Source organism: Eubalaena glacialis, chromosome 11, assembly GCF_028564815.1.
Source record: "Eubalaena glacialis isolate mEubGla1 chromosome 11, mEubGla1.1.hap2.+ XY, whole genome shotgun sequence".
Taxonomy (NCBI): domain Eukaryota; kingdom Metazoa; phylum Chordata; class Mammalia; order Artiodactyla; family Balaenidae; genus Eubalaena; species Eubalaena glacialis.
Window position 1 is genome coordinate 96,166,543 of NC_083726.1, and position 144,179 is coordinate 96,310,721.

Genomic DNA, 144,179 nt, shown 5'->3' on the forward strand with positions numbered 1-144,179 from the left:
CCTTAACAGACACCTCATCTAAAAAGATGCTCCACATTATATGCCATCAGGGAAATGTGAATTAAAATAACAATGAGATATAACTACACACCTATTAGGATGGCCAAAACCCAGAACACTGACAACACCAAATGCTGGTGAGAATGTGGAGCAAGAGGAACTTTCATTCATTGCTGATGGGAAAGCAAAATGGCACAGCCACTTTGGAAGACAGTTTGGGGGTTTCTTAGAAAACTAAATATAACTCTAACCACATGATCCAGCAATTGCTCTCCTTGGTATTTATCCAAAGGAGTTGAAAACTTATGTCTACACAGAAACGTGCACACAGATGTTTATTAGCCTCTTTATTCATAATTGCCAAAACTTGGAAGAAACCAAGATGTCCTTCAGTAGGTGAGTGGATAAATAAACTGTGGTACATCCAGAAGATGGAATATTATTCAGTGCAAAAACAAATGAGCTATCAAATCATGAAAAGAGATCCTAATCCTAAATGCGTATTACTAAGTGAAAGAAGTCAACCTGAAAAGGCTACATATCTATGACATTTGGGAAAAGGCAAGATGATGGAGACAATAAGAAGATCAGAGGTTTGGTGAGAGGAATGGGGAAGGAGGGTGGAGGTGTCCGGGAGAGATGAATAAGCAGAGCACAGATGATTTTTAGGGCAGTGAAAATATTCTGTATGATATGATAATGATGGATATATGTCATTACTCACTCATCCAAACCAATAGAATGAACACCAAGAGTGAACCCTTAGTAAGCTACAGACTTATGGATGCTGGGTGATTATTACATGTCAATGTAGGCTTATCATTTGTTAAAAAAAAAAAAAAGCACCATTCCAATGAGTGATGTCCATAACGGTGGGGGGTATGTATATGTAGGGGAAGAGGATATGTGGGAAATCTCTGTACTTTCTCAGTTTTATTGTAAACCAAAAACTTCTCTGAAGAAATAAAGTCTTTCAAAAATCTGAGACCTGTTTTTGTTGGTTTATGGAGAATAGCAAGTGCTTGTATATATTTAATATACCCAAACTTCCTTGAAATTAAAGAAAGGGAAATTTTAATGCAGTGCTCTGTGAGTGTCAATGTTTTAGGAAAAAAAAAAAAACCCTCACAGAAAGTTCTGCTCAGAAGCATTTTGATATAAGAAGCCAAATTCAAAACATCATGTGAATCCTTGGACAAATCTAGTTTTATAATTTTGGTTTAAAAATTATAGAGATTGTGACCAAAATAGCAGAATAGGAAGACCCTAAGCTCACCTCCTCCCACAGGTAAACCAGAATTACACCCATTTACAGAGCAACTATTGACGAGAAAGACTGGAAGACTAGCAGAAAAGATCTACAACTAAAGATATAAAGAAGGAGGGACTTCCCTGGTGGTCCAGTGGCTAAGCCTCTGCCTTCCAATGAAGGAGGCACGGGTTTGATCTCTGGTCAGGAAACTAAGATCCCACATGCCGTGAGGCAACTAAACCCGTGCACTGCAACTACTGAGCATGTGCACCTCAACTAGAGAGCCCGCATGCCACAACTACAGAGCCCACGTGCCACAACGAAGGGCCCATGTGCTGCAACTAAAGATCCCTCATGCCACAACGAAGATCCCGCATGCAACAACAAAGACCCGACACAGCCAAAAATAAAAATAAATAAGTAAATAAAATAAATAAATATAAAATAAAATAAAATACTTATTTGTGACAAGCAATTCTAAATTACTTACCTTTTCCCCTCTACCAGTTCTTTCTATAAAGGAAGAAGATGGAGAAGTAAGACCAGATTAACTGTCCTGCCTTAAATAACTAAAACACTGGGGAAATATGTATGGAATCATGGTTTTCAGACGTTTAATGATAGAGGGTGCTCTGTGGATCTGCAGTGGGTCCCTCCCCTCTTTGAGTTCTGCTCAGCACAAGTGTGTAATGAGACTACCCAAGGCTGGGGAAGAATCATCTGAAAGAGTAGGCAGGACAAACAGGGAACCTCACACAGAGCCTAGAATTGTCATTCCCACCAGCCAGAGTGGAAAACCTTGTAATATATGGGACGTTGGGTATAGTACTCTGAAGAGTATTGCCTCAGTAGTGGGACAAAATCACCCTTCACTAAAGACTTCTCAGGTCCCATCTAACAAAATTTAAAAGCAAGATCTAGAAATATAAAGCTGGTTCCAATGGACTTAACTGTGTCCCAGAACAAAGCATATGAATATTGAAAAATAAAAATGAAAGACTATTTGTCATTCAACAAGATAAAACTCACAATGTCTGGCATCCAAAAAATAGCATGCAAATATGCAAGAAAAGATAACCCATAATGAGGAGAATATCAATTAACTGAAATGCACTCAGAAATGACACAGTAGGAATTGCCTGGCAGTCCAGTGGTTAGGATTCCACGCTTTCACTCATGGGGCCCCGGGTTCGATCCCTGCTCAGGGAACTAAGGTCTTGCAAGCCACATAGCATGGCCAAAAAAACAAAAAAAGACAGAAATGACACAGAGGATAGAATTCATAAGTAAGTATATTTTAAAAGTTATTATAAAATACAGTTATATTATATTTTAAATTGTATTTCATATGTTCATAAAGGTAGGGGAAAACATAACCATGTTAAAATATGGAAGATGTAAAAAAGACCCAAATGAAACCATAAGAAATACAAAATATAATATCTGGGAAGAAATATAGACTAGATTAACAGCAGAGAGACACTAGGAAAAATAAAGATTAGTAAACTTAAAATATAGAAGTTATTGAAAATAAGACAAAGAGAGGAAAAGATTAGAAAACAAATGAACTATCAATCAGCTGATCAGTGGGACACTTGATCTAATAGAGACCTAATATATATAAAATTAGAGTCTCTGAAGGATTCAAGAGAGAAGGATCAGGGGAAAAAATGAAGAAAAAATTGCTGAAAATGTTCCAAATTTGATGAAAACTACAAACCAATAGATCCAAGCTCAACAAATCCAAACAAAAGAAACAGGAAGAAAACTACACCAAGGCACATCATAATCAAATTGCTTAAAATTAGTGATAAAGAGAAAAATGTTAAAGGCAGCAAGAGAAAAAAATACACTACAGAGGGCCCAAAATAAGAATGACAGCAGATTCTCAATGGAAGTAATGCAAGCCAGAAAACAGTAGGGTAATGTTTTCAAAGTACTAAAACAAAAAAACCAAAAACCTGTCAACCAGAATTCTATACCCAGTGACAATATCTTTCAAAAACAAAGACAAAATAAAGACTTTTTCAAACATGCAGAATCTAAAATAATTCATCAGCAGCAGACCTGCCTTATAAGAAATGTTAAAAGAAATTCTTCAGGCAGAAGGAAGGGGATACTTGATGGAAAGTTGGATTTATACAGGCACAAATGCCATCAGAAATAGATTAGTTAATAAATTTTTTCTTACTTTTGAAATTACATTAAAAGCTAATGGGGAGGGGGGCTTCCCTGGTGGCGCAGTGGTTAAGAATCCACCTGCCAATGCAGGGGACACGGGTTCGAGCCCTGGTCCAGGAAGACCCCACATGCCACGGAGCAACTAAGCCCGTGTGCCACAACTACTGAGCCTGCGCTCTAGAGCCCGCGAGCCACAACTACTGAAGCTCACATGCCACAACTACTGAAGCCCCCACACCTAGAGCCCATGCTCTGCAACAAGAGAAGCCACCGGGATGAGAAGCCCATGCACTGCAAGAAGAGTAGCCCCCGCCCGCCGCAACTAGAGGAAGCCAGCGCGCAGCAACCAAGAACCAATGCAGCCAAAAATAAAAATAAATTAAAAAAAAAGAAAAAAGCTAATGGGGGACTTCCCTGGTGGTCAAGAATCCGTCTTGCAATGCAGGGGACGCCAGTTCAATCCCTGGTTGGGGAACTAAGATCCCACATGCTGCGGGGCAACTAAGCCCACGCGCCACAACTAGAGAGAAGCCCGCGCACTACAACGAAGAGCCCACGTGCAGCAACTGAGACCCAACGCAGCCAATAAATAAAGAAATAAATATTTTTTTAAAAGAGCTAGTGGGATGCAAACTATTATATATAGAATGGATAAACAACAAAGTCCTAGTGTATAGCACAGGGAACTATATTCAGTATCTTGCGATAAACCATAGTGGAAAAGAATATTAAAAAGTGTGTATATATGTATAACTGAATCACTTTGCTGTACAGCAGAAATGAACACAACGTTGTAAATCAACTATAGTTCAATGAAAAAAAAAAGCTAATTGGTTGTTCAAAGTCAAAATAACTATATATGCAGAAGAAAAATATATGTCCACAAAAGCCCAGAAACTCAAAGTAGAAGCCTGATTTTTGAAATGGTATAATACAACTTAAAAATAGACTGTGATTAATTAAAGATGTATACTATAAGCCCTAAAATAATCAATAAAAACAAAATAAAACAGAATAGAACAGCAAGAAAAAAAGGTAAAACTAATAAGCAACATAGGATATAAGATGGAATCACGATAAATATTCACTTAACCCCCAAAAACTCCGAAAACAAAGAACACAGAAAAGATGAGACAAATAGAAAATTAACAGGAAGATGGTAGATTTAAACACAACCATATTCAGAATCGCAATATATAAATGATCTCATCACTCCAATTAAAGGGCAGAGATTATCAGATTGGATAAAAAGGGAGATCCAAATGATGTGCCATAATAACCTGGATATGGAAAACATGAAGACAAAGGAGAATTCATAGATAGAAATAAGGTTTTCATTAAACTTTATTTAACAAATATTTAGTGAGGGCTAACTATATGTCAGACACTCTTTTAATACAGGAGTTAAGACGTTAAGGGATAGATAAGGTTGAAGAACAGGTTTACTGTGTGGAACTGAGAAAAGTAGAAGGATGGTAGGTTTTGTTTGGAGGATAATATTTTAATCAAAATTTTAGAGGCTCTGGGAGGTGGCAAAGTCTAGTTCAGTTGTGTCAAGCTTCAATATGTATAATAATGGCTCAGATGGTGTTCTGGCCTTACTCCTACTCCCTCTCCCAGGAGTTGGGATTCAGTAGATCTGGGATCGGGTCTGGAGTGAACATCTTTAAACGAAGTCAATGTTATAGCTATGTACACGGGTGGCTTACTTAGAGTATAGATAAAGATTATCCAGATCCTAGGGTGTCAGTCCCATTAGATGACCTAACATAATGACAAGGTTTTGAATGGAGAGGAAACTTGTGAACCATGCAAGGAAATCTTCAGGCTTTTTGAAATGAATAGTCTAAGCAGGCGTAAATGATATTGTTGAGAAGACATACAAGAGTGGCTTGAACCTAAGTTGATGTACTCTAAGCAAGACCTTCAGAACTGCCAATAAATTGGTTTGCCTAAAGTAGAGGGTATTTGGGGAATTCCCTGGAGGTCCAGTGGTTAGGACTCCACTCTTCGACTGCAGGGGACCCAAGTTAGATCCCTGGTCGGGGAACTAGGATCCCACAAGCCACGCAGCATGGCAAAGATAATAATAAAATAAAGTAGAGAGTATTTGGGCAGTGGTGATTTAGTGAAAGGTGCTTTATGTTGCAGAAAAATATCCCACAGAGTATAAAAAACAAAACGAAACAAATTAGAAGAGAGAAATTAAAGGTAATAATGATAGTTAATATTTACTGAGCATTTACTATGTGGTAGGCACTATTCTAATTACGTGTATTAGCACTTTGGATCCTCATGAAAACCATAGAATTTTAAATTCCCATTTTATAGGTAAGAGAGATGACGTCAAGACAGGTTAATATGTTCAAATGTCACCCAGATACCAGTTAAGAAGCTAATGTCCAGCTAAGAGATGATGAGGGATTGAACTAAGGCATTCTAATGAGTATGAAGAGCAAAAGACAAATTTGAGAAATAATAAAGAAAAAAGTTTGTAGAAATTATAAATGATGAAACTGGCAGAGAGTGAAGGAAAAGTAGGATCTAAAGTTGACTTGGCTATCGTTTGGGTTACTAGTTAAACAGTACTGTTATTAAGAAAGATAGGAAATACAAGAGGAGCCCACCAAGCATGCAGCATATGGTAGGCAAGAGTGTGTGTGTGTGTGTGTGTGTGTGTGTGTGTGTGTGTGTGTGTGTTTACTGAGAAAAGGATTTGGGAGTAAATATATTGAATAAGTTCATTATACATAAGATAAAAATTTCCTACTGAGTTGGAGATATCTTTGGTTCAAATATGTGGGAATGTACATCCGAAATATGAGTAAAGAGTTCTTGAAGCAGGTGGCACCGGAGTATAGGTGTTATTGAAGCCAAGGAATGCTTTCAACAGTAGTAATAAAATAGAGGCAATAGAGGCAAAGCAATAAAGACATTTAATTATCTCATATAACACAAATTTTGAAGGTAGGTGATTCCACCTTTGGCAAGCTAGCTCAATGATGTTATGGACAGCCCAGGCACTCTCTCTCTCTCTCTCTCTCTCTCTCTCTCTACTTTGCCGTCCTCAATATATTGGTTTTGGACCTTGGGCTTGTCATTCATGGTTGCAGGATGGCTATTGGCAGCTCCCTGAAACATGATCTATAAACAGTATTTAAAATAAGAAGGCACCAGCAAGGACTCCTTGCCTGACTTTTTTTTTTCCAATCAGAAGGTGAAATCCCTAGGAGCCCCTCTGATGACTTCCCCTTAAGTCTCACTGGTTAGAACTTGATTCCTTGAGCCTCTCTAGCTCAAGAGTGTGGGAAAATAGGTATATTGCAAAATAAAATGAGATTGTCATTACTCCCTTAGATTAATTATCATTCACCCTCCAAGACTAGTCATATTCTGTGCCACCACCGTAAAAAAAAAAAAAATCAGGGTTTTGTTAGAAGAAGAAAGGGAAGAAAAATGCCCTTTTGGTAGATTAGTAGCAGCATCAGCTGAAGAGTAGATGAACTCACCCATGGAGCACATTTAAAATGAATGAGAGGGCTTCCCTGGTGGCGCAGTGGTTGAGAATCTTGCCTGCTAATGCGGGGGACACGGGTTCGAGCCCTGGTCTGGGAAGATCCCACATGCCGCGGAGCAACTAGGCCCGTGAGCCACAACTACTGAGCCTGTGCGTCTGGAGCCTGTGCTCCACAACAAGAGAGGCCACGATAGTGAGAGGCCCGCACACCGCGATGAAGAGTGGCCCCCGCTTGCCGCAACTAGAGAAAGCCCTCGCGCAGAAACGAAGACCCAACATAGCCAAAAAATAAAAAATAAATAAAAAAAAAAGAATGAGAAAAAATTTGAGGATAGAGGATAAAACCCAGAGGGAGAACAGTATCTAAAAAGAGGTAGAAGAACAGTATCTTTTAAGAGGTAGAAGAGGACAGAAAGGGACTGAGAACGCATAGACTGAAAGGTAGTCACTGGGCTAACACCATAGTTATTACAGAGATGACGGTTCCCTGTCTTCACAGAGTGTGCCCTACCGAAACGCAGCTAAGACTCAGACACCGAAATGGCACAAAAGTTGATATGGGTCTATAAGTAGGATTTCTCAACTTTGGCCTCATTGACATTTTGGGCCAGATAATTCTTTGTTGCCGTGGGGTGGGCGGGGGTGAAGGTTGTCTTGTGTTTTGTAAGATGTTTGGCAGCATCTCTGGTCTCTACCCACTAGATACCAGTAGCAATTCTCCCCACTTCCCTTATTCCCCATCTCTGCTCTCAGCTGAGAACCACTAGTCTACATAGCAAAGACACACCTCAGGAAAGACTCCAGAGGGACAATAGTTATTGAAATGGATCTTGAAGATTGGATGTCATTTAGGCAAAGTTGGGGGGGAAAGAAATTTCAAGGAACATTGTGCAGAAACAATGATGGAAGATTTCAAGTGTGCTTGCCATGTACTCTGGCCTGGCTCATATGAGAGCGTGTGAGTGCAAGTTATATTCTTTAGAGTAGGGAAAAGTCTAATCAGAACCAAGGGTCAGGAAGATTACTTGCCATCTGTGTATTTGGTGAATTGTGGCAAGGAGAGATTAAAGGCAGAAATAACAGTAATCCAAGGGGAAGGTATAATAAATGACTAAATCAGGGCAGTGAGAGTGGGAACAGGAAGGGCTCCACTATGAGAGATCTTGTGAAAATAGAACTGGGAAGACTTGGTGATACTTGGCTGTGAAAGGCTCATGTCTTTCCTTCCTACTTTAAGTGCTATTTATGAAGACATGGACTATATTAAAATTTGGAGCCTGGATGACTGGGAGAATGTCGATGGTATCAGCAGAGAGAAAGAAGACAGCAGGACAAGCAGAATTAAGAAGGAAGATTATGTGCTTGGATTTGGACTAATTGGCCTTGAAATAATAGTGATGAACCAGATATGGACCTTTGGAAATAAAGTCTGGAAGTCAGAAGAGAGATTAGAATTAGAGGCATAGCTTTGGAGATGATCAGACTAGAAGTGACAATTGAGATACCTAGGAACAGAGTATCAGGGTCAGGTAGAAGTGGGATGACTACCTTGCCTACGTCTGGAAGGCATGAGAAGAAAGAAGTATGATCATAATTAGGGGGAAAGGACCTGGCAGAGAGACTAGAGAGGGTCCAGAATAGCATAGTATCATGGAAGGGAAGAGTTTCAAGGAAAAAGTAGCCAACTTTGTGAGTCAGGGTGGGAAGTGCCCTGAGAGTTTATAGCAGAAAGATTTACAACATCCTTTCAAGACAGATGGGTATTAACTTATATTTAAAGAATTCAGAAGAAAGTTTCCATAAATTCCCCCTTGGAATTCTTTTCTTGGTTAAGATGTGTTTTTAATATTCTAGAATTTTTTTTCTTGCACCTTCAGTCCATATCCTTCACTTATTCCTTATGGAAAATGAATGGCTGTTACTTATTCTAAGGTGATCGGGATTGCAGGATTAATAGGCGATCCGTGTGGAGCACACAGAGTGGGTCTCCAGTGATGGGCACTGTACATGTAGTAACTCGCTTCTCTCTTAAAACATACCTCCAAGGTAGGTACTCTTTTCCTTATATTAGTGATTTAAAAAAATTAAACTGAGTTTCCAAGAGATTAAATAATTTGTGAAAGGTTGTACATTACAAATTTAGTGAAACTGGGGATACAAATTCAGGTCTGGTTCTAAAGCCAGTGCTTTCCCCTAATTTGTGCCACCCCTTTGTTTGATGATTGTTTATTAAATAGGGCCTTAGTCTTCTCTTAACTTAGAGATTATTATAGGGTTGGGCTTGAGTCTGTTTGCTCCATGAGGGGCATGAATAAAGAATCATATCAAAAGAAAGTACGAAGGAGTTGTAAAACTCTTATCTTTTTTTTTTTTTTTTATCTTGTCCTGGGATAGTTGACCCAAAGATTACTGATTTATTTAGGAACGGTTGAATGTGGGAGTTAGAACATCCTCCATGTTCAATAAGAAATCCATGTTGAGCCCTTTCTGTCTTTGGATATCAATACCCGTGGGCACACAAGATCATCCAACTTGGTACGCACCCCCACTTTTGATGGGGGTGGCCAACCCTCTCTGATACAGTGAGTCTAATTTTGCATGGGAATTAGATTCTACAATGTATAGAATCTAATTGTTATTCTATACTTATTATTCTTCTAGTATAACAAGGCTAAAAGTAAATCCATTGAGTTCAATTTTTCCTGGAAAATTTCTTAAACTTCCCATAAAGTATAGTATAAATGAATTTTGAGTATTGAACTTGGTGTGTGTGTGTGTGTGTGTATATACATATATAATGGTTGCAAGTATTATAGGAAATATAAAAATGATAAAACCTTGCAGTAACTTTCATTCTGGGAAATAGAGAAAGAGAAGAATAGAATTTTTTTCTGAGTTTGTAGAGTAGAATTTTAGAGTAGATGTCCCTCTACTCTTTATGACAGAAAGGATCATTGCCTTCTGCTAATTCTCTTAAACCACATCCCAGGAATTGAGAAAATGTGACTTTCCCTTCCTCTAGAGGAGAATTAGTAAGATACAGGAGAGAAATTCTGCAGGTACATAGTTGGCATATAATTTTCATAATGAATACAATAATAGATAACAGACTTTTTTTGTTTGTTTGTTTGGCCACGAGGCACGTGAGATCTTAGTTCCCTGACCAGGAATCGAACCTGCGCCCCCTGCAGTGGAAGCATGAAGCCTTAACCACTGGACTGCCAGGGAAGTCCCAATAAGAGACTTTTTAAAAAAATAAATTTATTAATTTAATTTATTATTATTTTGGGCTGCGTTGGGTCTCCGTTGCTGCACGCGGGCTTTCTCTAGTTGCGGCGAGAGGGCTTCTCACTGCGATGGCTTCTCTTGTTTCGGAGCACGGGCTCTAAGCGCACGGGCTTCAGTAGTTGTGACCCACGGGCTCAGTAGTTGTGGCGCGTGGGCTCTAGAGCGCAGGCTCAGTAGTTGTGGTGCACGGGCTTAATTGCTCTGAGGCATGTGGGATCTTCCGGACGAGGGAGCAAACCCGTGTCCCCTGCATTGGCAGGCGGGTTCTTAATCACTGTGCCACCAGGGAAGTCCCCCAGTAACAGACTTTTTAATGACAGTGATGACAAAATGGAGCTGGGCTGTCTGGGGCTTTGAAATCAATCTCAAAGTTAGTGTCTCTGGGAACTGTTAGAAATTCTGTCTCTTCTTCGAGTTCAGAAAAACACACACATACATACACACACAAAAACAAAACAAACAAAAAGCCCACTGCCCATGGATAAAGATATGGAATACATCAAGTTTGAAGAATGTAACTTCCTTTAATATCTTTTAACTGTGACTTTCTTGAAGTGTAGCGCCACTGACAGCATAACAATCTTGGCTGATGATGACCCTCTTCATTTGGGAAACAGCATTTTTGGTATCCAGGAGGGAAGTTTGGGGAATGTTTGCATGTTGCAATGAGGGACCTCTGTGGGACACTCCTCTCAACACCAGAGGGAAATGGGAGAACAGATAGAGCCATAGAGAGATTGTTCTCATATTCTTCTGTAGATGTTAATTCCCACAATTCCTCTTTCCCTTTACTTCTAGCTTCCCTTCAAGCTCTTTGCCTTTATACCACCTTCTCTCTTCCTTTGTTGCTTACATAGGAAAGTCATTGGATCTAGACGTCATTGCCAGGCATGGTTCAGAATTTACTCATTAATTCATTCAGGTCTATCACCCCATCAGTCTCTATCCCTTTACCATGGTTTATTTATCCCCATAAAATTTTCTACTTGCCACCTGATTTTTAAAAAATAACACCTTTATTGAGATGTAATTCACTTCATACAACTGACCTATTTAAAGAGTATAATTCTATTTTATTGTATTCACAGAGTTGTGCAACCATCACCACAATTGAATTTTAGAACATTTTAATCATCCCCCCAAAAAACCCTGTACACATTAGCAGCGACTCTCTACTCCCCCCCTCTCCCTAGATTGGCAACAACCATCTATTTTCTGTCCCTATGGATCTTCCTATTCTGGGTATTTCAGATAAATGGAATTAAGATTTGTGATCATTTGTGACTGGCTTTGTTCACTTTGTGTAATGTTTGCAAGGTTAATTCATTTTATAGCATGTATCAGTAGTTCATTTCTTTTTATTACCAAATAATATTCTTTTGTGTGAATATACCACATTTTATTTATCCATTCATCAGTTGATGGACATTTTGCTACCTGATTCATGTTCATTTTCTGTTTCCCACTCTAAAATATAAGCTCCATGTGTGTCACTTTTTTTTTTTTTTTTTACCACTCTACCCCTAGAATCTTGCCCAGTGCCTGGCACTTTATAAGAGTTCAGGGAATTCCCTGGCGGTCCAGTGGTTAAGGCTCTGCCCTTTCATGACCCAGGGTTCAGGTTCAATCTCTGGTCCGGGAACTAAGATCTCACAAACCCCGCAGAGCCACCAAAAAAAAAAAGCTCAATAAATTTATCAAATGAAAGACTCTATCATTCATTCACCTAACCAAATTTAGTTAAGTATCCACACACACATTTGTGTTGAACACTCCCTCTCCAAGGCAGTCCACTGGCTGTAGGAGATGAATACCACAAAGGATCTACCCTCAAGAATCTCGTAATCTAATGATGTAACATCCGTGCAAATAATTAAAATAAAGGATACGGACAAAGCGCAGTGCATAGACAAGAGCTCAGTTCTGCTTGAGGGACTCAGCTATGACTTCATAGCAAAGACTCTAGCTGAGGTTTACAAAAACCGGAAGTTGCCGGATTGACAGAGAGTGAGTCAGAGAGTGGTCAACCAGAAGGGCATTTAAGCAAAATCGTGGAGCCTGACCAGACAGCTGGAACAGTAGAAATGCTGGCGCTTTTGTGTAGAAGTGGGGAGAGGACCCAGAGAGCATGAACTGGGCTAGCAGGAAATATCCAAATCAGAAAAAATTTTACATGCTCAGTCAAAGGATTAGAATAATTCCCCCAAGTATATAAGAAATTGACAAAAAATGTTGACTGAGCAGGGGACTGCGGGGCTAGAGGAAGGGGTGTGAGAAACAGGGATTGGCAAACTCTTAAAAACCAGGCACGTGTTCTTTACTATCCAAAATATACATTAAAAAAATTTCTGTTTTAGATGACCGGGATCCACTGTATAATTTTGAGCAGGGGCATGCAGGAAAGTTAGTTTGGGGAGAGTGGAAAGTGAGGTGGGCAGGCAACCAGCTAAGGAGGGAATGGCAATCATGATCTGTGATCTGTTTTTTTCCTTTTCGTTGACATCCCCACATCAATGATACACGCACACCCAGGCACTAATTCAGGGGTTACGAGTTTGAAAAGCTGGCATCCTCCACCCCCAGGAGTGAGCGGTGGGTAAGGGTCCGGACTGGGCGCCGGGTCGGAATTTTCGTGCGGAAGAGGCTCTACCCTCCGGGGCCCGTCTGGGGGAAACAGCCTCAAGACTCTTCCTGCTGATGCAATCTGCAGGAGAGCCAGCGATCGCCGCTGCCAGGGCCAGTCTGCGAGGCGCCCGCCACGTGTGCCCGCCGCCCCTCCAGCCCCTTCCCCAGACTCGCGCCGCCCGGAACGCCTGGGACGCAGCGCCTTTGCCTCCGCTCACCTCGAGCTGCTCTCACGGCCGATCGAACAATGAAGGTAACTGCTTATGATTCTGACTGTATTTTAACAAAAATGTGTGTGTGGATTGAGCCTGCGATTCCTCAAACGCACAGTTGGCAGGAAGGGGACGGAGGAAGGACCACACGGTTTCTTGCCACGCAAACGTTTGCAATTTTTCCTTTATCAGTCATCGTCGGACAGGACCTTACATTCTTCTTCTCTTCAGACTTCTGCTTATCCCCCGCTCACAGGATGTACCGCCCGCCTCAAGCTCTTTCACAGCTGCATTCGTGAACCGAGATAAAAGGCTGCTCGCAGCTCCTTCCCCTGCCTGTTTTGAAGCGCGGAAAGGAAGAGGAAGCTCTTCTCAATGTTCTAAGATGCACAGGAGGTGGGGAATTTCGGAGGAGAGGTCTGGGGGATGTCACTGGCTGTAAACGGGTTTTCTGCTCGGTGTAAGTTATAAAGGATGGAGGTGCAGAACTAGGTAAGGGCGGCTGCCTCATCGCTATTAAAACAGAAGGCTTGTCTTACTTTGTTTCTTGTGAATAGTCAAGCTTCTAAGAGTTATAAATCAAAGAAGCCTAAGGACATTCTTTTATTCAAGAACACCCTAGGGTCTTTTATTCTTATGCTAATCAAGGATAATTAGCCCAGCTGCCTATTCCTTGGGAAGGTTTATGTGTAGAAATGAACAGATTTAAGGGTTCTGTTTTCCTGGTCCTACACGCTGGAAAACTGCAATGATATGAAAAACTGAAGTGCAGCTTTTTTAAAGGAAAGTGAAGGATGGGCAAGTAGTCCTGCCTTCTGACATCTTGGAAGTAGGAGATTCCTATATGCAGTCTGAACTTTGAGGAGGAAAAAAAAGCTGAGTTTCAGAGTTTCCAAGGAGGGAGATAAGTACGGTTTTCAACTGGGCTTATCTACAACCCATTCCAGTCTACAATTTCACTTACGAGAAACAATATGTCAATGGTGCCTTTTCACCAAACAAAAATTTCCACGATGATTAAGCAGGAAATGAGTGGAAACGTAGTTCTGTATTAAGAAGAGATATGCAAATGCGCCGTGGTGAAAAATTCAGCAGCCTTCCTCTTCTAGAGTTAAGAGATTCTATTTCTGGCTTGCTCGTGCCTGTCTACTTTCAGCTGAAAAATACACTTTGATTGAGTATTGAATTAGTGAGTAAAAGGAGAAAATTATGAGAATAAACAGTCTTGCTTTTCCAACTTTCCCCTGTACCATGTGGAACTGTAGTTGATTATCTGTAAATTCATGGGTGCTTTAACATGAGTCCAAAACCCCCTTCCCTTTTACAAGGTACTTTTTATAACACAGGAACTGAAGATATCTTCAAGTAGTCTCATTTCTGTTTTCTGATATTTTACTAAGATTAAGAAAGAAACGCTTATGTATTTTAGGCATGATCTAAGGAGTATTTAAGGTTCCTGTAAATGTGTTTTTATTATTTCAAGAAACCTTTCTACTAATCTTTTACCTAAGTATTGCTGATACTTAGGTGATCATTTAAAAAAAAAAAATGTTATTTGCACAAGGCACCATGATAGGCTCTGTCCTCAGCAAATTTTCCAGACATGGTCTTGCCCGGGAGATATTATTTTAAGATGGACACATACAGAATGGGCAACCGAGTGAGAAAAATAGCATATACATTGAATAGGATGTGTATAAAAATGGTAATTACATACTATAACTTACTGAATTATGGTGGCGATTTACAAGAGACACATATCTGAAAGGACAGAGATAAGAAGTCATTGGCAGGGATGCATGGTTAAATGAAGGGAGAGGGCTGTTTGTGTGTGTGCGCAGGGGGCCCAACAGGACGCCTGGCAGGGAGAGGGGATTCACATTCCAGACACAGGATGTGGCCCCTCAGGCCAGGCTCAGAGATGCACAGCTAGTTAAGCAGGCCTAACAAAAGGGCATTGGTAGAACCTGCAATGGTGAGGAAGAAAAAAAAGAAAAAAGAACAAAAAATGAGAGTTTAATTTTGGCCAATATTTCATTTAGTGAGTCTCCGTAATAAATAACTTCATTTGATTTTAGAACTACAGAGAGAAAGGAAGATGAGTTAAGAAAATTTTCCATTTGTATGCAAGAATTTCTCTTGCCTGTCAACTCATTGAACCTGAGAAGGTCTAAACATTTGAAATGGGCTTAAAACCTTGTGAAAGAAAGTTGAGACCAGTCCTCTGATTATTACAGAGGTTTATGCTAAGAATTAAAATCAAGTTATGGTTTCCTTCAGTAGTTGTGTATCTCCCAATTATTTTCATAATTTTAGATGTTATCCCTTACATCAGGTCAGGACTTTTAGTTCTGTAGGGGAGGAAAAATAATTTTCCCTCTACCCTTCTAGATTCTTGGCTAAGATATCCCTGTAATAAAACACAGATTAACAGGAAAAAAACCCCCAGAAATTTAATAACATGTATACCTCCTGTATACATGGAAGATACCCAGGAAAACAGTCACTGCAATGACCCAAGCTATCGCCTTAAATATCATCTTCAGCTAAAGACAAAAGAAAGATGCTGGAGCAGTGGAGCAAACCAGTTATGGGAGGTTATCAGACAACGCACAGAAAATTGCAGATTTAAGTTGGTATCTTCTCCATTGGTAAGAGTTTCTAGAGATTTAGTTATCCTTCCTTTCTTGGTACAGAGAGGGAGACACCCTTACAAATGGGGATTTCCCTTGTAAATGCAACTTCTACTCTGTTTTCAGATATTCTTTTGTGTCTGCAGCCTTTCAGAGATAATCAGTTCAAAATAATCTTTCTGCCAAAGAGGCATATTTTAAGGGTGATCTATTCTGCTCCCCTTCAGTTCACTATTTCTAATATTAAGAGATAGATCAGGGAAGGGTTGACCTAAAACAAATAGACAGCAGCAAATATTTCTCCAGCAAAGATGGGTTTGTTTGGGATCAGCAGAGAATTGCAATTTGGGGTCCGCGACCAAGGCTAGCCACAAGCAAGTCTCTGCACAGCAAGGAAAGAAGTCTTTATAGAGCGGAGAAGGACATTGGGACGGCTCTAGTAAACAGAGTCCGTGGCTTTTCACTGACCGAGTTGTTGCTGGAGTCTTTCTTCTTGTTGGGCTCTGCTATCACTGCGGGCCCGGAGAATTCCCTCTTCTGGGCTCCTGACGCTATTAAATTGAAGTTTCTGTAATTTTTTAAAGAAGTGCACAGCTGGATAGTATAACCTGAGAGGTCTAGTCTTATGAGTAAACTTTTTCTGTGCATAAATGAAGAATTGTTTCTAAACTGTGGGCACCGTGAGTGTTTGGGTTAGTTATATCTTTGGGGGTTTCAGGTTGTTTGCTTCTCTGAATGGCCTCTCCTCAATGGGTGTAGAAAGATGAAAATGAAGAGTTTTCTCTGTCTTATTTTAGGCTTGGCAACTGTAATTCCTCTAACTAACAGATGCCACACTACAGAAACCCAGGGGAATGTTCAGCCTTATAATGCCCAAGGGGATCTAGTTACCATATTAGAGTGAGAATCTGGTACCTCCCATGATAGACATCATTATCCCAGGCATCCTCCACTTCCTATATGGTACATCATTCTTTCTGAGCACAGGAGGATACCGTGGCTGGTCTGCTCACTTTACAGTTGTAAATGTGGGCAGCCTTTGTGTTGTAACTTTATCCCCTTAACAGCTGTCCAAATGCTCTAAACATTTAAAGTGACATATGGTAAACATTCCTACTGATGGGCTTCACTGAGTCTCTGTAGCCCATTTGGTAATACATGTCAGTGGCCAATCAACTAAGGCTACTGAAATTGGAATCCATGTACATCAAACTTGGGTGCAACTCGAATGTTTAAAATGTTTCAAAATGAAGCATTTGGGATGCTCTGATTCCTAAACATAACTTTGTAAATATTTGCACACATTTTTATCATAAGATCTAGTCTATGATTCACAATGTCAATTGTAAATATGAAGCCACAGCAGAATCAGTCTTTTCTATCACACAAGGGTTCATGATGTGCCACTTGCGCCTGTGCTTCTATTTAGTCTTCTCAAATCTACAAGATGAATAATGTTACCCTAGAAATTGAGTCTTGCATCCTTAAAATAACTTAGAAATTGGATCACCTTATTAATACAGTATAGCATATAAATATTTTCCTATTGTCATATAGGCCATGCCCCTTTTGTGGGAAAAGCCATTTTGCAAAATATTTCTCTCATGTTCAGTGATTAATGGGAGAAAGAAAATCTTAAAAAAAGAGATAATCATGCTCCAGAAATTTAGGGAAAAGGTCAAGAAGAGAAGAAAAAGGAAGACAAGTGAAAAAAAAAAAAATAGAGGAAATTACATGACAACAAGCAATAATCAGGAAAAGTCATACTGAAAAACATGTGATTCTTTGTGATTGAAAAATTTGTAAAATTCAGCTAGTTCCATTAATAGTCTTATATTTCATCTAAAAAGAACCAATTCATTAGTTTTTTAAAATTTTGATATGTAGGTCTGAATATTTGATCAATTGCATGTACAGTCTATCCCCTAGTCTGAGAAATGTTTTTGCTATTTTGACTGGAGATGGTTAAGAATCCTAGGACATAATTAGAGTTCAAATTCTACCTTACTCCTTATAAATCTAGACAGAAGGGGCACCTGTTGGGATGTTCTAAGCCAAACAAGCTACAAATGTCCCTTACGTGACCAGCAAAGACCTCAATGGATTTCCAGCATAAGGCCAAGTGTGGATTTGCACACGATGATCACTCAGCAGTTGTTAACATTCCATCACTATTAAAGGGCAATTTTGCCTAGTACATTTCATTTCATTTTAGCTGATTCAGATTCAAAGTTATATTGTTTTGATTTTAGTACTAGATATTAGTGCAAGAATCTGAAATCACAGTAAATGTTTCTTTGAACTTTGAAGATAAAAGGTAGAGTTAAAATGGAGCTGTAAGGTCACTTGGGGAAGCATAATAATGCATTGCTCAGGGATTCCATGGTTTTCAAGGTTAGTGAATGGTTTGTACTTGCAAGGTTAGTGTTGGTGTTTATAGTAGAAACACATCCAGGTTTTGGGAAGGACTTCTTTGCTTAACAAAAGTGAGATGCTTTATATTTTTAAATGCTATATAAGTTACGTAACATTGAATTGTAACCTCAAAACATTCATATGAGGAAAGCATGGAGATTATTATTAACTCCCATTTTACAGGCAAGGAAAATGAAGATCAGAAAACTCACTTAAATTGTTTAAGATCACAAACTGCCCAACATTATGAGAAACTAGATATATTTGACTCCTAGTCCAGTGTGCTGTCTCCCTCACTGGTGGTTCTAGCTCTCTTTGGGTCTGATGTCACTTTGCAAATCTTAGAAGAATGGATAATCACCTCAGCAAAATGCACAAATACACATAGGCACAAAATTTTATATCTAAATTATTTATTGTTAAAAACAAGACAATGCAGTCCATATAGCATGAAACACTAGTGGAAAATACTGAAATGATCTAGTTATTTAGAACAGTGGAGTGCTATTGGCTCTTGCACCTGAAATCAGCTGAGATACGTAAATATATAAGCAAGAGAGCCACACTGCCCTTTGAATATTGAAAATACCTGCCTTTAGTCCAAAAAGGCAAGCAATTATTTTCTTGGTCTTTTAGCAACACATGAGTTATCAGTTTCTTCTTTTTATCTCATAAAGTACATAGTGTAGTGGAGGGAGAAAAAATTTTCCTCTTTCCTTTTAGGTTCATTTCCTGGCATGTTGCATATTAGGCTGACAAAAGACAGATTAACAAGAGAAAACCAGAGTTTATTAGCTCTTGCAGCTTGCATACATACAGGAGAAACTCAGTGATGAGTAACTCAAGGGGTGGTTAGAACTTGGGTTTATATAGCATCTTAACCAAGAGAAACAAGTTTGTAAAGGCAAACGTTTTAAGTTTCCAAGGGCAGCAAACTGTGGGAAGGTAAATATATGGGGGATACTAGTGGGGGAATATTTGTGCAGGTCCATCTCAGTACTGACTTTCTGTCTTCTTCATGGCTGTAAAACTTCTTCAGGAGAGGAGATTTTTGACAGTCCTCTTTTCTCAGAAGTTTCCGCTTTTAGTCAGAGAAGGGAGGTTCCAGGAAGGCTTCCTCTTTCATCTGTTGGATCTCTCGTGCCTTCAGTTTAAAATAATCGTCATCCCAAAGTGGCATATTTTAGGATGTCATATTTTGATCCTCTACAATAGTCACAGAATAGAACTTGATGCCACAGAAGCTGCACCCTAATTTCTTTGATCTTCATCTCATTTTGAAGTGTATGCATAGCTGTTTTTATTAAACAGGGTTAGTACACAGTTTCTTAGCAGAGTTTAGCAGTTTGGGGTGCCTACCCTTCCCATTTCATTGGTAACTTCCCTACCCAAATAGGTCTACATGGCTATGTTGCTACCAGATGACCACTGCCTCAGCCACAGCTAATTACAGCAAGGGTAGATATTTGGCCCAAGTCCAACCATCTTTCACTTCTTTCTTACTCTCTTATCCCCTACATTCTATCAATATGGTAGATACCATATCCTACGGATTCTGTTTTATCTGTTTCTGTATGTTCTCTCTTTCCCATTGCTGGTGTACTGATTTATGCTCTCATTACTTCCTGCTTGCATTATTTCAAAAGTCTCTCAACTGATCTCAAGTTTATTTTTTCTTAATTTTCCTAAAGCATTATTTTGATTATGTCATTCACCCACTCAAAACACCTCTATGACTTCACCATTGTCTACTGAACTGAACTTGGTGCATGAGGTCTTTTTCTAATCTATCCTCTCTTCTATGTGGATGTGCTCCTCCAATCATTATGGAGGATTTGCTATTCCTCAAAATGAGCTTTCGCATTTCCATATATTCATTTCTACCTCCTTCTTCCTCATACCTCCTCCCCATTTGTGCCCTCCATCATGCCACTCACCATGTGGCTCAGCCCCCAGGCACTTCTTGAGAAAGTGACTTGTTTTACAGTAGAATGAGTATGGGTGGAAGATGGTAAGGTAAGAGTAGGGTTACCTTTTGAAGTCAGGAAATAAGACGTTGATCATATCCTGCAATTTCTGCACTCACATTTCCTCTCTTCCGTGAACCTTGTACCATCACTGGGGCTCATACAGATATTGGTTGAGGTAAATCAATGACCTCTTTCTAGACTTCCTAGATCCAGATTAATTGATTCTGTTTTATACTTCTTTGTTTTCAAACAGCAGATACATTTTTTTCCACATCTGGATTTATTTGGAGTCAAAGTTTTAATTGACTCTCAAAAGATAGAGGGTTATAAAACCAGACAACAGTTAGTACTTACATGTTTTAATGCTTATTGCCAAATTCATTTTATACAGCTAGTTTTTCCTGATTGATTTTTTAGGGAGTGTCAGTGGTGAAACTGTACATAGATTGTAAGCATTCATTGCACACATTTCTGGGAAAGTTCATTCAAAAAGATGCTACATAACAATATGAACCGGGCCCATGAAAATCATAAGGATCAAACTCAACAATGCCAGCCCACTAAATCGCTACCGTCTTCAGATTCAGGCAGTATGTAAAGAGAAAGGGTCCCTGCCACATCCCAAGGAACTGACTTAGAATATAGAACAAAGTCATGTGTCTAGGAATGTTAACAAATTCCAATACTGTTTAACATGGGGATTTTTTTGTTGTTGTTTGCAAACAAAGCAGTTTTTAAGCAAACTAATTAATGCATACACAGACAAACAAATCCAACAAAAGAGGCACTTAGAAGCAGTGTTCATTGAATACTGGAATTTTGAAAGAAAAAATCTATTAGGTCATCTGAGGCATTTACTTCTGCTAAAGAAGGATTGTTCTTTTGAGTTTATTTTTCTAGTTTTCAGTTCTATTCCACTTAAAAACCTAAAGAACCAAGACGTCTCAAATCTTCTGTGGACAATTTTGCCACTTACTATATTCACTATTTAAAAGTTTCCTGATAATTATTTTCCTTTCCTTTTGGTTCTGTATTCTATTTGCTCTAATTAGTAATGTCAGTAATTCAGTGAATATGTAGATAGAGAATGTCAATAAGTTTTGTGCTCCTTTAATTATTTCATGGATGCCTCTTACATTAACATTGTGTCTGCTGGTCTGCCGGCACCTTTCCTCCTCTTGACCAGTGTTCTTAGAACATTTATTCACAGTAGTCCATCAGTCTACCATTTGATGTTAAAAGACAACTTTTTTTTTTTTGGCTGCATCGGGTCTTTGCTGCTGTGCGCGGACGTTCTCTAGCTGTGGTGAGCGGGGGCTACTCTTTGTTGCGGTGCACGGGCTTCTTATTGCGGTGGCTTCTCTTGTTGCGGAGCATGGGCTCCAGGCGCGTGGGCTTCAGTAGTTGCGGTGCGTGGGCTCAGTAGTTGTGGCTCGAGGGCTCTAGAGCGCAGGCTCGGTAGTTGTGGCCACAGGGTTAGTTGCTCTGCGGCATGTGGGATCTTCCCAGACCAGGGCTTGAACCCGTGTCCCCTGTATTGGCCGGCGGATTCTTAATCACTGTGCCAGGGAAGCCCGGACCTCATTCTTTTTTACACCTGATGAACATGTGGGTGACTTCCAATCTTTTGTTATTACAAATAATGCTGCAGTCAATACTCTCATTCGTATGTCATTTCACACATGTACACATAAATACAAGGCACTTTTAATTAAACTAAGTATTAACAATGATGTTGAACTATTAAATCTATCTCAGACTATGTAGTTAAGATAATGTGGTTGCAAATGACCCCTCATTCCCAGCATCATAATGTTGTCTTTTGGGGCTTCCCTGGTGGCGCAGTGGTTAAGAATCCGCCTGCCAATGCAGAGGACACAGGTTCAAGCCCTGGTCCGGGAAGATCCCACATGCCACGGAGCAACTAAGCCCGTGCACCACAACTACTGAGCCCGTGCTCTAGAGCCCGTGAGCCACAACTACTGAGCCCACGTGCCGCAACTACTGAAGCCCACGTGCCTGGAGCCCGTGCTCAGCAACAAGAGAAGCCACCGCGATGAGAAGCCCACTCACTGCAATGAAGACCCAATGCAGCCAAAAAAAAAAAAAAAGAAAAAAGAATGAGGTTAAAAAAAAAAAACTAGTGGAGGAAAGAATGAGTAAGCTCTCTATATACAGATTAAAGGAAAATCTCCATGAGCCTTTTCACTGTATACATTTGCTTTTTGACCATGTGAGTTTATTACATTCAAAATTGAAATTAAAACAAAAAAATGGAAATCCCTTGTAGTGGAATTAATTTGACTCTAGAGCCATTATCAAGGAAATCTGAAATTCTGGGTAATTCAGCACAATCATTTAAGACCACGGATATATTTCTTGACAAAATCTCCAAACTATTATATTTAATTATAACTAACTAAAAATTATCCTTTGCTGTACACCTGAAACTAACAACACTGTAAGTCAACTATACTCCAATATAAAATTAAAAAATTTTTTTAATTATCTATTGAGAAAGCAGGTAAACATAATATGTACAACAAACTTTACAGTAACTATTATATTAAGAATATACAGAAGAGAAGATGGCCTTCTATGAGCTATGAAGTGGGCCCTCACCATACACCAAATCTGCCTTGGTCTTGAACTTCCCAGCCTCCAGGTCTATAAGAAATAAATTTCTGTTGTTTACAAGCCAAAAAAAAAAAGTATACAAACTCTTCTTGAAACCTAGCATTTGTAATAATGACTAGCAAACAATGATTGACTTGAGTTTCATTTAATTAAACACGTAGCTCTTACTAAGACTACCAGGTTTTATACCAGGTAATAGGTGAATGGAAATAATTCAAGCATTATTCATACTCTTGAGAAATTGCTCTATTCAGAAAGAGATATATAAAAAGTAACACAGTAAAGTATAATGCGGGTTACAATAGAAGTCTGCACAAAGTACAGTGGTACATGAAAAAGATTAGTCAGAGAAATCAGGGAGGGCTTGAAATCAGTGGAGGTGATGTTTGAGCAGAAGCATGAGAGAAGGTCAGGTGAACAAGGAAGTAAGAGTGTTTTAGGCACATACGTGGTCCACTTTCACCCAACCCCAGACTTCTGGACCTAGATTCAATCACTCATTCCTTTACCGTAAAAGACCATGAGGAAAAACGTGCCTGGCCTCCCTTCCAGACCACTGGTAAATAAAGAGGCCTGAGTACCCAACATCCTTGAGGAATGAACTATTAGAACTCACACCACTGGCAACCTTGCAATCAGTTAAATTCACCAAATCACATTTTACTCACAGTGTCTCCATCCTTCACTCTCTCTTGATGCTCTGGGTTTTCTCTCTTGACTCAACCCTCACTAGAACCTCCCACCCAAATTCATCCACAGTACCCTTTGCAACTCAGTATTAGCACACCCCCCTCTCCTTTCCTAAGTGTTTCCCCCTCCTCCTGCCCTCAGGTGAGGTCACTTCCCTCTACAGGGGAGGTGACTCACTTTCTCTACTCTCTCCCCTCTCCGAATTAGAGGGGGCTGGTCTCCTTCACCCTCCCATGCTGTCTCCACATCAGACAGCTCCTATAAAACCCCTTGCCACTGCTCATACTAGTAGTCTGTGCCACCCTCTCTCTGCCTCATAGCTGTCGTTGAGAGACACGCTGTCCCTCTGCCTCATTCACCACTGAAGACTTTTAGCACTTGGCTCCTGATTCTCTCTTCCATCTCAAGTCCTCTCTTCTCGTATTATTGCAAGGTGCATGGCTGGCCCATTCCCCTTTCTTGCACCTCAGTCGTTTCAATTTCTCATCTCCATTGATGCACTACGTTCCTCATAATCCACCCACACCTATGGTCATACCCAGACTTTTGAATGACACTAAATTATGCCAAGTCCCATCAGTTATTTTTGGTCCAAGATACAGCTTACATGAGTTTGGTTCTCTCCACTTTACGTACCATGTGCCCAGTTCAAGCTACTCTCTTCTCTTCAGGGGGTATATATGTTTCTATTTTCGCTCACCTCTTGCTTATCCCCACCTCCCACCCCTAATCTGTTCTTCACAAAGCAGAGGGATCACATCTGTCGTCTGCTTCAAAAATTCCTCAACCCCTTCCTCTTATGCTTTGAATAAAGCCCAAAGTCCCTCCCGTGCTCTAGAAGCCCCCAAAAATCTGGTCCTTCTTACCTTTGCAGCCTCACCTTGTTACCACTGTTTCCATCTCCCTTCATCCCCTGAACTTTTCCTTCCGGGCCTTTGTACTTGCTGATCCCTCTGCCTTAAAGGCCTTCTTCCTACTCCCCATCAAGCTGGCTCCTTTTTTTTTTTTTTTTTTTTTTAATATTTATTTATTTATTTAGGCTGCGCCAGGTCTTAGTTGCGGCACGTGGGATCTTCGTTGTGGCATGCGAACTCTTAGTTGCGGCATGCATGCACAATCTAATTCCCTGACCAGGGATCGAACCCGGGCCCCCTGCACTGGGAGGGCGGAGTCTTACCCACTGGACCACCAGGGAAGTCTCCAGCTGGCTCCTTATCACCCTGCCAGCCTCAGACTGAATGTCGCTACCTCAGAGATAACCTCACAACCCCCCAGTGATTCCCAGTCCTTTAGAGCACTAATTGCAATTTACAGTTATTTACTGGTGTGATTATCTGTACGGTTTTGGGATTGATATCTGACTCTCCCACTAGATCATACATTTCTTGAGGGCAAGGGGCATATCCAGTTTTTTGCCACTGTGCAAACGCATGTAATCCAATACCTGGCCTAGCATAAGTGGTTGGTGAGTGTGGTAAGCTGAGTAATGAACCCCCAGTGATGTCCATGGCTCAGTCCTCTGAAGCTTTTATGGTAAAGGAGATTTTGCAGGTATGACTAAGTTATAGCTCTTGAGATGGGGAGATTATCCTTGATTTTCTGGTTGGGGCCAGTGTAATCACAGGGATCTACAAGAGGAAGGCAGGAGGGTCACAGGAAGAGAAGGAGATGTGACAATGGAAGCAGAGGGTGGGGGGAAAGAGAGAGGGAGTAAGATTTGAAGATGCTACGCTGCTTGCTTTGAAGATGGAGAAGGGACCATGAGCCAAGGAATGCAGGTGGCTTCTACAAGCTGGAAAAGGCAAGGAAACAGATTCTCACCCTACAGCCTCCAGAAGGAATGTAGCTGTGCTGATACCTTGACTTGGGACTTCTGACCTCCAAAACTGTAAGATAATGCCACAAAATGTATGGTAATTGGTTACAGCAACAATAGAAAATGAATATAGATTTTAGCACCTAGAAATGGGGTGCTACTGTAACAAATACCTGAAAATGTGGCAGTGGCTTTGAATTGGGCATTGGGCAGAAGATGGAAGAAATTTGAGGAGTACAAAAAGAAAAGCCTAGATTGTCTTGAACCGATTGTTAGAAATATGGATGTTAAAAGTACCGCTGATGAGGGCTCTGAAAGTACTGGAGAATATATTTATGGAAACCAGAGGAAAGGGGATCCTTATTACATAGTAGAAGAAAGCTTAGTGAGTTTGTGTATTACAGTTATGTGAAAAGCAGAATTTGTAAGTGATGAACTGAGATATTTAGCTGAATTTTCCAAGCAAAGTATTGAAGTTGCAGCCTGGTTTCTTCTTCCTGATTACAGTAAAATGCAAAAGGAAAGAGATAAGTTGAGGGGAGAACTGTTAAGCCCAAAGGAACCAGGTCTTGATGGGTTGGGAAATTCTCAGACTCTTCAGATTATGAAAGACGCTCACATGAGGAGATTCACCATTAGGAAAGCACGCTCTGGCTGAGGCTAAGTTAGGAGACTGTGGTGACATGCAAGGAAGAGGTGATGGTGCTTGGACTAGTGGGGTGGTGGTGGTGTGGAAAAGATAGAGGAATGAGTTGATTTTATTGGGACTTTGTTTAGGGTCTTTTGGGCCTATAAACGGAAACACATGTTGCACTCTTATAGAGCTCCCTTTCCTGGCCACCTGAGCTCTCTGGTTGTCTAAACCCTCTCTGGAACGTTTTGTCTTAGTGTCCCTTGGGACCAGATCATCTTTTTCTGCTTGTATGCACTCTGGATTTCTCCCTGGACTAAAGGTCCAGTGAGGAGTGGTCTCTAGCTTCCTGCTCTTCCTCCACCACTCCATCAATGAGTCTTCCAGATGCCCTTTAGGCAACTCACTGGATCCACTTGGTCCAAGAAGCAATCACCATCACATCCATTTCACCCTGGGCACAGACCAGAGGGCGGGGCCATCTTGTCCTTCAGTCCTTGGGTAGCAGACAAGTTAATACAGTGTTAACAGGATTAGAGAGAAAAGGAGAGATAATAGTAATGTGATGGAGCCACCAAAGGACCCAAAACCTGTAAGGAAGATAGAAATCTCTTGATTAAGAGATCCAAAAACTAGAAGAACCAGAGCAGCTGGTGCCAAAAGGTAAACAAAACTGAGATGTGGTGATATAACTAATAGCAAAGAAGGAAAAATATCCACCCCCTTCTTTTCATTTCCCTCAGGATGATGACTTCAGATTACTATAATGCATTTATTGAACAAACATTTGAAGAGTACTTACTGTGTAAGCATCCGGCACTGCTCAAGGTCTTGAGGCTATGAGAATGAAGACTAGGCAGAGTCAACACTCTCATGGCACTCATAGGGAAAGGCCACGTAACATGACGGTTATGAGCAAAATCTGGGACCAGACTGCTGGTGTGTTTTCTTATCTATAAAATGGTGGTAATAATAGTACCTACCCCACTGGATGCTGTGAGGATTGAATAAAGTAACAAATGTAGAGCTCTTCTATCAGTGGTTTGAAATAAGTACTACATAAATATTAACTAAAGTTATTCTAATTTACTCTCGTATGCTAACAAATAAAATATTTCAATTCGTGATGCAGTAGCAAGAAAATAAAATGAAGTGATGTTATAGTGATAGAGCTGAGGGGAAGCCAATACTAATTTATACTGGCTGGCCAGGGAAAGCCTCACAGAGAAGGTGAATTTTGTGCTAAAAGACCTGAGTACCATGAAAAACCATGGGGTGATCTGGAGGTAGCGTCCCATGCATAGTGAGCAGCAGAGTTAGCTTACTAAACTTCCTGGAGTTTAGTGAGGGAGGAGAAAATTTTCCTGATAGGGCCACATCATGAATACTCCTTTAAGCCATGGTAAGGAGTGTGGATTTTATTCAAAGTGCAGTGGATCATTTGAGCAACAGATGGAATTACATTTTAAAAAGTCACTGGTGAGTCAAATAGTATATTATGGTTACATTTTTTTTCTTACACAACCTTTTGTTTTTCCTGTAGTTAATTATTGCATTCTTTTCTTCCATTTGCTCACTTTACTATGTATTTATTATGAATTATTCCCAACTCTCAAATAGCCTCTATAATTTTGCATAGATCGAGTGTATCCATTTATCTGTCAGTCCTTTTTTATTTTTCCTGGACTCTTTTTTTTTCTGCCACCCTTCTTGTTCTTGTTCCAATCTGTCCTGGTTTCTCTCCAGGACAGCTGCACAGCTGTCTTTCTAAGACTTCTCCTTGGCATCCTGTATCCTCTGTGTTAGGCCCCCAGATTTCTGAATCTCATGGCTTCCTCTTTCTTAGTTTACTTCCTCATTTTTGTGGCGCATATCCTTCAGTAGTTTCCAATTAAAGAGTATATAAGAGGTAAATGTTTTGATTCCTTGCATGCCTGAAAATGCCTTTGTTCTATCACACTAGGTTGATATTTGATTATGAATAGCTTTCTGAGTTAGAAATGATTTTGCACCCAAATTTTAAAGGAATTACTATATTGTTTTCTAGCTTCCTGTGTCATTAATGAGAAGTCAAAGGGCACTCTTATTTCAGATCCTTTTTACATGCAACCTATTTTTGTTCTTTCCAGAAGCATTCAAGATCTCTTTTTATTGCTTGTGTTTGGAAACTTTATGATGACATGAGTCCTTTCATCCTACGAAATTTTCTGATCATATATCTTTTGATAATTTCTTCCCCTCCTCTTTCTTCTTTTCTTTTTCTTAATCTCCTATTTGTTTATTGTTAGACTGCCTTGACTGATCCTCTAATTAAAAAAATTTCTCCCCGAATGTCCAATTTGGGAAGGGGGAGATTTCATCAATGTTATCTTCCAACCTTTTCCTTGAATTTAAAAATTTTAGTCTTCATATTTCTAAGACCATTAAAAATTCTCTAATTATTTAAATAATAACGTCATGTTCTTGTTTCATGGATGAAATATCTTTTCTATGTTTCTGAGGAAAATAATTATAATTAAAACATTTTCTTCCTACTCTCTGTATTGTTCCTCCCCTATACCTCCTATTTATTTCTGTTTTTTTGGGAGGAGGGGGTTACCTTTCACGTAGGAGGCTTTCTTCAAATATCTGATGACCTGTGGCAACCCATTTATATTTAAGAATGAGGCAGCATGAAGTCTCTGGGAAGCTCTGTACACATGCTTGGTGCCTTCTCTGGTCCATTTCACAGTTTTATGACCACGGGGAAGTGACTAGACCATTTCATTGGAGGATTCCCAACTATCCTTAATTCTAGGTCTTTTCTCAGGGCGTTATATAGTTTTTTCAGGAAGAATCATCCAATCTGCATAGGACTTTCTGCCTATGTTTTGTGGACCACTGTAGGGAACTAGTGGTTTCATCATTTAGTGTGTGGATTTTCATTATTCTCCCTGGAAAGTGTTTAGATTCCCTTAAGCCTGGATCTCTTGTGGCTCATTTCTCCAGTGAATAAATCTCTCATTTCCTGCTGGAATTAGGAAGAAGTAGTTACCTGGCTGGGCTAGGTGGGTGTGGAGCCCCAGAGGTAGGTGTATATGAACCTTATATGGGTAAGACAGGATGTTAAATGGGACCATGGTCTCCACTGAGGCTCTAGTAGAGTCGACCCTCCATATCCATGACTGTACTACGTGGTTTTATATAAGGGACTTGAGCATCCTCGGATTTTGGTATCTGAGGGGGCGTCCTGGAACCAATCCCCAGCAGATACTGTAGGGAACACAGAGAGACAAGTACCTATACATTCCAAGCAGACATTTTTGATGTATCCAAAGAACTTCCTAAAGGACAGCAAAACTAGTTCTACAAACTTTTAACTCATTACTTATCTCCAATTTATATTTAAGAGAAGGCTGGAGATTGAGCAGGCAGGGAAGAAAAGCATTATTTGGAAACAAAATTGTTGGCCAAGCAAGGTGTGCTTGGCATTTCCCCTCCTTTACCCTGGAGGAGGGAAGGAGGGATACTCCCATCTCTCCTACAGGATCCTCACCAAAAACTATGTGAGGAGATCAGTGGGTCCCTTTGCTGAAAGGGTCTGGAGTGGAGCCTGGAGATTTCTTGAGCGCACTTGATTTGTGTTCCCTGGCATTTGGGGGGCGGGGTATATACCAGTGTCTGACTCTCCCCTGGGTCAGTCAAGGCTGGCTGGTGCTGCCTGTGATGGAAGAGTCAAGAGAGGGGTCTTCAGAGGATGCAGTTTACAATTCCAGAGTTTTGTGGGGCAAAGATGCCAATGAGCTATGAGGACTCTTAGGAAAGGAGCCATATCAGAATCACCCGGAAAGGACCCTGTCCAAGAAGGCTGCTTTCTGGGGCAAGGAGAGGCCAGCTGTCAGAGGCTGCTTAGGGGGTTTAATGCCAGCGCCAGAGCTGAAGGGGCCCCATTGGAGGTGAGGCAGGGTGTGTACTACTGCAGTGGGGAACTGCAGGGCAGAGGTCTCCTTTGGTGGGGCGGTAAGAGAAGACAGGTGTGTGAAGCATCCATAGATGCCCTATGATGCTATAAAAAGCCAGCATTTGACCATTTGCCATGGGACGGGGTGGGAGGGCAATGCCAGAATATAATGGTCCTAGACAAGTCTGTTCCCGTTTCCTCTTGTTGCTGGTGCACATGACCCTGGGGGATCCAGAAATTGCAGCTGGGGAGTGGAGAGAAGATGGAACAAGGAGAGTGGTGAAAAAATAGGAGGCCACATTCCAGCTGCTGGGTTTGGGGTGAGGGCTGATCAGGGAGAAACAGCCGTCAATGTGACATGAAACCTTCATTTCAGTTCATACTGGGCCTTTTAAATACCTGAAAACGAGATTGGACTCATACTTAAAAGTAACTGGGAACACAACAGGATCAGCCTGGTCATCTCCACATGGGGAGCTAGGTTTTAAAAAGTGGGGTTGAGGGTGGTGGTGAGAGAAAAATAAAACTCTTACTGATTGTACTCATCCCAAGTTAATGCCATTCAGTAATGGTTATGCAGATTTTTATCAAAACTCCCTACTTCAGCTTTACCTTTTAAAATCCCTGGTGCCTCTCTTCTGAGTCTTTCTGAGCTTCTGTGAAGGAAATCAGATTTTCTTCAGTGTCTCCTTTGCAATGTGGTTTCAGTTCCTTCTAGGCTACAGAGTTAGTGATTTCTCACTTTCCGCTTTCTGCCTTCCAGAATGGTTGACGTCACTTGGTACTGTTGTCTCCTATTCTCTTTCTCCTATGGATTACACTTTAAAAAATACTATTGTTTCAGTGAGTTTCTGGAAGGATTGTGGAGAAATGGTCTTGTATTCCACCACATTTAATTGGAATCTCAGACAAATATTTTAAGGATAAATAATAATATTCTTAGTTTTCCCAGTACTGTTACATAGAGCTTGTCTATATAAGTCACCTTGAGTTCTCCTTTTTTTCCCCCATAATTGGATTTTTGGTCATTTCATCATCACCAAAGAGCTGAAATTTTTTCTTTTCTTTTTCTTTTTTTTTTTTTTTGGCCACACCACGCAACTTGTGGGATCTCAGTTTCCCGACCAGGGATTGAACCCGGGCCCTGCGAAGTGAGAGCACAGAGTCCTAACCACTGGACAACCAGGGAAGTCCATGAAATTTTTTTCAATTTAATTTTTTATTTTTACACAATCTTTAAAGGTACTTTCCATTTACAGTTATTACAAAATACTAGCTCTATTCCCCGTGTTGCACAACACATCCTTGAGCCTGTCTTACACCCAATAGTTTGTACCTCTCCCTCTCCACCCCTATATTGCCCGCCCACCCACTGGTAACCATCAGTTTGTTCTCTTATCTGTGAGTCTGCTTTTTAAATTTTATATTCACTAGTTTGTTATATTTTTTAGATTCCACATATAAGCGATATCATATAGTATTTATCTTTCTTGAAGAGCTGAAATTTAACTCATAACAAATAACTACTGTTTTATGCAAAATTTTTAATAAGGGGATGAAGATTGTAACTCAGAGTTGAAATGGGGTTTAAAGGCTGTATGCGTTTTTTAATTATTCTGTCCCACATTTTACAGACAAGTGAAAAATTTATATATACGCATGAATTTTTATAGTTTCTCCACAACTTTTTTTTTTTAGAGGACTTCCAAACCTACTGCATTAGGCAGGGCTCTCCAGAGAAATAGAACCAATAGAACATATACGGAGAGAGAGATTTAGGCTAAGGAATTGGCTCATGCGATTGTGCGAGCTTGCAAGTTCAAAATCTATAGGGCAAGTTGACAGGTTGGAAATTCTGGTAAGAGTCGATGCTGTAGTCCCAAGTCTGAAATTTGCAGGACAGACCAGGTAGGCTACAAACTCAAGCAGGGTTTCTGTGTTGCAGTCTTGAGGCCAAATTCCTTCTTCTGGAAAACATAGTCTTTTTTTTTTTTTTTCCTCTGAAGGCCTTCAACTGATTTGTTGTGGCTCACCCGCACTACAGAGGGTGATCTGCTTTACTCAAAGTCTGCTGATTTAAATATTAATCACATCTAAAAACTACCTCCACAGTAACATCTAGACTTATATTGGACCAAACAAATGGGCACCATAGCCTAGCCAAGTTGACACATAAAATTAGCCACCATCACACTTACTGTAGAGATGAAAGAATATGCAAAAAACAACCTGTATGCCCTTTATCTAGATTCATCAGTGGTTAAGCTTTTCATGCGCTTTATCTTTCTCTCAAGTGATGAATCATATGAAAATAAATTCCAGCTGTGATGATACTTCTCACCCAAAATACTTCATGTGCCAGGAATAGGGACATTCTCCAAATAGCACACTTAAGAAAATTAAAATTACTGCAGTGAGATCATTTCCATTCCATATGCTGTTTGTTCCAGCTGGCCTCAGAATATCTTTCATAGTTTTGTGCTTATTGGTTTTGTTGTTTACACATTGCATTTGTCTCTTTCCAGCCTAGAACTATCCCTTTTTTGCTGCTGTTCTTTTTCATGACACTGTCTGTTTTGAAGATTTCAGCCAGTTGTCTTGTAGGATGTCCCCACATTCTGGATTTGTCTAGTTTTTTCTTTTGGGTCCAGGTTAAACCTCTCAGTAAGAATACCGCTGAGGTGAGATTGTGTCCTCATTGCCTCCCATCAGGAGACACATAATGTTTGCTGGTACCTCTATGAACATGTTAAGTTTGATCACTTGGTGAGGGTGATGGCCAGGACTTCTCTCCTTGTAAAGGGATATTTCCCCTTTTTAATTTTTTAAATTTTTTAATTTTTAAAACTATTATTATTTTTGGCTGCATCACGTGGCTTGCAGGATCTTAGTTCCCCAAGCAGGGACTGAACCGAGGCCACGGCAGTGAAAGCACCAAGTCCTAACCACTGGACCACCAGGGAATTCCCTCCCCCTTTTTAATTAGTATGTAATCTGTGGCATGATACTTTGAGACTGTGAATATCTCATTCTCCAACCACCTTTCATCTGTTGATTTTAGCATCCCTTGACTGATCTAATTATATTATTCTCAGCATTGGTCCGTTGGCATTCTCATGTAAAGAAGAGGTTTCCCTTTCTCTCTCTCCTCTCTCATAATTTGTTATTTTATTATAAGTTATTAAAAATTATAATATTTTTCAATAAATTCTCTGTCTAGAAAAGGGAGGAAATGAGAGAGTAAGTTACAAACGTACCTGATTGAAAATACCTAGTGCTCTAATCATGCCATCATTTAGACCAAAAAGCTACCTGTGCAAAATCAACTTGTATTTTTTTGTTCATTTTGTAATAAAATCTAACAGCGAATTAGTAAAAATTAAACAAATTGATCAAGATCCCCAGTAATTGCAGAGATGGGCATGGACTACACAGACTGCTTTTTACTTTCACATCTGTTAAGTGCTCTGTGTGGTCTGAAGACTTGGGTTCTAGTACCAGCACTGCCTCATTTTATTTTATTATTTATTATTTTTTTTTCTTTTGGCCGTGCCCTGCGGCATGTGGGATCTTAGTTCCCCCACAAGGGATCCAACCCGTGTCCCCTGCATTGGAAGCGCGGAGTCTTAACCATGGACGGCCAGCCAAAAAGCTGCCTCTTTTTAGATGTGACTTTGGTCAAGGCAATCTACCTTTCTGATATGCAGTTTGGTTATCTCCAAAGTGAACATGAGAACTTCACTTGGATACTTCATGGCCTTTGCCCTCAATGACAACCTCTCCACAGTTGATCAGGTCTACTCCTGTGCATAAAAGTATGAATGAAGTAGATCTGAGATTGCTAGTCTTGGAAACGTCTACTGGCAAGGCTGGCCCTTGGTGTCTGGGAACTTGAATTTCCAGAGGGTTCCCACAGTTCCCTGGTAAGAGTGGCTTACTGTACCTAAACTATTTGTACAATGTGCTTTCTGCCATACATCTGTTTCCTTCTGGGAGTCTGAAATTTGTATGTGCTGGTAGAGGGTGCCTACATGGCCAGCCCCCGATAAAAACCTCGGGCGCTGAGTCTCTACTGCGCTTCCCCGGTAGATGACATTTCACACGTGTTGTTGCAACGTGTTGCTGAAGGAATGAAGCGCATCCTGTGTGACTCTGCTGGGAGAGGACCCTTGGAAGGTTGCACCTGGTTTCCTCTGGGCTTTGTCCCACGTGCCTTTTCCCTTTGCTTATCTGCCTTTGGTCCTTTTTCATCCTGTAATAAATCACAGCTGTGAGCACTGAGTCCTGCACATCATCCTAGCAAATCATCACACTTTTTCCAATTTTCTCATCTGCAAAATGGAATTTATAATGATAATAATACCTACCTTATAGTGTTGTTGTATGAAACATGTGTAGGATTAAGGGCCTGATATAAATGTGTCTGATGGAGGGTGGTTGTTATTATGCAGTATGTTCATTGTTTATATGAGGAACACCTTGTGTTTTGTGTACACGCTCATGTATTTTGGTCAAAGTAACACTGACACATCCGCTTACGTAAATTAACTCTCAAATCTTTGATGACTCATTTGGTGAGAACAACAGGTTCACACACCAGCTTATAAGGACACCTGCATCTTTCACTAAAATGTGTGTGTGGGGGTGTGTATGGGTGTGTGTTTCATCACTTAACAAATATGAAATAACTTGGGAGTTTTTTTATGGTCTGAATGTGTCCCCCCAGCATTCACATGTTGAATCCTAACCCCCAAAGGTGATAATAGTAGTAGGTGGGTCCTTTGGAAGGGGACTAAGCTCTCATGACTGGGATTAGTACTTTATAAAAGAGGCTCAAGAGAGAGCCCTTGTCCCTCTACCACCCGGGACACAACAAAAAGTCTGCATCCCCAAAGAAGGCCCTCACCGGTCATGTTGGTACCATGATTCTGGCTTCCTGCCTCAAGAACTGTGAGAAATAAATGTTTGTTGTTTATTAGCTGCCCACTATTTATGTACCCCTATGTTCACTGCAGCACTATTTACAATACCAAGATATGGAAGCAACCCAAGTGTCCATCAACAGATGAATGGATAAAGAAATTGTAATACACACACACACACACACACACACACACACACACACTGGAATATTATTCAGCCACAAGAAAGAAAGAAATCTTTCCATTTGCAACAACATGGATGGAACTTGAGGGCATTATTCTATGTGAAATTAAGTCAGACAGAGAAAGAAAAATACTGTATAATCTCACTCATATGTGGAATCTAAAAACAAGCAAACAAACAAATAAACAAAAAGCAAAACCAAGCTCATAGATACAGAAACAGATTGGTGGTTGCCAGAGGTGGGGTTGGGGGCTGGGCAAAATGGGTGAAGGGGGTCAAAAGGTACAAAGTCCCAGTTATAAAATAAATAAGTCAGTCCTGGGGATGTAATGTGCAGCATGATAACTATAGTTAACAATGCTGTATTGCCTATTTGCAAGTTGCTAAGAGAGCAGATCTTAAAAATTCTCATCACAAGAAAAAAAATTTCTGTTAACTATGTATGGTGACATGTTAACTAGACTTATTGTGGTGATCATTTCACAATACACACAAATATAGAATCGTGTTGTACACTTGAAACTAATATAATGTTATATGTCAACTATACCTCAATTTAAAAAAACATGTAAGTTTTTTTACATGCTCACACTTTTAAAAACATCTTTTTCTATGGCAGAAGGTAGAGTGTATGAGAAATGCAATTCTTTACTGCTGAGCCTATTTTTACACAGTAGATGGCTGCATTATTATAAAGTCATAATATCTACTTATATTTTGTAAACTAACCATACTCAAATGCACAGAGTAAATTGCTTTTTAAAATCTGTACTCAGCCATAAAAAAGAATGAAACAATGCCATTTGCAGCAACATGGATGCAACTACAGATTATCATACTAAGTGAAGTAAGTCAGAAAGAGAAAGACAAATATCATATATTATCACTTATATGTGGAATCTAAAATATGGCACAAATGAACCTATCTACAGAAACAGACTCACAGACATAGAGAACAGACTTGTGGTTGCCAAGGGGGAGGAGGGAGGGAGAGGGACGGACTGGGAGTTTGGGTTTGGTAGATGCAAACTATTACATTTAGAATGGATAAACAACAGGGTCCTACTGTATAGCACAGGGAACTATATTCAATATCCTGTGATAAACCATAAAGAATATAAAAAAAGAATGTCTATATGTGTATAACTGAGTCACTTTGCTGTACAGCAGTAATTAACACAGCATTGTAAATCAACTCTACTTCAACAAAAAAAAATTTTTTTTAATAAATAATAGCCATTTGTGGCAAAATTTTTGCATTGTAGAAACCCTATGACAGCAGTCCCCAACCTTTTTGGCACCAGGGACCGGTTTCATGGAAGACAATTTTTCCACGGACCAGGGTGGGGGGATGGTTTCAGGATGATTCAAGCGCATTACATTTATTGTGCACTTTCTTTCTATTATTATTACACTGTAATATACAATGAAATAACTATACAGCTCACCATAGTGCAGAATCAGTGTGAGCCCCGAGCTTGTTTTCACTTGCCGCTCACTGATAGGGTTCCGATACGAGTCTGCAAGCAATTGTTTTATTATGGTCTCTGTGCAGTCAGACCTCTCTGCTAATGATAATCTGTATTTGCAGCCGCTCCCCAGCGCTAGCATCACCGCCTCAGCTCCACCTCAGATCATCAGGCGTTAGATTCCCATAAGGAACGCACAACCTAGATCCCTCGCATGCGCAGTTCACAGTTGGGTTCGCTCTCCTATGAAAATCTAATGCCGCCTCTAATCTGACAGGAGGCGGAGCTCAGGCGGTAATGCGAGCGAAATACAGATGAAGCTTTGCTCGCTCACCCGCCGCTCACCTCCTGCTGTGCAGCCCGGTTCCTAACAGGCCACGGGCTGGTACCGGTCCGTGGCCTGGGGGTTGGGGTCCCCTGTCCTATGGTATATCTGTTTGGTAAACTGAGACTGCCATATATTGGGCTTACTTTAGTGGGGAAAATGTATGCTGTCATCATTAGTGAGAAAGAGCTTCCATACCAATTTTTAAAAGCAGAGAAATAAATTAACCAGGCTTTTTGAGGAAACGAGTTTTAATTCACTTGAGGACTGCACCAAATCCAAACATTGAAGGAACCCTAATGGAAAACTGGTTTTTCTGTATGTTGCTCCAGTAATCTGAGGAAAGGCTAAAAAGCCGGTGGACCTCTTAGTACAACAGTAGAAGTGCTAGCCACATGGGAGTGGTCAATTTGCCAGGAGGATTTATGGGCATCTAAGGTCAAACCACCCCTTCTCAGCCAGGCAGCAGGGTTGCAAGGAAGCCATGCCACAAAGTCTGTGAGGTGAAAGTCCTGTGGATCCTTTCATCTCTATAAAATTAGAAATAATTCCAGTTTCACAGATGCCAAATTTTCTCAAATATTTCTCAGATATGAAGATTCAATATGAATCTTCACTGCAATAATCATAACTAACGGAGTGAGACCTTACTACGTGCCAGCACAGGCTTTATGTGAATTACCTCATTTAGTCCTCATGAATACTCTATTATTAGCATTTCACAAGTGGAAAAATTGAGACACAGAAAGGTTAAGTAACTAGACCAAGCTTGCGGAGCCACTGAATCCAGCAATGTCACTCCAGAGTCTGTGTGCTTTACCTCTGTGTTATAGGGTCTCCCTACAAACTCGATAACCTGATATTAGAAAAAAGAAACAACTATAACATATTCTGTTCATGTTTGCAAAATGCTCTAACTTACATATTTCCTTTTTACCTCTGTAGGGAAGGTAGCTGAGGTTCAGAAATTAATGTGAGGTTCAGAGACACAAGGAGATGTGCCCAAGGTTATAGATCTCCTAGATAACAGAGCTAGAGCTTGAAACAAAATCTTGCAATGAACTCGGAACGCATGACTTAGTGAGATTCAGAAAAAGTTCCGAGGGGCATTTCTATTCAGAAATGTGTGGAAGTTAGGGGAGGTAGGCAAAATATCTTGTAAATAGGTAAAGGCAGTTTTAGTAAGTAAGGTTCAATATATCTATGACACGGAGCCTGAACAAATGGCCATTTTAAAATCTATCTTTGATTCTTTTATGCCTAACACAATTGAGTTTACTTAGGTATCTGTTTTCTACTCTTTCTCCTTCTCTCCCTATATGTATGTGTGTGTAAAACAAATCAGCTTATCTGTCCATTTTTTTTTATTGTCACAATAAGTTTAGTTAACATCCATTATATCTTTTTCTAATTTAAACAAAAACATGGTGGATTTATACATTCAATCAGTCTATTCAGAAAATATTTTTTTGAGGTTCACACAGTTGCCTGACTGTGTACTAAGCACTGGAAATCCAAAAGAGGATGAAGTCCCTGCCCAGACAGTTAAAGACCGTAAAGAAGTGTCATAACTGCTCTAGTAAATGTAAGGTTAAACTAGCATCTCCAACCTGCAGAATTCACACCCCTGGGGATACAGGAAGACTTTCCAAAACAGTACACAGGACAGACAAGTGTTAGGAAGCCAATCATCTCCCAGGTTCTTAACCTTTATTTAACTCTTTCCCAAGCTCTGCCGGCAGGAAAACATCCGTGGGGCAAGCTTATTGCCAGTTCTCTTTTCCCATCTCCCTTTTCTCAACAGCCTTCTCCCACGCTACAGGAGAAAAGCTTTTCTTTCATTCACTCCAAATTGCCCAGCAAACCACGAGAGCACAAAGAAATGGACAGTTCAGAGGATGTGTCAATAAAACCTTTTAAAATTAAGTCCTCATAAACCCACTGTCGGGCTTCACTTCTTTGTCTTATTGCTGTTTCTCGTCTGGGGTGGAGAATGGCATTAGAAACAGGAAGTTTTGCCATGTGTTGTGATAGTCTGAATTTGGACTATGTTTAAGATCGAGGCAGCAGGAGCAATGACAACTTTTGTTGAAAAGCCTTGCCTCTTCCATCCCCTGACTCTGATTGATGAATCGTCCCGCCTGGAGAGGAACATCGAAGAAGGCAGCTGTTATTCATCCAGGTGACAGACACACGGCACTGTTCTTTCTGTGCCTTATCTTTCCACATTAAAATTAGAGTATCTGAGGTTTACAGAAAGCATGCTGGAAATGACAGATATACAAGGCGTGCCCTTGGCCTTTTCACCTCGAGAAAGCTTGATGGCCTCTCCTCCCGTTTGTTTGCATTTCTCTTGCATACTTGGAATGATCTCAGAGAGCAGGTGGTGATAAGTGCCCTGTTTACAGTTCTGATAGGGAATGGCACATCTTACAGCCAAAGGGACATATCTGAGAGAAGTTAGTATTTTATATTTTCTTGAACATATATTACACTCACAGGAAAGGCATTTTCATTAACTTTTTCCAAAAGTTCACTGTATTCCAAAATACCTAATTTTCCTTTGCTGTATATCTTTTGCTCATGTCAATCATCAACCACTCCTCATTTTTCCTACATATCATGTACTTATTAAAATTAGTTTATCTTAATGGGAGTATGTTGTGGATTCTACTGTAAATAGTATACTTAACAAACATGAATAAAACTTAATACATCTACCTTGGTCGTGGCCCAAGGCCTTTTCTTTCTGCTGTTAATTTCCTCAAAGTAGATTAATTTGTACTCTTAAAAGCGGAGCAGCTGCTTTCGGTGGAAAACAAAATGTTCTCTAAAGCAATCCAGGATCTAATACTCTGGATTTTAAAACACAAGCCTCATTTAGTTAGGATTAATTTCTCCCTCTCAGAAGTTGATATGTGGTTCTATTTCTATAAAATGCAATATTATAAGCATAATTGTTTCCAAACATGAAATGAAATTTCTTATCTTTCTACCTAGAATCTTCAGGTGTCTGTTTCTCTGTCCTTCTGTCACACCTTTTTAGGGTACGTCAAGATGACCCTAGTGTAGAGACTTGCCATGCTAAGGGTTTCTTCTGTGTGTGAAGGAAAATGAGAAGTGCCAGTGAGGGCGAGAGGAAGGGCAGGAAGGGAGGGAAAGCAAGAGCTTCAGAATTTGCAGAATCCGCCGACCTCAGGAGCCTGCACTTTGTCTGCGAGCCCAGTGGTTTCAAGGTGGGTGTGTACCCCCCCAGGATGTGCAACAGAGACCACTGGGGTGTCAGAAGCATTGATTTTATTTATGTTTTTTCTAACATGTAGGAAAAAATGAAATTGTACGTATATTTAACTCACATGGGTTGACATGGGCACCGTCTACTCAGTCCATCAGAGGGTCACACTGTCACTGACTTTGAGCACCGAGTGTCCCGAGGCAGGGCAGGGGAAGGGTCTCCTGTGCAGCCTTGAGCATTCGTCCTCTTTCAGCAGAGGGGGTTGTGACTGTGACAATTTGTATGAGCCTGGTTAAGGGGCTTTGTAGATTACGTCAGCCAGTGTTAATTGATAATCCTTGAAAAAGGGACAACTAGCTTTAACAGATTTCTGCCAACAGAATAAAACAAACACAAACAAAATTCAAAGCATGTATCATCAAAGAGTCTACAAATAATAAATTCTGGAGAGAGTGTGGAGAAAAGGGAACCCTCCTACACTATTGGTGGGAATGTAAATTGGTACAGCCACTATGGAGAACAGTATGGAGCTTCCTTTAAAAACTGAGAATAGAGTTACCATATGATCCAGCAATCTCACCCCTGGGCATATATCCAGAAAAGATGAAAAATCTAATTTGAAAAGATATATGCACCCCAATGTTCATAGCAGCACTGTTTACAATAGCTAAGACACAGAAACAACCCAAGTGCCCATCAACAGAAGATGTGGAGATACACACACACACACACACACACACACACACACAATGGAATATTACTCAGCCATAAAAAAGAATGAAATATTGCCATTTGCATCAACACGGATGGACCTAGAGATTAGTAACTCGGACAAAGACAAATATTATATGATATCTCTTGTATATGGAATCTAAAAAATAACACAAATCAGCCTATTTACAAAAAAAAAGACTCACAGACATAGAAATCAAACTTACAGTTACCAAAGGGGAAAAGGGAAGGGGAGGGATAAATTAGGAGTACGGGATTAACAGATACACACCACTACATATAAAATAGATAAACAACAAGGATTTACTGTATAGCACAGGAACTATATTCAATATCTTATAATAACCTATAATGGAAAAGAATCTGAAGCTGTATACCTGAAACTAAACAATATTTTAAATCAACTATAGTTAAATTAAAAAAAAATAAAGTATTAGTGACATAAAACTAAGGAAATAAAAACAAAACAGCTAATATTTTTCCAATTCTATTTATTTGTTTATTTGTTTATTTATGGCTGCATTGGGTCTTTGTTGCTGCGTGCAGGCTTTCTCTAGCTGCTGCGAGCGGGGGCTACTCTTGCTTGTGGTGCGCGGGCTTCTCTTTGTTGCAGAGGATGGGCTCTAGGCGCATGGACTTCAGTAGTTGTGGCTCGTGGGCTCTAGAGCAGGGGCTCAGTAGTTGTGGCTCGTGGGCTCTAGGGAGCAGACTCAGTAGTTGCGGCACATGGGCTTAGTTGCTCCGCGGCATGTGGGATCTTCCCGGACCAGGGCTCGAACCTGTGTCCACTGCATTGGCAGGCGGATTCTTAACCACTGCACCACCAAGGAAGTCCCTATTTTTCTAATTCTTATTACAGTTTCTCCATTATCCATATCCCGAGATAGAAATACCAATGATTTAATCAGAACTGACAAGCAGTGGGGCACAAAATTGTGTTATCATCAAGAAGACTATTTAAAAGGGAATTCTATCTACTGTCATTAATGATTACTTAGCCCTTCTGTATATTTGGCCTGTAGCCAAGGATGGTAGACAAAAACCACCATAATTAGGAAGATATTTTAAAATGCTAATTATTTCGTGTTTATCTCATCTTTTTTTATTCCTATTTTTGTGTATGACTTATGTATTAGGTTATTTTCATAAATGACTATATAAATATATGTTAGGATTGCATGCTGTTTTGGTTAACATTGCTATATAACCAACTAACCCAAAATTCTGTGGCTTAAAACAATGTTTTACTGTCTCTCATCATCTATAGATTATCTGGGCTCAGCAGAGTAGGTTTTTCCTTTTTTTTAACTTTTTATTTTATATTGGAATATAGTTGATTAACAATGTTGTGTGGGACTACCCTGGCAGTCCAGTGGTTAAGATTCCATGCTTCCAATGCAGGGGGCATGGGTTAGATCCCTGGTCAGGGAACTAAGATCCCACATTCTACATGGCATGGCCAAAAAACAAACAAACAAAAAAACAATGTTGTGATAGTTTCAGGTGTACAGCAAAGTGATTCAGTTATACATATACATGTATCTATTCTTTTTCAAATTCTTTTCCCATTTTGGTTGCTACATAATAGTGAGCAGAGTTCCCTGTGCTATACAGTAGGTCCTTGTTGGTTAGCCATCTTAAATATGTAGATGTCAATCCCAAACTCCCTAACTATCCCTCCCCCGCACCCTTCCCCTCTAGTAACTATAAGTTCATTCTCTTAGTATGTGAGTCTCAGCAGAGTACTTTTAACCTAGGGTTTCTCATGTGATTTCAATCAGTCATCTGAACGCTCAACAGGGCTTGATGCTCAAGATGACAACTCACACGGCTGGCAGCTGGTGCTGCATGTTGGCTGGGAGCTCATCTGGGACTGCTGACTAGTGACCCTGTACATGGCCTCTCCCTCATTTGCGCTTCTTACAGCATGGTGGCTGGGTTCCAAGTGAGGGAGTCCCAAGCACCTTCCAAGAGGAAGGATGCAGAAGCTGCCAGGCTATTTAAAGTGTACGCCTAGAATTGGAGCAGCATCGCTTTTACATTTCTGCTCTATTCTATTGGTCAAAACAGTCACAGGGCCCACCCAGATTCAAAAGGGTAGGGGAAAAATCCACCTCATGATGGAGTTGCACAGGAGAGCAGATGCAATGGGAGAAAATGTTGTGGCCAATCTTTGGAAAATACAATCTACCACTCATGCTACGATTTTTAGTGATGGGTTTACAGTTGTAAAATATGGAGCCACTGAAACAAGTCAGGGTTGTAGGTAAGATCACAATCTTGAGGGCACACTGATTTAACTAACAGCTATTTGATCTCGGGAAATTTAAGTAATGTCTCTGAGTCTCTGAAAATCAAGAAAGTAGAAGTTACGGTGTGTGTGTCGGGGAGGGGCTCTTTTGAGTATTAGGTGAGAAAATGTGTACCCAAAGTGTTACAGAACCAAACTTGGGTCCACTGGCCCGTGTGTTGTAAAGCCAATCTACTGACACAGGTTGTGGTGAAGGAAAGTGCAGCGTTTATGATAGAGCCCAAGCAAGGAGTCCAGGGCAGCTAGTGCTCAAAACCCCTGAACTCCCCGATGGGTTTTTCAGCAAAGCATTTTTAAAGGCCACGTGAGGGAGGGGCGTCACAGGGTGCACAATTCTCTAACTGGTTGACGGTGAGGTAACAGGGCGGTGTCACAGGGGTTCACATTATCAACCCTTAGGCACCAGTAGGTCTGGGGGCTACATACTCGTGATCTTCAAGTAGTTTTCTTCCACTTGGTCGTGGTTTTTAGCATCTGTAAAACAACTCAGGAAATGTGCATCAGATACTGTTATCGACATACTTCGGATAGGAGCTAAAGCAGAAGATATGGGGGAGGGGTCTGTCCTGGGAAGGCCCCATAGGGTCCTGCTTGGTTACAAAAGTGCCCAGGACGTCATAACTGGCTGGACCAGTAGCAGATATCATTATGGTTTTGAACTGGGGAGTGACTAGTTTAGAAAAAGATTTTCAGAGCAAGCACTCTGAGGACAGCATGGAGGATGTAGGAGGGAGGGGAGGAGATGGGAGATCAAGAATGGAGGGGGTGGAGGGACCACCTGGGAAACTGTGGCCAAAAGAGAGGAGCAGCGATGAAGGAGAGAAGCAGGCGGAGAAGAGAAATGTGCAGGCAGCGTCTCAGTGTGACTTGGGGACTTACTGAACGGGCTAAGAAAGGGAAGGGAAAAATCTAGAGCCACGCTTTTGTGATTGATCTTTTGTAGACTCTAAGTAAATTTTATTAAAGATCTGTTCCCATGAAATCATAAAGTCCTGATGAAAAGTTGTGTGAAAGTCATATGTTTTGTAAATCAATTCATTTTACTGGTAAAAGTTATTATTCAAAGTGGAAAACAGGACACTAAAGGTGTCGTGATTATTAAATTTAAAGTTAGTTAACTGTTATGGGTTGAATTGTGTCCCTTCAAAAAGATATATTGAAGTCCTAAAACCCCAGTAACCTGTGGATGTGATCTTACTTGGAAGTAGGGTCTTTGCAGATGTAATCAAGTTTAAATGAGGTCAAATTGAATTAGGATGGGTCCTTAATTCAATACGACTTATGAGAAGAGAAATAGAGACACAGGAAAGGAGACACCTGTGATCTCCCATCAGAGGGTGAAGGCTAGAGCTGCAAGCCAAGGAACAACTAAGGTTACCAGAAGCTGGAAGAGGCAAGGAAGGATTCTTCCCTACAGGTACCAAAGGAAGCATGGCCCTGCCCACCCCTCTTAAGACAGTAAGTTTCTGTGGTTTTAAGTCACCCAGTTAATGGTACTTTGTTACAACAGCCTGAGGAAACTGACACAGTAACTACAGTTGACCCTTAACACGGGGGTTAGGGGCAGGGACCTTCCATGCAGTTGAAAATCTGCACATAACTTAGAGTTGGCCCTCTTATCCGAAGTTCTCATCCGAGGATTCAACCAACAGGGGATCAGGTAGTACTGTGGTATTTACTATTGAAAAAAATCCGCGTATAAGTGGATCCGTGCAGTTCAAACCTGTGTTGTTTGAGGGGTTAGTTGTATATACACACTACAAAGAACTGCTAATTTTACTTGGATAAAGGAGGCATGGCATAAAAAAGGCCAACTCAGAATTCTTTCATCAATATTTCTTTATGGTCATAGAAAGAAATTATTATTGACGTGGAAAGGTCAAGTCAACCTTTCCAATGCTGGGGTGTCCTCAGGGCAGGAAGGAGCTGTTTCTCATCCATCTGTGTCCTCCCAATGCCAAGCAGAAGGCATGCAAATAATAGGTGTGCAGTTTGCTTTATGAGCCAAACTGAGCCTCTTTTTTTTTTTTTAACAAACTTTACATTAAAAACAAGAAACAGTTGAAGTGCTAGATGTAGATTTTTAAGATTTCTCCTCATATGATATAGTTCCGATTATTAATATACCTAATCTAAGGGCTACACATAAGTGAAAAGCAATCATGATTTTTAATTAAAAAAAAAAAAAAAAAAAAAAAAACAGAAAAATAATAACAGCTGACATTTATTGAGCAATTATCAGATGCTAACTAAGACTGCTGAGTCCCTTATACAATATCTTCATGTTGAATCTCATCATTGCCTTGTCACTTACTCTAATTTAAAATGTGAGATTCAAAAGAGGTTAGTCATTTGCCAAAGATCATAGAGCTGATAAGTGACAGAGCCAGGACACCAACTCTCAGCTATGGCCAAACTTATAACAATGCCCCCAAACTGCACTAAGACCAGAGCCACATATGGCAATTTAAATGTAAATGCAAATGAATGAAAATTAAGCAAAATTAAAAATTTAGTTCCTTAAGCACACTAACCACATTTCAACCGCTCAATAGCCACTTGGCTTGGTGCAGAGACAGAACATTCTCATAATTGCAGGAAGTTCTGCTGGAAAGCATTGATCGAATCCCTTAACAGTCATAATACGTTGAAAACCCCTATGATGGGTGGTTAAGGGAAGAGATGGAATAGTGGAAGGATGAGAATAGAGGAAAAGGAAGGAGAAAGATTTAGAGAGAGCAGTTCATGGAGAAAGGAGCCTAGATCTACCGGAAGAGTGGCCCCTGAGGACATTTTTAGTCTGTTATATTTGTAAACTTTGGCAGTTAAAATTCCAAAATATGTTAAATACATACTTTTAAAAAATTAGAGTTGCAATTCAACAGATAGTTAAGTCTCAGTTGTGTGCCTGGCATTGGGTGAGGGGGGATTCCTAGGTGAACAAAGTGGACACAATTTCCCATCATCAAAATTAGAGCAACATTAATCAAATAATTAGAATAAAGTATGACAGTTATTTTGTAGTGGGAAGAATTCTATAGAAATAAATAGCAGAGGGACCCATGTAGCCTAGACAGGGCTTAGAAATGTCTCCCCAAGGAAGTGCTGTTAAATAATCTGAGAAAGGAAGGATGAGGGAGGCAGTGGGCAGTAGCAGGGGGGTGTTGCAGGCAGACGGCCACCTGTGAGAAGGCCTGATGTCAAAAAGAAGGACTGAACTAAGTTACATGGGTGGCTGGAGAGAGTAAGAACAGCAAAAGGTGAGCCAGAGAGCCAGGGACAGGTGGGGGAGCTTGCTAAAATATTCTGTCATAAGGATGATGTAAAGTCTGAAGATTTTTCAGCCAACAAGAGTTATGTTCAGATTTGCATTTTGAGACAATTTCTCTGGTTGACACGCTAAGAATGGCTTAATGGGAAGCAAGGCTGTAGGCAGAGGTTACTTGGAAGCTATTTTGTACTAGGATGGCGGTAATATGGCTGGAGAAATGGTGATTGTCATGATATTTGGAGCTAGAATGTAGACGGTGGTGATCACTTGGTTGTGTCTGAAGGATGACACTTATATTTCTAGCTGGGGAAACTTCATAGAGTAGGGGTCAGTAACCTACAAGCCAAATCCATTCTGTCCTATTTTTGTAAATACAATTTTATGGGAATACAGACATGCCTGCTCTTTTATGTATTGTCTATGGCTGCTTTTGTGATACAGTGACAGATTTGAGTAGTTGCAGCAGAGACCACATGACCCTTGAAACCTGGAATATTTACTATCTGGCCCTTTAAGAAAATGTTTGCCAACTGGGATAAATGATCATTACCTACAAGGGATTAAGATTTACCAGGGAAGGCTTTAAGTAATTTATATCTGTTACATATGTTATGATAATCTGTCTCAATCAGCAAACGTGAAGTGTTTGCTATTGTCCCATTTTACAGATGAGAAAACCAAGGCAGAGATATGACATTCTCATTCACACCCATAGCTTCAGTGATCACCACCAGTGACTTATCAAATGTTTACTTCTAATCCAGACCTCTCATTTGAGCTTCAGACAGGCTCAATATCTCTAGCAGGCTTGTATCTCTAACAGCCAGTCTCAGAGGCACCTCAAAACTCAATAGGCCCCAAACCAGACTCCTGCTCACCCCCTCAAACCACGTCATCTGCGCTTCCCTGGTGGCGCAGTGGTTAAGAATCGGCCTGCCAATGCAGGAGACACGGCTTCGAGCCCTGGTCCGGGAAGATCCCACATGCTGCGGAGCAACTAAGCCCGTGAGCCACAACTACCGAGCCCGTGTGCCACAACTACTGAAGCCCGCACATCTAGAGCCCATGCTCCCAACAAGAGAAGCCACCACAATGAGAAGCCTGTGTACCACAACGAAGAGTAGCCCCCCGCTCACCACAACCAGAGAAAAGCCCACATGCAGCAACAAAGACCCAATGCAGCCAAAAAATAAAAACAAAACCACCTCATCCTTCGGTGTTCCATTTTTCTTGGTGAATATCACTAACCAGAGGAGCAAGCCAGAATCCAGGGAGCCCTCCTAGGCCCCTCGCCCTCCCTTGTTTCTTCTCATATCCAATCTATCTAAAGATTGCTGAAATCTGACTGCTTCTCTCCATCTGCATCACCTACCACCTGCCAAGTCCTGCTTTTTAATAGGATCATCTCACATGTGGGTTCTGTTAATAGCTTCCTTATAACCGGCTCCACCCAGGCCCTCCTCTAATCTCCAAACTGCAGCCAGAGGGCTGTCAACTCCCTCCCCCATTCCCTACCAGATCCTAATCTTTTGAACGTGTTTTCTCCTTCTGAGGATTCCTTGGGCCCTTTCACTGTGGTTTTACATTGTTTTATTGTTTTCTGAGTTATTGTACAGCTAACTGATAGAAATGCAAAATAATTCTTGTCAGTAGACATGCAAATCAATTCTGAAGGTCAGGGTTCAACTAACGTCTCTCCTCCACTTGGAAGAAGCCAGTTTCATGTCCATTAGCAACTTCCTTTAACAATTCACTAACCCAGTAATGTGTCTGTTCTTTGAACCAGTTTTAACCTGTGCCTGGTAACTTCACTAAATGAGTTAGATAAACTCTGCAAGTTAATTTTATATCTATATGACAGTCATACTTTTACCTTTTGGGGAAACTTAAACTTTAACTCTCTCTCTAAGGCACTAGCTGGTTGGCTCTTTGCCTCCCCTCCCAGGCTCACCTTTTTTTTTTTAATTTTATTTATTTACTTATTTATTTATTTTTGGCTGCATTGGGTCTTCGTTGCTGCACGTGGGCTTTCTCTGAGTTGCGGCGAGCGGGCGCTACTCTTCGTTGTGGTGCGCAGGCTTCTCATTGCAGTGGCTTCTCTTGTTGCAGAGCACAGGCTCTAGGCGCGTGGGCTTCAGTAGTTGCAGCACGTGAGCTCAGTAGTTGTGGCTCGTGGGCTCTAGAGCGCAGGCTCAGTAGTTGTGGCGCACGGGCTTAGTTGCTCCGCGGCATGTGGGATCTTCCCGGACCAGGGCTCGAACCCGTGTGCCCTGCGTTGGCAGGCGGATTCTTAACCACTGCGCCACCAGGGAAGCCCCCAGGCTCACCTTTGATGGAGCACCCTCCACATGTCTCTCCTCCAGCCCTGGCTCTCTCTCTTTTATAAGTACCATGTTCCTTCCCTTCTCAAAGATGTCCTTTCTGCCTGGAACTCACTTGCATCCCGGACATTCTTCATCCTTTCTTCCTATAGTAAATTTGTTTATCCTCCAGATCTTTGCTCAAGGATTTCTTGCTGGAAAGCCTTTCCAGACCTTTCTGAGTCAGTTACATTCCATCATTCCATTATTAGAGGCTCTTAAAGCACAGGTAGCGCTGGCTACATTTGCAATTTCACATTTGTGGGATTAGTGAACACTTTTTTAACACGAGTAACATTTTTCTATTTGGCTGGAGGCAATGCACAGTAATAGGATGGAGGTGTGCTCACATTGCATCTCCAGCACTTAGCCCACTGCCTGCACAAATGTTACATACTTAATGAATATTTTAGACAGATTTTTGACTGTAAGCACATTACTGCTCAGGAGAGAGGTGGGCTGAAAAAATATGTATTAAGAAGTCATCAGCATCTAGATGCAGCCATGAAAATGCACATGAAGGAAAACCATTGGGTTGAGCAAAATGAAGGCTACTAGGAACCTTGTGTAGGTGGAATAATTGGACAGAAGTCAAATTATAGTCACTTGAAAGGGAAGGAAATAGAAGCAGTTAATACAGATGGCACTTTCTCAGAGTTTGGCTCTGGAGGGGAGGAAAGGTCAGGGTGGCCCTGTAGTAAATCTTTAATAACACCATTCTTGTATTACACATGCTTTCTTGGCTGAAAAGGGAGGATTTACAGGTCACATTTAAAATGGCAAGAAAATTGGAGTTGTATAGGATCTACCTTTAAAACAATAATAGGCTTTGAATGAATAGTACAGTGTAGACATTTATTTTTTTAATTTTTATTTATTTATTCATTTATTATTTATTTATTTATTTTTTGGCTGTGTTGGGTCTTCCTTGCTGCGCGCAGGCTTTTCTCTAGTTGTGGCGAGCGGGGGCTACTCTTCCTTGCGGTGCACGGGCTTCTCACTGCGGTGGCTTCTCTTGTTACGAAGCACGGGCTCTAGGCGCGCAGGCTTCAGTAGCTGTGGTGCATGGGCTTAGTTGCTCTGTGGCATGTGGGATCTTCCCTGACCAGGGATCAAACCCATGTCCGATTCTTAACTACTGCACCACCAGGGACGTCCCAGTGTAGACATTTAAACCAACATTTTGAATGCAAATAAGTTGTCTGTAGCTCTTCAACTAAGGGTTTCTTGTTTTTAGGCTTGGGGCAGGAGTCAAAAACTGGCAGCCCTAGAGTATACTTAATCTGTATATCTTCTTTACTTGTTCAATTCAATTTTACATTTCTTTAAAAAGAAGGACTCTGGTTTTCAGTGACATGTGATCTGTCAGGGCTCCACCCCAGCATAAGAGGCTTTTCTATGCCTAGTATGAAGGGGAGAGAGGAAGGGAGAAGTGAATGCAGTTTTCTGAGCAATACGATTAGAGCTGTATTGTCTTTAGGGCTGTATGAAATCAATTCTAAAAGCAGACTGGATTTAACCGCTTTTACCCAAAATAAACTGCTCTCTCCCCTTCCTAAGATCAAATCAGCACAAGTCACCACTTCCTATTAATTTAAAAGCCCAGAAAGGCTCATAATTTAGGTTGACATTGCTTCAGGAGCACACAGCAGACAACAGCCATTACAGTCTTCCTTTTCCCTCTTTCTAAATGTTGCCATCATAGGACTACATCAAAAAATTGTCAAAGCTGCTTGGTTGGGAACTCGTGGTCTACTTTGCCTGAAAGCGATGAATGGGTTGGGTGGGTAGGTGGGTCTAAGTGGCATCAAGGTCTTTGGGCAGAAACATCTCTTAGGGGATGTGAACCTAGTAGCGCCGTAACACCCCAAGTTACAAATCTGACTTGGGTAGGTGGCGGAAAGAAATCTAAAACCCGGATTCACGGTCTTCTCCTTCAGTTTGCGCGTGGAGGTTGGTGGCAGACAAGAACCCAGGCACCATTGCCAGTCCCGGCTGCGAACTCTCGGGGCAGGAAGGGGGAGGGAAGCAGAAACTGCCTCTTGTGGGTTGGTCGAAGGAAAATCTGCCCTAATGTAAATTAATTTCCCCGAGGTTGCCTTCCCCTGGGCGGAGGGGCGTTTCCAGGCCCAGCCAGGCGTTGTTTGGTAAATAAGGATGCTTGCTGAGTGCCTGCAGCCGGAAAGGCGCTCCTGCACTCTCGTGCCCTGGGGGCTGGGACTACGGCTTGGGGTTTCCCGACCGAAGGACCACAGTGACCAGACAGTTGAAGGTTTCTCCCCCAGGGATGCTGGAGGCGCTGCGCTGTTCCCTGCGCCTGGCCCTGGCCTGGGGCTCCGGGTGTTGGCGGCCGGCTCCACGCGGTCCGTGCGCTGGAGCCTGGCCGCGCCGCCCGCTGTCGCGTCCAGCCGGGCGCCGCGTGTCGCCGCAGCTCTCCGCAGCCGCGCGCTCCCGAAGCCGCCCCATGGCCAGCCCGCCCCCCGCCGCCGCAGCGCTCCCCCGCCAGGTACGCCGACCCCGGGCGTTCGCGGGCCTAGGGGTGGGGCGGATTGGACCCCGGGTCCCGGAAGCCCACGAGCCCGGCAGGGCGCGCTGCTGCTGTTTCCCGCACCGTCCTGCTTCGCCTTGCACCACCGTGCTGTCTCCATCCGGGCGTCTCCTCTTTCCCCAGCCCTGCCCGAAATCTCGAGTCCCAGCCTGCGAACTCCTCGGAGAAGCCCCCGCCAGACAGGTCTAAAGTCCCGCCGGGGACCCGCTCCGGAGCGCGGCGCGGACAGCCACGGGGAGCGTGAGGGTCGCCATTGGAAGCCGCTTTGGTGGAGGAGGGGTTGGTGGGGGGAAGCGGAATTTCTGGGCTGCCAGAACTGACAGCCGCATGCTGCGTGCCTTCGCCACCCCAAAATATTTTGACCGCAGCCTTCTGCCTCCTTGGATTCCCTTTCTTCCTCTTTCCCCTAGTGATGTACCAGATTAGGCTTTTTTTTTTTTTTTTTAAGGTCTTCACCGTTTCCAGTTCGACCTGTTTCCATTGTGTCCTTAAGTATGTTTAAAATTTACCCCCTAATTCCATGCGGTTTTGTCTTTCACGTGTGGGGTTTAGTGTCCTTGCGCCTGCATCGGAGGACCCTACCCGTAGAGAAAATGGTTCACTCTGGTCCCCATCCTTTTTCTAGGCTTGCTATTGTGCGCCCGTGATCGACAAGACCACGAGGCTGAGCGCGCCCAGGAGGTGTTTTCTATAAATGGCTTAAAGCCCTAGTCTAGACTATTTTCTCGGATAAAAGGGGGAGACAATTACCTTCTTGTTCTTTGCTGGTGAACCCTGGCTCTGTAGGGCGAACCTGGAATTTAACCAGTCTGCCCGAAGCCGGCGGTGGAGGACAAAAACAGCCGCGACCTCCGGCAGGGCAGAAAGAGAAGGGCAGCCCTCGCAGGACGCTCTCCTTTGGGGCCCGTGCCTGGGTGTTTGATCCTCCTTTTCCTGTTTGCTTGGGGACCGGACCGGAGCGGAGCAAAGGGTGTGATGGTGAGTGATATTGCTTACCCCAGACCCCAGTTACCCACCTAGTTTTACTTAATGGATTTAATTCTTCGTTTAAGGACTGCAATAATGGATGCTCCGCGGAATGTACTGGAGAAGCAGGATCAAAAGAGGTGGTGGAGACTTTTAAGGTAAGTTATTTGCCAGAGGCTAAGAGAAACAGCAATTCAATTGAATACAGCCATTTCTTGTTGAGATTGGGGCAGTTTTCACTGTACCGGTTTATACAGTAATTTAGATAAGCTGCCATGCATTTTAAATTCCACTCTTCCAGGGAAAAAGTGGAGAGCAGTACAGTACAGATGTGTCTAAAATTACCTGGCAGTTAATTGCTTATTTTATTTCATGAATTATAAAAGTTTTCTTGGAAAGTAACCAGTTCATGAATTTCACCTAGAGGTTTATATGATTATATAATACTTTTAACCCTTCACCCTATTTGTGGAAAAAGTTAAACTCATGTATTTCGTCTTGAAGCAGCAGCTAACATTTTACAGTAAAAGGGAAAAAATGGTTGTATTTCCTTCTTTTCTCTCTGAATTATGGAATTTATATATTAAATAATCTCATACATCACAGAGGAATAGTGAGGAGCAAAAGAGAATCTTGTAAAGTACTTTAAAAATCATAAAATCATAAATGTAAGGTGTATTATCATTTTCTCTATAATTCATTATCTCCACCTACTCCCGACCCCCCAGACCATGGAGATTTTTGCTTTTTTTTTTTGCCTCCTTCTGGTTTTCTGCTGCCTGTTTCAGTCACTGTCAATTGTCATCCATAGCACAGAGTGTCCTAATGATCTCACATCCTGGCAGGGTTCAGAGAGGGAGTGAAACTTGACTCATCAATTTCACACATACCCTGCTCTTACTATGTGCCAGGGACTGTGTGAGGCATTGGAAATCCAAAGATAAATTTAATATAAGATCTCTGCTCTCAGGACTTTTTAAAAACCAAAATATAATAGGATATAGTAATAAGTTTGTGAATTTGTTCCTTGTCCTTTAATGTCCTCTATAACCCAACAGTCAATCTACTCTGCTAGTCTATGAAGACTAAGCTCCTAATACATTTGAGGGACTGAGATGTTGAGATGTGGGTCCTTGAAAGAATGAGATAAAAAGGAATTCTACTTCATAATCTCTGAGGGTCATCTTATATAGTAAATTCCTCAAAGTAAATTCTTCAAAGGTTATAGATAAATTAAAAATTTCCCCAAAGGCCTTTATACTTTTATACATAGAAGAATTGTTTGCAAAGTGAAGAGTTAATTCATCATGTTAAGTAATCTTCTCTTTGTTAATTTAGATTTCTATACTTTAGGTTTTAGTTAAGGGGGGGGTGTATTGATAGTCTATACTCATGTATTTGCATATCAAAACGTGAGTGGTAATGGTGGTTGTATTCACAGTGCAAATGTGATGAGGTAAATGAAAAATGAAATTGATAATTTGGGGGAGAAAAATTGTGGATTTTACAGGACCATGTTGGCTTTGGACATATTCTATCTCCTTTTTGATCAACTCCATTTATAACTTTTAAATTGCCTTTTGGGTCTCTCATGGGTAGTTTTCACATTGCATCTCTTCCCCCATTTTGATACAGTCATTTTAACGTGAGGAAACCGTTTTCCAAGAGTCCAGTAATGAGATGCCTTATTACTGGGAAATCCTACAGAATCTTTCTGTGGACTCCAGGGTTGTCTTTGTTTCAAGGAGGTCAGCTGTCTGTTTCTTCCCATTCCCCCTGCTTCCACAGAATGTGCCACTCCAAAAGCCCTAATTTACTCCTATTCGTACCTCCTTATTAGATTTTTAGAAAGTGTCTCTAAATGATAATGAACGTAGCACCCATGGCTTTCCAAATAGAGCAAGACAAACGCACTTGTTTTAGAACAAAGTTATACAACATCTGATACGGTTGTAATGCAGAGATAGCCTTTGAAAGTTTAAGTGCCAATTCAGAGAAGTACTGATGCCATGTTGGATGTTGCCTGAATGCCGGCTAATACAGCCCTCAGGTGCTCTCAATCCAGTTGCACTAGCCTGCTGTGGCTTCCCCATCTCAGACCAAATGGTTCCCCAACCACACATTTTGAGTCAAGAAATTGTTGTTTTTAGTATGCCCTGTTTTTGTCAATATTTCTTGCCATTTCACAATCCAGTCTTTGTGGCCTTCCAGATTCTTCCACAAGCATATGGTATCCTGACTTTGAAGTCATCAGAGACCATTGGAGGATCGGAAAGAGACAGATTAATGATGCAGGAGAAAGTATCATTTTACAAGTACTGTTATTTTTATCCATCTTTAGAAAGGGAATATAGAAAAAGAAAATGGTTTTTAAAGAACACTGATGAAAATTGTTTATGAAATTTGTTTCTTTTACACCAGTACTCTTTCCCCTTGGAACTGTACTTCATATCTACTAAAGCCAGTCACACACCTTCAATGCATACTGTTTACTTTTGAATTTCATTCAACTGTATCACCTAATTGTTTAGATTTAGTATTCTTAGGTCATTTCTTTTTGCACTCAGGTTAAAAGCTGTTATTTTTAGTTTCCAGAATTGCAGGAACATTTGTCAAATGAAGGAAAATTGGAGGGGTTTTTTTTCATTTTTTTAATACTTTTTTAAAAAAAAATTTTTATTTATTTATTTATTTATTTAGGCTGCGGTGGGTCTTCATTGCTGCACACGGGCTTTCTCTAGTTGCGGCGAGCGGAAGCTACTCTTCGTTGCAGTGCGCGGGCTTCTCATTGCGGTGGCTTCTCTTTTTGTGAAGCATGGGCTCTAGGCGCGTGGGCTTAAGTAGTTGTGGATTGCGGGCTCTAGAGCGCAGACTAAGTAGTTGTGGCTCATGGGCTTAGTTGCTCCATGGCATGTGGGATCTTCCCAGACCAGGGCCGAACCCATGTCCCCTGCATTGACAGGCGGATTCTTAACCACTGCGCCACCAGGGAAGTCCCGAAAATTGGAGTTCTTAATGAAATTCTGAAGCCACCTAATAGTGCGTTACTTTGAAAAGCTGCATGTAGGGGCAATCCTCATGCACAAATCAGAAAATTAGAGGGTCGCAATTCACATCATTAAGAAATTACATGTCTTACAAGAGGATGTCGTAGTTTACTGAAATGGAACTAATACCTAGTAATATCACTTATATTCGATTTCTAGAAACTTAACTAGTATTAACAAGTTATTATTACGATAGCACTAAGGTGAGCATAAAAACATAAAAAAGGCTTTGCCATTAACTAACCTGATCTCAGGGCAAGAGGGTCCTACCCACTGTGGGTGGTCTTAGAGGTATTTTAAAGAGAGGATTCAGAAAAGTAAAAAATATATACTAGGCCTTGATCATTCTTCAAGTTGGCTGTCTAAGGGTTTGGAATAACAACAACAACAAAAAGGTCTTTTATGAATTATAGTAGTACAAGTTTTTGTTTTCGGTTTTTTTTTTTTAAAGGAATTCCTTTATTTTTATTATTTATTTATTTATTCATTTATTTTTGGCTGTGTTGGGTCTTCGTTTCTGTGCGAGGGCTTTCTCTAGTTGCAGCAAGTGGGGGCCACTCTTCATCGCGGTGCGCGGGCCTCTCACTATCGCGGCCTCTCTTGTTGCGGAGCACAGGCTCCAGACGCGCAGGCTCAGTAGTTGTGGCTCACGGGCCTAGTAGCTCCGCGGCATGTGGGATCTTCCCAGACCAGGGCTCGAACCCGTGTCCCCTGCATTGGCAGGCAGATTCTCAACCACTGCGCCACCAGGGAAGCCCCATCGGTTTTGTTTTTACAGCAGTCTGTTATGTTGAGATATCCAAACCGTGAAGATAAATCCAGGTTTAGTGAAGTTTAGAACAGGATTAATCAGACATATTTGCTATGATACTGTGCTAAATGAGAGGCCAAAATGATAAAGAGAAATGACTCCCATTCCCAATTGTTTAAATCAATCTGAAGGATTTTATAGGGGAAACCAAGCATTTTGGAGAGTGAGCTGTCTATCTGGAGGGGTTGCATGAGCAGTAGGTAAGGCAAGTGTTAGGCAGTTGGAAAGCTGAGGATACTCCAGACTGCTGGGCTGGGTGAGGGTGCTAGTTTCCACATTTACTGCTGGAGGAAGAAAGGAGGGAGTTTGGATAAACTGGAGGCACCTCATGTTCTGCTTTCCAAGTGGAAGAAATAATGGAGAAAAAGAGGTGAGGGTGGGAAGACATCTGTAGCCAAGTTTTAGTCCTTCTGTCTCTTCCCATGTTAGACAAGAATACGTAAGTGTTCAGGCACTAAGCTAACGTGTACCGCAAATACAGCCCCAGACACGTTCCTTGTTAACAGAACTCTGATTTTGTTTGCAGTTCTCCAACCGGCCCTGGATGACAAACCTGCCTTCCCAGCCTGCCTTGCAGCTAGAGAGATCACTATGACACATTTCTAACCAATAAGGCATAAGGGAATATCTGGGAAATTTTTGCTTTTGTGATCAAAGGGAACAGATTTGTCTGGTATTGTCCTTTTCCTCCCCTTTCTTTGGACTTTGATTAGATCATTAACACTGAAGCTACAGCTACAGCTGTAGCAGCCTTCTTTTGACCCAGAGGAGACGGCCAAGAAAATCACAAAGCCTTGACATTAAGGGGTGCTGGCAGGCCTGGCTCCTCCAGACTTGTTATGAGAAAACCAGCTCCTGTTTGGTTTTAATTTACTTGCAGCTGAATGCATTGATTGGTAAATGATAAAAGGTTTATGCATAACATTAGTGAGAGGTAGACTTGTAAAAGGAAGTTAGTGCCTTGCTTGGGATCCTTGATTTTGGGGTTAAAATATTTGGACTTGTGTCTGTAGCCATTTAGCTGTTCATGGACTTTTGAAGGTCATGATTAAACATGTGATACTTGAAAGTACAAGTGTCTTAATTCAGTGATCAATATGGGAAGCAGGGTTGGAAGAATGTTGTGAGAATGATAAGCTCAAAAGTAATGAACATGCAAAGAAAACAGAGGAAAAATACACAGTGAATGTGCTAGCAGAGGTCATCTCTGGGAAGTGGATATGTAGTTGCCAGGTAAAAGATGGAGATTTTTACTTTTCATTTTTCTTTCCTTCTTTCAGTAGAATTTTTTGAATAAATTAAGGATTAAGAAGTCAAGAAGTAGAAAGTAATATGAATATCAGAAATAGGGACCCAGTTTTGAAGGAAATATTATGTGTTCCATTTTAGACATATTCAGTTTGAGATTACCAAGTTCATATGATTGCAAGAGAGTAAGTGGCTTTTGTAAGTATTCACAAGTCTGTGAGATTTGAATCTCTGTCACTGGTTCTCAGCCTTTCTTGTGCATTGGCATCTCCTGGAGAGCTTGAAACCAAAACTGATGTGGAGCCCCACTTCTGAGTTTCTTTTTCACTGATCTTAGGTAGGGCATGGGCATTGATATTTTTCTTAAAAAAAAAAAAAAAAAAATCCTCCCAGGTAAATCAACTCAGCAGCCAATGTTGGGAACCATTGCTGTTCAAGTTGATGAAATCTTCAGGGGAGATGGTGTGGTGTGGTTCTCAGCCCTGACTGCACAGTTGGAATCCACTTGGGTAAACTTAAACAAACAAGCACCCCCCTGCTCCATCCTTCTGGGATTCTGGAATGGGGTCCAGTTTAATGTTTTTTAAAACCACCATGGTTGAATCCAATGTTTGGCCAGGGTCGAGAATCACAGATGCCAAGGGGGGAGGTGTAGAGGCTCAAGCAAAAAGCTCAGCATTACCCAGATTCTCTTATTTTTCCACCATTTAAACTCTCCTCCTTCCTCCAACTTTGCTCTTCCATACTTAATAGAAACAGCAAGAAATTAAAGCATGTTAGCCTGGCTCTAGTATTATCCTTCAAATTACCTGGAATGGAGAGATAAACTGGGTTTACCTTAACTGCCAGCAGTGTCTGTGGTTAAAGGTCCCAGGGAAAGAAAGAAGATGGCCTACAATCTTGGTTACACAGAGCCAGAGCTCATGGAGAATTGGAATGTCGGTCAGTATACAATGGAGTAACTGGTTCTCTCAGCCCCTCCCTTTCCTGCATCCCCACCATACTGGCTCTTTGCTGTTTCCTGTACATGCCAAGTGTGTTCCCACCTCAGGGCCTTTGCACTTGCTCCCTCTGCCTGAAAGACTTTGCCCCTAGATATCTAAATGACCTACCTTCTTCATTCAAGTTTCTGCTCAAATGTCACCTCATCAGGGAGGCCTTCCCTAACCCTTCTATCTAAAATAATCGTTCTCTTTCCCACTCTATCCTTTCAAGCTGCTTTCATTTTCTTCATAGCACTAATCACCTCCTGACATCTATTTATCCATTTATTTCTTTATACTGTTTTTCCTCCTCGCTAAGAGAAGAGGACTCCCCTGAGTTTCTTTGTGCCTATAGCAATACAGGTACCTGGTAGCTCAAAAATTGTTAGGTTAAAAAAAAAATTTTTTTAGGTTAATATGTTACTGAATTGATCAACCGGACCTGTGCTGGGGTCCTAGCCTGGGCCAAGACCCCAGTTTCCCCCAGGGAGGTTCTTTTTCCAATCAGATTGTGCAGCCAATAACAAAACCAATGCTGAGACTGGAACAGCACAAGCTTTATTCAGTGGTTAAAGAATAGAGAAGTGGGAACCTAGTTCATTAATCAACTTCTCAACCCAAGTTGGGCGGGTTGTATAGGAGGATCAAGGTAAAAGGGAGGGAAGTGGAAAGAGTGGGAGGAATATTCATGAGTTATATGAGAACAGGGGTGTGATTTGAACCCAGAACTGATGCAGCTCTCCTTTTCAGTCCTTGTACGCGCTTTTCCGGTTGTTGTCATGGCAATCGTCAACTGTCACGGTGCTGGTGAGGGTGGCATTTAGCTAACGTATTACAATGAGCGTATAATGAGGCCCAAGGTCTAGTGGAAGTCACGTCTTCCTCCATCTTGGGCCTACTTGGTTCTAACCAGTTCTTGTTTTTTTCTTTCAGCTTCGTCCTGAAACTTAGATGAGTTTCTATTGGTTTCTATTCAAGGGAGGGGAAGGGGTATGATTCTGGGGCGACAACCTTGGTAACAGAATGAATGAATAACACTTGTTCACAGAGGCTACCACCTGTCTTTGGCCGGCAGCAAGTGTGCCTGGGAAGGAAGGCTGAGCCCTTGCATCTTGGTGTCTGCTGTGCTTGTTTAGTGCGGTGCCTGAGCCACTCTGTGCTGGTGCAGTGTTCACTGAGTGAATAAAAAGGCAAAATACTAAGAAGAATAATGCAGGTGAGGAAGGAAGAAGAGTGAGGGAAGGAAAAAATAAAAAGAATCACCCTACAGTTTGATATGAGGCAAAGCCATAGTCTTGTTTTTAAAATATTCTATGCAGATTGTTGTTGGAATAAAGTTGTATATATGCCATTGCCTATTGGTTTCATGGCAGGTAGGGTTACTGGAAAGCCTAGAAATCCTGAAAGGTAGATGGACCCTGTGTGGTTTGCTTCTTGTTGATTAGCTAATGATAGAATTGTTTGGTTTTTTTTTCACATCTTTATTGGAGTATAAATGCTTTACAATCTTGTGTTAGTTTCTGCCGTACAACAAAGTGAATCAGCTATGTGTATACATATATCCCCATATCCCCTCCCTTTTTTGTCTCCCTTTCACCCTCCCTATCCCATCCCTCTAGGTCGTCACAAAGCATCAAGTTGATCTCCTTGTGCTGTGCAGCTGCTTCCCACTAGCCATCCATTTTACGTTTGGTACTGTATATATGTCAACGCTACTCTCTCACTTCATCCCAGCTTCCCCTTCCCCACCCCCTGTGCCCTCAAGTCCGTTCTCTATGTCTGCGTCTTTATTCCTGCCCTGCCACTAGGTTCATCAGTACCGCTTTTTTAAATTCCATATATATGCATTAGCGTACGGTATTTGTTTTTCTCTTTCTGACTTACTTCACTCTCTGACAGATTCTAGGTCCATCCACCTTACTACAAATAACTCAATTTCGTTTCTTTTTATGGCTGAGTAATATTCCATTGTATACATGTGCCACATCTTCTTTATCCATTCATCTGTTGATGAACACTTAGGTTGCTTCCATATCCTGGCTGTTGTAAATAGAGCTGCAGTGAACATTGTGGTACATGACTTTTTTTGAATTATGGTTTTCTCAGGGTATATGCCCAGAAGTGGGATTGCTGGGTCGTATGGTAGTTCTATTTTTAGTTTTTTAAGGAACCTCCATACTGTTCTCCATAGTGGCTGTATCAATTTACATTCCCACCAACAGTGCAAGAGGGTTCCCTTTTCTCCACACTCACTCCAGCATTTATTGTTTGTAGATTTTTTGATGATGACCATTCTGACTGGTGTGAGGTGATAACTCATTGTAGTTTTGATTTGCATTTTTGTGGTTTTGATTTGCGTCATTGTGGTTTTGATTTGCATTTCTCTAATGATTAGTGATGTTGAGCATCATTTCATGTATTTGTTGGCCATCTGTATGTCTTTTTTGGTAATGATAGAATTGTTTAGCTAATGTTAGAAGTAGCAGGTGGAGGAATTCCCTGGTGGTCCAGTGGTTAGGACTCCGCACTTTCATTCCCGGGGCCCGGGTTTGAACCTTGGTTGGGGAACCAAGATCCCGCAAGCTGTGGGGTATGGCCAAAAAAAAAAAGAAAAGAAAGAAGTAGCAGATGGGAGGTTGAACTTTATCTTACTTTTGAAGAACCATGCAAATTATTGGTTTTGTCATTGGAAAAAAAAAAAAAAAGCCAAGGTCTGTTGCCTTTGCAATATTTCAGATGTATCCAGAATTCAGGGATAAAAAACTCACCCTTTCTACTCACACTCTCTCTGCTACATTTTCACCTACTTTCTTTTTTTCTTTTTTTAATTTTATTTATTTATTTATGACTGTGTTGGGTCTTCGTTTCTGTGCGAGGGCTTTCTGTAGTTGCGGCAAGTGGGGGCCACTCTTCATCGTGGTGCGCGGGCCTCTCACTATCGCGGCCTCTCTTGTTGCGGAGCACAGGCTCCAGACGCGCAGGCTCAGTAGTTGTGACACACGGGCCTAGTAGCTCCGCGGCATGTGGGATCTTCCCAGACCAGGGCTCGAACCCGTGTCCCCTGCATTGGCAGGCAGATTCTCAACCACTGCGCCACCAGGGAAGCCCCTCACCTACTTTCATCTTTCTGCTTTTGTTTTGTATCTTACTACTCTCCCGTTATTAAGAAACTTTTATTAATAGTGTTAATAGGTGAAATTTTGCATTAAGTTTGTCTTACTGTATTGATCCAGATTTTTCTTAGCCCAGGATCCCCCCAGCCACTTTTTCAAAAAAGCTAACTAAAGCAAAAGCACAAGTACTTCCTTGTACAAGAATACTGTGAAACCATTCATGTAATAAAAAGTTTATGTTAGAATTTCACTCACTTTAAATCCCAGCCATCTTCTGTGAATGAGTCTGTCATTCATTATGGAGTGCAACCAAAGTTATTTTCAGCATTTAAGAAAACTTTACTGCTGTGTGTGCCGGGCACTGTGCTAGGGCTGGAGATTTAACTGCAAATACTCTAGCCAGAGTTCTTATCTAAACAGTCTAGAAGGATTGGCAAGCTTTTTGAATGGGCCAGATAATAAATATTTTTGGCTTGAGGGTCATCAGGTTTCTGTCACAACTAATGGACCATGCCATCAGGTGAAATTTGCCCAACATCCTACCTAGTCTAGAGGATAAGGGGAGAGAAATGGAATTCAAAGATCAAAACAATTTAGCTGGAATAAATTTATTTTCTTGAACTTAGTAAAGGGTTTTAGGTTAACTTACTTACTTGGATTAAATACTGATAGAAGAAATTTTTTCCCCTAAATTTTGCATTTTACTGGCATATTCCAAAGTAGCGTTACTAGACTGGCCTGAAAATTACAGTAATATGTTGTCCTTAATGCCTTATTATACTTCATTGTAATGTGAGCTTTCTGGTTGTTTTGAAATAAATAACATTTTTATGTTATGTGGCAGCCTGAATGGGAGGGGAGTTTGGGGGAGAACGGATACATGCATATGTATGGCTGAGTCCCTCTACTGTGCACCTGAAACTATCACAACATTGTTAATCGGCTACACTCCAAGATAAAATTAAAAGTTAAACAAAAAATAAATAAATAACATTTTTAGCCTAAATGTTTTTCTAAAAATAACTGAGTATCATTCATAATATATCAAATGACTAAAGCAGCATAATATATCAAATGACTAAAGCAGTGAATTAATCAGAAGTAATTAGATTATTTGAAAAATAATGATCAGAGCTGGTGATACGAAGTGAAATTCTGTATTTGATTTTGGGGGGAAATGACTACTTTTGTGTATAGAAAGAAGTGGAGTCTGATCTTCCTTAGAACCTGTTAACAGCTTGAACTTGTCCTTGGTTAATTTTGTTTTTAAGTGGTCTAAAAGCTCCTTCCCCTGTGGTTTTGGTCAGCATTCTACCGCTATTGTAAAGTTAGTGATGCTATTGTCTGTGATCCGGATGCTTACGTGTTGGCCATTTGTAATAGGCAAGCCCGCTGTGGAGAGCTGGTGAAATGGGGCTGTGTGAAGTTGTTTCCTATTACTCTTATTTATCTTTCTTTGAATAAGGAGTCCTTTGTTCACTGTTTCCTCAATACAGAATAGAGGATTTATATCTTAGTGTTCAATCTCTACTTCTGTTTCAACGAGGAAAACATTTGCTTCACTCTGCTTGCTGCCTCTCCCCTACGATGCACCCAGAGGGTTTTGGAAGCCTTCTGCCAAGAATTCTTTGGGGGAGCTGGAGTATAACCGTCCCAAGAGCTTCAGTTCTTAATGACATTCTTTTTAGTTTAACAAGTCATTGTGAGTGTTGCTGTTTTCATTCTAAGACCCCTCTTTCTTCTTTCTTGAATGATCCACATGGGTCCTATGGTGGGAGTGAAGAAGAGATATGTTCTCCTTTTAGCGTTATTTAACTCCATGTACTCTTTTGTCCCTGTTTCTAAATGTCATTGAATTTTGGTTCTGATATTTGTTCGGCAGTATACATTGCAGAGATTTTTTTTTTTTTTTTTTTGCTGTGCGCTGCAGCTTCTGGATCTTAGCTCCCTGACCTAACCACTGGACCGCCAGGGAATTCCCTACATTGCAGAGATTTTAAACAACAGTCCGAAGTCTGAATGCAGGCATGATTTGCTTCTCTCACACAGTGTTGTTAAGTTTCTGCGTTAGTTGCCAACATTTACAAGTCAAATGGTTTCACTTTCTAACAGCCAGTGACTTAAATTGTATCTGTCTTTTTACCCTCTGTCTCATCTAGCCAGTGGATGTTCAGTTACTTTTCTTTAATGGTGCTGATTTTCTTCCCCAGGCTAAAGATCTAATAATCACACCAGCCACCGTTTTAAAGGAAAAACCAGACCCCAATACTCTGGTTTTTGGAACGGTTTTTACAGATCACATGTTAACAGTGGAGTGGTCCTCGGAGTTTAGATGGGAGAAACCACACATCAAGCCTCTTCAAAACCTGTCGTTGCATCCAGGTTCGTCGGCTTTCCACTATGCAGTGGAAGTAAGTACTTGGGAATTAATGATGGCGACATACTTGGTCTTCACTGGGGTTACTAAGTAGCTCCCCCGCTCAAATAGCTTTAGGGCAGCAGGGCTTTACCATATTAACTAGAGGCAATCATAAATGGCCTGTAAACAGTTGTACTGAGGGTAAGTCTTAAGAACTAAATTTTCAGATAATCTTGAATTTTTTTAAATCTCAATTAAAAAATCATGTAGGTGGTAAGCACGCTGTAGGGTGTACAGAAATAAAAATATAATGTGCATATAATGTGCACATGAACTTGTAACATTGGCTTATAATATTATTTTAAAAATTATTTAGAGCAAACAGGAAGGACAGTTGGCAAGAAAATTAGCAATCAAAAAGCCTGTACTGTTAATATTTCACTAAATCACCTCTCTTAGATCTTCTAATGATTGAGAAGGGGTCATTGAATACAATATTATATTTAGATTTTAATGCTAGCTGCATGGCTTTATGACAGCAATAACTTGTAGTTATGCATGTTAAGGGACCTGTAATTAAATGTCATCCTTCAGGCACAAGTGGGATAATTATAAGCATAAAATATTAAATAGTTAGAGGGTGCTTCTCTGGTCCTTCTCAGGATACACACTTAGCCAAATACACAATACACTCCCCATTCCCTTGACCCCAGTATATTTTACTCTTTTTTAATGTGTTGCATATCTTTCCTAGAATATTGGGGTATAGAAATGAAGCAATGGCCTACTTACTAGGGGACTAAAAGGTGGTAATAGTAAATATTCAGAATGATAATGATAAAATAACTACATTTGTTTATTGAAATCCTGCAATATGCCCTGTACTAGGTATCTTATACGGGTCATTTCATTTAATTGTTTTAAGTGAAAAAGCATATGGTTAATTATTCAGGTTCTGGAGTCAAACTTCCTGGGCTCAAAGCCTGTCTGGTCATATTACTTTAATCCAAAAGTGAACATACAGATAATCTCCTTGGACATCTTTCTCCTCCACTCATCAGCCCTATTGATTTTAGAATCCTATTGATTTTATTTTTAGAGCTACAATTACATGTGATTTTGTTGATTTCAAAAGTATTTCTTGATAAATATGTGAAGATTCCAAAGAGTGAAGGAGAGACATGTGAAGTGTGAGTAGGGAACCTGGATGAAAGAAAATGCAATTTTATAACAGTTACTTCATTTTTCAGGTTGAGATAAATATTTAGTGAGATAAAACGTAATTTGAAAAAATGGACAACATGTACTATTTAATGAATACTTATAAATGAGTGCCCACGTAGCTACCACCCAAGTAAGGAAATAGACCTAGACCCTTGGAGCGTCCCAGAAGCCTTCTCGTGTCCCTTCCACATCATAAACCCTGTATCTTCTGGCACTCGTTATTCTTACTTTTGTGGTAACTTTTCTTTGCTTTTCTTTTTGGATTGTATGTATCTCTAACACTACAGTTTTGCTTCTTTCTGAACTTTGCATAAGTGGAATTATTGTGTGTGTGTGTGTGTGTGTGTGTGTGTGTGCGCGTGTGCGTGCGCCCGTGAGCCTATTTGAACTCAATGTTATGTGAGCTCTAAGCATCCAGGACCAACCCTAATATCTGTGGGTCCTGGGACAAATGTACAAGCAGAGGCACCCCAAAGTCCACCCTGTATCTCTTTCTATCCTGGCTCCATCCTGTACCACAGGGGGCCTCGCACACACACGTAGATGCCCACACCACCTGCAAACAGATGACCCTTGGCCATCCCTTAGACTTAGATGTGGACATCCTAGTAGTCCTGTCTGTTCTTAAGAGGATGAAACCAAGGAGGCGCATTGAGGCCCTGAAAATAGGATCAGGGCCATTTGGGTAGGGAATTATAGGGAACTGAGTACTTGGAGTCTGTCTAGAAAAAGGATTCAGCCAACTGCTTGTTCCAAGGGGGTCACAGCTGGAGAAAGACAGGGGTGAGAGGCCCTCTAAAGCGTGAGGCTCAGGGCAGAGGCCCAGGTTATCTGGGTCAAAGAGTGATAGGTACCACATCATATGCTCCTTGTAGCAATTGTATTCCATTATGTGAATATATTCAGTCTGTTGTTGACGTGCACTTGTGTGATTTCTTTCTGTGAACATTCTTGTACGTAGTATGCTGGTGTGCTTGTATACATGTTTCTTTAAGTCAGCAGTTCTCAAAGTGTGGTCCACAGACCCCTGGGCTCCCCTTTCAAGAGATCGCCAAGGTTAAAACTCTTCACAATAATACCAAGGTATTATTTTTCTTGTGTTGACATTTGTACTAGGTAACACTCTGCCACCCAACCTCTGTTAGTCATTATATTGTTTACTGGCATGGATTACAGTATAAAAAGAATGTCAGTTTTACCTAGGAATGTTCTTGATGAAGCATAATAGCAGTTAATTTTATTAAATCTTGACTCGAGTAAACATTTTAATATTCTGTGTGAGAAAACAGCAATTTCGCATAAAGCTCTAATGTCATACTGAAGTGCTAAGGTTGTCTCAAGGGAGGTGAATTGTATGATTGTTTTTGTGTTGTGAGCTGAACTGGTTGCTTTTTCCATCTAGCACCATTTTTATTTGAAAGAACAAAGAAAAGTTAACTCAAACTCAGGTGTGTGGCAGATTTTTTTTTTTTTTATAGAGCTTGTTTTCTCTTTTTATTTATTTATTTATTTATTGGCTGTGTTGGGTCTTCGCTGCTGCACTCGGGCTTTTTTGTCTATTTTGCAGTGAGTGGGGGCTACTCTTCGTTGCGGTGCCCGGGCTTCTCATTGCAGTGGCTTCTCTTGTTGCAGAGCACTGGCTCTAGGCGTGCGGGCTTCAGTAGTTGTGGCACGTGGGCTTCAGTAGTTATGGCTCGCGGGCTCTAGAGCGCAGGCTCAGTAGTTGTGGCACACGGGCTTAGTTGCTCCGCGGCATGTGGGATCTTCCTGGAGCAGGGATCGAACCCGTGTCCCCTGCATTGGCAGGCGGATTCTTAACCACTGCACCACCAGGGAAGCCGGCAGATGTTTTTTTGAAAATGAATGAAATGAGTCTGTCACTTCAAGCAAAACAGTGGACTCTGTTGCCTGCGATAAAATTCTAGCTCTCAAGTGAAAAATTGGAATTTTGGAAAACTTGTTTCCACCACTGTGAGCTTGACCCTTTCTGCTATAAAAGAGGTTTTATTTTTTATGGTATTGGTGGTGATATTAAAAGGAGTTACCCTTTGGAAGATCTGTGTAACTCAGGGAACCCATTTTTCCAAATGAGTGTTACATGATATTACAAATTTATGTACGAGTAAAGATTTATTCAAAGTGCGGGGCTTCCCTGACGGTCCAGTGGTTAAGACTCCGTGCTTCCACTGCAGGGGGTGTAGGTTCGATTCGATCCCTGGTCGGAGAACTGAGATCCGCATGCCTCACAGCGCGGCCAAAAAATTAAAAGATTCAAAAAACAAAAACAAAACTGAAGCATATTTTAAAATGAAAAAAAAAAGTAAAGATTTATTCAGAGTACAAGATCGATTATGGTGACTTTTTGATGTGTTAATTTGCTTATTCTGAACCACAGTCCCCAGAATAACATTTTTCATCTCCTGCTGGGGATGGACTACAAGGACATTCTCTGGTGAGCACTGGGGGAGATAGGAAGGCAGTGGCGGTTTTGTTGCGTACACACGCCTTCTTCTAGTTATTGAGTCACACACTAATTTAGGTGCTGTTTGAAGGAATTCTGCAGATGGGGTTAAAGTCCCTAACTGGTTGCTTTGAAGTTGATCAAAAGGGAGATTATTCTGGGTGAGCCTGACCTCAGGACTTCCATGCAGCAGCTAGGCCTACACATGCACTCACTCTCTTCCGCTGTCCCTCCTTCCTGACTCACTTGCAGATGGGCTGCAGCCCACACCTCCTGGGTCCAGCTTGCTTGTGATCTTCTCCTTCTCACAGCCTGTCCTACAGATTTTGGACTTTGCTTAGCCAGTCTCCACAAATGCGTTGGGCAATTTCTTCTAATAAATCTGTAAATGTTATATGTATTTCTTTTCTTTTTTCTTTTTTTAAAAATAAATTTATTTACTTATTTTTGGCTGCGTTGGGTCTTCGTTGCTGCGCGTGGGCTTTCTCTAGTTGTGGCGAGCGGGGCTACTCTTTGTTGCGGTGCGCGGGCTTCTCATTGCGGAGCATGGGCTCTGGGTGCACAGGCTTCAGTCGTTGTGACACACGGGCTCAGTAGTTGTGGCTCGTGGGCTCTAGAGCGCAGGCTCAGTAGTTGTGGTGCACGGGCTTAGTTGCTCCGCGGCATGTGGGATCTTCCCAGACCAGGGATCAAACCCGTGTCCCCTGCATTGGCAGGCGGATTCTTAACCACTGCGCCACCAGGGAAGTCCCTGTTTTACGTATTTCTACTGGTTCTCTTTCTTCTCAGTTGAACTCTGACTGACCATTGAATTTTAAGAAATTAACAGAGTATGAAAACCTCATTGATGGGGTTTCAGATTCCACAGTGTAACTAACCTTTAAGGGACCGCCACTTGTCAAGTTTTGGCGGAGTATCAGAGAAGAATATCCACAATTATCTGAAAAGGTTATCAAAAATACTTCCTTTCTCAACCACATATCTATATGAGACTGGGTTTTCTTTGTGTACTTCAACCAAAACAACATTGCAAGAGATTGAATGCAAAAGCAAATATGAGAATCCAGTTGTCTTTTGTTAAGCCAAATATTAAAGATTTGCAATAATTTACAACAATGCCACACTTAACATTAATTTTCTTGGAAAATATAGATAATTTTAATGAAAATATTTTAACATGTCAGAGTTTATTGCTAATAAATAAATAAATTTAAAATTTCTCACTAATGATAATGGTAAATATTGATAGAATTACCTTATAAATAAAAGCTCTTTGGGACCTTTATAATTTTTAAGAGTGTAAAGGCATCCTGACACCAAAAAATTTGAGAAATGCTGCTTAAGGGTCTAGGAATATGCTGCTGGTATTGGATATTAACTTCATTTTTACAAAAAAAGGGAAACTATTTTCCATAGTGATTTTACCAGTTTTTATACCCACCAGCCATGATTTAGCAGCCACATTCAACCATGACTCATCAACCTTGCCAACTCGTAGTATCACCTGATTTTAAATTTTTAGCCAGTTTAATGCAATGGCATATTATTGTGATGTTTATTTCAATGGATATCTCTTTATTTGAAGTCCCTGCTTGTTTCCATCTTTTGCTCACTATTGTGTTCCCTTTCTTTTTGATCTGTAGAAGTACTTTATATATTTTAGATATGGGTCCTTTGTCAGTTATATGTGTTTTAAGTATCTTTTTCAACACTCTTTTTATTCTCTCCAGAATTTTTTGATGACAAGAAATACATTTAAATTTTAAAAAGTTGAATTTATCAATCTTTTGTGTCTTGCTTAAAGACTCTTTTTCTATTCCTAGATTATGAAGACATCTTCCTATATTATTGATTTTGTCCTTCACAGTTAGGGCTTTAATTTCAGAAGCTGATTTTTATATGAAGTAGGGGTCCAATTTTTTTTTTCCCCTACAGATACCCAATTGTCCCAGCACCATTAAAAAGACTGTTCTTTTCCTCCTGATACATTATGTCACATCTTAACATATATGCATGGGTCTGCTTCTCGATCTCCATTTGCATTCCATTGTCTTGTCTATCTGGATCTCTATTCTGTTTCATCATTTTGCTTATCTATCTGGACAAATGCCACACTGTCTTTATCTCCAAATCATTATAATGGGTCTGGATGTCTGCTAGGACAAATCCTTCTATTTCTTCAAGAGTGCCTTGGATATTTCTTGGTCATTTGCTTTTCCATATTACTTTTAGATTCAGTTTATCATGTCAGTCAACTTTTGTCATTCAGTTTGTTACAAGAAAAATAAATGCCCTGACATGATTTTCATTTGGATTGCATTAAATATATAAATCAATTTGGAGAGAGTCTTTATAATATTGAATCTTTCAATCTATGAGTGGCGGATTGCTTTCTACATTTAGTTATGTCTTTAATGACTTGGTCAAGTTTTATAGTTTCCTTATGGGTCTTTCACTTATGTTAGATTTTCCCCACTTAAGTATTCCTTTTAATTCTACCGTAAATAGTGTTTTTATTTTCTAACTGCTGCTGTTACATGGGAGTATAATTTTGTATCTGGTTACCTTGCCTACGCAGATAATTTCAAAAGATTATATCAGTTTTTGTGGATTTTCTACGTTTAATCTTATCTGTGTTGCATGATCTATGACAGTTTTATTTTTTCTTCTCCTAACTTTATGCTTTTTATTTTATTATTATTATATTGGTAGTACAATATTAAATTAAAGTAGTTGCAACAGGCAATGTGTGATGTTCTCAATCTGAAAGGAAAGCTTTAAATTTTACCATTTTAATAGATAAACAACAAGGACCTACTATATAGCACAGGGAACTATATTCAATATCTTGTAATAATCTATAATGGAAAAGAATCTGAGAAAGAATATATAATGTGTGTGTGTGTATATATATATATATATATATATATATATGTATGACTGAATCACTTTGCTGTACACCTGAAACTAATACAACATTGTAAATCAACTATAGTTCAATTTTAAAAAATTTTACCATTTTAAGTATAACGTTTGCTACAAGTTTATTTCTCACATAAGGAAGATTCCTTTTTTTCTTAGTTATCCAGGAAACTTTTTTAAAAATCATAAACGAATGTTCAACTTTATCAGATGCATTTATTACAATGAGATGATCATATAGTTTTTTCCACATAAACTCTTAATATAATGAATCTCATTACTGTATTTTCTAATGTTAAACCCAACTTCTATTACTGGGATAAATCCAGCTTAGTTAGTCTGTGTTATCCTTTGTGTATTTTGCATCTGTATTTTTCAAGTGAGATTATCATACAATCTTTGCATCAATTTGAACCTATATCAAATGTGTATAATTTTTAAACCAGGAAGTAAATTGAACTCTACGAAGTTACCTTCTTTATCTCCAGTAAAGTTTCTTGTCTGAAAGTCTATTTTGTTTTATATTTAGCAATATAGCCTCACCAGCTTTATTTTAAAAACTATTTGTATGATATATTGCTCTCTGTGCTTTTTTGTGTTTCAGATGTTATCAGCTGAGTTAATCTGACAACCATATCTTTTAACTAAAGCTTTAGTCCTATTACATTTAAAAAATTACCCATATATTTGCACTTCAACAAAACATCTCATTTTTTGCTTTTTAATTGTGCTCCAGGATTTATATTTCTTTTCTCATGTAAGCTTTAAGGCTGTAAGCATCTAAAGGCCCTCCTTTTCATTCTCATTCAGTTCAACATATTTTCTAATTTCCATCATTTTTCTTCTTTGACTCACACTTAATATTAAGTAATGGGTTTCTTCTTCTCCAAAATGTGGATATCTTGTGGTTATATTTTTGGTTTTGATACCTAGCTTATCTTAAGGTCAGAAAACATGTGAAAAGAACGTGCCTTCTACAGGTGGTGTGCGCAGGGCTCTGTGTGTCCGTTAGGTTAGTTTGTTGTTCTTGTTCAAATTGTCCATATCTTTACCATGTTTTAGCCTATTTGTTCTATCAATTCCTTAGAGACCCTGTGGTAAAAATTTCCCTTTTTTTTTTTTAATTTTAATTTTCTTGGAGTGTAGTTGATTTACAGTGTTGTGTTAGTTTCAGATGTACAACAAAGTGATTCAGTTACACATATACATACATTCATCCTGTTTTAAATTCTTTTCTTATATAGGTTATCACAGAAAAAAAAAAATTCCCTTTAAAATGATTGATTTTCCTCTCTTCTCTGTATTTGTCAATATGCACTAAATTCAAAGTCTTTTCACATCCCTGCCCATGTTTGTCTGCGGCGGCTCCCTGAGAAGGTGGCATGGCCCTAACATAGTATAGTCTTGAGCTGCTTGGTTTCTGTGATTTGGGAGACTGAACCAGCTCTGGTCACATCTAGATTATCCACTCTCCAGAGTTCATACGAGCCAGATAAAATGAAAAGATACACGGGTGTTTGGGGGTGGATTGGGGGCAGGGTACTGCGGGGCCTTTGATTCCATTTCTATTTTCTAGGCAGTCAGTCAGTCCATGTTGTGTGGAGATGTTTTCTTCCAGCCCCCACTGATGTGTTATTTAACCATCTGGCTCCTGTTAAGCAAAGGGTAGCTCTGAATTCCCACCAGATCTTGGTAATAAAGGGACTTCTTATTATCCCAGTGACTATAACAAATCTGTCTGGCTTTTCTAGATTGAGGGTCTGTGTCAGTAGCTTTACATGGTAAAGGAGATGAGGGCCCATAGAAAAGTCAGTCTTTTGAACACAGGGATTGTTTTCATTTAGTTACCCTGTAACATTTATTTCTCTTTTATCTTCAGTTATTTGAAGGATTGAAGGCATTTCGGGGAGTAGATAATAAAATTCGTCTGTTTCGGCCAAACCTCAACATGGATAGAATGTACCGGTCTGCTATGAGGGCGACTTTGCCGGTATGTATATTTAGGAGTTTCTCTTGTTGTAATGGGTCACTGAATTCCACCAAACAAACCATTTCTGAATACTTAGATGAGTGTTTGGTATAAACCATATGAGCACTGAATTTCTTTCTGATCCGTTTTTTAATCAGTGAGTTAAAAATACAAGGAAATAACCATTTGGCAACTCCACAATCTGTTTCTTTATGAGTGTCTGTGGGCATTTAATGTGTGTGGGGGAGATAATGGGATAAGGAAGAAAAATATGCCTCAAACTGAAATAATAAAATTTAAAGACCATATGAAATTATGATATGAAAATATGGTGTACTGCACAGATATATGTGGGATGTTTTGCCTAACTGCTTAAGACACTAGCACGTATGCAGTGATGTAAGTAGTTGTTTTGATATTTTACCCCAAGTTTTATTTTTAAAAAAAGGATATATAAAATGGTTTCTCATGGCCACTGGGTCCTGGCTATCACATTGTTTTTTATGGAGCAGAATTCATTCTAAGGTGGGTTGGATTTAGACCCTAAGGTTCATGTCTAGGTAGGAGGTGACTTAGATTACTTTCATTCCCTGAGACTTGACCAGACTGTCTTTCTGAACTGAAAGAAGTTTTTTCCCCCTTTGACATATTTTGTTTGTCCCTAACCTTCAGCTGTGCATTGAAGAAGCCCAGGTGATAACTCCTTTTTAGCCAGGCTCTTCCTTCTCCTTCCTTTTATAACACATGCTTCACCGACCTTCTTCATAGGCCATAATATAGTAGCAGAAGGGAAATTCAGGTAATTTCTTTGGACTCTGTCCTAGTTCCACTCTTTACCCATTACAGACAAATCATTGGGAAATCCTTTAAAATGAGGACAGAAGGAAAGGGAAGTAACATTTATTGGACATCAACTGCCACAAACTGTGTTATGTGGTTTTACATTCCTTGCCATTTTAATCATAACAGTAAGGTATCATCAAGAACGTATGTATTGTAAATTTTAGCAGCACCTTTGTACAGAGAAGAAAACTCAAGCCCACAGAGGTTCAATGACTTGCCTAAGATGACACAGAATAATGGGACAGGGCAAGAGCTTCACTAGGGATGTAAGTTTTTAAATCCCTAGTGAAGTTCTTTCCACTAAATCTTACATCTAGACAGCAGTATCAGAGACTCCGTGCTTGATACAGGGAGATGGTGTGTCCTATATGATTGGCAATCCTGATTTCTATAACATTACCACACTGTGATTGCTGTTGTAAGTTAGTATTTAAATAGCCAAATCCTGATGTCATGAGCTCTATTCATGTGTGTTTCTGACTCATTTCTACCTTGGATAACCCATAGCATCTCTGAAAGTGTTTCTTTGCCCTGCCAAGTGAATAGAAACTACTTATTTTACAAACTGTCACCCATCTAGTATATAAAAACCTTTTTCACCTTAGAAGTAAACTACTCTTTGCTTTTGCCCATTTTCCTGTTGGATCATCTGTCTCTTTCTTACTGATTTTCAGGTTATCTTAACATTTTCATGTTACGATCCTTTGTTGGTTATGTTACAAATAACTTCACCCAGTGTGTCACTTATGTCGTTTGAAGAACAGAAGTTCTTAAGTTTTAAATAGTCAAATTTTGTCCATTTTTTTCCTTTATGATTTATGCTTTGTGTCTTTTATTTAAGAATTCTACTTTAAGGTGACAGAGATGTTTTGTATGTTTTTTTTAATAAAAGTCTTAATGTTTTTTCTCATATTTAAGTGTATAATCCAACTACAGTTGGTATTTGGATATGGTAAGAGGTAGGGAACCACTTTTTTATCTTCCTCATGTGGATAATCTCTCATTCCGTCACAATTTGGGGGGAAAAAGTCACAGAAAAAAATTCTTGTTTGGGTTTATTATTATTACTTTAAAATACTTATTTACTTTTTATTATTATTTTTTAATTTAAAAAAGTTTTTTTTTGGCCGCACTATGCGGCCTTGTGGGATCTTAGTTCCCCGACCAGCATTGAACACGGGCCACTGCAGTGAAAACACCGAGTCCTAACCACTGGACCACCAGGGAATTCCCTATTATTACTTTTTTAATAGTCAAAGCTTTCATGAGGATCATTTCTTACTGCTACAATGGAAGAACATTGCATTATTCATTATGTTTTTCATTCCTTCAGGCATTTGACAAGGAAGAGCTTTTAGAGTGTATTCAGCAGCTTGTGAAATTGGATCAAGAATGGGTCCCCTACTCAACATCTGCAAGTCTGTATATTCGTCCTACATTCATTGGAACTGAGGTGCAGACTGACTTCCTGTTTTGGGGTACTTTGGTGGGGGAGTTATCATTGTTTATGCTTGAAACTTCTAGTATGTAGTTTGAAATAGCCCCCCCCCCCAGTAGCATCATTAATTCTCCTTTCCCTTGATTATTAAGACTGTAAACATTTTCTTTAAAGGGCCAGATAGTCAGTATTTTAAGCTTTGTGAGCCATATGGCTTCTGTCACTAATCAGCTCTGCCACTGTGGTACAAACACAGCCACAGACACCAACATAAATAAGTAAAGAAATGAGCGAGGCTGCTTGCCTTCCCTAATCAAGACTAACCATGATCTCCTCAGCTTACCACTGTAATGCCAGGTAAGTGCTCCTCCAAGGTAAGAGTGGTAATGGTTTTGAAATTTGGAGGAGAGAGAGCTGCTACTTTTTTATCTTCATTTTCCTCATGTCTTGGGATTACTTGGTAAGGAGAGGGAGTGGAGGGCCCTCTTCCCCCATAGAAAGTGTTGGAAATAAAGTTCACAGTGGATATTAGGGGAGGCACTTGAGAGCTAGGGGAACAGGTTTAAACAACATGGCTGTGAGATCTCCCAGTAGGTCACAGTCTATTGGTTGGTGCCCTTGCAAAGGAAGGACATGCCTGGAGTGGCCAAGGCCATCTGTGCGGGTGAATATGTGATATAAAATATAAAGACCCTGTCCCTATCTCCTTCCTCTACTGGGTAGGGGTGGCCTTATGGAGAATGGGTGATATGAGAGATAACTGATGGGGGAAGTTGAATGTGGGTTGGGGGGTGAGGGGGTGTGTGGCATATGGAGATCTTCAAGGATAGGGACAAGGAGACAGCTTTTGCTATAGTCTAACCATTCTTCTCTCTATGAGGTAATTGTATGGTTACCAGATTTTCCACTAGGTCGTATGAATGCAAGCAGTAAGGCCAGAGGATAAGTACCTAAGTGGTCCTTTGGTATCCTTTTGATGCCTTTTGAAATACTATTAAGAGCCTGCATAATGAATTTCATGAATTGCAGTCTCCCTAATAAGCTTTAAAGAATTGGGACAATTTAAAAAGTCATCTTCTTCTTAAGTTTCTGACATTTTAATATTACTGAGTTTTTAAATATTATTATTTAACTTTAGACTAGGAAGAAGTAATTTTTTAATTTTGTTGAAACGTTTCTAATCTCAAAGCACTACCTTCTAGGTATCCTGAGGTGCTTTCCCACTCTGAGATCTGATTCTTCTATTCCTAGTTTGTTGAGAGTTTTTATCATGAATGGAGGTTGGATTTTGTTGTATGCTTTTTCTAAATGTCTTGACATGATTATGTGGTTTTGTCCTTTATTCTATTATAATGTATTATATTAACTCATTTTTAGATGTTAAAACAACCTTGTATTCATCGGCTAAATCATACTTGCTCATGGTGAATAATTCACATTATATCTTGCTGTATTCATTTTGCAAATATTTTGCTACGAATTTTTGTGTCAACGCTCATGAAAGGTATTGGTCTGTAGTTTTCTAACATACCTAGTTCTGTGATTTAGTCAATTCTTTAGAGTCCTGGAATTCTATAATCTAGAGTTAGATAAGCTTTTAAATCTGATTTTATAGTCTGGGTGGTTGTCCCAATAATCCTGTCTATTGGTAGTCCTCAAATTTTTGCATATGAATCACCCAGGTGTTGTTTAAAATACACATATTTATCCCAATCCCCAGAAATTCTGGTCGAGTAGATCTGGGTGGTGATTCTGATGCCTGCCCAAATTTAAGAACCTCAGTGATAAAAATCCTGCCAAGCAGTCCTCTCCCACTGTACTCTGTCAACTTACATGTTTGATCATGCTTTGGACCTAAGAATCAAGAATTTTTAAAAATCTGCTTTCCAAGAATTGAAAGCAATAACTGATACCATTTGATGAGTTAACATTATTTATATTTGGTTGGTATGTTTAAATCAACTAGAATCTTCTAATTCATGGTATAGGCAGAAAAAACAATAACCTGTAATTCAGAAATGAGCATGATGCAAATAGCATTCAGTGAAGTATATGGATTTAAACATTTGTGCACCACATGAATGTTTATACAGTCCAGTCTGGTAATTATCACTTGTTGCCTTTTCATGGTGGCTACATTTGATATGTGAGCTACTGGCTGGAGGATTGGAGCCAGTGGGTTCTAGGTCACTGGGATTCTTTCATCAGGGATGACTTAACTTTTTCTTGCATTTTTATGTTACTCGGTTTTCTGATGGCTCTGTCATGTCTCTGCCTTCATAGAAGAATTGCAGGCTCACCTCTGTATCAGTTATCTGATGCTTTGGTCTTGTGTGCTGCTAGCTAACATCCACTTTTTTTAAAAAAATTAATTAATTTATTTATTTATTTTGGGCTGCGTTGGGTCTTCGTTGCTGCGCGCAGGCTTTTTCTAGTTCAGGCGAGTGGGGGCTACTCTTCGTTGCAGTGTGCGCCTTCTCATTGTGGCTTCTCTTGTTGCGGAACATGGGCTCTAGGCGCACAGGCTTCAGTAGTTGTAGTGGGCAGGCTCAGTAGTTGTGGCTCACAGGCTCTAGAGCACAGACTCAGTAGTTGTGGCGCACAGGCTTAGTTGCTCCGCGGCATGTGAGATCTTCCCGGACCAGGGCTCGAACCTGTGTCCCCTGAATTGGCAGGCAGATTCTTAACCACTGCGCCACCAGGGAAGTCCGACGTCCATGTTTTTCTTTCATGGTATTTTCATCGTTATGTTAACTGATTAAGTGGGGCTTTTATCCAAGAGGTATTTTGATTTCTTTGAATGAACGAATATATGTTGGGGAAATTTTTTAAGTGATGTGACCACCTACTTGCTCACATGTGCCCGGTCTCTAGTCCCTGGTATGGCACTCACTTGTGTATAGAGAATATTCAGTATTCTTCAATAGACATATTTGTACTGGGCTCCAGCTTCGTCCCAAATAATCTAAATCCATGGAGCCAGGATCAGACACTGCATTTAAACAAACTCTCCAGAGATTTTTAAACTACTTACAAGAGAATCACCATCCCAAGTCTTGTGAAAGAATTAATATGTCTAGCAGTCTTTAATGCTTTATTTACTCCAGGGATTGCAAACTTGCACCAAGGTGGAAATATTTTTACCTTTGAGAGCTGCCCTTCATCCTGTGGGCAGGGTGTTGTTTTCATTTTCATGAGCTGTGATATGACAGTCTGATGTTAATTACTGCTTCTCACGCTCAGTTAGATTTTGTAGCTGACATAAAATTTGAGAGTAGCTCTGACACCAACTTATGAATTTCATTACATTTGCAAAGGTGCTCTGCCTCTCTACATGTTTTATAATCAGTGGATTCTTCATTATTTTTATTATTTTACATAGGTAATACCTATGTACCAATGTTTTTGTGCAGTTCTTCATGTCTTCCAGCCTTCTCTGATAATAATTGGATCCATTACTAAAATCCTTTTAGATTTAGGATTGTAATAAACAGAAGACTATTTATTGGAACATGTATTAATAGCTAATTAGATAGCCAGTGAATAGAGATTGCCAATAAAAAGATACCAGGTAGAAATTTGAAAAAAAAAAAAAAAAGTCTATAAAGTTTACATTATTAAGCAAAATACTAAACAGGATTACATAAACCTCTTGTAAAACATTTAAATTAGAGGATAAAATCATTCGTGATCCCAAACAATTTCTCAAATTAAAAAAGAATTTCAGCATCATTTTAATGAATATCTTCTGAAATATTTATTTACAGGGAGTTAAAGACTTAAAGAGGAGCTAAAAGCTGTAGTGTTTCAAACTGCTGCTGATTGTTAATTGGAAATTAGATAAAATCTGAAATCATAATGTTTAAATAAAAAACATTTACATAAACAGTTTCTAAATTTTCACTTTACCAGCTAAGAAGCTAAACTTATATGCTTATCAGGTTCAATACTGAATACCTGAGAAAGCTCCATCTAAAGAAGCTGGCTTGTGCTCGTTTTAACATCTGTTTTATCCAACTTCACCCTGTTTGGTAACTCCTGGAAGGTATAGCTACACGTGGGCAGATGGGCTTTTATTTCCTCAACAATGCTGATAAGTGTACACAGGTGCTTTGACCATGGTCCATAGCAAAATATGCACAACCACAAACCGAGATTCCCTCTAATTGTTGCTCCAAGCCTCCCACTTTTCCAATTTATCTCAGCATCCCCTCATCTACTCTCTCCACTGGGGAGGTGGTGCTAAATAATATCAGGGCTGAGAATAAGTGTCGTAAGGAGGGTCAAGTCTGATGGTAGGGACAACCCTCTGGGCTGCAGGGGTCAGCCTGCCCAGCCCCTCTGACCAGGTGCCAGGCTGTCTACCACACACATATCTGCAAGCTACCAGCGGATTTGACTTTTTCAGCTGCACTCCAAGACAAGACTGACCTTGGATCTAACACATCCTTCTACTTTGGAGTGCCCCAAATATATTTCTGGAGTTGAGCTCAACTAGAGAAACTGTCTGCTTCAGGTTAATACCACCTCCAGTGCACAGAATACAATTTGGACAATGCAGAATAACATTTAAAATCATTTCACATAAAGTTTCCCCATCCACAACTTCATTGTAAAACTTTCAGTATGATGTTTTCATGAGAGCTCGAATTTTATTTTATTTATTTATTTTATTTTATTTTATTTATTTATTTATTTATTTATTTATTTGGCTGTGTTGGGTCTTTGTTTCTGTACGAGGGCCTTCTCCAGCTGTGGCAAGCGGGGGCCACTCTTCATCGCGGTGCGCGGGCCTCTCACTACCGTGGCCTCTCTCGCTGCGGAGCACAGGCTCTAAACGCGCAGGCTCAGCAGTTGTGGCTCACGGGCCCAGTCGCTCCACGGCATGTGGGATCCTCCCAGACCAGGGCTTGAACCCGTGTCCCCCGCATTGGCAGGCAGACTCTCAACCACTGCGCCACCAGGGAAGCCCAAGAGAGCTCAAATTTTAAAATCCTGCTGCCAAATGGTCCACTCTGATTTTTGGTTCACTCCACAGGGAGCTTAAGGACATGTAAATATCATAGACATGTCTTTCTTTTCCTTTTATCACCTTGTAAAATCTTTATATTACATATATAATTTTACCTATAATCATAACAATTTCCATGAAAAGAATTCTCTATTCACAGCCTTTGTTTATTTATGCTTATACACCTTTTCATCTTTTCCCTTTATGATTAGGCTCTATAAATGAAAGAATCTGAACAGATTTGAAAACTAGTTATTACAGCAGCAATTTGTAACCTGTTAAGTTGGGTTTTGTCCACACTTTTAATGTATTCTTTTGCAGTCCTATTTGAGAGTTTATATGTATCTCGTTACACTATTTGTAAACAGTTAAAAATCTTACTTGCATAACTATTAACATGTTTCATATTAACAGCCCCCTTTTTAGTATCTTCAAACCTCAATTATCTGTTTTTAGAGATACAGCTTGTCTCTATTGATTTTAGTCTTTGATGATCAGCTTGCTATTATCAGGCCACTCTTAACAATGGACATCCTCTTGAGGCTGTTCTTGCCCATTTCAACATTATTACAGGGGAAAATTGTTTTTATTCTCTTTGTTTTTACTTTTTTGGAGTGTTGGTGCACATGGTTGATAATGATACCCCTCAGTTCATGGCACTTACCATCACGGGGCAGAAGGGGAGCCCTCTCTTTGTTTTTTAATTCCCTTTTATCTTCTCTACTCTCATCTCCTCTTCCACCATTGGAAATCATTCTTATGTATTGAATGAATATTCTTTTGGTTTATATGGGTTTTAAGTATCTCTTATTACCTTGGATGCCTGTAATTTTAATTTATATAAATGATTTTGTCTTACACATCTCATGGTGTCTCTTAACGTTTTCCCTCTGTGCTGTGTTTCTCATTTCTATCTCATTTCTATCTCATTTCTATCCAGTCCATCACTTCTAACTGCTGCAGAGTTCCCCACGCTGGGCACTAACCACACCTTGTCCTAGTTCCTTTACTGGGATTCCATTTCCCTGTTTCCTTATATGATACTGCAATGAGCAGTTTGAAAATATGCAACCTAGGGAATTGCTGAAAGAGTTACTATTTCCCTGAAAGATGCCGTAGGCCAATCCCAAGAAAGTCCTGCTGCCTTTCAGGGAGGTCCTGGTTCTCTTTGATGAAACACAGTGGTCCAGTCTGTCATCACCCCCATCACCTGACATTGTGAAGTTCTCCTAAGTGCCAGGCACTATGCTTGGTGCTACCCCTGCACTGACTGACAGCAGCCCTGTGGGTAGGTGCCGCTGGTATCACTTTAGAGATGAGGAAACTGAGGCCCACAGAGGTGAAATCAGAACCCCTGTGTTCTTGCCTCTGTGCTGTAGCGTCTCTTATGCGCTGGTTACTGTGCTGTTCTAGGGATGCTACCTCCCTGCCTTCATGGAACTCAGTGTCTCATGGAGCTTGTGGGAGTGTCAGACCCATGGAATGAATGTGTTGATAGATGTAGCTCAGTGTGGTGAAGAAATGGGGCCTGGTTGAATAAGAGTGCTTGTTGTGGTAACCCGGATAGGAGCTAATAAGTGCTTTCCCATCTTGTTTCTGTTTTTGTTTTTGTTTTTGTTTTTAATTTATTTATTTATTTTTGGCTGTGTTGGGTCTTCGTTGCTGTGCGCGGGCTTTCTCTAGTTGCGGCGAGCGGGGGCTACTCTTCGTTGCGGTGCGCGGGCTTCTCATTGTAGTGGCTTCTCTTGTTGCAGAGCACGGGCTCTAGGCATGCAGGCTTCAGTAGTTGTGGCACGTGGGCTCAGTAGTTGTGGCTTGCAGGCTCTAGAGCTCAGGCTCAGTAGTTGTGGCGCACGGGCTTAGTTGCTCCGCGGCATGTGGGATCTTCCTGGGCCAGGGCTTGAACCTGTGTCCCCTGCACTGGCAGGCAGATTCTTAACCACTTCGCCACCAGGGAATCCCTGTTTCTGTTTTTGTTTTTGTTTTTTATGGTAATTTAGTTTGACAAGGATGTCAATACAATTCATTGGGGGAAAGTACAATCTTTTTTTTAAAATTTTTATTGGCGTATAGTTGATTTACAGTGTTGTGTTAGTTTCTGCTGTGTAGTAAAGTGGATCAGTTATATCGATATATATACATATATCCACTCTTTTTAGATTCTATTCCCATATAGGTCATTACAGAGTATTGAGTAGAGTTCCCAGTGCTGTACAGTAGGTTCTTATTAGTTATCTATTTTATATCTAGTAGTGTGTGTATGTCAGTCCCAGTCTCCCAGTTTATTCCTATGCCCCATCTTGTTTTAATGTAAATCTGCCTTCATGTCCATTTCCTTTCCTCCTCTGAGCTACCAGCTTTCCTGCTCTCAATTATATTTGACATAATCATTCCAGATTTTATATATTGTATTATATATTTTATAGTATGTTATATGTATTCTATAACACACATGTATAGTCACACTAAGTCTAAAGTTCATTCATAATGCTTCTGAGTTTAGGCATATCAGTTTTCACATGAAACCTGCCAGTGTATTTCTGGGATTTTAAAGGAGGGATTTGGGGGAGGGAAAAATTTGATTAAAAAATTCAGATAGTACCAAAAGTATACAATGGAAAGGAAGTTTCCTTCCTACTGTCATTCTGATCCAGAGTCCACAGTTCACCTCCTTCTGAGCAATTCCTGTTGCCAGTTTTTCTTATATCTGTCTAGAGATATATATAGATAAATATACACACCCCTTACCTGCTTACATGTGTTTGTACATTAAGTATTATCCTTCTTTTTTACAAAAATGGCAGTAACTCTTTGCCCAGTTTTTGCCAATACTCAAGACTGTTTTTAAATGATTTTTCTTATTTATTTATTTATTTATTTATTTATTTATGGCTGTGTTGGTTCTTCGTTGCTGCACGCGGGCTTTCTCTAGTTGCAGCGAGCGGGGGCTACTCTTTGTTGTAGTGCGTGGGCTTCTCACTGCGGTGGCTTCTCTTGTTGCGGAGCACAGGCTCTAGGCATGCAAGCTTCCAAGTTGTGGTGCACAGGCTCAGTAGTTGTGGTGCGCGGACTGTAGAGCTCAGGCTCAGTAGTTGTGGCTCACAGGCTTAGTTGCTCTGCGGCATGTGGGATCTTCCTGGACCAGGGCTCGAACCCGTGTCCCCTGCACTGGCAGGCGGATTCCTAACCACTGCGCCACCAGGGAAGTCCAGAGAGGGGATGTCTTAGCCGGCTTGGGCTGCCATGACAGAATACAAAGATTAGGTGTCTTAAACACCAGAATTTATTTCCTCACAGTTCTGGAGGCTGGAAGTCCAATATCAAAGTGCCAACAGGGTGGATTTCTGGTGAAGCCTCGCTTCGTGGCTTGTATATGTCCACTTTGTCACTGTGCCCCACAGGGTGTTTCCTCTGTGTGGGAGGAGGAAGGGGGGTGTGGGAGGGAGCAGGGTGCACTTACTGTGGGGTCTCCAGGCTGACAGGATTAGGGCCCCATCCTTTTGACCTCATTTAACCTCAGTTACCTCCTTAAAAGCCTTATCTCCAAATGCATTCACATTGGGGGTCAGGGCTTCAATGTATACATTTTGAGGAGGAATCTGAAGGGTTCTGTATGGTTTGAGCATGGGTTGCCTAGAGTATGAGGGCTGTGGTGAAGGCTGAGGGTAGAAGGAAGGTCTGGTTTGAACTCTCTTCACATTAGGAAATCCTGGGAATTTCACTGGTTTTTGTCTTTTTGTTTGTTTGTTTTTTTATCAAACTCATACGGAAAAAGAGCTCTGGACTAAGAAGACGTAGAGCTTAATAACTGAAACTTTGGGTGAATCATTTGAGCCTCAGTTTCTTCAACTTAAAAATAGGAATTATAACCCTTAACTTCCTGGATTGTTGGATTTTCTGAGATAATGGCTATGGAATGTCTTGGAAACCAAAAAGTACTGTGTAATTATTGAGGATCGTTGATTATTTTTTTAATCTTAAACCAAACCAACTAGTTTTTCCTACAAACACATTCACACTCAAGGCCCCACATGGACCTGTTAGTCTGATGTTCTTTATCATTTTCCCCTTTAACTAATCTTCTTTCTTAAGAACTGGTAGAATTTTTTTTTTTTTTTAATTAGGCTATTCTTTGGATCAAAAAAAAAAAAAAAAGTGATTTGGATGCCCCAGAAAGTTCTGTTCTCTTTGAAAAATGTTCCCCTGTTATTTCTAATTATGTTTTTTCTTCTGTCTCTTACTTGCCTTACCTGGCAGAATTGTTCTCAAGCCTCCTCATGGCTTCTGTGCTTCTCTGCCTTCCAGGCCAAAACACAAACTAGTAAATAGTACCTTTCTCAGCTCGCTGAGTGCCCGCTGCTGTCAGACCACCTCTGGAATCCTGCCTTTCTATAAAGTAATTTTCTGACTGACACAGACAGAAGGGGTAATTTCCACTATGAAATGTATCTTTATTTTGCATCACACCCAATTGTCCTGTTATCCTGTGAAAAATATACACATATTTAATACCCTTATATATACATACATATATTTATTTGTTATTTGTGAGGTATAACTTATAAAGTAAAAAGAGTATTTTTTTGAACACATCAGAATTTCAACTTCATGTGGTCCCTTGAGACATTATAAACTTTGCATCTGAGATTTTATATACCTCATTTTCCCTGGGGTTTCTTTTTGTTTGTTTGTTTTTAAATAAATATCTTTTTTTTTTTTTTGGCTGTGTTGGGTCTTTGTTGCTGTGCGCTGGCTTTCTCTAGTTGTGGTGAGCAGGGGCTACTCTTCCTTGCGGTGCGCAGGCTTCTCATTGAGGTGGCTTCTCTTGTTGTGGAGCATGGGCCCTAGTTGCACGGGCTTCAGTAGTTGCAGCACACGGGCTCAGTAGTTATGGCTTGCGGGCTTAGTTGGTCCACGGCATGTGGGATCTTCCTGGACCAGGGATTGAACCCGTGTCCCTTGTGTTGGCAGGCGGATTCTTAACCACTGCGCCACCAGGGAAGTCCTCCCTGGGGTTTCTTAAAAGCCCCTTTCAATTTCTTATTTATTGAAATAATCCAAGAAACTAGTAGAGAAGAATTTTTAAAAATCAATCAAAATAAGACATTGAAACTAGTCTACATAACTGAACAGCTGTTATTATCTGTATTTTTATTTATGTGGCTTTTGTTTTATTTCATCAGAAGCCTGACCTTGTCATCATAGAATTTTGTTCATTGCCATTTGATTAATTTTTTTTTTAATATATTTATTTATTTATTTATTTTTGGCTGTGTTGGGTCTTTGTTGCTGCGAACGGGCTTTCTCTAGTTGCGGCGAGCGGGGGCCACTCTTGGTTGTGGTGCACAGGCTTCTGGTTGTGGTGGCTTCTCTTGTTGCAGAGCTTGGGCTCTAGGCCCGCGGGCTTTAGTAGTTGTGGCTTGCGAGCTCTAGAGCACAGGCTCAGTAGTTGTGGCGCATGGGCTTAGTTGCTCCGTGGCATGTGGGATCTTCCCCGACCAGGGCTCGAACCCGTGTCCCCTGCATTGGCAGGCGGATTCTTAACCACTGCGTCACCAGGGAAGTCCCGTTTGATTAATATTATACTATCATAAACTACTCTTAATTGTAGGAGTAGTGCAGAATTTAAATTGCTTTCCATGAAAGAAGGGAGAATTGAGAAAAAGGAACAAATAATGGTTCCTTGAGGGTAGAAGCAGACCTAATCACCAAGTTCCCTTCCTGATCCATAAAGTTACATTTTACTTATTCTCGCTCATGAAGCGGTGTGACCATTTTCAGTAAAGTCACAGTTCTTTTCATGAAAAGACATTTGACATAAATAATCATTTAAAGATGAAGGTGACTGAGCTATGATCAACACCAGTACTTGAAGTGCTTGTAAAACATGAGTTGACCTTGCTTAAATTTCAGAAAATAAAATGTTAGTACACATAAACACATATTTTTCTCAGCATTGAAAAACTCTAGTCTATTATTTACCTGCTTGCTAAGAGTAAAAGTATTGCTTAAAGGTTTATCAAGATACTCTTTTCTAGAAATGGATTTAATGCATGTTATTCTGTTTTCCATCTGTGCTCTCTCTACTACCACCTAGTGGAATACATGCAAGTTTATCTGTCAATTAAATCAGGGGAAGGAAATGAATAAGATGAAATTTATCTCTGAAAAATATTTCCATGATGATGAGTTACTGTTACTTTTTAAAAAATATTTGTTTATTTATTTATTTGGCTGTGCTGGGTCTTAGTTGTGGCGTGTGGCATCTTTGTTGCGGCATGCGGGATCTAGTTCCCTGACCAGGGATTGAACCCGGGTCCCCTGCATTGGGAGCGTGGAGTCTTAACCACTGGACCACCAGGGAAGTCCCTGTTACTTTTTTTAATAGTGTGTAGGTTGCAAAAAATACATGAGTGAGAAAAGTCCAGGCATTCGTGTGGTATCTAATAAAATGCTTATCAGCTTGTCCAGAAATAAGCTATTTTATTTAGAACATTAGAAGCTAGGTAAATTACTGAGATGTGTCCTGCATATTGTATTTCTAAACTATGTTGAGAAGCTTAATTCCTCATTACAGTGGTCAATAAAAAAATTTTTTTTAAGTATTAAGCTTCAAAGCATCCCTGATACGAAGTGTACTTACTTAACTGATAGGTAAATAAAAGTGCAGAGATAAGATAGTCAATTTTTATTGAAGTTGGGAAGAAAGGCAGATGTGTGTGTTATTCTGAGGATTTCTTTTCCAAATAACGAAACCAAAAAAGGCAAATGGAGTTTAAGGCTCCTCATTCTTCCCATGTAGGGGTGTCCTCTTTAGCCCCCATTAAAGAACAGACACAAATGAGCAAAAAACCAAAACCTGTGGTCGCTTGCTGACTCATTTCTTTAACTCAGTTATCCGTCACCTATAATCTGTTTGCTCTGGGGCCAGCCAAGCCCTGCGTGGTCCTCACATTCACATGAGTGTGAATGGACTCAGCTTCCCATTTCCTACGCCTTTCCGATGGCATCAGTGTGCACATATACAATCACATTTTATTCTGCTCACGGATATTTTACCTACCTGATTCTTGATGATCTGGGCACAAGTAGTGGGTGAGGGGCCTTGAGCTAATAGGTAGTGGAGGAGGAGATTTAATTGAAATTCAGAAAAAAATATATCCCTAGGTCCACTTTCAGTCAGTTTCATCGAATATTACAAAAGCCACAAAATCAGGGGCACTGAGTCTCCTCTCATTATTTCCACGCCAGACTACTACCCCATCCAGGCAGACCAGGTTCCTTTTGAAGACTAGACACAAGTATTTTATATCCCAATACTTAATGTAATAGTCCCGACTTGTTTTCTTACTCGTGTGGTCTTGAATTACACAGGATAGCCCAGTGGCCTTTTTTGCCTTTATAATACGTAGCCCTCAAAACTTTTCAGTCTCTCAGTTTTCCTCCTTAAAAAATAACTGGCAGTAATTACTTATAACTGCTTCTGTGCTGGAGGAATTTGTATGATTTCGCATCGTTGGCTTGTGATTTTCCAGTATTGGTGGGAAAGGCCATTTTCTATCTTTGTCATTCCTGACATGAATTCCTGAGTCCGTCATCCTCTTGTCTTTTTTGGGGGGGATTTATCTTGTCTGGTGTCTTTGCTTCTACTGCAGCTACACTCTTGCTGTCTGCTGTCTCTCACAGTCAGCTGTGCTAATGGCACACTCCCCCAAGCCCACTGCCTGCTGGAGGCACTGGCGTGAAGCAGTCAGCAGTCAGAAGCAAAAGAGCAAGTTAGAGAAGCAAATATTAGGTTTCACCCCCAAAGACTGAAATCATGTCTAGGTTCTTCCCTTTTTCAGTTCCCAATCAATGCAACACTGAAAGGTGTTATATGGCTAGTTGTTAAAAATAGACTCCTCTGAAAAAGCCTACTATTAAAAAAGTTGATAAATTTGCTTTTCCTTTAAAATCTTAACTCAGAAAGCAAAAAGCAAAATGGAACCGAAGTACCCCCATTCTCGGTGTTTTCTTCTTGAAAGAGAAGACCATCAGGCTTTGTGTAACTCAACTTCAGAAGTAACAGCTGTCCGTAGTCCCTTCTGGGAGATTGTTACAGATCTGTTCTAGGCTTTGAGACTGGTGTCTGCATTTTAAGTTAACAGTTGTGTGTACTTTTGCTTTATTGCAGCCTTCTCTGGGAGTCAAGAAGCCTACTAAAGCCCTGCTGTTTGTAATCTTGAGCCCAGTGGGACCTTATTTTTCAAGTGGAAGCTTTAATCCAGTGTCCCTGTGGGCCAATCCGAAGTACGTAAGAGCCTGGAAAGGTGGGACCGGGGACTGCAAGATGGGGGGGTAAGTCAGTCTGTGTTTCTGTCTAAAGGAAAGAGTCCCTCATGCCCATTTAGTTATTGCCATTTTACTTCAATACAAGTACATATATTAGTATTTACATTGTAATGCTCATTTTTATTCTGTGTTTAGTTTTCAGTGTTTTGAATGTGCTAGTTGTTTAAAGGATAACCTCTGTGGCCCCCTTGTAAGGGAGAAACATTGACTGTTATATATAGGCAAGAGCTGAAGTAACTAAACCAGGAATAAAAGCAGTGCTTTGAATGAACTACCCCTGGATGCTGGTCCCTGGCCTCAGGCTGAAAGTTGGCATTCAGGAGCATCTGGTGCTGGGGCCCAAGCTCCCAGTTGGCTCCAAGGAGTCCTGTCTGGGGACGATGCCTGCTTCACTGAAGTGCTGTCTTCTTTGCCACAGATTGTAGACATACCTGCTGCCAACTGGCTGAGGGATAGCCCTGCTTTGGCTTGGTCAGGCCAGTCGCATAGGCCATATGTAGCTGGCTGGAAATAAAAGAGCATTTGCAAGTGTTAGACAATTTCAGGGGTGGACTTGGCCGTGAATCGGGCATGCCCTGATGGGTGAACAAGAATTGCTGGATTAACCAGCATGGTTCTTCCTTTGTGTGTATCACACACCCAGGGCAGCAGCAGGCCCGCAAGGTGACTCAGTGACCGTCTTCTGGGCTCTGTTACAAAATGTAGATTCATGGAGCCCTGGCAGAATTGAAGGATGTGCTGCTGGGATGCCAGAGAGACATTGACAGCTGGCTTTGACCCCTCCATAGACTTTATTTCCTTCTTTTCTACCAAAAAAATAAGCATGTTGACAAAATTCTATGTCCTGTCATCCCTGTTGGTATTCCCTCATAACTGCATTCCCTCAAGGGCTTAGAGAAACCCTGTTGGAGTCCATTAAACTAAAGAAGTCACTTTTTTCCTTCTGCGCTAGAGCACTCCTTCCTGACTATGTCCTAGGCTAGCCAGGTCCAAAACTACTGTTGTTTGCTCTCTTGATGTCTTTTTTATTTGTTCAGACTTCTTCACAGAGTGTATGCATATGCACCACTGAATACCATCTGTATTACTCTATTAAAACTTCTCTTAGGGTGCAGTAAAGCAACAGTCTTGATGAAGAGATAATAACTTAAAAGTTTTTTTCTTTAAACCTTGCTCTCTAGCTCCCCCTACCTGCTTAGGGAAAAGTTAACATGGGAACACTGAGAAATTGGAGGGAAATCTTTAGTTTGGTGTCTAGGCAGATTGTTATTTGTTACAAAGAAGATATAATGCAGTCTCACAGAATATATGATCACTAAAGGACAATTAAAAATTAATACTTTCTGGGACTTCCCTGGCAGTCCAGTGGTTGAGACTCCGTGCTTCCACTGCTGGGGGCGCAGGTTCGATCCTTGGTCGGGGAACTGGGATCCCACATAACACGAAGCTCGGCCAAAAAAACAAATAAACAAACAAACTTTCTGTACAACACAAGGAGTGAGCCCCAGTGTTACTATGTACACCTAGTGTATCAATACTGGCTCATCAATTATAACAAGTATACAGCACTAGTGCAAGATGTTAATAGCAGGGAAACTGAAGTTGGGGAGTAAGGGTATATAGGAGCTCTATTTTTTGCTCAGTTTTTCTGTAAACCTGAAACTGCTCTAAAAAATAAAGTCAATTATAAAATAAATTAATAGTTAAGCTCAGTTGGACCAGGGTCTGTGGAAGTTGACTTGAAATCTCTTAGAGGAGAGAGTACTAGATCTCATAGGTAAAAGGAAAAATGGCAAGAGGGCAGGCAGGAACCAAAGAATGGACTTGTCCCACACACGCCTGTTGTTTCCAAGAAGTTCCAAAGCTCTCTACTCTTGTCCTTCCCACCTGGAGGAGTCCAAGGGAAACAAAGGATTTTGCATTTACCATCATCCGGTTTAGTTGACAAAGACTTTTGTCAGGAACCTTAGATTTGTGTATTATTGCTCTTTTCTAAACATAATTAATTTAATAGTTACCTTCTAAGCTTTTGTTTTTAAATCAATTAGTATTTATTAAATAGCTATTGATTTTCATAAGTTCAAGAACTTGCTGCTTTCTATCTCAGTGAATCGGAGGAAGGGAGAGGAGAATATATATATATGTATATATTTAACTCAAGATTATTTCACTGTTTTGAAGCCATCAGAGATAATATTATCCTTTTATTTCTAAGTGTACGTTAGTGAGAAAAGTAACAGTGGCACACGGTTGAAGGAGAGTTCTAGCACAGTGGTTCTCACCTGTGGGTGCAAATTGAAGTCACCTGGAGGAGCTTTGCCACTGAGTGATGTCTGGGTCCCCCTGTTAGAGATTCTGGTTTAGTTGGTCTGGCAGATAGCCTGAGCATCAGGTTTATTTTTATTGTGCAGCTAATCTTGAGAAGCACTGAGCTAGAAGTCAGTCTTTCATCAGAGGAACATCTTGATTCCCAGGCAATTTCTTAGTTAATTTGGACTGATTCAGGCCTCTCCCTCTCTCCATCTTAATTTTCCTCCTTTTTTCCTTATATTCTCATTCTGCATTTGAATGCAAGCTTTGAAGTCAGAAGGACCTGGCTCAAAAACCTAACTGCCTTGGGCATGTTACTTGTCTAAGCCTCAGTTTCCTCATTTATAAAGTCAGGGTAATAATGCCCACTTTACATGTGAGGATGAAGCGAGATAATATAAAGTGCATAGGACCCTGGCTGGCATATAGGGAGCTCTCAGCAAGTGTGGTGTTAGAACCTAGCAGTTACCAGAGTGGACTTGGGAATCAGATATCTGAGAGTCATACACATACATAGTCATGCACGTCACACATCTGCGTAATCTTGTACAATTAAGTCCTCTCTTCCTTCAGGTCCTCAAAAGTATAATAAAGTCTAGGGTTGTGTTGAGACAATTCATTGAAATAATGGGGTTAAGTACTTAGTACCCTGCCTGGTAGGTGGTACGCTGTCAACAGACAGTAGTTTCTATTGTAAGGCTCTCTTTCTTGTTTCATCTCCAGGACTCTCTTTATCTTAGGAGCAATCAGTTGGATTTCACACAATAGAATTTACTCTTTGGGAAGGATGTATTTAATATTTCCATCTCCCAGATTCTATTTAAAATTATATTAAAATTTTTTCCATGTAGACAGTTTTCCCACTTTTTCATTTTTCTCTTTCCTCCAAGAACATGTGTTTCTCTTCTGAATATTGGCAGCACGTAGGAGGAAACCCAAATATATTACCAAGGTATCAATTACCCTGTGGCCATTAATAATACAGTTTACACCTGAGAGAGAATTTTTTTTTTGGTTGCCTGGGTCTTCATTGCTGCGCGCGGGGTTCTCTAGTTGCGGCGAGCGGGGGCTATTCCTCATTGTGGTGCGTGGGCTTCTCATTGCGGTGGCTTCTCTTATTGCAGAGCACGGGCTCTAGGTGCACGGCAGGCCCAGTAGTTGCAGCAGGCGGACCCCAGAGCGTGTGGGCTTCAGTAGTTGTGGCTCAGGCTCAGTAGTTGTGGTGCACGGGCTTAGTTGCCCCATAGCATGTGGGATCTTCCCAGACCAGGGATCAAATCCGTGTCCCCTGCACTGGCAGACGGATTCTTAACCACTGCGCCACCAGCGAAGTCCTGAGAGAGAATTTTGATACACACTTGTGTTTGGGAAAAAACACCACCTATAAATAAATACTCTGTTTCCTTTCAATGCACTGAAGCAGTCGGGGTCTTTAATTCTTTTTCCTGCCCAAGTAGCTTTATGATGCTGGGGAGCCATGGTTTTGATTCAGCCATACTCTCAAAAGTGTATGTTTGTTTTTAGAAGTTTCTTTGAAAGGCTGGATATTCACACTGAAAATTCTCTATGTGCTTTTGAACAAACCAAAGGGCATTATACTTAGGAGAGAAATTGTTTCTTTATTTTCAGATGTTTGTCTCAACAATTTTATCTTATGAACTAGAGAAAAGTCAATTAAAATAGTCATTAAAAAACAACCTTAATTTCATTAGGATATAACAGGCTTACATAGCCTGTTTCTTAACTTTTATTGTTTTATTTTTGCCAAACAATCTATGCACTATTTCAAGCAAGTATTTTGACTTGCCAAATGGATTCAGTGTTGCAAAATATGAACTGACTTGCTTTAGTTCATTTATAACCCAATAGTAGAAGTAAAAGAGCTGCATCTGGGCCTGCTGGCTCCAAACCCATGCTCTTTCTACCAGACTCCCCCTGCAGCCTGGTTTATACTCATTAAAAAGTACTCATGATTTAACTCAGTTATTGCCTATTTGCCATTAAAAACGAAAGCCTCCTGCATATCAGAATTTTGTCATCTCCAGATTGACCGATAATTTACATTTTATCACCTGTGTTTTGAAGTATACATATTGAGGGTCTTTTAAAGGAATCTTAACACCTTGGATTGAGTAAACCCCTTCATGCCCCAGATTGCAATAGCCCTATAGTATGATGCCTATTTCCCATAGCTTTCTAGAATAGTTTAGTTATTAGTCAATAGTCTTTTGAGTTACAAGTCAGAAAACCAGCTCAAACCATCTTAAGCAGAGAAGGGATTGATTGGCTCATGTAAGTAGGATGGTAGCTGTGGACCAATAAGACCTCAAATCATTGTTGCCAGGTTTCTTCTGCCCTTGCCTGTGTCCTGCCCATGCTGCTTCCTCCCCAATCTCTCTTCCCTCCCTTTCCCTCTGCTTCCATCCTACCTCCGTCTCTTGTCATAGCTTCTGGCTATGTGTTAACCTAGGGCTCTCCTACTTCAGATGCCTTCTCCTTTGAAGGCTGGTGATTATGGACACAGTAGACCCAGGCTTACGTCATAGCACACAAGCTGCCACTACTCTCAAAGGGAGAAAATACCTCTTTCAGGTTTCATACATTAAAATGAATGAGTGAATGAACTCAAAGAAGAACTTATGAGCAGCTTAGTTACTTGCCCACCCTTTTGTTCAGTTGTGGCAGGACAAGATGCTATGATTGTCAACCCAAGCAGAATGACTTGGCTCCGTGGGAAGAGCCAAAGAGAATATAGTGGGAAGAGTACGTGTGCAGATGAGAATGGCACGTAGCCACTATGATATATGGCTTTTGTGCTTACCTTACACTTTGAGTTAGACAATACTGTAGTTTTTAATCTTGCCCAGATGTAAAAGAGATCATTAAAAGGCCTAGGTGGGTATTTTGTAGAAGGTAACATTAATGCTTTGTAGCAGTTATTGTTATATGTTTGATTATTTCTGTGTACTTCTGGGGGCTTCATAGTCCGAGGTGAGTCTAGGGTTTATTTCCTAGGCCTGATTGTCATATGGCGGTGCTTCTCAAACTTGTTTGCTAATATCCTCTGAAAGCCAAGGAAAGTGAATTATATAACCAGGGGCATAGAAAGGCAAGCAAGCATCACATTTATTTGAGGACTCTCATGTTTTATCTAAAACATTGATTCATATTTTGTATTATACTCCATAATTTTCCCATTTAAGTTTAATAAAAGATAAATTTAAAATATTACTTCCTTTTCTCCTAAAGCAACATAAAATTGGAGAACTCATTAATGAGGACAGTGAGAGAGCTAGGCATCATCATGAATGAATCTACCCATGCCAAATGAAATTTTTTTTTTTTAACATCTTTATTGGAGTATAATTGCTTTACAATGGTGTGTTAGTTTCTGCTTTATAACAAAGTGAATCAGTTATACATATACATATGTCCCCCATATCTCTTCCCTCTTGCGTCTCCCTCCCACCCTCCAAATGAAATTTTAAGGTATAAAGAACGTTAATATTTCTGTTTAGTTTAGAATTCAGTTCTCCTTCCAAATGATAGACCATTTGTGAAAATATATCTTCTTAAAAAATGTCAATTCCAAGATACTTAAATTTCTTATCTTTGTAGTTTGAGTTTATTCTCCACGGGCCATGTGTGTGTGTGTGTGTGTTAAATGTCAATTGTATCTTACACTCTGATTCACAGAGGAAAGTGTTCCCCTGACAGGTTTACTTAAACTTCTCCTAGGAGTCAGGTAACAAATGAATGAATCAATGAATAAACTACTAAACTACATTGTCATTCCAGGAAGATATGTCATGTTCCTTTGATTTTGAGTCATCCAAGGTGAATAGTGCTGGTTGAGAAAAACAGGCTTTTGGAATACTTTTGGTTAAAATCAGGATTTTTAACATCTTGTCTCACCCTTTAGGGAATTTAGACATTGGACATTAGGCGTTTCTTGGTTATCTGAAAGCTCTCAGAGCACAGGGTCGGTGTCTGCTAATTAATAGCTGTAACTTGACAGTAGTTACTTCTCTAAGCCTCCGTTTCTCATCTGAACCATGGAAATAACGATCGTGGCTAACTCACAGTGTTGGTGTGGGGTTTAAATGACATAATTCATGTAAAATTGATTGGTATGTGAAAAAAATACTCAATAAGTTTTAACTGTTGTTAACGTGTCTATTTACCTGTGTTCTAACTTTTCAAGTTAGAATTCCATGATTTTTCTTTGCTCTCTCTTTCTCAAATAAGTGCAATTAGACCATTTAGGTTCTCTAATGGGTTTCCTTTAATATTATGCAGTTAACTAGAGAGTATATATTATTAAAAACATAGTACATTGACTACATCCACACATGAATTAAAGACTTACTGGGAGGTAGGGGCTGAAGTATAGTCATAATCAGTATGTTTCCTCTTTCTTCAAAGGAATTATGGCTCATCTCTCTTTGCCCAATGTGAAGCAATGGATAACGCGTGCCAGCAGGTTCTGTGGCTCTATGGAGAGGATAATCAGATAACTGAAGTTGGAACAATGAATCTTTTTCTTTACTGGATAAATGAAGATGGAGGTAATCCACTCAGATTTCAGTTCTTGGCTCTTTCTCAGTTATTTTCAGTGGGACTGGAAAGAAAAGAACTAGAACCTTAGAACAAGAGAATAAGTAGCACGCTTGCAAAATCTAAGAAATTCTGTGCTTTTGCTGTCCAAGTAAACATGAGTTTAAGTTTACAGCATTTATAAAGATTTTGAATTTTGTTTTTGTTTTTTGGCTTTAGATGTACTTACTACCGAGATGTCAACTGAAGGAATTTATTTATTTATTTGTTTGTTTGTTTGTTTGTTTATTGCTGCATTGGGTCTTCGTTGCTGCGCGCGGGCTTTCTCTAGTTGTGGCGAGCGGGGGCTACTCTTCGTTGCGGTGCGCGGGCCTCTCATTGCAGTGGCTTCTCCTGCTGCAGAGCACAGGCTCTAGGCACGCGGGCCTCAGCAGTTGTGGCACAAGGGGTCAGTAGCTGTGGCTCGCGGGCTCTAGAGCACAGGCTCAGTAGTTGTGGCACACGGGCTTAGTTGCTCCGCGGCATGTGGGATCTTCCCAGACCAGGGCTTGAACCTGTGTCCTCTGCATTGGCAGGCGGATTCTTAACCACTGCGCCACCAGGGAAGTCCCAACTGAAGGAATTTAAATCTCCACAGTTTGAAGATATGCTGCCTTATTCCCTTTACCATCTTATCATTTTTCCTATCTGAAATCCCTTGCATTTGGAGATGGTTCTCAGATCAATTCAGTGGTTATTTACCATATACTATGTATAAAATGCTGTAGTAATAAACACAGTCTACTGTTTCTACTGATACGAAATTGAGTGTACTCTCTTGTTGTAATTCATTTAACAATCATTGCCCTTTCTGCATATTTTGACAATACATTAGAAGCCTTCCAGATTTACTCTGGAGCTCAATTTGAATGAAGAACACTATTTTTAAGGACCGATTGATCTATTTGGGTATTGTATTTAGATTCTGGTTCATTCGAGACTATTAATGTATGTCTACTATAAAAATCAGTACTTCTTTGTTACCTTTAATATCCTGAATGCTCACTTTATCCCTCTTTGTGATTATTTTTTTTAATTAGTTGGCAGAGACCACAGCAGTTCAGTGATATTTTGGCAAAGTCTATGGTATTAGATTAAATGGTATTTTTCCCAATAATGGAGGGAAAAATACATATATATGCATTTATTTTCATTAGAATTTTAATAGTCAAAAAATTTAGAAACATTTTTAGGCCTGTTTACATTCTTAGGCTGTTCATTTCACAGTACTGAGTGCTGAGACTAGAAATGTAAAATGATAAGTTTCTAAATACTTGTGAAGTCTCAGAATTGGTTCTAATTAAAATTTTAAATGAAATTTTAATTTTAAAGCAGCTATAGTAGCCTCTATTGCTCTTTTGTTATTTGGCTACAAGTAGAGGAAAATGGTGATTCAAATGTGGCTGACTTCAGAGCTAATTTGAGCATTACTTGCAGAGAGTTATAAGATGAGCCTTATATTTCAATCAGAGTTAGAATAAACAGGTGTAGTGAGTACACCGTGTCCTGGGGTTGACCATTGGTAATCCTTAGCATATGAAAAGCCAGGTATAGATCATGCTCGTTCTTCCATACCTGCTGTTTGTACTTGACACTCTTGAAAAACAAAATTTGTACTGGAATATTTGTGATTTCTAAATTTGAGTTATTGCCTATGACCTGTATCAAAAGCCGTGCTTGAAAGTTGACAGCCAGTGTTGAACAGACAGTATTACTTAGGAGATAATAAATTGATTGAACTCATTCTTTCCACTTGCCCACTGGCATCCCCACCCCCCAGAAAACCCACACAACCCCAAACAAAACCGGTTACATCATACAGAAGTGGCACCATCCTTATTTATGGATGGGAGACCTCAGGATTTAAGCACAGTCTGAATCAGAGCTACATGATTTCACCAGAAACACCAGAAACTGTCCTGGTGAAAAATGACCCCTTATGCAAACAGTAATCATGAACCACTTCCACCATGGCTTTTAAAAGTCAGAAGACAAATGAATGAATTTGTCTCTGGCTCTTATAAAATATACAAGACCTTAAGAGTTACTCTTCAGGTTATGGTTGCCTGAGATAACTTTAGTTTTCATGTGAAGATCCTCCTTCAATTTGAGGCTGTTGACCTGCCAGATCAGATAAAATTTGAAGGAAGGAGAAAGGAAATGGAATAAATGTTGGAACAGTACTCTGAGAGAAGTAAGTAGAATGTCAGGAATAACCTTTGGGCTTAAAAAAAAAAAAAAGACCTTGGAGCAACTCCCGTAACTTTGATTTATACCGCGTGGCTTTAGGAAAATACAAAGAATAATATTGAGTTGAAAATCAGAAAAATATTGATTTTCTTCCCCCCTTCCCAACTTTACCAAAAGCGGAGTTCTTCCCATGAGCACCCACTCTCACTGCTCCTTTGGGACAAGGTGGCTGCCACAGGGCTGTGCACTATTTTGTGGCACTTGGCCTGAAACTCATGTGGTTTTTTGTTTTGTTTGTTTTTGTTTTTGTTTTTGAAGCAGAGAGAGGTTTATTGCAAGGCCGTGCAAGGAGAGAGGTGGCTCATGCCCTGAAAAGCCTCGAGCTCTTATTTTTGTTTTTAAATTGAAGTATAGCTGATTTACAATGTTGTGTTAGTTTCAGGTGTACAACAAAGTGATTCAGTTATATATACATATATATGTGTGTGTGTGTGTATATATATATTCTTTTTCAGATTCTTTCCCCTCATAGGTTATTACAGAATACTGAGTATAGCTCCTCGTGCTATACAGTAGTAGGTCCTTGTTGGTTATCTATTCATGTGGGTTCTGATTCCAGTAACAGCAGCCCTGGTTGTAAGGTTGCACGGCCCCGAATTCTCCTTTTTTATTCCGTTGATGAGTAATTTAACACACACACTTGCTAGTCACTGTTGAGAAAACAGTTTTATCTTGTACCAGACACGGGAGCTACCTTGAGAGTAAGACTCAGTTGTTGTGGTTGAGTTCACAGTTGGTTTGGGAGGCATTTACACCGCCTCTGCTTGGCGTACTCTTCCCGCATGGCTGCTCGCTCCCCTCCTTCAAGGCTTTGCCGCATACCCCACTCTCAGTAAGGCTTTCCCTGGATACCTTAATACAAATCTTAAACTCTCTCCCCCAGCACTCCCTATCGCCTTCCCCCTTTTTTGCCTCCATCATCTGACATACAATTTAATATAATTGTTGGCCTCTGCCTGTTAGAAAGTAAGCAAGGAGTTACGTTGGTTTGGTTCACTGCTATATCCCTAGTGCTTAGAACAGCCAACGGCACTGATACTGTTAGACACTCAGTATATATTGTTGAACGAATGAAGAATTGTGCTGATGGTGTTTGGGGTATTCCTGGTTCCCATTAGTACTTGAATTTGGGAAGTCACAGATGAATCCCGCTGTTAATTGCTTCTAAATCCTTCATCTCCCCAAAATGATTTCTCTGTCAAGAACAAGCTTCATTTGTAGGCTCTCTTTTCCTCCTGTTGAGCAATCTGGAGCTCGTTTTGGCTCTTGTAAGCATGTTTGTGGTTGCAGAAGGAAAATGAATATTTCTCACCCAAATGTTGTCATGTCATCATCTCTGTCTGGCAACCAGAGAAGCAGATGTTCTGTTCCTTGACCTCAGGCTAGTGGTTACAGTTTTGGGTGTTAAATATATTTCACAAAACTGCATTTGCACATGAGGGGCCGCTGTTTTCATTTAACTTTATGCCGTCTTAGAGCTCAGCAAGTATTAGGAAAGGTCCCGTTTGGGAACACTAGAAGTGTTTGTCTATATGTGTGCAGTGTGTATGCATACGTGTACACACATATAGATCTATACATTTATATATTCAGCTAGCTTGCTATTGCAAAACGCATGTTTATTTTGAGACAGACACTTCTAAACAAGACAAAAAGTAGCCCTAAGAACATTGCCAAGGACAAATTTTCTTCGAGAAGTGATTTTCAGCAGATGATTTTTAGAAATAAAATTCAAAGAAATCATACTGCTGTATCCTAGCAAAAAGGATTATTCATTTATTTTCTTATTCAAAAACATTTATTACATACCACTCAGGGCCAGGCACATTGCTGAGTTTTGGGGACACAGGAATGAACATAAGAGTTTTGGTCTTCCAGAGAGCTGGGTTGTTGAGGATGTCTGATGTGGCCACAGTGGAGCGGGTGAGCTCAGACCACAGTTTACGAAAGAAAGGGCGGTGGCCACAGTGTTGGGAGACTTAGGCCCTGGTCCTGACTGTCCCCCAGTGTCACCAACCTTGGCAAGTCACTTATGTTTTTAGGGCCTCAGTTTCTCCTTCTATAAAATAAGGATTGCACTAGGTGATTTCTAAAGTCTTTTTTGCCTGCATCAAATGGCTTTGGAGCGCAAAGACTGATTTCTACACTGCTTTAGCTACCCAGTGATCCTTTCTAGCATCCCTTGTGAATTCCTCTGCAGACACGTGATGGGCAACCCATCATCTGTTACAAGGCTCAACATGTATATAAAGTGATTGTTGAAGGTTTGAATTTCTCACCAGATTCAGCTTCCTGGGTGCCAGAGGTGAGGAGGAGGGCGGATGTTGAGTACCAGAGGCATCCTTCTGTAAGGAGGCTTTGTGGCCGGCAGACCACACTGACTCCTGCAGACTGGTCATAATGCCAGCCCTTGCCACGGTTGGGAGTGTCTGCGGTCATTCTCAGAGTAGACCAGTGTCTGGGCCTTGGGTCTGTGAGTCACTCGTGGAGTGTTATTTTGGGTTTTTTGGACTTCCTTTTTTCCTTCTTTTTTTTTTTTTAAATTTATGTATTTTATTTATTTATTTTTGGCTGCATTGGGTCTTCGTTGCTGCGTGCAGGCTTTCTCTAGTAGCGGCGAGCGGGGGCTACTCTTTGTTGCGGTGCGCAGCTTTCTCATTGCCGTGGCTTCTCTTGTTGCAGAGCACGGGCTCTAGGCTTGCGGGCTCAGTAGTTGTGACTTGCAGGCTCTAGAGCGCAGGCTCAGTAGTTGTGGCGCACGGGCTTAGTTGCTCTGCGGCATGTGGGATCTTCCCGGACCAGGGCTCGAACCCGTGTCCCCTACATTGGCAGGGGGATTCTTAACCACTGCACCACCAGGGAAGCCCCATCTTTCTTTATTATTTCTTTGTTAGCCATATACATGCCTGAGCCCATTACATCTGAATCTCAGAGGGTGAAGTCAACATCTCCATATTTGATGTGGATACTTCACCAGGCTTGAAAATCACTCTGGATAGACTTGCCGAAGGCCAGTGTGGGAGCAGTGATGGCCTGAGTGGGCACGCACACCTCTTAGGGCTGGGTTTCTCCACAGTATTCATAGAAGGTTTGGTAATGCCCAGTGTTTCTGAGTAAGGGTCTATCTACATTATCCTAATTACTAACCAGCTTTAATCCACTAAGGTAAATTTTGACTTTGGAATGTTAAGAGTATTTTATAACTTAAGAGTATTAAGAGTATTTTATAAGAGTATTTTATAGAGTATTTTATACTCTTAAGAGTATAAAAGTAAGAGTATTTTATAACTCTTACTGTTTGTTAGTGGGAAGCCATCTCATTTTTCACAGGTGAAGGGTAAATTGAAGATGGTAGGATGACTGATTTCCTTTCTTGTTCCTTTTTTTTTTTTAAACATAAGGATCCACCTGAAGTATGAGTTGATTTGGAAAATTTGACAATGCAGAACAGTGACCTCCTTTTCATGTTTATTACCTGCAAAATTGCAAGAAACTTTTTTTTTTAAGAGTATTTTATAACTCTTACTGTTTGTTAGTGGGAAGCCATCTCATTTTTCACAGGTGAAGGGTAAATTGAAGATGGTAGGATGACTGATTTCCTTTCTTGTTCCTTTTTTTTTTTTTAAACATAAGGATCCACCTGAAGTATGAGTTGATTTGGAAAATTTGACAATGCAGAACAGTGACCTCCTTTTCATGTTTATTACCTGCAAAATTGCAAGAAACTTTTTTTTTTTTAATGGCTGTTGATAAAAGGCATGGCTAATAAAGTTTGAAACTATTCCAATTTCTAATTGACAGAGGAAGAACTGGCAACTCCTCCGCTAGATGGCATCATTCTTCCAGGAGTGACGAGGCAGAGCATCCTGGACCTGGCACACAAGTGGGTGGGTGCCTTTGACATGAACCACTTTTATAAGCATGGAACAAAAAGTAATCAAAATAAGTCCAGCTTAGTGTTGAAATAGTATCCTGTAGTTCCAACCAATGCTGTCTAATCTTTAAATCTTAACTTGAGTGAAAAGAACTCTTCTAGAAGGACTGTCTTGGCGAGACTATCAAGTAAGTATTGTTTGTAGGGGGGGCAGGCAGAAACTAGTTTAGCAGGTCGTCCTAGTGAAGAAGTATTCTAGTACTAGTCTCAAGCTTTATACCAGGTGTCTCCTACCGACTCATGTGGTTTTTCCTCCGAGTGCTTCCTTTTTGCCAGCCTTTAACTTTTCAAGTCTGAGTGTGTTGTTTCCAAATGGCAGTGGTACGTAGTCCTTCCCTTCCTCTGTTTATTCCAGTATAACTGTGCTAGAAGTTAAAGAATTTTACTGACATATAAATGCTTACTAACATGACATTATTAGTTTCACTGCCTTCTTTCTCCCTCCTTCCTGCCCCCTGTCCTCCCAAATTCACATACATGCTTATTTTAAAATCTAAACGTTCAAGCAAATGTAAAGTTGTTTTCGGTAGCCTTTCTGATTCAAGTAACACAGGCGTGTGTGTTAAACCATTCGGTATTGGAAATGACTTAGCATATTCAAGATGAATGTTGAATGAGTTGATTAATCTGGGAAAGGTTCCTGGATGGGACTTTTGACCCATGTATTGAAATGGTCTCCAAGGGACAAGAAAAGGCTTTGAGCAGACTGTGGTCAAACAGTGCTAATAGGACAAATGTTTAGAAACACACACATCTAGGAGAGTACAGTTTCTCTGGAAAAGGCTTTGGAAATAGAGAAAATGTGCCATAAATAATTCTACAAAACCCTGAAGTAGACAAGACCCAACTGCCACATGCTGGCTGGCACATTGGGCATGACATTTACAAACTGTTGGTATAATTTCAAACAGCTTGCCCTGTCCTAATTGTGTTTTCAATTGGAAAGATGTATTTTCCAAGCTCAGTAATTTTTGTTTTATTAAAGAGAAAAATCAACCAAGTACAGAAGGTTTGATGAGAAGTTCCAAGTGGAAATTCCCCCACGCTAATGATTTGCTAGCATGAAAAATAGGTTATTATGGAGGAAGTTTCTTCCTGACTCCTTAGCTATAATTTATTTTTAAAACTGTGAGACATAAATGCCAAGAGGCATGCAGGGGGTTGCCACTATTTGCCAGATAGGGGAAATTGTCCAAAAATAAGTGAGGGTAAGCAGAGTAAAAAGAATTCTGTTTATGTACAAGAGATTTTTTTTCTTTTCTTTTCTTTTCCACAACGCAGAACTCAGCTTGTTCTCACTTGGCTGATTTTCTGGAATTTATTTATTTATTTATTTACCTTTGTACAACTTAATTGCAATTGCAGACTGAGATAGGTTGAAACTTACAAAAAGCCATATTTCTGTTGCAGGCATATTTCCCTACCCTTCCAAATATACTTACAGCATGATGCATTCTTCTTCTAATGTTTTGAATCTTGCCAAGGGCTGTGATTTCCATTTTTATCTGTTGTGGATTTGTAGATTTTAAAAAATACTCTCATCTTATTAAAAAAAATGTATTCATTCTTTGTTGCCCTTAATTCAAATAGCCTCCTGACAAGCTTTGAACTTTAACTACTAACACAGGAGAATGAGAGTTAAACAGATTAAAGAATGAGTATTAAACAGACAGTTTAAACATACCTTAAAAGCATCAGACTTTTTTTTCCACTTCCTATCCTTGAGCAAATAAATAGTTCAGCTTTCTATGATGAAACTCAACCTAATACAGCATCAGAGAGAAGGAAGAGGATTGCTGCTATAAAGTCGACTGAATCAGTGAATTTAGGAAGAAAAAATATACAATGTAATTTCTCAAATAAAGTCCAAATACACTATCTATGTTTTAAAGTAATGAAATGTTTCAGATATTTAAATTCAGTCTCTGTTTCTACTCCATAAAAGAAACAGTAGAAAGAGGACCAAATTTGGAGCCAGTCATTATCAGACCTGAGTTCAAATCCAGTTTCTGCCATTTACTAGCTGTGTGGCCTTCAGGGTGTCACTCAGCCTCCTTGAACTTTAATTTCCTCATCTGTAAATGGGGATGATAATACCCACCTTAAAAATTAGAGAACGTGGCATGTGGTGGATGCTCGATAAATGGTGGCTATAATTATTAATATTAGATAATAATATATTTTCTCTTATGATAAATAGGGTTTAGAATACACATTAAGTAGCACTTGGGGTGCATCAACTTGTGAGACGTTGGCCATGATAACAAATAAAAGGCAGAAAAGCAGGCATGTATTAAAACATACCATATACTCTATCATGCTGATCTTGTATTTTATATTCTGATCATCTCATTTAAAGATGCTGTGACCTTGGAGTAAGTTGCTTAGCATCTCAGTGTGTTTCTCAGTAAGATGGTGTCGATCTCTCCAGCTTTCCCTCTAAGGACAATTATGACATTATCTGAGTTCAGTCAGAATGTAAAGTAGAATGGTCCATACCACAGGGCATTTTTTGTATGCCTTTTCCTTAAAAATATATTTATTTTTATTTCTATTCCAAACAGGGAGAATTTAAGGTGTCAGAGAGGTACCTCACCATGGACGACCTGACCACAGCCGTGGAGGAGAACCGTGTGAGGGAGATGTTTGGTTCTGGTACCGCCTGTGTTGTTTGCCCAGTTTCGAATATACTGTACAAGGGTGAGGTAAGACACTGTTTCTTCACTTCCTATCATTTTCAAACATTTGCCTATAATTTAATTCTTTAAATATGTGGACAAAGTGCTAGTTGGACCCAGGATGCAAAGGATTTTTTAAATAACTTGGCGTTCTGTTAACTGTGGCAGTTTGTCCCAATGAACTTGTGTTAGCAAATGACTTACTCATCTTTCCAGTGGTTTCCCGTAAGCTCCACCAGTTTTGTCCTTTGTTATCATACATGCCTTACATCAGTTTAGGGATTGGAGATGTACCAATAGACTTACACTCATTTCTTTCTATCATCTCACTAAGGAAGGTTTTACAAGTAAGTGAAATTTCAGTCTCTGGTTTCCAAAAGTACTTCTAAACTACTGGAGTAGGAATAGCAAATTATTAAAGAAAACTCATTTGAATGATCAACTCCTACATTTTTCATCTTCATCATCATCATCATCATCATTAATTAGACTACTTCATAAAAAATTTTCATTTGGCAAACCTGATGCATTTACTAAAATCTTTCAGAAGGAATTCAAGCATTTAGTTAGAAGAAATTTCCTCCTAGTAAATTAATCTTGTTTATGTGTGCTGTACATCCATTTTCTTGTTAGTTTTTTTACTTTCCTCTTTACAACACAGCTCCAATACTTATGATTAACATCGTCATCTAACTTCATAATTCAGAGGCATGTGGGTATTATTTTTATAATGTGAATTGGCTTAAATTGCTCATAATAAATACAAATTCTGTTGGTTTTTTGGGTTTTTGTTTGTTTGTTTTGTTTTTGTTTTTGGCTGCATTGGGTCTTCATTGCTGCACGTGGGCTTTCTCTTGTTGCGGCAAGTGGGTTCTCATTGCAGTGGCTTCTCTTGTTGCAGAGCTCGGGCTCTAGGCCCGTGGGCTTCAGTAGTTGTGGCACACGGGCTCAGTAGTTGTGGCTCATGGGCTCTAGAGCACAGGCTCAGTAGTTGTGGCGTATGGGCTTAGTTGCTCCGAGGCATGTGGGATCTTCCCAGACCAGGGCTCGAACCTGTGTCCCCTGCATTGGCATGCGGATTCTTAACCACTGCGCCACCAGGGAAGTCCCTTCTATTGGTTTTTTTTTTGGGGGTGGGTTTTGACATTTTTATTGGAGTATAATTGCTTTACAGTGGTGTGTTAGTTTCTGCTTTAGAACAAAGTGAATCAGCTATACATATACATATATCCCCATATCTCTTGCCTCTTGTGTCTCCCTCCCTCCCACCCTCCCTATCCCACCCTTCTAGCTGGTCACAAAGCACCGAGCTGATCTCCCTGTGCTATGTGACTGCTTCCCACTAGCTATCTATTTTACATTTGGTAGTGTATATATGTCCATATATACACTACCACTCTCTCACTTTGTCCCAGCTTACGCTTCCCCCTCCCTGTGTCCTCAAGTCCATTCTCTAGTAGGTCTGCGTCTTTATTCCCGTCTTGCCCCTAGGTTCTTCATGACTTTTTTTTTTTTTTTTTTTTTCTTTTTTAGATTCCATATATATGTGTTAGCATACAGTATTTGTTTTTCTCTTTCTGACTTACTTCACTCTGTAGGACAGACTCTAGGTCCATCCACCTAACTACAAATAACTCAATTTCGTTTCTTTTTATGGCTGAGTAATATTCCATTGTATATATGTGCCACATCTTCTTTATCCATTCATCTGTCAGTGGACACTTAGGTTGCATCCATGTCCTGGCTATTGTAAATAGTGTCTCAGTGAATATTGGGGTGCATGTGTCTTTTTGAATTATGGTTTTCTCAGGGTATATGCCCAGTAGTGGGATTGCTGTATCATAACGTAGCTCTATTCTTAGTTTTTTAAGGAACCTCCATACTGTTCTCCATAGTGGCGGTATCAGTTTACATTCCCACAAACAGTGCAAGAGGGTTCCCTTTTCTCCACACCCTCTCCAGCATTTATTGTTTGTAGACTTTTTGATGATGGCCATTCTGACTGGTGTGAGGTGATACCTCGTTGTAGTTTTGACTTGCATTTCTCTAGTGATTAGTGATGTTGAGCATCCTTTCATGTGTTTGTTGGCCATCTGTATATCTTCTTTGGAGAAATGTCTATTTAGGTCTTCTGCCCATTTTTGGATTGGGTTGTTTGTCTTTTTGATGTGGAGCTGCATGAGCTGCTTGTATATTTTGGAGATTAATCCTTTGTCAATTGCTTCGTTTGCAAATATTTTCTCCCATTCTGAGGTTGTCTTTTCATCTTGTTTATGGTTTCCTTTGCTGTGCAAAAGCTTTTAAGTTTCATTAGGTCCCATTTGTTTATTTTTGTTTTTATTTCCATTTCTCTAGGAGCTGGGTCAGAAAGGATCTTGCTGTGATTTATGTCATAGAGTGTTCTGCCTATGTTTTCCTCTAAGAGTTTGATAGTGTCTGGCCTTACATTTATTTCTTTAATCCATTTTGAGTTTATTTTTGTGTATGGTGTTAGGGAGTGTTCTAATTTCATTCTTTTACATGTAGCTGTCCAGTTTTCCCAGCACCACTTATTGAAGAGGCTGTCTTTTCTCCATTGTATATTCTTGCCTCCTTTATCAAAGATAAGGTGACCATATGTGCATGGGTTTATCTCTATTCTATTGGTTTTTAAATTCAACATTATAATTATTTTTTCCTCAGCTGGGTGGATTGATTTTTTCTTTTTCCTGCTAATTTTAATGGTGGTTGCTTCATTGCTTGAGATTTTCAAACTTGGCTCCTGACATAATTCCATCTACAGATTGATTTTTCAAGGGAGATGAATTATTCTATTATATGTGAATGCTCACATTTTACTATGGTAATATCTAGGTAATATATTATCAGCCCACTTTTTAAATGAACTAAAATTGTCATTAGGTCAGATTTTTAAAGTCCAATTATTACTTCTCCTCTAGAAGGAAGTTAATAAACTTTAACACATTTTTATGGTTTTGTTTTAGGGGGCCATTCAGAGCCAAAAGGTACATCGAATTATCCTATTATCCTAAAGGGCATAATAAGAAAAGTAAGAGTACGGACTCTCTACTAAAATCAATCAAAAGCCTGCAAGCCAGCGAGGCATGAATGGGCATGACTCAAAGTATAAATTAGGGCACATAAAATCTGTGTGCCCTGAATTTAACCATGCTGTCCAACTTCGTGGAATTTGTGGCCCCTGGAAGTTTGGCTTAGAACAGACAGATTTGGCAGCCCCTTTTGTGAAGACATGGACTTGCTTCACTTTATGTCCCTGAAATGACTTGCTTTAATTTGCGGCACACTGTCTTTTGAGGTCTCATTCCCTGCCAAGAGGGTTAGATGTGGAGGCTAATCATTCATCCTCGTAGATTCTCAGGATGCTGGAAGAGGTAGGGTTCTTTAAGTTTAGCCCCTATTCTAGGTACCCCTGCTTCTCATTGGTTCCTCAAATCAGCCTGAAGGCTGACATATAAACCAGTTGTGCCCTGAAATCAGTTGGTAGGAAACGAACAACCTATCACTGGCTAGTTCATTTTTATTCAAATTCAGAATAGAAAAGAGTCTTTGGCATAAGGAGCTAGCATCCATAATGAGGTTACCATAGTGCCATTCCTTACTTCAGTAAAATTGCTGAGTTTCTTACTTGTTGTTACTGTGTACATGAATATCCTCAAATGATTTCGTGTCTTGTTTTCTTTCATAGACTATACACATCCCAACTATGGAGAATGGGCCTAAGCTTGCAAGCCGCATCTTGGACAAATTGACTGGTATTCAGGTAAGGGCTTCTATTTTTAAAATGCTGTCTCTTTTTCATTCAAAGCCTAGAACCAAATCATACTTCAGTGGAGAGAAGAGAGTAAGTGCTACCATCTGAGGTCAACAAATTAAATTTAAGGAAGATGTTCCCAATAGTATGTGTGGGCATGAGCAAAGCAGAAATGAGAAAAAAGATACACAGTTTAAAAAAAAAAACAAAAACTGAAGGAAAGAAGGGGGGAAAATATATATATATATAGTCAAGGACTCAATTACTTAACATTTTTAAAAAGTATATAAATTTTGATAACACTTAAAAATCTCATGAAAAGTATAACAGACTTCTTATAAAAGAAAAGACTTTAAAGTAGAAGAAAGCACAGAAAAAAACTAATATTACCTGTGATTACATCACAGATAAAATCACTGTTAACTTTTGATATCTCAACTTTCAGTATTTTGTAAGCACTCATGTATTTTTAGATAGATATTTTTCTGAGAGTGGAATCGTACATAATTTTGTTAACCTGTTTTTTTTCAATTAATAAATCATTTGCTTTTTCGTATCAATAAATTTTAAAATTCTACGTATAAAGTTTAATTAAATTCCACTATGTTGATATACCATAATTTTTAAAGAAATCTTATTATTGAACATTTAAGTTGTTGGAAATTCTTTCACTATTATAAACAGTGCATCCTTGATTTTTTCCTTAGGATAAATTCCTGGGATTGTAATTATCAGGTCAAAGAGTGTGCACACCTATTTTTTAATACTGCTAACTTTGTTTTGCCTATTTTTTCTGAGCAACAATCTACAGTAATGTCATCAGGCAGTTAAGCGTCTTTCTAGGTAGACATATCATATACCAGGTAAACCTGGGTCACCTATAAAAGATATTGTTCTAAAGTTTGCTGAGCCCGGATGCCATCGTTGCCAGTCAGTGAAAATACCCGCGGGAGCTGAGATTCATATTGAAATGTGAAACAAAGTTTGATAGATTGGGTGACATCAAATGGTGTGGGGTCTTAAAAAGTAAGCAAAAATGTAAAGTTGGTTGGGAAAGCAGCAGGTCCCTACAGAGGACTTTGGATGAAAATGCTATTTTTTGAAGACTTGGCAACTTTTATGTAAAATTTATAGCATTAAAAGAAAAGAATTATTGTGCTTTTAGAACCAATGAGTTGTCTTACACTCTTCAATAGAAGTGTTCTATAGGAATTTTCTGTAGGCTAAATAAAGGAGTATCTTAACATTGAAGACAAAATTTATTCAGAGTTGGTTTCTACATAGAAGCAATCCAAAGTAATTCGAAGAAATTTAATAAAAATTTCTGCATGGATGGTTCATGTATTTTTATTTTTAGAGTTGTCTGGGTAAATCTGATGAAAGTAGATAAGTTATTAGTATTTTGCTCAAATAAAAAACATAAACAGAACAAAAAATTATATAATTGGCTAGATTGTGAAAGCCTTTATCCAAAACAGAAGTTGAAAGATTTTTTAAGAGGGGAAGAAGTGTGGCTATAGTGATAAGGAAAGATTACTTTGGAGAATTTTCTTGAACATATTGTACAGAAAAGCATGTTTCAGTCTATAGTCTATAGTTTTTGTTAATACATAAAACAGGAGATTTCAGGATTACTTCTTAGAAATTATATGAAATAAGAAAATTTAAACTTAATGGATTTGGTTGTAACGTATTAAAAGAAAAGGAAAAGTAGTCAAAGAGGCTGAGGGAAAAATTAAACTCTGTTAAATAGGAATTAGAAGAAAAAGCTAAGTAGAGGTGTTGAGCTGATATAATCATGAAGCTTTGGAAGGCAAAAGCAGAAATGTGTGTCATCCCCGTTGAGATGGTGACAAAATATATGCCCCAGAACCCTAAAGTATGAGTAAAGGAAGCCCAAAGACAATTTTGTGGCGAGATGCAAAGTCATTACAAGAGGTCTCAGAAAGAGCATTTTTAAAAGTAAGATTACAAAGGGAACACTCTTGCACTGTTGGTGGGAATGTAAATTGATACAGCCACTATGGAGAACAGTATGGAGGTTCCTTAAAAAACTAAAAATAGAACTACCATACGACCCAGCAATCCCACTACTGGGCATATACCCTGAGAAAACCGTAATTCAGAAAGAGTCATGTACCAAAATATTCATTGCAGCTCTGTTTACAATAGCCAGGACATGGAAGCAACCTAGGTGTCCATCATCGGATGAATGGATAAAGAAGATGTGGCACATATATACAATGGAATATTACTCAGCCATAAAAAGAAATGAAATGGAGGTATTTGTAATGAGGTGGATGGAGTTAGAGTCTGTCATACAGAGTGAAGTAAGTCAGAAAGAGAAAAAGAAATACAGTATGCTAACACATATATATGGAATCTAAGGGAAAAAAAAAAAAGGTCATGAAGAACCTAGTGGCAAGATGGGAATAAAGACACAGACCTACTAGACAATGGACTTGAGGATATGGGGAGGGGGAGGGGTGAGATGTGACAGGGTGAGAGAGTGTCATGGACATATATACACTACCAAATGTAAAATAGATAGCTAGTGGGAAGCAGCCGCATAGCACAGGGAGATCAGCTCGGTGCTTTGTGACCACCTAGAGGGGTGGGATAGGGAGGGTGGGAGGGAGGGAGATGCAAGAGGGAAGAGATGTGGGAACATATGTATATGTATAACTGATTCACTTTGTCATAAAGCAGAAAGTAACACACCATTGTAAAGCAATTATACTTCAATAAAGATGTTTAAAAAAAAAAAAAAAAAGTAAGATTACAGAAGCCAGGAATGTAGGTGACGGAAGTGAATGTTTTTGATTCATTCATTCAACAGATACATAGTACTGAGCACAAACTGTGTGCCAGAGGCAGTTCCAGGTGCTGGTGGTCGAGTAGTGGAAAAAGTGACCAAAAAACTGGAGAGGTCAAAGCACACTGATATAAACGAAAGACAAATTTATTCAATTTAAATGTGAGACCATATCAAAAGGTTTAAAAATAAAAGTTATATATGAAGCAGAAAATGAGAAGAAATAGACCATTTTCCTCTTACCTGTGTATATGCTCTATATAACTTGGTGCTGTGGCCAAGAAGTTAATACTCTAGGTAGTAAAGTATAAATGGTAGTAACCCTAAAAACTAACGATACGTTCAGAGCTCCATACTGAACAAAGAAACAAGGGGATACATGAGATAATACAAGGATTCTGAATTAAACTACAAACCAGAAGCACCAAATCTGCTCCAAATTGTTAAGTAACAAAGGACCATCCATTTGGAATCTAAGACCACCTCTTAGATTCTTCTTGTTCTTCTTCAATTATTTTGTGCCTGTGGGCATGGAACTTACAGTTTCGAAATTACTCTCTTACAAGCTGGCAAATTGGTGCTGTCAGCCAAGCTACTAAATTGTCTGTTTCTCTCCAAGAAAAATAATTGAAGTATAATTATTGAGGAAAAAGCGTAGAATTGCATCATGTTTTACATTTGATCTCTTTGACATTGCATGGAAATGTGATGTTTGCTCCAAAGTGCTCTGGTGAATTGAAGAAGAGAGCAACAACAACCAAGAAACCTCAAGGTTCCTACAGTGTGACCTAGGGGGAAAATACCTTCTTAACCACAGATCTGATTTTTATTTAACTTGTGTACTTCTGTATACAAGTAAGAATCTCTGAGGTTGAGTGTTCATCCCATTTGGCTAATTATCCACATAGTTCCCTGGGTCTTAGATTGCCCTACAAATACCTCTTAGGAGGGGGACATTTCAGATGACAGGATTCTTTTGTTTTTGTTTTAAATAAGTTTGTTCGTTTATTTTTGGTTGTTTTGGGTCTTCGCTGCTGCGCGTGGGCTTTCCCTAGTTGCGGTGAGCGGGGGGCTACTCATCGTTGCAGTGCGCAGGCTTCTCATTGCGGTGGCTTCTCTTCTTGTGGAGCACAGGCTCTAGGCGCGGGGGTTTCAGTAGTTGTGGCACGCGGGCTCTAGAGCGCAGGCTCAGTAGTTGTGGTGGACGGGCTTAGTTGCTCCGCGGCATGTGGGATCTTCCCGGACCAGGGCTCGAACCTGTGTCCCCTGCGTTGGCAGGCAGATCCTTAACCACTGCGCCACCAGGGAAGTCCTGTTTTTCTTTTTATTTCTTCTTTTTTTTTAATGCAACAAAGAAAAACACTTCTGTGTTCATACTTAACCAAACTTGAACTTGGAGAACATCGCCATGTTGCCCATGTTTCCTCTCTCTCCCATTGCTCTTTGCTATTCCGGTTACCATCATATTCACCTTTGCCGCTGCCATTTGGGGTCTTCTCTGTCGTCCAATATGCTCTGCTCTCTGCTGCTTCCTTTCTGCCTTTCTGTATCTTCTACAGTTTTCCCACTTGATAAGGTGTTGGTTATCCTTCGAGTCACATCTCCTTTAGGAATCTTTTCAGTCTCTTGAACAGTGTCCCTTTCCCCCAGTACAAACACATATTCACCCACTTAAATGCTGCTTCATCCTCCAGCTTCCATGGCCCCTGGGATGATCACATATGACCTTTTTTTTTTTTAATGGGATGACATTTATTCCTTTTCCAAATGTTACAGTAAAACCAGGTGGAAGAGAATGGTTTTAGCAGTTAGGGGAAAAAAAATTACAAATCTGGGGTTTGGCCATTAAGTTATTTACAACAATGGGAGGGGGAAAAAAAAAGACAACAAGAAGTTGTTTCACATTACATACCTCCCCTCGACCTCAAAGCTTAATACTTGCTTACCAAGTCAAAAAAGAGACACAGTTGATTCACAAGCTGGAGGTTTGAACTTGAGTAAGACATTTATAAAAACCTAGACACACCAAGACAGGGGCAGTGTCCTTCCCAGCCCAGGGGCCACTAGGCACAGCACGAGACTAAAAACTCAACAGGGGAAGGCTGGACACTCAGGGTTTGGGAGTGTAACCACCTCTACATGTGGCTCAGGGATTTGGGGAGTAAACAACACCTACCTGGAAAAGAATTGGGGAAGAAAACCAGCAATTGCCTTCTGCACAGGTGGGGACAGGGAAGGAGGTAGGGACGGGCGGGAGCATTTCACATCACTAACCTAACTTGGGAAACTGCAAGGGACCATCTTCAACCAGCCTTAAGGGGAAGACCAGGTGGATGATGGGAGAATCCACAGGAGGGAGAAGAGGAGAGGGAACGTGGCTAGGGGCAACAGCCCCTTCCTTTCTGGGCACCAGGTCCAGGCAGTGACCACAAGGACAGCGCAGTTTTCTGCAGCTTAGAGATCACCCACCTGCCCTCACCCAGCTACTCTTTCTGCCCGCTCGCTGGTGTAGGGCCCCCAGCGGTGGCTGGCTGTGCGCCGGGGCCCTGCCTCTTCTGTGTCTCCTCCCTTGGAGGCAGCACCAGCCTCTCCCCTGTGGCCTGGGGCTCCTGGCTCTCAGGGGTGGCGGCAGCCTTCCCCCCCGGGCAGTGCCTTCCTCGCCGCAGGCACCGACCCTCCTGCTCCTGCCCTTCCTCTGTGGGTGACGAGGCAGACGGATCCCCTGCCCCCTCCCTCCGATTTCTCTTGAAGGCCAGGCCGCTCAATTTGAAAGGCTTCTTGAAAGAGAATTTCTTCTTCTTGGGGGTCTCCTTGGGCGGGACCTCCCCCTTGGCCTCAGCGCCCTGGCTAGGGGGTGCCGGCTCGATGGCATCGCCAGTGGCCCCCTCTGCCTCCTCTGTTCCGTTCACGGGGGGCGACTCCCCTTCACCTTTGGGGGATGAGTCTGCATGGCTTTTCGCGTGGCCGTCCTCCTGTCCGCTGACCTGAGCAGGGGAAGCGCCGGCTGCCTCCTCGGCGGTCACGTCGCCGCGGGGAGCCTTGGAGCTTTGGCTGCCTGTGAGCTTCCCCGGGCTCGCGCCGCAGTGGATCGTATCGATCGGTCGGGGGGCCTGGCCGGCGAGGGATGGCGCCTGAGGGGGAGGGTTGGCGGGGGAGACCGAGCTGCAGCCCCGCTCCGCGCTAGGATGCCCCACGTATGACCTTTAAATTATGTTCTAATTAGTCACACACTTATCTTTGTTCTGTGGCTGTCTGAGGGTGGGCATTGTTTTATTCTCTTTTGGTAAACCTAGTATTAGGTACAGGGCCTGGGCCATAGTACATACTCAGTAATGTTTCTTAAATAAAGGAATGAATGGGTGATTGACACACCAAGCAAGTACTAAAGAGTAAAAATATGTTGCCCTTTGCATATTAACACATTCTGAGAAGAGATGGGAGGAAGGTCTTGAATAATATCAAATTAGTTTTCAAAAAAACCTTCAGAGAATCTGATTTAGGTCTTTTCAAAGTGAGATTCGCATCCAGACTGCTGTCAAGATCAGATAAAAGCTGGAACCCGGGTCTTAAATATCAGGGTAGCATGTTAGACTAACTAGCAGTGCTGCTATTACCATTTCTGAAAGTGGGAGGAGTGATTGTCAAGACCCAGAGGTGGACATCTTCAATAGTTTAAAATAAGTGAAGCCGAATGGGATAGAAGCAGGATCTGTGTTGATTGCACATCACCAGATAGAATTTCAAAAATCTGTTTTCCCACCAGTGGCTACAACTTTGTAAGAATAAATGACCATTAGTTGTTACTGTATTTTTCTTGTTTTCAGTGGAACAGCTTGATGACTTTCCTTCTGGAAGTTAAAGAACCCCACCCCTTTTGTGTGCAGACTTGGTAAACATTCCAGATTGCCTTGATGGCTCAGTCCCTTGACCAGCTTCCCAGCCCCTCCTTGTTCCCTAATCCACACTTCTGCCCTTGTTATGGGATCACAGAGCTTTGCATGGCCATCAATGCGATTTAGAACCAGGATGGCAAAGTGCTACCTGGTGAGCAACGCTGGTTATATTTTTATTGGCCTTGTGGAGAGTAAGTACCTGATGGGAAGATTCACCTTTTATGTTGCTAAGAATTTTCTGCTGAATGTAAAAAGTATTTTAGCAAAGGCCTTGTAAAATTTGCTGTACATGCATTGAATGCAAGTAGTAAGCTTGTCATTAGTCATGTTTTAGTTCAGTGTTCTAATTGGAATTGATGAAAAGATAAAAATTCTGCGCATCACACTGAGCCTTCCACATGGGCTCAAAGGACCATCCTACAGGCTCGATTTGATTTGCTGCGTTGCAAACATTAAAGGTGTGGGACTGCCACTATGGTTGTGTTAACGAAACTGCCAGTGGTATAAGGACAGCCTGGCTCATGCAGATGAGTGTTTTCTTGCCCCTGCTTCTCTGGACACCTCTTGAGGAAAAATTTCTATCCCTGCTAAAATCTGTCATCTCTACTCTGAGTTATTTTGCCTTGGAAAATTAAATGACATTATCCATCATTGAAATGAAAGGTGATTGTTAACCACCTAGGTCTAGATATTATGAATTACCTGTATTATCACATTTCTTGGATACATCTCAGAATGCTATGATTTTACATAAAAGCATAAATTATAGGATGAGAGAGAGAAACCTTAACATATTCTGCAGGTTCATAGAATTACACAGCCTATGACTGTCGTATTGAAAATTGATCTTGACTGTTTTTAAAACTAAAACAACTAACTGAAAGCAAATTCACTTTTAACTGGTGAGATTCAAGATGAAATTATAGTAGTCATGAATCATAAGTTTTGTAACAAGATCTGCTAAAATGTCAATATGCTGACGCCCAATTATTATTAATGACTAAAGTGTCTGATGTATTAATGGGAATCCACATAAGAAAAATAAAACATATATATTTTGCTCTTACTCCTAAGTTGTGTCGCCACCATCTATAAATCAGGCAGAATTTGGGAATGTTTTATCCAGCGTTCATCATTAATCAACAGAGTCAACAGTGGGGGGCCACTGTCTTTAGGCAACCCTTTCTGATGTGGATTAAGCAAGTCACTTATAGTCATTGGGCTTCCTTCATTCTCCTTTTCATGTAAACCAGAAGGTTGTAGGTGGACCCATTCCTGGCTTCCAGTTTTTTTACCAATTTGATAGAGGTCTTTTAAAATTATTATTATTAATTAATTAATTAATTTGGTTGTGCTGGATCTTTAGTTGTTATTATTTTTTATTATTTTTAAAATTATTTTATTATTATTTATTTTAATAATTAATTATCTTAATTAATTATTTAATAACAATTATTACTTTAATTATTAATAATTTTCATATCGAAAATTATTAATTATTTTAATAATTATTAAAATATTTAATAATGAAAATTAATTATTTTAATTATTATTATTTATTAATTAATTAATTTGGTTGTGCTGGATCTTTAGTTGTGGCAGGCAGGCTCCTTAGTTGCAGCTCTTGGGCTCCTTAGATGTGGCATATGAAATGTTAGTCGCGGCATGCACGTGGGATCTAGTTCCCTGACCAGGGATCGAACCCAGGCCCCCTGCATTGGGTGCATGGAGTCTTAACCACTGCACCACCAGGAAAGTCCCCTCTGAGGTCTTCAAAGTTCTTTAAGAGGCACCCAGCACATGGACATTGTGATGTAGAAGGAATAGCATTGCACAGAGGCAGAACTGGGCTGTGATTAAGAGCTTCCTAGAAGAGAACAGACTTGTGGTTGCCAAGGGGGGCAGTGGGGTGGGGGACGGATGGATTGGGAGTTTGGGGTTAGCAAATGCAAATTATTATATATAGAATGGATAAACAACAAGGACCTACTGTACAGCACAGGGAACTCTGCTCAATGTTATGGGGCAGCCTGGATGGGAGGAGAGTTTGGGGGAGAATGGATACATGTATATGTGGCCGAGTCCCTTTGCTGTGCACCTGAAACTATCACAACATTGTTAATCGGCTATACTCCAATATAAAATAAAAAGTTAAAAAAAAAAATCCTGTGATAAACCATAGTGGAAAAGAATATGAAAAAGAATATATATATGTATAATTGAATCATTTTGCTGTACCACAGAAATTAACACAATATTGTAAATCAACTATACGTCAATAAAATTTTTTTTTTTTTTTAAAGAGTTTCCTTGAGCCTCAGTGTCCTTAAATGAGAAGCTGGGCTTAAAAGTTCATTGCTCTTCACACTTGATTTTTAAGCCATAGAAATTTTCTACAAATGAAACCTTTCCTGGAATCCCACTATGTAAAACCAGTAGAAGTGGAATTGCTCTGAAGTGAAATCCAGAGCCCCACTTATGTGGCTCATCCCCTGCGTGCTAGATGGTCATTAATGTTCTTTCCAGTTCAGGAATTCTGATGTTTGTGTTCATTTCAACTCAAGTTATATTAGTACTAAAGAGGCAATTCATGTGGAAAGGGGACATGATCTGAGAAGCTAAATACAGAATGGCAATGAAAAGGCATATGTAAGGGACCTATACCAGCTATAAACCTGAGCTCCACAATAATTATAAAATTTGTGATTCTTTCCAGGTATTTGTTTACACATAGTCTTATTTTCAATGTGAATATGCTTTTAATGTTCAAAACAGAAGTGAACCTTTTGTACAACGTTGGTTATGTCATTAAGTTTATTTATAAGCTGTTCCTGCGCTGTGAGCTTTTACACTGAAACATGTTTTCTTGCTTTTGTTGTAGTACGGAAGAGAAGAGAGTGACTGGACAATCACAGTATCCTGAATGGAAAAGAACAGGCTATCATTTGTGTGCTCTTGGGACAGACTGTTGCATTTGAATTATGAGAAATTTCTTTGGCTACCTGTTTTTAGTTGTGCATAATGTAGTTTGTATTATCAGTGTTACCAGGGCGATTGTTTCCTCATGCCAGAGAAGATGAATTGCAATCATCCAGTGGTAGTTTATAAACTTGCTCCTAGAAGCTTACCTTGCCTTCTCTAGAAAGATGAGAATGGAAGCCATCTAAGCGCAGAATTTTCCTCCATAACCTGAGTGCTTCCCTTGGTACTTCAATCAGATAAAAAAGTGTTTATTCTTTAGCATAAGTTACGTTCTGCTCGTCAACCAAGTGAGTGTTTTTTGTGTTTGAAAGCTGATCTGAGTAAATTTCATAGGGACCATTTCCTGGGACACATCTTCATCCTCAGAAAGTTTTTTTTTTTTTTTAAATCAAGACTTTGAGAAACTGGATTTCCTCCCCTCATATTTCTTTCCAGGTCCCCTAAGTCCATCTTAGGGAAAATCTCTCCCTCCTTCCTGATGTCACGGTCTGCGCCAGGTTCTCCTGGTGCATCAGCAAGGCACACCCCTGCCCTTTCCACATTGTGTTGTAGTCAGCGGTCAGGCTTCACTACAAGACCTGAGGGTCTTGTGCCTTATAGATCTTTGTATCCCCCTCCTGGCACATAACAAGGAATGAATGAACGAACATGTACCTTCTATAGAAGTGTACCTTCTTTGTTTCTATATTGTGAAATCTCTTTATTAGAATTTGTGATTGATTCTGACTTTGTATTTACCTCATATTGTCTTTATTTTCCATGGACTGCTAAGTCATTAGAGATGCTCAGAGTCATAGTTTGTTGGAGGAATGATTTCTTATTTGAAGACTGTCTTGGAATTAAAGTAATAGCTCTAGAGAGATCGTGATACCATATCAACCAAATGGAAATGATATATGTTACGTGTTAAACACATAAATGTTGTGTTAAATACAAAATAAATCATATTTAGTTTTTTGATAGAAAGCAAAGAGGTATATACTCTGGTTTTTATACTCTGGTTTTATAGGTGCTCATTTTTGTTGGATGGGGATTGGATAAGCACATGGTTAGGGTACAGGGAGAGTGATTATAGATGATATTTTCCTTGTTTAGGAGCCATGAGTTAAAATTGTATCCTGGTTTATCTAGGAGAAAGTCAAATCTTGATAGAAAACATTTACCCTTGGAAGGTCAACTCTCAGACATTATATTTTGGTTTCCTTTAGTCCTAATAACTTTCATCTTGCTGATCATACTTCATCCTCTTTTCAGAGCAAGGAAAAAAATTCTAAAAGTTTTGACGTGCTGGAAAATTTTCCTTAAGGCATTTAGCAACACATAGCAAATGGGGCTTTGATTCTTTTCCAAGACTTTTGGCCATAGAGTCTTTTTAGATAGGAACGGTAAAATGAAAATGAGGGAAGTATAAGATGAAAAGGAATGGTAAAAATATCTTTTAGGGGGCTTTTAATTGGCGATCTGAAGTCTTGGGAGAGTCTATTCTTTTTAGGTAGGGCTGAAGTGCTTTAACTATCCTCTGCACAAATTTGTTCACCAAGTAGCATTCTAAGAGTATACATTTGCCTTGGCTAAATCCTGGGACCTCATTTTCAATATTGTAGTCTAGAAATGACTTAAGTTAATTCTAACCTGTCAAGTAGCCCATAATAACCAGACTCAACATTCCTATGAGAAATGGAAATCATCTATTTGCCACAAATACATTTTATACTTTGCATCTCTGAATTTAGTATGGCGAGACATGTTCGTTGTAAGAGTTGGAGAACAATATGTCTTGACATTATGTCTGTGTGATTTCTTTCATCAAACCTTAAGAGCATTTTAAGCCCTTTCTACCAGACTCTGAAGATGAAGGATGTACATTTAAGGAAACAAGGTCTCCTAAAACAGAGAACACAATCTGCCATTCTCGTTTAAGTAATAAGACAGGAAATTGACTTTGACACTAACTTGTTAAATAGGTTTAAAGGGAACATCTGCACATCTTTTTTCCTTGTGCACTATTTGTTTAACTGCAGTGGATTAATACAGCAAGAGTGGCACATTATAACTAGGCAATTATCCATTCTTCAAGACTTAGTTATGGTAACACTAATTGATCATTTAAGGCGTAAGATAGGCTAGCATTAGGAACATGTGAGGCTAATCTGCTCAAAAAGATCAACAAATTAATATTGTTGCTGATATTTGCATAATTGGCTGCAATTAGTTAATGTTTAATTGGGTTGATCAAATGGGATTCAACAATTCACACGTGCATGAATATAAACAGAACTGGTGGCACTTAAAATGACAATGATTAACTTATTTTGCGTGTTCTCTTCCTTCCACTTTTTTTTCAGTTTTTACATTTCAGACCAAGTTCATCAGCCTTTTTCAAAACACATCAGTAGAAACCAAGATTTTAAAATGAAGCTTTCAGGCATTAGACAAAACCTGAGCATTTCCTAAAGCTATTCGCTATTAGGAATTTTCTTTGTTACAGTCATTTATCAAGGATTCAACTCATGATACACCAAAAGGAGAGTCCATTCCAGGGATGTGTATCGTGCTCCCCAGAACCTGCAGGACTGAATAAACTAGTAATACCTAATAAAACCTTTGCTTTCAAAAGGACAGAGGAAAAGTAAAAGGGAAAGAGGAATAAATGACTGAGAAAACTTGTTAGGGAATCACTTTTTTTTTCTACCTGGTAAACACCGTTTATTCTTTTCTCAAAAGATTGTCACGAGGAAAAAAAAAAAGATCAGAGGTAGCAAGAAAGCGCAATGGCACATCGATTATATAACTTGGCAATGTCAGCCCTCCTGAAGATCTGGGAAGCCTACATTATACACCCTGGGTGAAAACTCTTCATCATATCTAGCTTTCCTGAAATCACAGTACTCTGGGGCACTTAAAGGCAATTAATGAGTATATCTTGGTCAAAAGAATTGTAGGAACTTTTTAATAAAGCTTCGGTTTCAGCTCTGCTTTAGGGAGTTTGTGCTATAAAATTAGCTGCCAGCTTATTTATTTTCCCCATTCCCACTTAGTGCTCAATCACTGTATTCTTTTTCCTTTAAAAGTTCCTTTTTAAAATTATATGTTCACTTTACCCTTATGATTGGGAAAAATCTATTTTAAGCAGGGAACGACAACATTCATTCACTTTCAATGAGTGATATTTTCTAAAATATTTAGAGCAATAAACATTCATGAGATGCACTAAAGCTTAGACAGGGGTTAGAGAAACATTGTAAGAGGGATCTTTGATTTCATGTCCTGATTCTAAATAGGATCAAAGAATTATTCCTTTAATGTGGATTTAGGATATGCAAAAACTTAAGTTATGAATAGTAATCCTGGTACATAATTTTAGTAGATGTTTATAACACCTATCACTTTGTTTTGCCACAAGTAGAATTTGTTCAGCTGTCTGTTTTCCAGATATCTCCTCACAAGAGGAGGCAGAGAGTACACTCTTTCAATAAGCATTACTTATTAATTGACAAAGATCACAGAGATTATAATTAATTGGATCAGTTAACTTGATAAATGTTGATCGAGTACCCACAAATATGTGTCTAACACAACTCACAGTAGGGATTAGAAAGTTAGTTTTAGAAAATAAGTAGTATACAGACATTACCCTCATGGAGTTTATACTCTCCTACTTGAAGTTTTAGATATAAAAGTAATATTTAATACAGTTAGATGATAAGGAGACAAAGGTCAGAGCACATCTGTTATCGATGTGCTATCAAGAAATCACAAACAGTTTCATCTCATTTTTAAAAGAAATAATGTCCTTTTTTCCATTCCTTTCTTTCCTCTCGTGGGAAACTACTCAGTAGATTAGTATTTAGGGGTTCTTGGTGTGAATTACCTCCCGGTTTACTGTTTACTGCCAACCTGGTACATTTGTTAACTGCATTCCTCTGGAGCGATGTTAAGTTGTCATGGTACATCTAACAAAAGAACACCTCAAATTACAGCATCCTTGCTGATCTTAAACTCAAAGTCAGGTATTATTGAAATAAACAAAATGTTCCTAGAGTGACTTTTTCTGGAAACTGTCAATTATGAATCAAACTGTTGAGACTGTTGGCTTGAAAATGATGGATTACAGCTACTCAGAAAATAGCAGGTGGAAGACTAACTTTAATACTAAACAGGTTTTCACAGTTTGAGGTTTTAAAAGAAAGGCCATTTAAAGTATTGCAAAGAGATTCTTTTTTATCATTGCCAGAAAGTTCTTTTAAAAATACAAAGGTAGAAGAAAGTGATTTATTTTCCATCTTCAGTATACATACCATAGTAAAAAACTTCTCAGATATTAATTTGAAGAAGTGATAAAGAAACATATCAATAGAATAGAAACATATCAAGTGTTTGGAGGTAAATAATTCCCTGGGATCAGATATATGTAAACATATTTGCTTTAGTGAATGATAAAGGCATGAAATTCAGTCTTAGCAAATGAGGTGGTCTTTAAAATCTGCTGGATACAAGTATTGAAGTTTTAAATAATCTTTGTATACTTTGTCTGAAAGTATGTTTTGCATACCACATACCGATTAATAAGGTCTAAAACATGAGTTACATAATGTTCTACCTATGGAACCCACTGTTGGGATGGTAAAAATTGTGAGCTGTGATACGGGAATGAATTAAAATGTATTATCATTGACATGTATTTTCTCTACATGTCCACTGTCACGATGGCTAGGTTCCTTGTTACCCATCATTGAATGGAGACAATTGTAACTACAGAAGATGTCAGAGGAAGAACAAATGGTAGCAGAGAAAGAAAGGCAAAAAGTCGAACTTGCTTCTGTGCTGTCCAAGAGAACTCTTTTTCCTCATTCTGCCAGCCATCGGGATCTTCGGCTTTCAACATAGGTGCCAAGTACAAATAGTGCCAATTAGAAAGTGACTAAATATAGTGGCCAGCTTATCAGATAACCTTGAGATAATGATCCAACGGTCATGTTACATGGGAACTACTTTAGATTACTACCAATATGGTTAAGACTTTATAATTGCATAGTCTATAAGATCTATTATGTCATTTCTTCAACCATTTTATTTTAAGATCTGTGAAGCTTCTTGAGACTGAATAAAAGAATAAGTGGCAAGGAGTAGATTGTGACTTCTTTTTCCCCTTGGGAATACTATTTGCCACCATCCCCCTTTCCTTGGTGAAGGTTAACTGATTTGGAAATTAGTTGAATTATTATCATTTTGTTTTTAACTAAAATGTACAACATGCTGCTATTTCCTCAAGTTAATTTCACAATGGTCATTAAAGTCATTCTCAAGGTCGAGAAAGGAATACAAATAACCTGCCTCAATTTCTACTTCACTGATAAGTGTTTGAAGAGTGTTGGTATTCAAGAATATGGCAGTAAGTAGATTTTGAATGAAATTTTAAAGATAAGCTGGCTAATCTGTATGCACCTATAAATTCTGCAGATGGTCCCCTGTTGACGTAAAAGAATGCATGATCCCATAGTTAGCCAATAAATGGAGCCTAACCCCCTATGCTGAAGAATCTGTGCTTACTTGATATGGTGGCTGAGAGAAAAGTAGTGTGAGGAAGTAGTTTTTAAATCAGTTTATAGTTAGAAATGGGAGAATACCAGCTTAACTATGGAATTTTTAGAATGTGTTCTCTTGCATCTAAGTCTGATTGTAATGAAAAAGCCCCAGCCATTGCTTGTCTCAAATTTCTCTGGTTGTGTCGTGATTCTTGAGATTATCTTTAAGAATAATCAAGTAGAAAGAAATAAACATTTTATAAATAAGCCTTGGCTCTCATGAACAATTGTTTAAAGATTATGTTAAACGGATTTAAGCTCACTGAAAGCGTAATAATGGAAATGTGGAAAATATGGTGGGTAAAGGAAACTACCTCATTCTTCGAAGGTTTTGTAGAAGCACAATTAAGCATTCTAAAATGGCTTTGTTACATATGAACCATCTGGTGTGAAAGAACTGTATTTGTAATGTCTAAAGGACCTGGAATCATTGTATTTTGCTGGCAATAGACATATTCTTTATTGTTCGCAGGTTCCTCATCAAATCCTCATCAAATTATACACTGATTCTGTCATCACTAAAACAATTTCAAAGATTCCTGTTTGTGTAGTCTCTTGAAATCAGCATTGTTGAATGCATAAAATAATAATGCTTAATTACCGTTTGTTTGATGTTCCAAGGTTTTTGGTCATGGGATGTAAATGTAGTGTGGTGTTTTTAAACCAAAATGACTTTGAGAGAGAGAAGGAATTAAGCACACCAGAAAGACCCGAAACCATACCCCTGGCTAGAGTCTAAATATGTCTCATTTTCAAACATGTGGATAAGAAATTCAATGGGCATTTAAGAGTTGTCCTTTCCCCTGGTATGGATCCGTCTTTAGCAAAATTTAGCTTTGTCTTTTGCATTTTGAGCAGAATAAGGGGAATGGATTACTTCTTCCCATTCACTGTCATGAATCTCACTGATGAAACAACACACACCCATATGTGGCTTTAGAATAAAACACAACATAAAGTGAAAGGCATTCGATTTAAACTTAGAGAACATCAATGATGAGTCCTTTTCGTCAAACAGTGATGTGTATAAATTGCTCTCATAAGCACATATCTTTGAGAGAATAAAGCCAGATGCAGTATCTCTGACGGTCACGTATTTCATTCATTTTCTTGTGATTTGTCCCAACAATTGCAAGTGCAGCAAAACCTAAGGCTTCTCAAGGAGTTACTATAAACTGAAATTAAAAGTGTCAAAGTGCTCAATGACCCTCTTCTCCCGACCCTGTCAACCTGTGAAAATATTGGCCTTTATCAAGATCTTTATCAAGAAGTTACGTGCAGAGTTTGGAAGGTCCAGGTGAAGGTTATTAGTCAAGGTCTCTGACAGTGTCAATGCTCAAATCCCACAAGAGCGACAAAGATAGACCTGTCATTCCTGAGGGTGATGACATACATTCACTGGAGCTTATATGATTTATCAGATGAGACAGCAGTCTCCTTCAGGGTAGAAAGTGTCTCTTCTACATGGGTTTACTAACAGAAGCCAAAAAAAAAAAAAACGGGGAAGGGGGCAATTTTCAGCCTTTGTAATTATTTTTCTGTTACATTGATTCGATTTGATCTTAAGCATATTTTTTGAATCAAGAATTGATTCCACATACATGGTCTTTCATAGTTGCTTGACACCATCATATCTTTAGATGAAATGTTCTATGGTAGCCTGACACTAAAATTGTGACGACTTGTAGAGTCACACTCCTGTAACCAACAAACCCACAGCCAACATGTAGACTCTTCTTCTGTGTAGAATCATCACTGGGCTTGTTCTCTAGCTATGTCTTTAGGCAGCAAGGATAGTTTTGATTGAAACCCATGGTTCATTCTCTCCAAAGGTCGTCATCAGGAAGTCAATAGGATTTTTGAAAAATTACAACCCTAAAGAGGTGGGTAGAGTGTAACACAAGAGCTTCACTTATGAAAACATTTTAGAGTTGCAAGATTCAGGCTGATTGTATCCTAAATGCAATATACCTATTTTTAAACTGAACTGATTGAATTAAAAGAGATTAAATTGCATTTGTTTTCAAGATAGTTACGATAATCTAGTAAACATTTCTCATCGATATCCATGATAATGATACGCAGAGGTGGTGCATGCTTTAATCTCTGGCATCCTCCAAGCCACAGCTGGATGTAACGAAACCTCTTGCTGTGCAAGTTGCCTAACAAGTAATGGTTAAGAGCCACCAACTGATCCTTTGATCTTCAACTAGCTACTTAAACTGGTGAAAAAATGGAGATCCTTGTAGTACCAACCTCATGCGTTACAAAGATTAATGATTAATATTGTAAGGCGCTTACAACAGTTCATGTGTAAAGCTGATGAGATTTGATTAAAAATAAGAGAGTGAACACAAAGACAGAGGGGCTAATAGATACTTCACCATATGCTGGTGAAGAAGCTGGGATCAGCCCCTCCCTCTAGGCCTGGTGGGGGTGGTGAAACGTCCTAGATCCAGGGTGCAAATACTTGCCACAGGACAAGTGGCATCATCTAGCTCCCCTTACTGCATAAGGTGAGTTAGAAACGTGTAATCTGCTCAAGCCTGGAGATAAAAGCCATTAAGCAGTGGTTGGTAAAATTATTGAGAAGTAATCAGGTGTTTTCAGTTTTTAGAAATACAAATTGTTTCATGTTCCACATGAATATAACCATGATGGTTAATTTCATATGCCCATCTGACTAGGCTACGGCGTCCAGTTGTTTGGTGAAACACTAGCCTAGGTGTTGCTGTGCAAACGGTATTTTTTTAATGCGATTAACACTTTTTTTTTTTTTTTGGCCGTGTCGTGTGGTATGTGGGATCTTAATTCCCCAACCAGGGATTGAACCCACACCCCCTGCATTGGAAGTGCCGAGTCTTAACCACTGGACCGCCAGGGAAGTCCGTGATTAACATTTAAATCAGTAGAATTTGAGTAAAGCAGATTATTCTCCCTAATGTGGGTGGGCCACATCCAATCATTTGAAGGCCTTAAGTCATGTTATATATTCCTTTTGACTCTGGTGTCTTACCTAAGGCATGCCTAGCTTTCAGAAAATTGTTCATTGCATAAGGCACCGGTGATAGTTTGTTCGGAATTCCAGGACTAGCTACGTTATACAACCCAAACTGACTAAATAAAGGCAGACCTCACCAGTGAAATTTCAGGCATCAGTGAGGAAAATATTTTTTAGTGTTGGGTCATGAAATACCCCATAAAATACTGTTAGCTTCGTGTTTCTTGCCTGAATCAATGTCCTTAGAATGCAATGTGGCCGAAAGTAGATGGTAAGAACTCCCTTTTTGGTATAATTAAGGGATGGGGTTATTTTGTCAGGTGAGCAGTCATCTTGGTGGCAGAAATCAGTTTCACAGACCCACTAGGCTACAAGGGTCATCATGGAGTCATCTGGACCCTGCTGACCTCACACAGCACGGCCACCAGGTCCAACCCCATACTTACTGATGCTCTCACTACCACACTCAATTTAGGAATCATCTTTGTAGTTCTCTGGAGTTTTATTTACCTGCCTTCCCCATATATTAAAGTTATATTTTGCAAGACAGTCTTTGTAAACTCCTAAGAGAACCAATCGGTCTGCTTCTCCAGTGATATTTGACAAGACAATTTAAAGGCAATAAGAAGCCAAATGAGGTTAAGTGATGGGGACAGAGAACATCCAAAAAGCTCCTCATCAGTTTGGTTTTTGTCACATGAGAAGGTGATTTCATATTTCCTATGAGAAGAAATGGTATTTTTCTTGGGCTGGCTTTTGTCATAAGCACGAGGTTAATGTTTGCATTTTCTGCAAGAGTATTCCTCCACCCCAGTTTAACGCAAACTCTCTCTCTCTCTTTTTTTTTTTGGCTGCGCTGCACAGCATGCAGGATCTTAGTTCCCCAACCAGTGGTTGAACCTGTGCTTCCAGCGGTGGAAGCTTGGAGTCTTAACCACTGGACTGTCAGGGAAGTCCCTGCAAACTCCCTTTAATGTCAATAATTCTGACACACTTCAACAGTTATTCTCCTGACTAATCACTGATTTGAACGGCTAGTATTCAGCTGAGCATATGAAGGCCACAGATGGTTCCGCTCTCATCCTTCCCCTCTCATCTAGGTGACTACGAGAACTTATAATTTTTTATGTCAACGGTTGCCTCTCCCACTTGACCAATAACTCTTCAAAGGATTACATCTTCCTCATTCTCCTATCTTCTCAGAGCAAAATTCTTTCATCCTATTGTATAATCAATCATATTATATAATTGTAAACAGTGGCAAATAACAATGACAATCCTATAAGCAGAAACAAAACCTCACATGAAAAAGAAAACTTGGCACCAAAACTCAAGATGTAAAATAAGAGAAGAAAAAGAAACTCCATCAACATACTCACGTGTGGTGCTAGAAAATGTGCTATGGTGCACAGCAGCTGACATGTGTTATCTTACAGATGCAGCCTACGTTGACGAGTATGTATTAACTACGACTATGCAGTATGTATTAAACACCCTGTGTAGTGCTCAGCGTCTAGGAGGGACACGATATTTGTCAGCTCCACGCTTTTTCTTGAAGCACCACTTAGCTCCAAGTATTGAAGACGTCTCATCTGCAGACTTTATCTCACCTCATTCATGAGTTAATTGGAAACAGGTCTGATAGTACATTAACAGCAGAAATTCAGAAGCATGCAATTAGCTTTGCTGTCCTAATCCCAGCATCTGGTGTCGCTTGGATGAGCCCCTGGAGCCCACTGCGCTTTCTCCCTAACCCTCAACCTCCATGTCCATCCATCCTGATTGACTGGATTTCTCACTGGATTTCGCACTGATACATTTCTTTGTAGGAATCACCCTGCTCACAGCCTCAGCCCGTCTGACCGGGGCCCAGCCACTGCCTCAAGCCTGGACATCGTCTCTTCCTACCTAGACATAGACTAATCCAGTTTCCATCCAGATTGACTCCTTTGGAACAAAATCACTGCCTATTGCTTGATTATGATTATTGCTGGACCCCATCAACCAGACTGTAACCATTCATTATGGAAAATGACCTTGATTAGACCTGAGTTTGCCAAAACCCATGGACATGGTAATTCAGGCTGAGCCCTATCTCCCCCATCAGGTGGCATCTTGCCTGGCACTGTTTTTGTCTGCCAGCTTGCTCTTGATCTCAACTCGCAAGAGCTCCTTCTTGGCCCAAAGAGACATAAGCATTTAGCTTTGAAAATCATCTTAGCTTCCTGTTGCTTGGGCTTAATTTATTGTTTTTAGAGAGTGTCTTTTAAAATCTAAAACAACAACTACTGGATGAGTTTCGAAGTTATCTAAGACCTCACTACCCAAAGCATCTTTACTAGAGGAGCAACATGGGCCTCTCCTAGACACTTGTTAGAAGTGCAGAATCTCAGGCCCCTCCCCAGATCTACTGAATCAGAATCTGCATTTTAACAAGGTAATTCATTTGCACATTCACATTTGAAAATGCTGATCTAAATACTTCTCAGCAAACATCAAATGGAGGTACTACTGAGAAACTATTGCGAGGTTAGAAAAAGATTTATTTGTTTATTTTTTAAAATATTTCCTGTTGGTTTTATATAGATATTCTTTATTTTGTTTAGGTTATATCTCTTTCTTCCTTCTATTATTATTATTATTATTATTGTTGTTGTTGTTATATTTTTTGGCCGCACCTCGAGGCTTGTGGTATCTTAGTTCTCCGACCAGGGATTGAACCTGGGCCTTTAGCAGTAAAAGTGCAGAGTCCTAACCACTGGACCACCAGGGAGTTCCCAGAAAAACATTCATCTGAAAGACAGAATCAATTTTATCAACAAAGGCATTTGTTCTGAAGTCGAAGTGATTTTACATCACTGTACTCAAGGTAGTCTTGAGTTTGCTCAAAACCCAACATGTGCAGGTTTGATTATGAAATGCACTTTCTGAATTGCTAATGACTTCTGAGTTTTCTCCTGGCACTTCCTTTCTGTCTCAACCTCATGTGAGTAAATTATCATAGTGGTCTCCGTGAAAATTACCACACAGGAAACAACAGGAGACTCTTAATTACTGAATTCCCACACAGCATTTATTCTTTATATTAGAGCCATTGGAGAGCCTCTGGGCATATATACACAATTAAAAAGATAAACAAGATTCCCAGCCAAGTTGCAGCTGTTCTTAACTTTCTTGGAACACTAACCTGGATAACTGCTTCCTTTTATATCAGAGTAAGTTCTCTGCCAGTGACAGTTCCTTGTCTAATAACCGGAGGGACCGGAGTATGCTTGCGAGGCAGTGCAGGTGCAGTGCTGGGCCCAAGGGATCCCAGTGGCTTTTCCTTCCCCAGCTCTGAGTGTAGTAGGTTTCTTAGAACCTGAAATTAGGGTGCTGAGAGGCAAGTCAGTTAGGTTTAGCTCCTACCAGAAGAATGTTTCTTGCTCTACTGTGGACCAGAAGTGACTCTTACATTGGCTACACTGCACCTAAACCAGCACAGACAGAAGAAACAGCTGGCCCTTTTAGAAGATCATTCTTATGTTTAACGTGTTAGGAATTTTTTTTCTCTAAAGTCTAAAATCCTTTTTGCTACCAAATGAAGACCTTTTCATACATATTCTATCTACAGACAGACATCTACACACTGGAGAAAATGATAGAATATTAGTGTTCAGTGTTCAATAATGCTTCTCTAGGTAAAACTCCAATTCTCCTCTTTGTGCCTCATTTTTTCTCTTTAACTTTTGTGTCTTTTTTAAAACCCTCTCAAAGCTCTCTTCTCCTCTCAGCCTTCAGACTCCACACCTGGACGATGAGCTTTAGTAAGCTTCTGGGCAATGGAGAGGACACAGTCCTTACAGGCAGCATTCCTTCTATACTTCCTGATATGATGCTCTTTTTCCTACATTGCTTTACACCCCCCCCCCCCCCCCCCCGGAGAATCAACTGTAGTTATTTCTTCAGTGGCTTTTTCTTTTCAGCCATGGTGGTTGTCCCTTTTACCCCTCTTCATCCTCGTTTAAGATACTTTCTCCAGTTTGCCGGTAAATAACAGGTCTACTTCTAACTTCCAGATAGTCCTTGTGTTGCTAAAATGAAATTTGGTGTCACCAGTGATTAAACCAAGAGGAAACTGCAAGCAGTTGTAGTGTAATGCTGAACAACAGACTGAAGTCAGGAGTTCTGGACGTGAGGCTCTGACCCCCTCTCTCCTCCACCAGCTCTGCCAACTGGCCCCGTGACCTTGAACAGATTTACTGCTCTAAAAAGAAGGACTTCCGTTAGTTGACTCCTTAAGTCTCTTCTTGCTCTAAGCTTCCTCAAGTCTGAGAAATCTGTCATTAGTGGACTCAGTCTTTTCCACGATCCTTTCCATCCCTCCACTCTCTTTTAATTTTTCTATTTTTAAGAGCTCATTTGCTTGAAAATTACTCTTAGGAGAGAATCCGAAGGTAATCATCTACTTTTAATAATGGAAGTATTAAGGAATATATACAAAAATCCAAAACATTATAAAGATTAATACTTTTATCATTATGCACCCACCTCACAACTTTAATAAATAAAGTATTACCATTAAAGTTTAATCCACTCAATATTTTAATTTAATCCTCTCATCTATTGCCATTCCTTCTCTATACCTAGGAGGTAACCTCTCTCCAAGATAGTCTTTTTTTTTTTTTTTTCCTAATTAACAAACAGTCCCCTTCTATTGGACAATTAGGACTTGCCCATTTTTTAAAATTTATTTATTTATTTAGTTTTATTTTTGGCTGTGTTGGGTCTTCGTTTCTGTGCGAGGGCTTTCTCTAGTTGCGGCAAGTGGGGGCCACTCTTCATCGCGGTGCGCGGGCCTCTCACTATCACGGCCTCTCTTGTTGCGGAGCACAAGCTCCAGACGCGCAGGCTCAGTAGTTGTGACTCACGGGCCCAGTTGCTCCGCGGCACGTGGGATCTTCCCAGACCAGGGTTCAAACCCGTGTCCCCTGCATTGGCAGGTAGACTCTCAACCACTGCGCCACCAGGGAAGCCCCCAAGATAGTCTTTTAGTCTTTAATGTAAATTCAAGTCATAGTGTTATCTCTGCAAGGGCTATTGTATTTTAGCCTAAGCTCTAATAATAAAATAAATAATTTATAAATACATTTATCAGGATTTTTGGCAGATGGAAAAGAGGCGAGGAGCAGAGTGTCCATCCCAGTGGAAAGAGCTTGCTCTGAGAATCATAATATACCTATATTTTGTCCTACGTGTGTCAACAAGTGGACTTTCCCTGTTGCCGCTGTTTTATTTACATATGTAGGGCTCTTGCAACAGTACTAATTCTAACTTTTCTTTCCCATTTTGTAACTGTTTAACGTCCTTGTTCATTAGCTTTCTCTTTGGAAATGGAATATGGAAGAATATGGGAACAGTAGTGGTATCTACAGGAGAGAGACAAAGAATGACTACTTTAAGATTTATTAGTTCAACAACAAATGTTTAATTTAGAACACATATCAGTAATTATGTCAGTCCTAGCTGACAATCACCTATAACAACACTTGGAGTTACTAGGCTTTTGCTCTGCCCACAATGTTGCCAACATCATCTTTGCTTTTTCCTTACCAACCATCTTCCAGCCATACTGACCACCTTCCGGGTTCTCAAAAATATGCAGATCCATCTCTCTCCCAGGCCTTTCACACATGCTCTTCCCTCTGCTTGGAGTGCTCTTCTGCTCTTCACAGGGCTAGTTATTTCTCCTCCTCCACCTCCTCAGGTGGCCACCTTGTCTACAGTGGCTCCTCCCTCCCCTTATCTCATCTCAGCCCTCTCTTAGTTTTCCTCTAAGCATGTATCACAATTGCAATTTTACTGTCTCCTCCTTTAAAACATAAGCACTGTGTGGGCAGACACCTGTCTTCTTTACCAATTGCTTACCATAGCCTTTAGCAATAGGAGGGATTTAATTGTATCTTTTAAAAGAAAAAAAGTAGGAGAGAGAAAGGAAGGAAGGAAGGAAGAAAGAAAGAAAGGAAAGAAAGAAAGAAAGAGAAAGAAAGAAAGAAAAAGAAAGAAAGAAAGAAAGAAAGGAAGGAAAGAAAGAAAGAGAAAGAAAGAAAGAAAAGAAAGAAAGAAAGAAAGAAAAAGAAAAAGGAGGGTGGGAGAGAGGGAAGGAAGGAGGGAAGGAAGAAGGAAGGAAAAGAAAGAGACAGCGTGAGTACTCACTTTCTTTATGTATAAATCTTGTGTCTTTTTTTTATTAGTAATTCATGGAAATATCCCTTGACTGTGGTTCAAGTCTTCGCCACAATGAATCTTATTATATGGTAAATTGGGCATTTCATTTCTTCATTAAATTATTGGTTTGAAAGAGAATCTTGACATTTTCAAGTCCTTTAAATAGACTTAAAGCACCAGCACTAGCAGTCAACCATCTTTGGGAGGCTATTGTAGATTTTTTTAAAAAACTTTTAACTTTGAGATAATTACAGATTCACATGCAGTTGTAAGAAATAATTCACAGGAACCCTGTGTATCCTTCACTCAGTTGCCCCCATTGGTAACATATTGCATTACTATAGTACAATATCACAACCAGGAAAATGATTGTTTTTAACAAAGTGACAGGTTTGTTTTTTTTTTTCAATTCCAATTCTTTATTCATTCTCCATCTCTTTCACAAAAGGGCTTGAGGTAGTATATATAAAGGACAAATATAATACCATTGTTTTACAATTAATTACAAAGGAGGAAAACAAAGTTAAAAACAGATAGGAAAATAAGGTTAACTCTTGGGGCTAATTCAAAGTTTATAACCTAGTTCTCTGCAGAGAGATTATCAATTAGAACAGATTCTAATTAATTCCCAACTGGAAACATGCCAACTCTTCAATGGAAGGCAAAGCCTTTCTTAGTTCCTAAAACACTAAAAAGTTCTCATAAGGGACAACTAAGTATGCTTATAAGAGACACAGTTTTTAATCACTTTCCTTGAATTACAGTGAATGTGACAACAAGTGGGGAACCACAGAACTAACTCTTTAGCTAAATATCTGCCTCCTGCAAGACAATAGATCTTATCATAGACCTTCAGGGTCACTCACATAGCATCAAAACACTAGACGCTAAATTATCAAACTGCACACTATTATGAAACTCCTATGAGTCAGTCACAGGGAACAGGCAGATCTACTCACAAATATTCTGGTTTTCCTCCTCTGGGTCCCTGTTAAGATTGCAATTTCCAGCCCCCTTGAAGTTAAGCTTAGCCAGTGACTTGCTTCAGCCAATGAAATATGAGTGGAATTGACATGTGTCACTTCCCAGTGGAAGCATTTAATTGGTGGTGTCAACGGCACACCTCTTTTCCCTACTTCAGTGATGGCGGGATCATGAGTTAGCAAGAAGCCTCCATTATCCTGGGCCCCAAGAGACTAAATGAAGCAGAGACCTCTGATGATCCATGTTGGACTCATTGCATGAATGAGAAATAAACCTGGATGGAGGTTGAGATTTGATAGTTGTTCATTATCATAGGTTAACTTGATAGCCCATCTTGGTTGTTACAGGAAAAAAAAAAATCCCTTAAAATATAGTTACTTGATTATTCTATCTAGTCAGGTTCCTTTTCTTGAGGCTATCTATGCCCATTTCCTCCCATTGATGAGTGTGGAAAAGACTGGTTGCAGTAGTAAATGGATCTTGCCGCCAATTTAGCGGTAGGTATGATTTGGTCCTCGTTTGCTCTGAAAATAATCTGTCCATGACACTCTACGTGAGGATGACTCTAGCAACATACTGAAACTTTGGGAACATCTCACGACTAGTCCCATAAGAACTAGTTAACTCGTTAAAGGAGTTAAAACCCAAACCTAGAGGGTCAAGTGACAAGGTGAGATGGGAGGAAGTTGGCTGTTTGCTTTTGATACATCTGACATCTCCCATTGCTGTGACTGCTTCCTGCACTTCATCCTTACAGGCACTGCTCACTCTTTGGTGATAAAAGGAAACGGGAAAAGGTACTCACACAAAGCATTTTTAATTATCTGTTAATTGGATGAAATGGCAATTAAAGTGCCTAAGGGCTATATGCATATTCACAGATTGTCTTCAAAGGGTACAATTACCAAAGCCAATGAAAAAGATTATGAGTTAATATTGGATTGTGATTTGGGGCGGAGGAGGGTGAGGTGTGTTCAGATATCTTCCTCCAAATAGCTCCTAAGATTAATTTGTCTCTCTGGTTTTATATGATAATGTGTAGAGGTACAGTTTGCCTGGGAGCATAGCATGTTTGTCAAAGGAACAATTTCCACAGTGGGTAGTCATTGGCCATTTTCCTGATTGCTCTAGGTGTACAATACTCTAGAGGTACAGGATGGATTTCTTACTCAATATAAAAGTTTAGATAATATTTTCCATGATTTCCATGTCTAATATTATTTCCATCAGAAATAAGTATTTCTGCTTGTGGTAAAGATTAAATATAATATTCCCTTTGTGAATTTCCATGGGAACATAAAAACAATATTTTTGAGAGTAGTAGCAACATTTTCTTTCAGAGCTGCCAAAAAGAGTATGGAAAAGACATTTTGGGATACCATGCTGAACTCCTCTCTCTGCCTTGAAGAATATTTTGACAGTTAAGATTTAATGTCCAAGTGACAACGCAGTAAACATAAGTTCAAATTCCACAGGGCCCAGGAATGGATGGGAATTACAGGCACTTTACTCTGTCTGCCCGCGTCCTGCTCAGCCTCTGAGGTCCGTGCAGGGGAAGATGTGGAAGGGGAAAAAAGCCACGCACATCCCCAGGGCACCCTCTAAGTGCCTGAGTTTTTGTCACTATATTCCTGCCACTTCAGATAATGTAAGGCAGCTGGTGAAATATAAATGCTCAGTGACCACAGTTTGGAGAGTTCCAAAGATAAAAGTTTTTTCAGTTACTTTGTGGTCAGGTCCATCTGAAAGAACCATTGACTTTTTTAAAACTATTTTTTAAATTAATAGATTATTATTTTTTAAATGTTAATTGAAATATAGTTGATTTACAATGTTGTGTTAGTTTCAGGTGTACTGAAAAGTGATTCAGTTTGTGTGTGTGTGTGTGTGTATATATGTATATATATATACATATATACATACATATATACATTCTTTTTTAGATTCTTTTCGATCATAGCTTATTACAAGATATTGAGTATAGCTCCCTGTGCTATACAGTAGGTCTTTGTTGGCTATCTATTTTATGTATAGTAGTGTGTATATTTTAATCCCAAACTCCTAATTTATCCCCCCCCCCTTTCCCCTGTGGTAACCATAAGTTTGTTTTCTATGTCTGTGGGTCTATTTCTGTTTTGTAAATTAATAGATAATTTTTTAGAGCTAGTTTAGGTTTACAGAAAAATTGAGCACAGGTACAGAGTTCCCATTCTCTTCCTTCCCCCATTCCCTTATTATTAACGTATTGCAATAGTGTGGTACATTTGTTACAATTGATGAACCAATACTGATACGTTATTATTTTTTTTAATTTATTTTATTTTTATTTATTTTTGGCAGTGTTGGGTCTTCGTTGCTGCGCACGGGCTTCTCGTCGCGGTGTCTTCTTTTGCTGTGGAGCACGGGCTCTAGGCACGTGGGCTTCAGTAGTTGTGGCATGCGGGCTCTGTAGTTGTGGCTTGTGGGCTCTAGAGCGCAGGCTCAGTAGTTGTGGCGCACGGGCTTAGTTGCTCCGCGGCATGTGGGATCTTCCTGGACCAGGGCTGGAACCCGTGTGCCCTGCATTGGTAGGCAGATTCTTAACCACTGCACCACCAGGGAAGCCCTGATACGTTATTATTTATTAAAACCCATACGTCACTTAGGGTTCACTTTTGTGTTGTACAGTTTTATGGGTTTTGACAAATGCGTGATGTCTTATATCTACCATTATAGTATCAGATTGAATAATTTCACCTAAAAATCCCCTGTAAGAGACATTGACTTTTATAGCTATTTAAGAAGTGTGTTCCCAGCCTCCTGGCCCTCTGGACACAGTCTAGCTACACAGGGCTGAGTACTGTAACTGAGAGGTGTTCTGTAGTAATGAGAGATGTGTGGCCTGGTGGTAAAGTGAATTGGCCCTGCTCTGCCGCTGCCACGTCATTTAGCCTCTCTCATCTGTAAAATGGGGCTAAGTATATAGTACTTTGTACATGAGTATTAGATGAGATTATACATGTAAAGAACTTAGTGCCAGGTAGATAGCAAGTACTCCATACATTTTAGCTGAAATGATTATTCAAAAACGAACATAGGTGTAGAACTAAACACATACACACATATACACACACATGAGTACAAGTTAAATTAGGAAAATCCAAATAAGTTCAGTGGGTTGTATCAATGTCAACATCCTGGTTGTGATAGAATCCTACAGTATTGTAAAATATTACTTATCACTGGGGAGATTGGGCAAAGTGCAGCTCTATTATTTCTTACATGTAGCATGTGAATCTACAATGGTCTCAATTTCAATTTAAAGTAATTCAGGCGACGGGGGGAGTGCAGTGCTGTAGGGGTTACCAGTTAGAGACGGAGAAATGGCAATGGGGGATCATTGATCACACCCCACCTGGGAACCAAAATCGGCTGTCAGGGCCTTTGGGAAAAGTTGGGGAAATTTGGATACGGAATGAGAATTGTGTTCTTATTTTTGTTAGAATTGACCTGGGTATTGTGGTTATAGAAGGAAAAAAAAATGAATTTAGTGCTTCAACTCTTCATGGCCTGAACCTGCAAGACTGTGACAAGCTGATTATTAGAAAGCCTCCCTACACAACTCTTTTTTTAAAAAAATATATTTATTTATTTATTTGGCTGCACCGGGTCTTAGTTGCAGCACACAGGATCTTCAGTTGCAGCATGTGGGATCTAGATCCCTGACCAGGAATCGAACCCGGGCTCCCTGTATTGGGAGCGCAGAGTCTTAGCCACTGGATCCACCAGGGAAGTCCCCCAACATAACTCTTTACTTTAGAGTTATAATCACCACCACGCTCTCAATGTCTGCTCAAAATTTCTAGAAGAGAAACTCAGTAAGCCACAGCAGGCCATTATTTTGCCCAAGACCTAAGCCTTTAGATACTGCAAACAGAAAGTCTTTCTATAAGAGGGTCACCAGCTCTACGGGACATATTCTCAATAAGGGATTATTAATCATACATTATGTGCAAGCTTCCTCCCAAAATGAACTACCCAGATATAAAACAGAACAACAGGCTCTACTGAGGATTCAGCCTCCTTGAATTTAAATGCCGCAGATGTATTCCCAGCAAGACAAATGAATGAGTAATTATTACTCAGCACGGTGATAGACTGTATGCTTTAGACAGTGTCATTTTGACTTTAGCCAAGGCGTTTAATGTCCCTGTTTGTAAAACACTTTGTTACCGTAAGCAGCTAGATCTTGGGAATTTCCTTATTGTCTAACTTTCAAGTTCTTGCAACTGAGGAGTGCATTCCCGGCATGAAAGTTTAGGGAATGCCTTTTCACCTACTGAAGATACTCACATTGCTTAGAAGTTTTAGATAAAGAACTGCTCTATCTCAGCTTCAAAGAATTGTAATAACATATGCATTTTTTTCCTCTCTAAAGATCTTTTGTCGACCAGGCTCCTCTCTTTCTGGTCTTTTCTGAGAGAAAGTTACCAGCATGAACATGCTTGTGGTATTCCTGGAACTGTTATGTTAAACTAAATTTTTAAAGGTATTTTGAATTCAAATATGAAAATAAGCTCCCGTGGGTTATTCTTCCTGAGCGTAGATATATATATTTCTTTTTTTTTTAAACATCTTCATTGGAGTATAATTGCTTTACAATGGTGTGTTAGTTTCTGCTTTATAACAAAGTGAATCAGCTATACATATACATACATCACCATATCCCGTCCCTCTTGCGTCTCCCTCCCACCCCCCCATCCCACCCCTCTAGGTGGTCACAAAGCACCGAGCTGATCTCCCTGTGCTATGTGGCTGCTTCCCACTAGCTATTTTACATTTGGTAGTGTATATAAGTCCATGCCACTCCCTCAAAAAATATGGAACACTTCACGAATTTGTGTGTCATCCTTGCACAGGGGGCCATGCTAATCTTCTCTGTATCATTCCAATTTTAGTAAATGTGCTGCCGAAGCGAGCACTAAATATATATTTCCATTCCTATTTTTTAATTATAAAAATGTGGGGTTTTAAAAATATTTATTTATTTATTTGGCTGTGCCAGGTCTTAGTTGCAGCACGTGGGATCTTCGTTGCGGCGTGCAGGAGCTTTTAGTTGCTGCATGTGGGATCTAGTTCTCTGACCAGGGGTCGAACCCGGGTCCCCTGCATTGAGAGTGCAGAGTCTTAGCCACTGGACCAGCAGGGAAGTCCCTATACAATGTGTTTTTAAATGTACGCTTCACGGATCAGACATTTAGGACAGGTACCGTCCACATTCCACCCACACTCGTAGCTTGTCAACACTCAGGGAGTTATTTTTTATAGATTAAATAGAACAGTTAAATCACATACGAGTAACCTGGGCTACCAAATTTAGTTTTTCTCTTGGTTAGTATTGTTTCTTTCAGCAGCTTTACCCATATATTACAGGTTACCTCTCAGTTGTTTGCAATGAAAATATTGTCTCAGGCATTGAAGTTTTTTGCTTTTTTGGTTTTTTTAAATTCTGAAAATGGAGAAGTGTTTGTTCAGGTGATGGTTTAGACATCACAATTTCCCCTTTTGCAAAAAAAGGGGGTGGTGGGAGTTGTTAACAATTAACAAGTAATCTCTAGTTCCTCTTCAGCTTCCATATCCTTTGAGTCAACTCATTAGTAGCTCAGAAGAATACCCAGAAAGCTATGGCATCTAATATCTGCTTTAAAAAGATAATTTTCTATCTTCCCAACTACTCTTCTCAACTTGAAATGTCCTAGTTGGTTTAGCTTTCCCCAGATTTAAATTTTTCCTGGCACAAAGTTAAAGCTATTTTGGTAAATTTTAGCTTACTTTGTCTTGAAACCCATTGAAGTTTAAGTGATAAATAAAATTATCATTTTTCCTCTGAGTCAACAAACATGAGACATTATTCTGAGAGATGGAAAGGTGAAGTTTACAACTATACTAAGTCAAAGTTTTTGATAAACAGTCTAATGGTGGTACCAGCATTAGGTATACAAAGAACAATATGGCTCTTTAAGGTAAATCTATCTTTGGAATAAGTAGAATAAAAGTAGTTTTCTCTTAGATCCTTTCATCTAGGGCATTAATTTGAGTGCCTTACACTCACAAACACACACACACACACCCCTGCTGTACTTAGAAACTAAGTACCTGGATTAAATTGTATCTCTAGATAGATATTGATAGATAGGAAGATAGATAGATATAACCTAGCAGAATGTCATTTATAGTTATAAAAATATAGACCATGCTAACTATACCTTTATATAAATAAATAAATGGACCAGTTTGTCTCTCTAAAGCCTTTTATGGCTTTATTTGGACTGCTTGTTTCCTTTAGCCTTTAGTTGTTATAGCTATATGGCAGTTAGCCGTACTTGAGTACATATTATTGGGTAGGGTTTTTTTTCCCATTAAGTGTCATTTTTACTAGATTCATTTATTTATGTATTTATGTATTTATTTATTTATTATTATTATTTTTTAAAAACTACATGCATTTTAATTTTTTAAAAAATTAATTAATTAATTTATTTATTTATGGCTGTGTTGGGTCTTCTTTTCTGTGCGAGGGCTTTCTCCAGTTGCGGCAAGTGGGGGCCACTCTTCATCGCGGTGCGCGCGCCTCTCACTGTCGCGGCCTCTCTTGTTGCGGAGCACAAGCTCCAGACGCGCAGGCTCAGTGATTGTGGCTCACGGGCCCAGTTGCTCCGTGCCATGTGGGATCTTCCCAGACCAGGGCTCGAACCCATGTCTCCTTCATTGGCAGGCAGATTCTCAACCACTGCGCCACCAGGGAAGCCCCTATTTATTTATTTTTTAAATTTATTTTTGGCTGCGTTGTGCGTGGGCTTCTCATTGCGGTGGCTTCTCTTGTTGCGGAGCACGGGCTCTAGGTGTGCGGGCTTCAGTACTTGTGGCGCTGGGGCTTAGCTGCTCCGCGGCATGTGGGATCTTCCCGGACCAGGGCTCGAACCCGTGTCCTCTGCGTTGGCAGGCGGATACTAGATTCATTTAGTTTGGTTTTGAAGGTAAGCTCCTAAAAGCTTGCACTTGAAGCAGTGCACTAAGCCATGCTTAGTACAAGTGGAGTTGTCTCACAGCTCAGTATTTTGGGCTTTTTAAAGGTAAAGGAGTAATATTGTTCTCTTCAAAGAGCAAAATCTGTCCTCATACAAAATCTGTCCTTTGGTAGAGAAAGATCCGTTCTTTAATGTGGGGAAGATGAATACTTTTATGGAGTACAGTTTCTGTATCTTCCTCCGTAAGAGTTTAAACTAATGTTTTATTCTGCAGCCTTTCCAGGCAACCCCTGTTCTTTTCACTTTTATTTTGTCCTTATTTTGGCTTTCTTAAAATAATCTCATTTTCATGGCTTGCATAACTTGAGCATACATTTCCTGATAAAATGCACTTTCCAACCCTTACTCCTTTCACTTAACACTTAAAACGTGTCCTGTCTCCAGTGATTGGAGGTCCTCATTGACTTAAGCTACCAGGATCACCCCCAGATTATGCTTCATATCAGACTTTGCATAGGTTTGGTTTTGTTGATGTGGACACAATTACTTTTTTATTTTCCAAAAGACATGCAGACCTCTTCTTCCTGTCTTAAATTAGCTTTGAGGTCTGATTTGTTTCTACCCAACACAAAGGAATATTGCTCATGCTGGATATCTTCACACCTCCCAATCAGTGACTTTCCTGAAAGTTCTTTTTCTTTTTAATAATAATTTTATTTTAATGACTTTATTTTAATAGTGATTTGTGGTTGTGAGGATTCTATGGGTTAATTTATGTAAAGCATTTACTCAATAACCGTTATTTGTTCTGGGTATTCCTACTGGGTTTGTTACTACTGGACATTGGTCTTTCCTCCGGGACTGTGTTTTGGATGCTGATTGCTCTCTACTTTGGCAGATGTCCATTGTTAGCTCTCTCTTGTTGGTTGATATTGTGGGTTCTCTGCCCTCTTCTCCCTCCACAGGGAACTCTGCACTGTAGTTTCTTTTTATTTATTTATTTATTTAGGCTGCACCAGGTCTTAGTTGCAGCACGAGGGATCTTAGTTACAGCACGCAGACTTCTTGGTTACGGCATGCCTGCAGGATCTAGTTCCCCCACGAGGAATCGAACCCGGGCCCCCTGCATTGGGAGTGTGGAGTCTTAGCCACTGGACCACCAGGGAAGTCTCTGAAAGTTCTTTTTCTGTCTTTAAAGTCTAGTCCTTGACTGCAAATCCCTCAGAATTCTTACAGTCTATTCACAGAAAATGATGACCTTTCCTCAAGAAATTTATGACTTAATGTGGGGAAGATGGAAGAGGGGATCAAATATTACCTTAGCTTGTTAGGAATGGGTAGAATTAATTTGGAAATGCTTCTTAGATTATGTAGATTTACAGCTGTAGTCTAGTAGTATATAGCTGGATGGATAACTTCCCTGAGATTTCTGACTTCCTCAGAATATTGGAACACTTGTTGAGCTTATTTCTTTTTTTTTGGCTGCACTGGGTCTTCGTTGTGTGGCACGCGGGTTCTTCTTTGTTGCAGCGCTCGGACTTCTCGAGTTGTGGCACGTGGGCTTCAGAGCACGTGAGCTCCTGAGCACACAGGCTCAGTAGTTGCGATGTGCAGGCTTAGTTGCCCCGCGGCATGTGGGATCCTAGTTCCCCAACCAAAGATTGAACCCGCGTCCCCTGCATTGGAAGGTGGATTCTTAACCACTGGGCCACCAGGAAAGTCCCAGAGCTTATTTCTTATATTTATCAATATTGACCTTGCAACCTTAATATGTCATGGTAGATAACTGATATGATTATAGTTAGTGGATTGGATATGGGGACCTTCTAATGTAAGGTATATGCATATGTTTTCCTCCTTCGAGAAATGCAGAGAAGTTCAGAAGATCTGGTTTTATCAATGTGATTTTGTAATTTCATGTTAGTTGAAGTGAATTCCCTTGATTCCAAGGTTTGAATGAGACGTGATTAAGACAGAAAGGAACTGAACATCTGAGCAACAGGTGTTTCACGTGAAATTCTCAGCAGTAAACCATGGAGCACAGGAAGGTGTCATATGCAACACACATAGACGGTGCGAAAGAACAAGAGGATGTCAGAGTGGGCAGAGGAGAAATGAAACAAGAGAAGAAGGAGGTAGGGCCAAGCGTGTGAAAAGAATGTTTCAAAAAGGTGGCTGATGGATTTCGAAGAGAGGTACTTGTATTTTTCCTTAGTTTAGGCTATGTTTAGGTGTTCACCTAATTACTCTTTACTTCCATGCAAAATGAGAGAGTAAGTTCTCGTACAGAATGCGTGGCTAATGCCCATAAATCACAAGTTTTGTTGATAAATACTTCAAAACAGAAGTATTCTTTCTAATGGGTTTTCACTAAGAGAGTGTTTGAGATATATAGGGGTCTACTTACGGAAATTAAGAATATTCTCTCCTTAGTGTTTTTCTCTCCCTGCATCTTCCCTGCCCATACTATTTTCTTCACTTGCTTTTTTGACTCAAATACCAGGTGTTGAACAAGTCCAAAGATTATAAATTTATAATCTCTGTGACCTTAATTAATGACCTTAATTTTGCCTTCATTTTTTAATGAGTAATAGGATCATGAGTGAGTTTTAGAAATATTCAACTAAAAACCAGGAGCATTGATTAATTTCTGGAGGCCAATAAATAGGACCCATTTGATTATTTTTATTAAGAAAAGATTAGAGATTCCTTTTTGGTTACAAAGAAGTATAAATTTTGTTCACTGCTGTGGAATAGCCATTGCCCCAGTTGATGGAGAAATAAATGGGAATTCATTCAAAATTGAAATACCGTATTATAGAAATGATTTTACTTACAAGATTCAATATTTGATTATTTTTGAACTAAATTTTGATGACATTACATATACCAAATTGCATAAGCTTACTATGCCTGTAAAAAAATAAGGAAAAAAAGCAAATTCGAAAAGAATATAATTATACCTCTAAAGTGATCTGATACTGCTTAACCTTTGGGATGGAAACAAGGACAACTTGACCAAAGAAAATGTCATTACCAATCTCCTTGAAGCAAGCAGTGATTAAATGCAAAGAAGCAGTATTTCTTTTCTTTTTTATTTATTTATTTTTGGCTGCATTGGGTCTTTGTTGCTGCACGCGGGCTTTCTCTAGTTGTGGCGAGCGGGGGCTACTCTTCGTTGTGGTGCGCGGGCTTCTCATTGCAGTGGCTTCTCTTGTTTCGGAGCGCGGGCTCTAGGTGTGTGGGTTTCAGTAGTTGTGGCTCGCGGGCTCTAGAGCGCAGGCTCAGTACTTGTGGCTCACGGGCTTAGTTGTTCCATGGCATGTGGGATCTTCCCGGATCAGGGCTCGAACCCGTCCCCTGCATTGGCAGGCGGATTCTTAACCACTGCGCCACCATGGAAGCCCAAGGAGCAGTATTTCTTGAGTTGATTGAAGAGTGCTGTAATTTTCCTTGTTCTAAGAAGTTAAACATTTAAAAATTAACATATACTCTCTGTTGTTCACAAGTAAGAATTTTATCTTCTGAATCCTCCTCTCACTAGCTGATTTTTCGATAGGTGTGTTCTCTTTTATTGTTTCGTTATGCAGCCTTTGAGTCATTTTAAAGTTATTAAATATTTTAAATTAGATGCAGCAATTTGAAACATCTCCTATGACATTATAATTTTTTTGAGCAGTTTTTGTGTCTAGGCTCCATGTGCACATGTCTCTAGAAGTGCCTTCTATTTTTCAAATATTTAGCGGAAAAGTTTAGAAAGAAACATATCTTGCAAGTTTTTCACATGGGCACTTTGTACATTCAGGTTCATAAGTACAGTGGGCCCTCCGTATCCACAGGTTCTGCATCCCCTCAAATGGAAGATCGACTACTAGCCATTTTATACAGGGGACTTGAGTATCCGCGGATTCTGGTATCCAGGGAGGTTCTGGAACCAATCCCCCGTGGATACCGCAGGATGACTGTGTATTTGAAGCTATTTTTTAATACTGCTATGTTTTGTTTTATCTATTTGTTGTGTCTATACTCTAAAATATCTATAGGGAATTTATTTCTCACGAGGATTTAATTGCCAACTAACTACCTGTCTAGCAATTTAACATGGCTTTGTGAGTTCCTGGATGTATTTCTAAAGTGTACATAGTACTATGTATCAGCAAGCACAGCAATCCTCTTCCAAAAGGAATGGGATGTCAGTGTAATTACACAGGTATCCCCTGCTTTTCAAAAGTTTGCTTTAAGCCATGCTGATTTTAAGGAAGACCCTCATTAGTC

At 39.9% G+C, this 144,179-nt stretch overlaps 1 protein-coding gene, 2 non-coding genes and 1 pseudogene across 7 annotated transcripts; 1 reads left to right on the forward strand and 3 right to left on the reverse strand.

Moving 5' to 3' along the window:
• The first annotated feature begins 12,331 nt into the window (after nucleotides 1-12,331).
• Nucleotides 12,332-117,981, forward strand: BCAT1 (branched chain amino acid transaminase 1). Of its 5 annotated transcripts, XM_061206359.1 has the most exons (13): nucleotides 51,060-51,122; nucleotides 51,288-51,347; nucleotides 51,951-52,142; nucleotides 52,217-52,288; nucleotides 63,543-63,743; nucleotides 72,178-72,288; nucleotides 74,444-74,563; nucleotides 87,733-87,896; nucleotides 94,626-94,768; nucleotides 100,848-100,933; nucleotides 103,545-103,685; nucleotides 107,365-107,439; nucleotides 117,020-117,981. In XM_061206359.1, the coding sequence occupies exons 3-13, from the start codon at nucleotides 52,140-52,142 to the stop codon at nucleotides 117,059-117,061; spliced, it is 1,158 nt and encodes a 385-aa protein (XP_061062342.1). In that variant the 5' UTR covers nucleotides 51,060-51,122; nucleotides 51,288-51,347; nucleotides 51,951-52,139; the 3' UTR covers nucleotides 117,062-117,981. The 5 variants fall into 5 exon arrangements, with proteins under 5 accessions (XP_061062341.1, XP_061062340.1, XP_061062343.1 ...); XM_061206358.1 differs by lacking the exons at nucleotides 51,060-51,122; nucleotides 51,288-51,347; nucleotides 51,951-52,142 and adding exons at nucleotides 12,332-12,830; nucleotides 12,949-13,116; XM_061206357.1 differs by lacking the exons at nucleotides 51,288-51,347; nucleotides 51,951-52,142 and having other exon boundaries at nucleotides 51,010-51,122.
• LOC133101307 (MARCKS-related protein-like) lies at nucleotides 112,729-113,562 on the reverse strand (annotated as a pseudogene).
• Nucleotides 117,982-128,406: 10,425 nt separating the features above from the next.
• Nucleotides 128,407-128,479, reverse strand: TRNAK-UUU (transfer RNA lysine (anticodon UUU)). The gene has a single exon. It is a non-coding gene; the product is annotated as a tRNA-Lys (tRNA).
• Nucleotides 128,480-137,750: 9,271 nt separating this feature from the next.
• On the reverse strand, nucleotides 137,751-137,858 carry LOC133101875 (U6 spliceosomal RNA). Its single transcript, XR_009702761.1, has one exon. It is a non-coding gene; the product is annotated as a U6 spliceosomal RNA (small nuclear RNA).
• Nucleotides 137,859-144,179: the final 6,321 nt, after the last annotated feature.

Excerpts from the sequence above, each read along its gene's own strand:
- BCAT1 (XM_061206357.1), top strand. The coding sequence starts at position 51,081 with ATGGCCAGCCCGCCCCCCGCCGCCGCAGCGCTCCCCCGCCAG. Across the intron at positions 63,744-72,177 it reads CTTTCCACTATGCAGTGGAA|TTATTTGAAGGATTGAAGGC; the intron begins GTAAGTACTTGG and ends TTTTATCTTCAG. Across the intron at positions 100,934-103,544 it reads TGGACCTGGCACACAAGTGG|GGAGAATTTAAGGTGTCAGA; the intron begins GTGGGTGCCTTT and ends TATTCCAAACAG.